Raw genomic sequence first — 144179 nt, 5'->3', positions numbered from 1 at the left:
CATGTTTAAGTTTGAATCCCAGCTCCACAAAAGAAACTGGAAAAGCCATGTTTAAGTTTGAATCCCAGCTCCACAAAAGAAACTGGAAAAGCCATGTTTAAGTTTGAATCCCAACTCCACAAAAGAAACTGGAAAAGCCATGTTTAAGTTTGAGTCCCAACCCCAAAAAAGAAACTGGAAAAGCCATGTTTAAGTTTGAATCCCAGCTCCACAAAAGAAACTGGAAAAGCCATGTTTAATTTTGAATCCCAACTCCACAAAAGAAACTGGAAAGCCATGTTTAAGTTAGAATCCCAACTCCACAAAAGAAACTGGAAAAGCCATGTTTAAGTTTGAATCCCAGCTCCACAAAAGAAACTGGAAAAGCCATGTTTAAGTTTGAATCCCAACTCCACAAAAGAAACTGGAAAAGCCATGTTTAAGTTTGAATCCCAGCTCCACAAAAGAAACTGGAAAAGCCATGTTTAAGTTTGAATCCCAGCTCCACAAAAGAAAGTGGAAAAGCCATGTTTAAGTTAGAATCCCAACTCCACAAAAGAAACTGGAAAAGCCATGTTTAAGTTTGAATCCCAGCTCCACAAAAGAAACTGGAAAAGCCATGTTTAAGTTTGAATCCCAGCTCCACAAAAGAAACTGGAAAAGCCATGTTTAAGTTTGAATCCCAACCCCACAAAAGAAACTGGAAAAGCCATGTTTAAGTTTGAATCCCAACTCCACAAAAGAAACTGGAAAAGCCATGTTTAAGTTTGAATTCCAACCCCACAAAAGAAACTGGAAAAGCCATGTTTAAGTTTGATTCCCAACCCCACAAAAGAAACTGGAAAAGCCATGTTTAAGTTTGAATCCCAGCTCCACAAAAGAAACTGGAAAAGCCATGTTTAAGTTTGAATCCCAACCCCAAAAAAGAAACTGGAAAAGCCATGTTTAAGTTTGAATCCCAGCTCCACAAAAGAAACTGGAAAAGCCATGTTTAAGTTTGAATCCCAACTCCACAAAAGAAACTGGAAAAGCCATGTTTAAGTTAGAATCCCAACTCCACAAAAGAAACTGGAAAAGCCATGTTTAAGTTTGAATCCCAACTCCACAAAAGAAACTGGAAAAGCCATGTTTAAGTTTGAATCCCAACCCCACAAAAGAAACTGGAAAAGCCATGTTTAAGTTTGAATCCCAGCTCCACAAAAGAAACTGGAAAAGCCATGTTTAAGTTTGAATCCCAGCTCCACAAAAGAAAGTGGAAAAGCCATGTTTAAGTTAGAATCCCAACTCCACAAAAGAAACTGGAAAAGCCATGTTTAAGTTTGAATCCCAGCTCCACAAAAGAAACTGGAAAAGCCATGTTTAAGTTTGAATCCCAACTCCACAAAAGAAACTGGAAAAGCCATGTTTAAGTTAGAATCCCAACTCCACAAAAGAAACTGGAAAAGCCATGTTTAAGTTTGAATCCCAGCTCCACAAAAGAAACTGGAAAAGCCATGTTTAAGTTTGAATCCCAACTCCACAAAAGAAACTGGAAAAGCCATGTTTAAGTTAGAATCCCAACTCCACAAAAGAAACTGGAAAAGCCATGTTTAAGTTTGAATCCCAGCTCCACAAAAGAAACTGGAAAAGCCATGTTTAAGTTTGAATCCCAACTCCACAAAAGAAACTGGAAAAGCCATGTTTAAGTTTGAATCCCAACTCCACAAAAGAAACTGGAAAAGCCATGTTTAAGTTAGAATCCCAGCTCCACAAAAGAAACTGGAAAAGCCATGTTTAAGTTTGAATCCCAACTCCACAAAAGAAACTGGAAAAGCCATGTTTAAGTTTGAATCCCAACTCCACAAAAGAAACTGGAAAAGCCATGTTTAAGTTTGAATCCCAACTCCACAAAAGAAACTGGAAAAGCCATGTTTAAGTTTGAATCCCAACTCCACAAAAGAAACTGGAAAAGCCATGTTTAAGTTTGAATCCCAACCCCACAAAAGAAACTGGAAAAGCCATGTTTAAGTTTGAATCCCAACCCCACAAAAGAAACTGGAAAAGCCATGTTTAAGTTTGAATCCCAACTCCACAAAAGAAACTGGAAAAGCCATGTTTAAGTTTGAATCCCAACTCCACAAAAGAAACTGGAAAAGCCATGTTTAAGTTAGAATCCCAACTCCACAAAAGAAACTGGAAAAGCCATGTTTAAGTTAGAATCCCAACTCCACAAAAGAAACTGGAAAAGCCATGTTTAAGTTTGAATCCCAACTCCACAAAAGAAACTGGAAAAGCCATGTTTAAGTTTGAATCCCAACTCCACAAAAGAAACTGGAAAAGCCATGTTTAAGTTTGAATCCCAACTCCACAAAAGAAACTGGAAAAGCCATGTTTAAGTTTGAATCCCAACCCCACAAAAGAAACTGGAAAAGCCATGTTTAAGTTTGAATCCCAACTCCACAAAAGAAACTGGAAAAGCCATGTTTAAGTTTGAATCCCAACTCCACAAAAGAAACTGGAAAAGCCATGTTTAAGTTTGAATCCCAACTCCACAAAAGAAACTGGAAAAGCCATGTTTAAGTTTGAATCCCAACTCCACAAAAGAAACTGGAAAAGCCATGTTTAAGTTTGAATCCCAACTCCACAAAAGAAACTGGAAAAGCCATTATTGCTGTCTTGATTCTTTGTCACCAAATCCATAAATAGGAGAATCATCTTTACATCTAATGCTTACTCATTTATTTGGTCAGTCATTCATTCAGTGAATATGGAGTGTCTACTCTGAGTCAGGTTCTGTTCCAGGGTTATTCTGAGAAGGGGATAGTGGTAAGAAGAGCTGCATAAAATGTAAAGCTCTAGGCAACTGCTTTATTTCCAGTGGTTATTTATTTTCACAGCTCACTAGAACACATAAAATTGCCTAAAACCACAGCAGGAGATACAAGGAAAAACTTCATACACAGCTGGTTGGGGGAAAAAAACCAACTAGAGCTGTTTCCAGAGTGTCTAGACCTGCCTCTGTCACAGTTCATCTTTTTTCAAATCTCTTAACATTTCCTATCATTGGTTTCCTTATCTGTAAAATGAACAGTTCTCAGCTACTAACCAGTGATTACCTGTTAGAGAGGCTTCAACTCCAATCATATCTAGCACCTCCTGTTTATAACAACTGTTTAATGGTAATCTTTTTACTAATTTGATTATGAAAGCTAAGCAACTTAGTATGTGAATGCTCTAGCCTGGCTGCACTGGCTACTGTAAAGAACTGTCAGATGCTCGCAACTGGCCTAGGATCTCTGTCACCCATGACATTGATGACTGAGAATTGCATTATATGCATGGCTCCAGTTCAGATATGGTATTGCTTGCTGGGGTATGATTCTCTGAAATGGTGAAAAATCTCTAGGTAAAAAACCAAAAGCAAACAAACAAACAAAACCAAATACATATCTTCCTTTGAGTTCCCTGGTAGTTGCCTTCTTGGAAAATTCAGTGTATATGGGTCTGGCATAGTAAATGATCAGTAAATAATCAAGGAAAAAAATTAAAATAATTGAAAAACAAAACTCACTTCATCATGTGATTGTAAAGCCCAGATTACAAGCAGGGTTTTTAAAGATAGAGAGGAAGAAAGAAACAGAGTGCGTGTATACGCTGGGGTCCCTGGCTCAGCCCTTAAATATCCAGAGGGACCCCATCACCTGAACAAGCAAAGGCAGCCCTATTAATTTTCAAAACTTCTCCCAGAGAGACATACTGCCATTAGGAACCAGTTTTCCAGAAAGTGAGAGTTGCTAATCTAATGACTAGGGGGAAAAAGGAGAAGGCAATGGCACCCCACTCCAGTACTCTTGCCTAGAAAATCCCATGGAGGGAGGAGCCTGGTAGGCTGCAGTCCATGGGGTCGCTGAGGGTCAGACACGACTGAGCAACTTCACTTTCACTTTTCACTTTCATGCATTGGAGAAGGAAATGGCAACCCACTCCGGTGTTCTTGCCTGGAGAATCCCAGGGACGGGGGAGCCTGGTGGGCTGCCGTCTCTGGGGTTGCACAGAGTCGGACACGACTGAAGCGACTTAGCAGCAGTAGCAGCAGGGGAAGAAAAACAAACAGGGCAACCAACTTGGCCCCTCCCCTTTCTCGGAAAACAGACTTCAGAGAAGACTCGGGACTGCGAAGTCCCCTTTCTAACCTGAAACAGCGCTTTCTGCCCGGAGACTTGTGACAAGCTACCACGGGCTTGGATTTTAATTGGGCAGTTGAGAAACTAAAACAGCGGGTTAAAAGGAGAGAAAGCCTGTGATTTCTGCCAACGGGTTGGTGGGGATGGGGGCCCTGACTCTCGCTCCGTGACCTTGGCTCTGTTCTCTGGGCACTGCCGCCAGCCTGACACGCTCACCTGAGACCCCGCGCGCTCCCGCCCGCCCCGCGCTCTGCTTCTTCCGTGCAGCCCGGACCTCTGGCTCCTTGGTACTCTTTCCCCGCCCAGTGTAGCTAGGCACCTGGGCTCGGCTTGTTCAAGCTCAGTCTTGAGCAGACCAACAAGCCGCGGAGAGGCCAGAAACTGGCAGCTGCAGGAGCGCCGGCTTCCTGTTCTGTTCTCACAGGACAGCTACCAAGACGGGACAGGGAGAAACAGCAGACAACATCACGGTCCTTGATAAGCTGCTGGGTGCGTGGGTGGGGGTTGAGGACGCTGGGCACTGCTTTGCAGGGCCGCCTGGTGTCACCCCAAGGGTTCTCTTTTCCTGGGCAGAGCGGAGGAGGGGCAGGCTGGTCACGAGGTCAGTGGTCTGTTGGGAGACAGGCGTTTGTGGGTCCAAGATAAGGACCGCCTGAGTCAGCAGGTTAGCGCTTAAAGTGGAGCGTTAAGCACTGGGCACTGTCCCCTTCTGGGCCCCCACCATTCTCCTCTGGGGCGCCACTCTTCCTCGCTAGCTTCAAGGACTTGTATCGGAATATCTCACACTGTTGTGCGTATCACTTCTGTGGCATCCTAGGTGTTTTTTTTCGTTAAAGCTTTATTGAGGACTAATTCACAAATCGTAAAATTCACCTATTTACAATGTTCTTCAGCGGGTTACAGTATATTCATGGAATTGTGAAACTATCTTCTCAATGTTAAAACATTTTCATCACCTCCAAAAAGAAACATTGTATCGATTAGCCATCACTACCCATTTCTCCCCAACCACTCCCAGGCTAAGGAAACACTAATGTTTCTGTCTGGATGGATTTGCCTATTCTTTATAAATCATATAAATGGAATCATACAGTATGTGGTCTTCTGTGACTGGCTACTGTCACTTGCTATAGTATTTTCAAAGATCATCCATTTTAGCAACTATTGGCACTTTATTTCTTTTTATTGCTGAATAATATTCCATTGTATATTACACTACATATTGTTTAGTCATTCATTAGTTAATGAGCATTTTGGTTATTTCGACTTTTTGGCTATTAAAAAATAATACTATTATCGACTTTTATATGCATGCATGAATTGAACTGATGTATGCTAAGTCATTTCGGTCGTGTCCAACTCTGTGTGGCCCTATGGACCGCAGCCTGCCAGGCTCCTCTGTCCATGGAGTTCTCCAGGCAAGAATACTGGAGTGAGTTGCCATGCCTTCCGCCAGGGGATTTTCCTGACCCAGGGATCGAACCTGCATCTCTCATGTCCCTTGCACTGGCAGGCAGTTTCTCACCACCAGCACCACCTGGGAAGCCCACCAACACGCATGTACAAGTGTTCAGTCCTCTTGGCTGGAGTGGAATTCCATCTAGAAGCGGAATTGCTGGGTCTTATAGTAACTATGTCTTTAACATTTTCAGGAACTGCCAGGCTGTTTTCCAAAGATGCCACACCATTTTACCTTCCCACCAGAAGCATATGAGAGTCCCAATTTTCCTACATCCTTGCCAACACCTTTTTCTCTTCCCATCTTATTGTGATATAATTGACATACAGCACATAAGTTTAAGGTATTATATCACAATATGATTATCACAATAAGTTTAGTGAACATCCATAATTTCATATAGATACTAAATTAAAGAAATAGAAAAAATGTTTGTCTTGTGATGAGAACTCAGGATTTTCTCTCTTAACTTTTATATATAACACCCTACTGTTCATTATATTTATCATGTACATTTAATCCCTATACATATAACTGGAAATCTGTACCTTTTGACTGCCTTCACTGAATTCTCCCTTCCACAACCCCCTGCCTCTGAGTAACCACACATATGATCTCTTTTCCTATGAGTTTATTATTGAAGTATAACTGAAAATGCTATATTAGTTCCTGTTACACAATGTAGAGATTCAATGTTTCTATTCACTTCAAGATAGTAACCGTGATTATAGTCAGCATACAAAGATGTCACATGGCTACACTATGCATTTTATGCCCGTGACCTATTTTTCAACTGGAAGTTTGTACCTCTTAATCTCCCCCACTGGTTTCTTTCCTTCCTCACTCCCTCCTCTCTGGCAACCACCAGTTTTTCTCTGTAATTAGAATTGTTTCTATTTTGTTATGTCTGTTCATTTGTTCTGAAGTTGAGATTCCACATCACATGTAAGTGAAATCAGACAGTATTTGTCTGTCTGACTTATTTCATTTAGCACAACACCGTCTAGGTCCATCCGTGTTGTCACAAAAAGCAAGATTTCATTCTTTTTTACGGCTGAGTAATATTCATTATATAAATGTATATGCCGCAACTTCTTTATCCACTCGTCTACTGATGGGCATTTAGGTTGCTTCCATGTCTTGGCTGCTGTAAATAATGCTGCAATGACAGAGAGGTACATATATCTTTTCTAATTAGTTTTCTTTGAATAAGTTTGTTTTCTTTGGATAAATACCCAGGAGAGGAAATGCAGGATTATGAGGTAGTTCTAGTTCTATTTTTCATTTTTTGAGTAATTTCTATACTATTTTCCACAGTGGCTGTACCAATTTACATTCCCAGTTCACAAGGGTTCCCCTTTCTCTACACCCTTGACAATACATCTTATTGGTTATCTTTTTGATACTGGCCATTCTGAAGTGTGAGGTGATATCTCATTGCAGTTTTGATTTGCATTTCTCTGATGATTACTAATGTTGAGCATCTTTTCTTATGTCTGTAGCCATCTGTATGTCTTTGTTGGAAAAACGTCTATTCAGATTCTCTGATCATTTCTTTTTTATCTTTTGTTATGTAAGTCCTTTGTATACTATGGATATTAACCCCTTATTGGATATAAATTTGCAAATACCTTCTATTCAGTAGGTTGCCCTTTCATTTTGTTAATAGTTTCCTTTGCTATGCAAAAGCATAGATTAAGTCCCATTTGGATATTTTTGCTTTTATTTCCTTCCTTTGCCTGAGGAAACATATCCAAAGAAATATTACTAAGAGTGATGTCGGACAGCTTACTGCCTTTATTTTCTTCTAGAAGGTTTGTGGTTTTAGGTCTTCTATATAAGTCTTTAATCCATTTTGAATTTATTTTTGTGTATACTGTGAGAAAGTAATCCAGTTGTTTTTTTGCATATAGCTGTCAAATTTTCCCAACATCATTTACTGAAAAGGCTATCTTTCCCCTACTGTACTATTCTTGCTTCCTTTGTCCTAGATTAATTGCCTATAAAATGTGGGTTCATTTCTGGCCACTGTGTTCTGTTCTTTGGTCTATTTGTCTGCTTCTAAGATGGGCGGGTCATGGTGGAGAGGTCTGACAGAATGTAGTCCACTGGAGAAGAGAATGGCAAACCACTTCAGTATTCTTGCCTTGAGAACCCCATGAACAGTATGAAAAGGCAAAATGATAGGATACTGAAAGACAAAGTCCCCAGGTCAGTAGGTGCCCAATATGCTACTGGAGGTCAGTGGAGAAATAACTCCAGAAAGAATGAAGGGATGGAGCCAAAGCAAAAACAATACACAGTTGTGGATGTGACTGGCGATAGAAGCAAGGTCCGATGCTGTAAAGAGCAATATTGCATAGGAACCTGGAATGTTAGGTCCATGAATCAAGGCAAATTGGAAGTGGTCAAACAGGAGATGGCAAGAGTGAATGTCGACATTCTAGGAATCAGCGAACTAAAATGGACTGGAATGGGTGAATTTTACTCAGATGACCATTATATCTACTACTGCGGGCAGTGAAAGGTTGTTGAATCACACGAAGACACTGGGATTCTTGGCCCCCGGAGAAGAATTCAATCCGGGGCCAGAGACGAGGCTTGATCGCTCAGAGCCTTTGTGTAATAAAGTTTTATTAAAGTATAGAGGAGATAGAGAAAGCTTCTGACATAGGCATCAGAAGGGGGTAGAAAGAGTACCCGCTTGCTAGTGTTAACAATGAAGTTATATAATCCAAAGAATGTCTGGAGGTTGTAAAGACCTCATCAGACCTACTCCCATAATTTACATTTTAAGATAACACTGTCCTCAGGCAGGATACATCCTTGTAAAGACCAGGTCTACTCCCATAATTTACATTTTAAGATAACAGAAGGTTTAATCCAGAGACTGTCCTTAGGCAGGATACATTATTGTTATATAATCCTAAGGAATGCGGACAAAGAAAAAAAGTTTGTCCTTTCTTCTTGAGAATTCCAGACCCCTCTCTCCTTGGGGACCCCTAGACTCCTTATCAACCCGCCTAGGAAATGACTCTCTCATTCCCCTCTTTTCTTTTAGGAGAATTATGTTGCCTAGGGAAAAGGGGCATCGTTCTCGTTCCATAACTGCTTCCAAACTGACAAGGGGCATTGTCCCTAAATTGGTGAGGCAACGTATTCTCCTAATCCTCATATTGAGGATATCTGATCCAGGGGCCCCAAATAGTAGCTGGAGGAAGCTGCAGCAGTAGCAGGAGTTTGAGTAATCATTTGTAACTTAAAAGTTTTCATGCAGCTAGAAACAAATCCAGTTATACCATTACAGATGCAGGGAGCAAAGAGCAAAAACAAAACAATCAGAATCAAAATTAAAAGTCACATTATGTCCATAGTTAAAGTGCAACGTGTTGCACCAGTCCATTTTAGGGTTGGTAGATGTCATCAGATGAAGAAGAGGCATCGCATGTGATTGTTGTCGAAGGTATTCACAGACTTGGAGAAATTCTTTTCCTTGAAGTGGAGATGTCCACCTCCGGAAGCCTTCCACTGATGAAGAGGGGAGTGCTCTGCAGACCCAGCAGTTAGACCCATTGTGGAATGCAGCATAGGAGTGAGCCCAGGACAGGAAGGCATTGTCTTGAGGCTCAAACAGCAGACTCAGGATTTTTGGAGTCAGCAGAAGTAGACTCACATAGATGATCAGGCCCATCTGCTGCCCTTTGCTTAACTCTAGAGCTCAGGTCAGAGCCACAAGCTCCGCTAACTGAGCATTGGTTCCCTGGGGGAGAGATTTTGCTTCCAAAACCTGTTCAGCAGTCACCACGGTGTAACCTGCTTTACGCTTTCCATCCCGAACAAAAGAATTGCCATCTGTAACTATTTCCATGTCAGGATTGTCTAATGGGGTATCCTTTAGATCCTCCTGAGCTGCACAGTTTAAAGTTAGGAATTGAGAACAATCCTGATCAGGTGTTTCATTTTCCTTCTCAGGAAGGAAAGTGGCAGGATTTAGATTTCCACAAACTTTAAGCTTAGTTACTGGTCCTTCTAACAACAATGACTGATATTTAAGAAGCCTACTGTCTGTCATCCAAATATTAACCTTAGAATTTATGATTCCACTCACATTATGAGAAGTCAGTAAGGTAAGGTTTCATCCATTAATTATTTTTAAGGCTTCAGGTGCTAATAAAGCCGCTGCCCCAATTACTCTTAGGCAGTGGGGCCACCCACGTGAAACTATATCTAATTCTCTGCTTAGATAAGCAATACGTTGCTGGTGAGGCCCTCGGGGTTGTGTCAAAACTCCCAATGCCACACCTTTTCTTTCGGTGACAAACAAATTAAATTCTGACCCTGTGGGCAAGCTAAGAGCTGGAGCTTGCATGAGAGCAGTCTGAAGAACCTTAAGTCTTTTGAGTTTCTGGAGACCAAACCAGTTTGTCAGTTTGGGCCTGCTGAGTTTCAGCTATAAGTTTACACAAAGGCTGGGCAAGTTCCCCATAACCCGGAATCCAAATGCGACAGTAACCTGTGATTCCCCAAAATCCTCTCAATTGTCTTAAAGTCATAGGTAGGGGATGATTTAGTATAGGTTTAATTCTCTCAGGGCCTATGGCCCTAGTCCCTTCTGATATGATTAGGCCCAGATATCTAACCCGATTGTTGACAAAGCTGAGACTTTTCTCTTGATGCCTTGTAACCACAGCCTGCCAGAAAGTTTAAGAAATCTTCTGAGGCTCACAAACAAACTTCCTCTGTCTCAGCACAGAGCAAAATATCATCTACATACTGTAACACCACCGCTTCAGAGATATTAAAGTTTTGTAGATCCCGTGACAAACTTTGTCCAAATAAGTGAGGACTGTCACGGAATCCCTGGGGCAAAACTGTCCAGGTTAACTGAGAAGCTGGCTGAGCAGGGTCTTCAAAGGCAAATAGGAATTGACTTTCTTCCACCAAAGGCACTGAATAGAAGGCATCCTTTAAATCAATTACTGAGAAATATTTGGCCCATTCAGGAATTTCAAACAATAGAGTATAAGGATTAGGCACCATGGGGTGTAAAGGAACTACAGCCTCATTTATTATTCATAAATCTTGAACTAGTCTCCATTTACCATTCGATTTCTTTGTACCCAAAATAGGAGTGTTGCAAGGACTGTTAAAGGGAATTAATAGTTCCTGCTTCTTTAAATATTTGATGGTAGGTTTTAACTCTTCCTCAACTTCAGGTTTCAGTGGATACTGCTTCTTATGTGGGAATACGTGCGGGTCTTTGAGCTTAACAACTACAGGAATAGCATTTTGTGCTCGACCCACAGATTTTCCATCAGCCCATACTCTAGGATTTACATTTTGTTCAACTAAAGGGAGAGAAGGGGAGGGCTCCATATTCATGAAAACAGAGGCATGGACCTTGCTCAGTATGCTGCTGCTGCTGCTAAGTCGCTTCAGTCGTGTCCGACTCTGTGCAACCCCAGAGACGGCAGCCCACCAGGCTCCCCCGTCCCTGGGATTCTCCAGGCAAGAACACTGGAGTGGGTTGCCATTTCCTTCTCCAATGCCTGAAAGTGAAAAGTGAAAGCGAAGTTGCTCAGTCGTGTCTGACCCTCAGCGACCCCATGGACTGCAGTCTACCAGGCTCCTCCGTCCATGGGATTTTCCAGGCAAAAGTACTGGAGTGGGGTGCCATAGCCTTCTCCGTTGCTCAGTATATCCCTTCCCAAAAGGGGTGAGGGAAATTCTGGCACGATCAGAAACTCGTTTGAAAACAGCACAGAATCCCAGTTGCAAGATAAAGAATAACTGAAATAATACCTTTTGGCTCATCCAGACAGTCCCATTACAGAAGCGGATCGGGAAGAAAGTGGGCCAGGGGCTTCAATAAGCACAGAGTAAGTTGCCCCAGTATCTAAAAGGAAACCTACGGATTGGCCCCCCACAATTATTAATACCCGGGATTCCTCAGGTGTAATTAGGACAGGAGCTTGTGTGGGGACCCCCGGGCACCTTCAGTCCTGATTGTCTTGAGAGTCCGACTCCTGAGACCTACGCCTCTGGGGGCAGTCTCTCTTCCAGTGTGGTCCTTTGCAGACCGGACATGGAGCCGGGGGCGGCTTAGATGCCTGAGGGCAATCCTTCTTGAGGTGCCCCTCCTTTCCACAGTAGTAGCAAGCCCATCCCTTTTCACCTGGGTCCCTCTGGGCATTTTTCTCAGGCTGTTTAAGAACGTTTTTCATAGCCATGGTGAAGGCTTCCGCCTTTTCCTTTGTCTTTTTTTGCCTTTCTTTCTTTTCCTCATATTCCCTAGCATAATAGACTGTCTGAGCCAGTTGTAACAGAGTATCTAAAGACTGATTTGGTCCATACACCCGTTAATAGCTTACCGCGGATATCTGGAGCCGACTGAGTGAGAAATCTATCCTTTAAGATCACTTTTCCCTCTTCACTTTCAGGATCAATCTCAGTGAATCTGCGAAGGGCTTCTCTCAGTCTATCTAGGAATTTACCAGGAGCTTCCTTCTCCTGTTCTATGTCGCCAATTTGCCATAGTTTAAAGGCTTAGAACGCGCCTGCCTAAGTTCCTCAAGAATACATCTAACAAAATGACTCTGATCCCATCTTCCTTTAGCTGTGTTGTAGTCCCAGTCTGGTTCTATAGTTGGGACCGCCTGATTCCCAGTGGGGAGGGCCGCTATCTCGTTCTCCCTCCTCCCTACTGATTCATTACCAAGCCATTCATCTCCATAAGCAACCGCTTTTCCCAAAACTCGAGTCTTTGACTCGGGAGTCAGCGTTTGTCCCAAGATATACATCACATCCTTACAAGTGAGGTCATAAAGCAGAGTAACACCTTTAAAAGCTCTAATATATTTTTCTGGGTCCTCTAGATAGTTTACCAGATCCTCCTTGATTCTTTGTATTTCTTGATAAGAGAAAGGCTTATTAACTCTCACAGACTGATTATTTCTCCCGGTGGGTGTTTCATAAAGAGGCAACAGCTTGTGTGGCTGTTCCTCAGTCTCTCTGGCTGTTCTGCGCATATGATCCCAGGGATAGATTGGAGAAACCTGTTTTTCCTCTTCTCTTTGTCTCCTGTCCTCCATCTCATCTCTTACTTCGATGCTCTGAGTTTCTACTGAAAGCAGAGTAGTCTGAGGTCGTACTGGGACAGGAGTTGTTTGGACCTCCATGTGGGCAGTTTGAATCTCAGTTTGGATTTCCACTGAGACCAAGGCAACCCTTCTGAGGGGGGTTCTCTGGCTTTCAGTTTGCTCAGCTTGGAGCCCCGGGTACGGGGGCAAAGTGGGAGGACAGGAGGGAGCTGAAGGTTTCACGCCCAAATCTATACCCTTAGGACATAAGTCTGGCATATTTCGCAGAGAGAAAAAGGGCAACACATATGCCATTTCTACCCATTTCCCTTGTTCCTTACAGAACCGGTCTAATTATAGAACAGTATTAAGTATCCCTCCAACTGGCCACCGTTTGCCGTCCTCCAATGGATACCGTGGCCATGCAGTATCACATAGGAAGACCAGGTATGTCCTCTTTAAGCCCTGGGGATCAAATCTATCCCAGTTTTCAGGATACAGTTCAAAGGAGTGAGGCTGGAATTGTTAGCTCCCATCTGTAAGAGAGAAAAAAGCGACCAAGGCCATTTTTCTACCGGAGGTGTCCCTCCCTGCTCTAGATGGGGGTGTAGACAGACGTTACACCAAAAGCTTTTCCTTCCTGGTCGGACTTAGTCTGTCCCTTACCGACGCAGGGGCCGTACTCGTCCCTCCCGGTTCTACCACCGAGATGGGGTGGGGATGTACCAGGGGTAGACTTGATAGCATCCCTACTTGACGTCCAGCTCTTCACCTTTAACCTTGCTTGCCTCTGATGTCACCCGGGGGGACACTACTGGGGGAAACATTCGTCACCTGAGTGCCTGTGCACGACCCTGAGTATTTCCTGACCACAATAAGACCGACACGAACATAAAACTGAGATGTTCTTTTCAAGCGTCACCACACCAGTTTAAGAGCCTCCTCTGATCCACTAAGAGCCAGCGTTACCAAAGAAAAAAAACCCATTGCAGTCCCAATCTGAAAAACCTTTAACCTCAGAGATGTTCTTGGAGCTAGAGCTCCATCTAGCTTCCGAACTTTTGATTTCTACCGAGGCTAGGTGCTTTCTTGGCTACCAATCCAAGTTTGGGACCTAAGCCACAGTACACTGTAACAGTATAGATCACAAGTCCCTTGAAAGTCTATGATCCACCAGATTACGTTAGTACTTCTAATTCCCAAGGAGTTATGAAATGGTCAAAGAGACAGAAAAGTTTGACCGAGAAAGGAGAGTTCAGTCCACAAGCTTTGCCCATTTCTGGTTGGTTCCCGAAGGAGACATTGGGTGCCTCTTGACATTGGCAGGTCGGTATAACCCCCTGACAGGTTTCTGCCATAAGCCGTATGAGATCACCGTGGAACCGCAGAGCAGGGCTCCTTACTTGCTTCACGCAGGGCATGTCATTCATTCACACAAGCACGCCGTAGAGTTAGTAAAGCATGGCAGACAACATGTTTGCTAAGAGAACAAAGAACTAAAGCTCCAAGCATCCTTACCTTGTCCTGAAGGATCCCGGACGAGCCTCCAAGATGAAAGGTTGTTGTTGAATCACACGAAGACACTGGGATTCTTGGCCCCTGGAGAAGAATTCAGTCCGGGGCCAGAGACGAGGCTTGATCGCTCAGAGCCTTTGTGTAATAAAGTTTTATTAAAGTATAGAGGAGATAGAGAAAGCTTCTGACATAGGCATCAGAAGGGGGTAGAAAGAGTACCCGCTTGCTAGTGTTAACAATGAAGTTATATAATCCAAAGAATGTCTGGAGGTTGTAAAGACCTCATCAGACCTACTCCCATAATTTACATTTTAAGATAACACTGTCCTCAGGCAGGATACATCCTTGTAAAGACCAGGTCTACTCCCATAATTTACATTTTAAGATAACAGAAGGTTTAATCCAGAGACTGTCCTTAGGCAGGATACATTATTGTTATATAATCCTAAGGAATGTGGAGAAAGGAAAAGGTTTGTCCTTTCTTCCTCCTTGAGAATTCCAGACCCCTCTCTCCTTGGGGACCCCTAGACTCCTTATCAACCTGCTTAGGAAATGACTCTCTCAGCAGGAATCCCTTAGAAGAAATGGAGTAGCCATCATGGTCATCAAAAGAGTCCGAAATGCAGTACTTGGATGCAATCTAAAAAAATGACAGAATGATCTCTGTTCGTTTCCAAGGCAAACCATTCAATATCACAGTAATCCAAGTCTATGCCCCAACCAGTAACGCTGAAGAAGCTGAAGTTGAACGGTTCTATGAAGACCTACAAGACCTTGTAGAACTAACACCCGAAAAAGATGTCCTTTTCATTATAGGGGACTGGACTGCAAAAGTAGGCAGTCAAGAAACACCTGGGGTACCAGGCAAATTTGGCCTAGGAGTATGGAATGAAGCAGGGCAAAGGCTAATAGAGTTTTGCCAAGAGAACGCACTGGTCATAGCAAACACCCTCTTCCAACAACACAAGAGAAGACTCTACACATGGACATCACCAGATGGTCGACACCGAAGTCAGATTGATTATATTCTTTGCAGCCAAAGATGGAGAAGCTCTATACAGTCAGCAAAAACAAGACAGGAGCTGACTGTGGCTCAGATCATGAACTCCTTATTGCCAAATTCAGACTTAAATTGAAGAAAGTAGGGAAAACCACTAGACCATTCAGGTATGACCTAAATCAAATCCCTTATGATTATACAGTGGAAGTGAGAAATAGATTTAAGGGACTAGATCTGATAGATAAGAGTGCCTGATGAACTATGGACTGAGGTTCGTGACATTGTACAGGAGACAGGGATCAAGACCATCCCCATGGAGAAGAAATGCAAAAAAGCAAAATGGCTGTGTGGGGAGGCTTTATAAATAGCTGTGAAAAGAAGAGAAGTGAAAAGCAAAGGAGAAAAGGTAAGATATAAGCATCTGAATTCAGAGTTCCAAAGAATAGCAAGGAGAGATAAGAAAGCCTTCTTCAGCGATCAATGCAAAGAAATAGAGGAAAATAACAGAATGGGAAAAACCAGAGATCTCTTCAAGAAAATTAGAGATACCAAGGGAACATTTCATGCAAAGATGGGCTTGATAAAGGACAGAAATGGTATGGACCTAACAGAAGCAGAAGATATTAAGAAGATGTGGCAAGAATACACAGAAGAACTGTACAAAAAAGATCTTCAAGACCAAGATAATCATGATGGTGTGATCACTCATGTAGAGCCAGACATCCTGGAGTGTGAAGTCAAGTGGGCCTTAGAAAGCATCACTACGAAAAAAGCTAGTGTAGGTGATGGAATTCCAGTTGAGCTATTTCAAATCCTGAAAAATGATGTTGTGAAAGTGCTGCACTCAATATGTCAGCAAATTTGGAAAACTCAGCAGTGGCCACAGGACTGGAAAAGGTCAGTTTCACTCCAATCCCAAAGAAAGGCAATGCCAAAGAATGCTCAAGCCACTGCACAATTGCACTCATCTTACACGCTAGTAAAGTAATGCTCACAATTCTTCAAGCCAGGCTTCAGCAATACGTGAACCGTGAACTTCCAGATGTTCAAGCTAGTTTTAGAAAAGGCAGAGGAACCAGAGATCAAATTGCCAACATCTGCTGGATCATTGAAAAAGCAAGAGAGTCCCAGAAAAAACATCTATTTCTGCTTTATTGACTATGCCAAAGCCTTTGACTGTGTGGATCACAATAAACTGTGGACAATTCTTCAAGAGATGGGAATACCAGACAACCTGACCTGCCCCTTGAGAAACCTATATGCAAGTCAGGAAAACAACAGTTAGAACTGGACATGGAACAACAGACTGGTTCCAAATAGGAAAAGGAGTACGTCAAGGCTGTATATTGTCACCCTGCTTATTTAACTTATATGCAGAGTTCGTCATGAGAAACGCTGGGCTGGAAGAAGCACAAGCTGGAACCAAGATTGCCGGGAGAAATATCAATAACCTCAGATATGCAGATGACACCACCCTTATGAAAGAAAGTGAAGAGGAACTAAAAAGCCTCTTGATGAAAGAGAAAGAGGAGAGTGAAAAAGTTGGCTTAAAGCTCAACATTCAGAAAACTAAGATCATGGCATCTGGTCCCATCACTACATGGGTAATAGATGGGGAAACAGTGGAGACAGTGTCAGACTTTATTTTTTTTGGGCTCCAAAATCACTGCAGATGGTGATTGCAGCCATGAAATTAAAAGACGCTTACTCCTTTCAAGGAACGTTACGACCAACCTAGATAGCATATTGAAAAGCAGAGACATTACTTTGCCAACAAAAATCTGTCTAGTCAAGTCTATGGTTTTTCCTGTGGTCATGTATGGATGTGAGAGTTGGACTGTGAAGAAAGCTGAGCGCTGAAGAATTGATGCTTTTGAACTATGGTGTTGGATAAGAGTTTGGAGAGTCCTCTGGAGTGCAAGGAGATCCAACCAGTCCATTCTAAAGGAGATCAGCCCTGGGTGTTCTTTGGAAGGAATGATACTAAAGCTGAAACTCCAGTACTTTGGCCACCTCATGCGAAGAGTTGATTCATTGGAAAAGACTCTGATGCTGGGAGGGATTGGGGGCAGGAGAAGGGGACGACAGAGGATGAGATGGCTGGATGGCATCACCGACTCGATGGACGTGAGTCTGAGTGAACTCCGTGAGATGGTGATGGACAGGGAGGCCTGGCGTGCTGCGATTCATGGGGTCTCAAAGAGTCGGACATGACTGAGCGACTGAACTGAACTGAACTGATGCCAGTAGCATACTGTTTTGATGACTGTAGCTTTGTAGTAGAGTTTGAAATCAGAGCATGTGAGACTGTCAGCTTTGTTCTTCTTTGTCAAGATTATTTTGGCTAGTCAGGATCTATTATGTTTCTTTGCAAATTTTAGAATTATATGAAGAGTGCCACTGGTATTTTGATAGGGATTGGACTGAATCTGTAGATTATTTTGGGAAGTACGGTCACTTTAGCAATATTAACTCTTCAAATCCATGGACACAGTGTATCTTTCCATCTGCTTATTTCATCTTTGATTTCTTTTATCGCTGTTTATAGTTTTCTGAGTACAGGTCTTTTATGTCCTTAGATTTATTCTTAGGTATTTTATTCTTTTTGATACGACTGTTAATGGGGCTGTTTTCTTTCTTTTTTTACACAGCATCACAGCAGGATTTATTGTTTCTTTGGTACCGTTTTCTTAATTTTTCTGACAGTTCATTGTTACTGTATAGAAATGCAACAGATTTCTGTATATTAATTTCATATCCTGCTACTTTACCAAATTCATTGATGAGTTCTAGTAGATTTACGGTGGTGTCTTTAGGATTTTCTACATATAATATAATGTCATCTGCAAACAGTGAAAGTTTTACTTCTTCCTTTCCAACTTGGATTTCTTTTTTTTTCCTTTTTCTTGTCTTACTGCTATAGTTAGGACTTCCAATACTACACTGAATAAAAGTGGTGAGAGTAGTGGGGAGAGTAGGTATCTTTGTCCTATTTCTGATCTTTCAGCTTTTCATTATTGAGTATAACATTAGTTGTGGGCTTGTCATGTATGGCCTTTATTATGTTGAGGTATGTATTCCCTCTATACCCACTTCATTGAGTTTTTAATCATAAGTAAATGTTTAATTTTGTCAAAATCTTTTTCTGCATCAATTGAGATGATCATATAATTTTTATTCAGTTCAGTTCAGTCACTCACTCGTGTCTGACTCCTTGCGACCCCATGAACTGCAGCCTCCCTGTCCATCACCAACTCCTGGAGTTCACCCAAACCCATGTCCATCGAGTCGGTGATGCCGTCCAACCATCTCATCCTCTGTTGTCCCCTTCTCCTGCTGCCCCCAATCCCTCCCAGCATCAGGGTCTTTTTAAATGAGTCAGCTCTTTGCATCAGGTGGCCAAAGTATTAGAGTTTTAGCTTCAACATCAGTCCTACCAATGAACACCCAGGACTGATCTCCTTTAGGATGACTGGTTGGATCTCTTTGCAGTCCAAGGGACTCTCAAGAGTCTTCTCCAACATCACAGTTCAAAAGCATCAATTCTAAAAAAAAAAAAAAAAAAAAGCATCAATTCTGCGCTCAGCTTTCTTTATAGTCCAACTCTCACATCCATACATGACTACTGGAAAAACCATAGCCTTGACTAGATAGACCTTTGTTGACAAAGTAACATCTCTGCTTTTCAATATGCTGTCTAGGTTGGTCATAACTTTCTATCCAAGGAGTAAGCGTCTTTTAATTTCATGGCTTCAATCACCATCTGCAGTGATTTTGGAGCCCAGAGAAATAAAGTCTGTTCTTGTTTCCACTATTTCCCCATCTATTTGCCATGAAGTGATGGGACCGGATGCCATGATCTCCGTTTTCTGAATGTTGAGCTTTAAGCCAAGTTTTTCACTCTCCTCTTTCACTTTCATCAGGAGGCTCTTTAGTTCTTCTTCACTTTCTGCCATAAGGGTGGTGTCATCTGCATATCTGAGGTTATTGATATTTCTCCTGGCAATCTTGATTCCAGCTTGTGCTTCCTCCAGCCCAGTTTCTCATGATGTACTCTGCATAGAAGTTAAATAAGCACGGTGACAATATACAATTAATGTGATGTCCTGTGAATGCTCACCCATCCATGCATCTCTGGGATTACTTGATCATGGTATATGATCCTTTTAAGGTATTGTTGAATTTGACTTGCTAATATTGTATTTTGTAAGGATTTTTACATCTATGTTTGTCAAGGATTTTGGCATATAATTTTCTTTTTTTGTGATATTTGTTTGGTTTTGGTACCAGGATGATACTGGTCTTATACAGTGAGTTCAGAAGCATTCCTTCCTCTTCAGTTTTTTGGAAGAGTTTGAGAAGGATAGGTGTTAACTGTTCTCTAAATGGTAAGTCATCTGGTCATGGGCTTTTTTTTTTGATTGGGAGTTTTGGAATTACTGATTCAATTTCATACTAGTAATTGGTCAGTTAATATTTTCTCTTTCTTCCTGATTCAGTCTTGGGAGGCTGTACATTTCTAGGAATTTTTCCATTTCTTCTAGGTTGTCCATTTTATTGGCATATAATTGTACCCAGTAATCTCTCTTTCGCTTTGGTTTTCATTTATTTGGGCTCTCTCTTTTTCCTGATGGGTCTGGTTAATGCTTGATCAATTTTGTTTATCTTAAAAAAAAAAAAAACAACAAAAAAACACAAAACTCTGACGTTTCATAGATCTTTTCTATTTTTCAAGTACCAATTTCATTTATTTCCACTCTGACACCTTTATGATTTCTTTCCTTACACTAACTTTTGAGTTTTGTTTATTCTTCTTTTTCTAGTTCCTATATATGTAGAGTTAGGTTGTTTATTTGAGAGTTTTCTTATTCCTGGGGTAGGTTTGTATCACTATAAACTTCCCCCTTAGAACTGCTTTCATTGTGTCCCATAGATTTTTGGATCACTGCATTTTCATTTTTGTTTGTCTCCAGGTATTTCTTTTAAGATGTGATAATTTTATTTATTTATTTTTGGCCATGTTGCAAGGCATGTGGGATCTTAGTTTCCGGACCAAGGACTGAACCTGCATCCTCTGCATTGGAAGCAGAGTCTTAACCACTGAACCGCCAGGAAGTCTTGTCTCCAGGTATGTTTTTAATTTCTTCTTTGATTTCTTCAGTGATCCATTGATTGTTTAGTAGCATATTGTTTAGTCTCCATGTGTTTTTTCCCCTTGTAGTTATTTCTAGTCTCATGGCATTGTGGTTGGAAAGATGCCTGATATGATTTCAGTTTTCTTAAGTTTGTTGAGACTTCCTTTGTGGCCTAGTACATTATCTATTCTGGAGAATGTTCCACGTGCACTTGAAAAAATGTGTATTCTACTGCTTTTGCATGGAATGTTCTATATATATCTGTTCAGCTGTTCTAATATAGTGTTTAAGGCAGTGTTTCCTTATTGATTTTCTGTCTAGATGATCTACTGATGTATGTGGGGGTATTAAAGTCCCCTACTATTATGTTACTGTTGACTTCTTCCTGTATGTCTGCTCATATTTGCTTTATGTATTTAGGTGCTCTGTGTTGGGTGAACAATTGTTATTATCTATTTTTTTTTTTTTTTGGCCATGCCATGTGGCTTGTGGGATCTTCGTTCCCTGACTAGGGATCAAACCCTGGGCCCATGGCAGTGAAAGCACTGAGTTGTAACCACTGGAGTACCAGAGAATCCCCATATCTATCTTTTTAATTATAGTCATCCTAATTGGTGTAAAATGGTATCTAATTATGGCTTTGATTTGCATTTCCCTAATGATGATTAATGATGCATTATTTTTAAATTACAAAATAATTTTAAAGAAGTATTTTCATGCTGAGGTTTTGAGAACTTTAACTATCTAGGTCACATGTCCCAATATCACAGAGACTAGACTCAAACCAAATCTCTCTATGGCTAATGCTTGGACTCCATACCCTCTTTTATAGAATAGAATCTAGGATAAAACTTCACTAGCTGCCTCTGTTAGAAAGGGAATCCTGGCCAAGATGAACCTCTGCATGGACTAATTGATTCATTCATCTCTTATTTACTATGAGAAACTCAAATATACACAGAGCTTTTTAGTCTCTCCATTTTCACTCTGAAAAAAAAAAAAAGTGTTTTCTTGAGATTCTCATAATGGATCTTGGATGAAGTAGTGACCCTTTCTCCTTGGTTAATGATTTTGTGCTTCTCTTTATGTTAGTGCCCACTGGGCTTCTCCTTCTCCTCCTCACCATCATCAGGACATGGAATGAGGAGGGACACAAAGTTTAAACTTAGTTTAAATGCACAGTTATCAAAATTTTTGAATATACTTTCCTCTATTTATCTATATATTTTATACTGCTGTCAATCTTATTTTAAGTATTACTAATGCTTAATTTTTCCTTTTTCTTCAGTTAAAAATTCAGATTGAGCTTTCTCGTAAGTGGCTCCCAGAAGATTCACCCCACCCCACTGTGGGAACACAGTAGTTGTGGAGGTGGAAACAGGAATGGAACCAGAATCAGAGTTCAAATATACTGGAAAATCTGAGCTCAACCAAGAGCTGTGGCACATTAAGGAGTTTCAGTTCAGTTCAGTTGCTCCGTCTGTCTGACTCTTTGCGACCCCATGAATCGCAGCACGCCAGGCCTCCCTGTCCATCACCAACTCCCGGAGTTTACTCAAACTCATGTCCATTGAGGCGGTGATGCCATCCAGCCATCTCATCCTCTGTCGTCCCCTTCTCCTCCTGCCCTCAATCCCTCCCAGCATCAGGGTCTTTTCCAATGAGTCAACTCTTCACATGAAGTGGCCAAAGTATTGGAGTTTCAGCTTTAGTATCAGTCCTTCCAATGAATATCCAGGACTGATCTCCTTTAGAATGGACCGGTTAGATCTCCTTGCAGTCCAAGGGACTCTCAAGAGTCTTCTCCAACACCACAGTTCAAAAGCATCAATTCTTTGGCACTCAGCTTTCTTCACAGTCCAACTCTCATATCCATATGTGACAACTGGAGAAACCATAGCCTTGACTAGATAGACCTTTGTTGGCAAAGTAATATCTCTGCTTTTGAATATGCTACTTAGGTTGGTCATAACTTTCCTTCCAAGGAGTAAGCATCTTTTAATTTCATGGCTGCAATCACCATCTGCAGTGATTTTGGAGCCCAGAAAAATAAAGTCTGACACTTTTCCCACTGTTGTTTAGCATTCACTATAAACTTTGGCACAGGTTACTTATTTGAACACTGGATCTAAAAAGCACAAAGAACACAAGAATATACTATGGTATCAAGGTGAGTTCCAGACAAGCCAGAGAATTCCACACATCTGTGGAAGGGGGCACAACTCTGGACATGATCTTGGAAGTGGAACTGATAGGACTTGGGGAAAGTTATGAAACAGCTGAACTCACTTGTGAATCTCTAGACCCTGCAGTGATTAGCCTAACTCACCATGACTCTGTTGTGATTACTGAAGAAAGGAGGAGGTCAGGTGGAAATACAAGGTCACTGCATGGCCAAACGGGCAGCTGTGTGGTGAGCAGTGATAAGAAGGGTTGGTAAGGGACAGAGATGCATCTGTGACCAACAGCACCTACCATAACGCCCTGGAAGAAGAAACTTTAAGTTGCACATTACTTGGTTATATCCACTGTTGAAATTGTATGGATGGGCACTCAAGAGATTGAACTGAGTAAATGACATGTCTGCTTTACAGAATGTGGCCACATCTGTAGGCAGTGCCTCTGCACTTCCCTTAAATATACTAAAAATCATCCAGTTTGTTTGAAAAAATTCAGCTGCCATCAGTACCACTGCATCTATATATGAAGTGTGCTGTGTTGCTCAGGACAGACGGATAACCTAGTTAGGATTTTCCCATGACCTTATGCAGAAACTATAGATTGTTGCCATTCAGTACACTGAATTAAAAAAGCCTGGTTTTAAAAACCGCTCTCTGGAGTATATAGAAAACTCTTTCGTCGTACACGCTATGAGACTACCTTTTGATTTGTTTCATGCTGCAGGGCTCGACTTGGTTGTCATAGTATACTAGAGGCTGGTGGTTGTCCTCAAAGCAAATTTTCCTTTCTTCCTCATAACAGTCAATTTTAAATTGGCCACATATGGGCATTTTTGGTCATGTAAATAAGGGCAACATCCTAGAGATCACGGAGCAAATAAATGGAAGGAACCTGAGAGACTGACAACTTTGCAAACCAGAGCCACCTACAAGTTTGGGCTTTTACTTGAGAGGTGAATAAACTTCATTCTTATTTAAATAAACATTATATGGGGTCTTGTTTAAAGAAATGGAAACTTTATTTTAATTAATGGACTAAGGAGGGTGATATCTCCCTGGTTTCTTTGAATTTCATGACTCCACTAGAGTAGAAGGAAGTCAGTCCTTTATAACCACCTCGCCAACCAGCACGGTGGAGGTAGGTATAAAAGCAGGCCCCATGTCCTGCTGGGACTCCTAGTGGCTGTTAAAATCAGCCTGAGGAGATGTCTAGACACTGGAATCTAGAGTTGGGCTTCCGTGCTCTTTGACCTGCCACACCAGAGAGAGGCTGCCTTAACCCTAGGTTTACAAGTGTGCCTGCCTTCCACCATACTGGTCAGCTAATCTACAAGCTGGTGTGCGTCTATGTGAACAAATACATCACTGCATCCACATCCCAGGTGCTCCTGCAGTCTGACTGAGTCACAGGCCTTGAGAAAGCCTCCTTCTCGCCATCCTCCAGCACACATTAGCTCTTTTTTGTTTTGAAGAAAATCATATAGGACTCATAATTTCATCTGCACTTTACAGTCATAGAGGACATGATTTCTCCTATGTTCTCTCCTTTTCCCTCAGAATGAAATGTGAAGTAAAGTGTATTCTTTACTTACAATTGTTGTAGCAGTGTTGCTTTTCTCCATGGAGGCTCAGTTGTGCCAATGGAGCAGTGCCTATCCCAGCACCATGTCTGTTCTACACACTGTATTCTCTGCAATGTCTCATACTTCAGACCTCAGTTGCTTGACTTGGCACAGTATATGCAAGATCAATGTGGTATACACCTTTTGTGTGGGTTTCTTTGTATGTTCTAAAATGAAACGAGGAAGAAAAATAACATGAAAATTTAAAAAAGTTATAAATATTAGATGTAGAACTTCCTACATTTCAATAATCCATCTTTTGTGTTTCACTTTGGAGACCATAAATTGCTCTATGACATAGCACAATATATCACAAAGTTGGCTAATGATTGAAACACCTGAGGTGCCTATTAAATACAGATTCTGCTTTTGCATGTATTGTCCATGCAATTACTAGTGGTAAAGAACCCGCCTGCCAATGCAGGAGACATAAGAGACACGAGTTTGATCCCTGGGTCAGGAAGATCCCTTGAAGGATGGCATGGCAACCCACTCCGGTATTCTTGCCTGGAGAATCCCATGGACAGGGGAGCCTGGAGGGCTACAGTCCATAGGGTCACAAAGAGTTGAACACTACTGAAGCGACTTACCATGCATGCACATGTCCATGTGATTAGGGAAAAGGGCATATTTTCTCCAGCTTGCCAGCAGCCCTTGACTCTCCCTAATGTGCTCTACCCAGCCATATTTACCTTATGTAGACATTTGAGTTTTTGATCTCTGCTTTATGGGAAAAAATGCCTTTGGGGGAAAGTTGGGCAGCCATGGAGGCAGGGCCCTACTGCTGAGTCACACGCAGCAGTAGTCACTACAGTCACCATGACTGTAGCCTCTCTCTTCCCATACAGTCAGCGCCTGCAGCTGACCAATAGAGAAAGACCCCAGCAAGTGTTGCCCTTTGAGCTCCTGCTGCACTGAACAACTGAGAAGGACCCCAATCAGGGGTGCCCTCTGAGTGCTGCCTGTGCTGAGCAACAGGGAAGAACCTGCCAGGGCAGCCTTCTGAGTGTCAGCTGCCAGTGGCTAGAAAAGAATTCTAATAGTATTATATCTCCTGCTCCAGTAGCCGCTGGAAGACAAGAATATACAATGGGGAAAAACAGTCTCTTCAATAAGTGGTGCTGGCAAAACTGGAGAGCTAGTGTAAAAGAAAGAAATTAGAACACTTTCTAACACCAAACACAAAAATAAACTCAAAATGGATTAAAGACCTAAATGTAAGACCAGAAACTATAAAACTGTTAGAGGAAAACATAGGCAGAAGACTCTTTGACATAAATTGAAGCAAGATCCTCTATGACCCACCTCCTAGAATAATGGTACTAAAAACAAACAAATGGGACCTGAAAAGTGAAAGTGTTAGTCTCTCTCTTTGCGACCTTATGTAGCCTTCCAGGTTCCTCTGTCCGTGGGATTCTCCAGGCAAGAATACTGGAGTGGGTTGCCATTTCCTTCTCCAGGGGATCTTCCCGATCCAGAGATTGAACCTTGGTCTCCTCCACTGCAGGCAGATTCTTCACCGTCTGAGCCAACAGGGAAATTAAACTTAAAAGCTTTTGTACAGCAAAGGAAACCATAAACAAGATGAAAGACAATCCTCAGAATGGGAGAAAATAATTGCAAATGAAGAACTGACAAAGGATTAATCTCCAAAATATACAAGCAGCTCATGCAGCTCAATGTCAGATAAACAAACAACCCAATCAAAAAATGGGTAGAAGACCTAAAAAGACATTTCTCCAAAGAAGACATACAGATGGCCAATAAACACATGAAAAAATGCTCAACATTGCTCATTGTTAGATAAAATGAAAAGTGAAAGTGAAAGTCGCTCAGTTGTGTCCGATTCTTTGTGACCCCATGGACTATACAGTCTATGGAATTCTCCAGGCCAGAATACTGGAGTGGGTAGCCTTTCCCTTCTCCAGGTGATCTTCCCAACCCAGAGATCGAACCCAGATCTCCTGCACTGCAGGCGGATTCTTTGCAAATTAAAAACTACAATGAGGTATCACCTCACATGGTCAGAGTGACCATCATCAAAAAATGTACAAACAATAAATGGGGGCCAGGATATGGAGAAAAGGGAACCCTCTTGCACCGTTGGTGGGAATGTTAATTGACATAACCATATGCAGAACAGTATGGGAATTTCTTTAAAAACTAGGATTAGAACTACCATATGACCCAGCAATCCCACTACTGGGCATATATCCTGGGAAAACCATAATTCAAAAAGACACATGTACCCCAGTGTTCACTGCAGCACTATTTACAATAGCTAGGACATGGAAGCAACCTGGATGTCCATTGACAGGTGAATGGGCAAAGCAGATGTGGTACATATACACAATGAAATATTATTCAGCCATAAAAAGGAACAAATTTGAGTCAATTCTAGGGAGGTAGATGAACCTAGAGCCTGTTATAGAGTGAAGCAAGTCAGAAAGAAAAAACAAATACTGTATATTAATGCATGTATATGGAATGTAGAAAAATGGTACTGATGACCCTATCTGCAGGACAGGAATAAAGATGCAGACATAGAGAACAGACTTATGAACACAGCCAGGGAAGGAGAGCGTGGAACTAACTGAGAGAGCAGCATAGAAACATATACATTACCATGTGAGAAACAGCTAGCTAGTGGGAAGCTGCTGTATAACACAGGAAGCTCAACCCAGTGCTGTGTGACAACCTAGAGGAGTGGGGTGGAGTAGGGTGGAGGGTAGGAGGTAGGTTCAAGAGGGAAGGGACATATATATACTTATGGCTGATTCATGTTCTTGTGTGGTAGAAACCAACACAACATTGTAAAGCAATTATCCTCCAATTTAAAATAATTTTTTTTATAGTATGATAGACCTATGTTGTTAAAAAGATGAATAAGATCGTATCAAAGATGGTAAAGAATCTGCGTGCAATGCAGGAGACCCCGGCTTGATTCCTGGGTCAGGAAGATCTGCTGGAGAAATGGACAGCGACCCACTCCAGTATTCTTGGGCTTCCCTGGTGGCTCAGCTGGTAAAGAATCCGCCTGCAATGCAGGAGACCTGGGTTTGATCCCTGGGTTGGGAAGATACCCTGGAGAAGAGAAAGGCAACCCACTCCAGTATTCTGGCCTGGAGAATTCTGGGTCGCAAAGAGTGGGACACAACTGAGCGACTTTCACTTTCACTTGCCAGAAGCTCACAACTAGGGGTCAAGAGATGTGAAAACAGTTATAATGCAAAGAAAGAAAGAAAGAATGTAGTGAAGGGCCTCCCTGCTGGTCCAGTAGTTAAGAGTCCACCCTGCAATGCAAGGGACAGAAGATTCCAGGTGCCAAGGGGCAACTAAGCCGGTGCTCCACAATGCTGAAGCTGTGCCCTGGAGCTCAAGAACTGCAACTACCGAGCCCACGTGTCACAATGACTGAAGCCCGCACACCTAGAGCCCCTGCTCTGCAACAAGAGAAGCCACCATAATGAGAAGCCTGAGCACCGCAACGAAGAGTGGCCCCTGCTTGCCACAACTAGAGAAAACCATGCAGCAACGAAGACACAGCACAGTCAGTAAATAAATAGATCTTTAAAAAATAAATAATAATGCAGTGAAATAAAATCTATGATGGAAATTTCTGCTAGTTGCTACTGGGGCATAAAAGAGGAAATAACTGACTTCTCAGTAGCTTTCTTGGAGTCTTGAAGATGGAAAATTGAACTTCCAATTTATATTAAGTTCCACTGGAGTTCTTGAAGATTAGTACTTCTTGTTAAGATTAATTCCTCTTATAGATACTAATATCTCTTGTTATATTTCAAGACAAAGTTAATTTGAAGGGGCATTAGTTTTGTAAACTATTTTCTGTATCAATGTTAGTGCAATAACAATAACAATAGCTATGACTATTTATTGGGTGCTTACTATATGCCAGATGCTGCTCAGTACTTTACATAAATTATCTCATTTAATCCTCGAAACAATCCTCTGAGGTATGTATTACTATCTCTATTTTACTTTTTATTTATTTAAAAATTTTTTGGCCTTGCCACGTGGCTTGTGGGATCTTAGTTCCTCAACCAGGGATGGCACTTGTGTCCTCTGCAGCAGAAGGGCAGAGTCCTAACCACTGGACCACCAGGGAACTCCCCATCATCTCCATTTTACATATGATAAAATTAAGGCTTGGAAAAGAAAAGCAACTTTGGCTTATGACTATATTTTCATTTTCCACTACCCCCGATTACCAATTATATGGTAAAACCTGGTATGTAGTTTATATTTTTTTATTAGTGTATAATTGCTTTACAATGTTGTGTTAGTTTCTGCTGTAGGACAACATGAATCAGCCATATGTATACGTATATCCCCTCCCTCTGGGATCTCCCTCCCTCCCCACTCCCCCCATCCCACCCTTCTAGGTCATCACAGAGCTGGTATGTAGTTTATTAAACACCACTGTCTACTGCCCCCTTGCCCAAAACTTTATTTTTGAATAGTGAAATAAAATCTTGAAATGCCTTTTTGTGAGATTTTGGACCTTTTGCTAAATAGGTTTTGGAATAACAAATTTCGAAGGTAGAAGGGAAGCCTCAGGAATTCATACTTTACAGATGGAAGAACTGATTCCAGAGGAGTTAAGATATCTTAGCCAAGGTTACTCATCGTTCTGGAGGGAGACAAGGCTTGTCTCTCCTAACCCACTATTCTTGCCCCAGGGTCAAAGACTCAAGAATGTGCTGACTTCAATGTTTAATACAATCATCTTTACTAAACATTGTTAAACATTTTAACCAACAATAAAACATTCAAGATGAAACATTTTTTTTTTTTTTAACTTGGGGACATGATTTCTAGGTGATCATCAACATTTCATAGCCATTTATTTGACAAAGAACTTGATCCAATGAATGCTGTGTACCATCAAGGTAAGCATGACACAGCATAACCCAGCGGCTGTTCATAACTTAGGGAGGGGGCAGACATGCATTCAAACTGTTAAAATAATTATGTACAAACATGTACAAAGGAGAAGAAGAAGAAGGCAATGGCACCCCACTCCAGTATTCTTGCCTGGAAAATTCCATGGACGGAGGAGCCTGGTAGGCTGCAGTCCATGGGGTCGCAAAGAGTCGGAAACGACTGAGCGACTTCACTTTCACTTCATGTACAATGGTCTATTGTGCTATACAAATGTGTGTAGCAGTGGTTCTCAGCTGGAGGATGGGTCCCACTCCCATATCCCCAGCAGACATTTGGCAATGTCAGGAGATAATTTTGATTCTCACAACTTGGGAGTGGGGGTGATACTGGCATCTAGTGAGCAGAGGCCAGAGATGCGGCTAAACATCCTCAAATTCATAGGTCAGCTCCCCAACAACAAAGACTTAGGCAGCCCAAAATGTCAACAGGGCTGAGGCTGAGGTGGTATACAAGCAGCAAAGTATTTTCTACAAGGGACTGGTTATGGAAGAGTTTACTGAAGAGATAAAGATTGGAGTGAGGGAGGGTGGGCCCCCAGAAGAAGAATCAGCATGTGCACAGCCACAGAAGCAGCATATGTAAGCAATCACACACCCGTGGGAGGGTCATGGGCGTAAGACTGAACAGCTAGGTAGGAGCTGACATAGGAGAAAACAGACTGAGTTGGAGGAGCCACTGTGAGAACCATGGGTCCTGTTCTGGCGCTTAACAGGTCACTCAGGAGCACAGGCTAGGTACTGATCACTGCCAGTGAAAACTGTCAAAGTGTTTAAAATGAGACTTCTCTCATCTTGCGTCCTTATGGTCTGGGGTTCTCCAGGCATATTACTTTCTCAAAGACACAGTGCATAGGCTGTTTCAATGGAATGTAAGCTCTCAGGTGGAATGGGAGAAGGCAATGGTACCCCACTCCAGCACTCTTGCCTGGAAAATCCCATGGACGGAGGAGCCTGGTGGGCTGCAGTCCATGGGGTCACTAAGTGTCGGACACGACTGAGCGACTTCACTTTCACTTCTCACTTTCATGCATTGGAGAAGGAAATGGCAACACACTCCAGTGTTCTTGCCTGGAGAATCCCAGGGACAGGGGATCCTGGTGGGCTGCTGTCTCTGGGGTAGCACAGAGTCGGACATGACTGAAGCGACTTAGAAGCAGCAGCAGCAACAGCAACGCCACTCAGCTGGGTCTCAACTCTGTGATGAAATCAGGAGCAGGGATGAAGTGGTTATTCCTCATGCATTAGTCTTACAGGCAAATGATGACGTTCCACTTTCGGGTAGCAGGGTAGGCCAGCAATGGGGATACGTGGCCCTTAAGATTAGACTGCCACCTTGAATCTAAATGAGTTGTTTTCCATTCCCTGCCAAAAAACGGTGGGCAGGGAGGCTGTTCCAATCAGGGTTTCTCTTTCTCTTAAGCTAACGATGACCAAAGCAACTGACAAACTGTCACGGAATCTGCCAGACCTCACTCTGGCCTTCCTGTCTCCCCAGCTCCTGAACTTTCCCTCCTTCTCTCATGCTCTGGGCCCATTCTTAGCAAACTAACAAGTCTCAGACTCCTGATCTGCAACCATCCTAGAGGCCTGTTGAGCTCTGGTCCAAGTGTCTATCTCTGCCCCCCGGTGGCCTGCTGATAGAGCTTCATGGAGGTGAGCAACCTTTTTCTAAGTTAGCTGGTTTCCTGAATATAATGTGGAAAACTGGATCACAGAAGAGGGCATGGATTTTACAGCATGAAAGAAAATTCAGGGGAAGAGTTAACTTGTGGCAGTTTATAGCTTCTATATTCTTTCCAGGCCTTGGAATAATTGAGAATTTAGAGAAGACAGTATGGTAGGAAGTATTGAAATCCACCACAAACTTTTGAGAAAAATTAACTATACAAAAATATACTTTCCTTCTTTCTGTAATCATGTTATTATAGTTTTATATTGAAAAAATTTTATTTCCTCATTATACTATCACACTTGGTATTTAACACTTAAAGTTGAATTGATTAAACACAGTAAATTGAATTCCTTCAAGATCTCTTCAGAGCTAAAATAATGCAGTTATACTCTGAAGTTAGTGTTTTCTTGATTGTCATATAGCTATAAGATGTTTATTTACTACAACTACAGGAAAGTAAAAAAAATAACAAAACTCACTAAGATTCATCAACAAGAAACTGTGACATGAATTATCATTTCCGTTAGTTACCACTTCTTATATAGTTTAAATTATATGTATATTAGTCATTAAGATCAGGTTCTAATTTCCTCTATCACAGGACCTTTAGATTTGCTCTTACCCTTCTCTGTCCTTAGCTGTTGAAACAAGGTGTAAGTATTCTGTTTATAATTTCTAGAGAAAAAAGTTTTCATTACTGCCTATTCCTACTACATTCTTATTCCTTTACAGTGAGGTCAGTAAAAATAGATACTTTTTTCTAATAATAAAAAAATTGTGTAATTGTGAACCTCCCCTTATTTCAAAATTTCAAGCAGAAGCTGGAAAGGAGTGAATTAAATGACTTAAGATCTCTTTCAATTCTGAGCTCTGATAAGTCAAAAAATGCATAATTCTCCCTTCTGTGAAAATGGCAGGATCTGTGAAGCATGTCTTGCTAGTCTGGTGACTCTGCCATGTGATTTGTCCTGTAAAGATGAATCATATTTCTCTGATCTTTTGGTTAATTCTTCAGAAAATCTGCCCATCAAAGTTTTAAAAAATTACTTTGAAGTAATAAAAACTGAGAAAAAATGCTCTTAAATAATGCAACAAAGGTCATTACCAAACAACAAATTCCCTTAAATATTTTATTAATCATGATTTCAAAAATCACAATTTAAAAGTCAGGAAAAAAAATCTCAGGGAAAAACTAAGTATTTCTTCTGCAAGTTTCCAAGGACTTCATTACTCCTTGCCTTTTCTCTGTTCTAGAAGAATGTGCCTGGTGAGTGGAGAAGGATGGCTTTCTTAGACAGGCTTAGAAGGATGAAATCAATCCCTGACTTGAATTTCCCTCCCTCTGCCTTAAGGTTAGACTTTCCAAAAGGGTCTGTCAGTGGGTGTGATTTCCTAAGATTTCCAGGTAGAGCAATGTCAGAAACTTCTTTGATTTCCGATTGCACTCCTCCCTCTAGAGCAGTAGGGAGTTTTTATAGGTTTTTTCCCTCACAAATTTGATCCATTTGATAAATTCAACTGCATAAAACACTGGTTGGCTTTCTGGTGACTAAATGATTATTAGGATAATGGGTTCTTGGTCATACAAACAGTTCAAACCCAAGCTTCATCACTTAATTACTATGTAACCTTGGCAAGTTCTTTAACCTCTCTAAGCTTCACTGTCAGTTGGCACTAGTGGTAAAGAACACTCCTGCCAATGCAGGAGATGTAAAAGATGTGGGTTCAATCCCTGAGTCGGGAAGATCCCCTGGAGGATGGAATGGCAATCACCTCCAGTATTCATGCCTGGAGAATCCCATGGACAGAGGAGCCTGGTGGGCTACAGTCCATAGGGTTGCAAAGAGTCAGATACGACTGAAGTGATTTAACACACAATCTTCAATCTCCTTAAAAATGGAAAAATATCTATCTCATAAACTTGTTGTTGTACAGTCACTAAGTCATGTCTAACTCTTTGCGAACTCTATATAATGTTATATGAGGGTTCATTTATACACAGTATTTTGCACAATGAAAGATCAATAAATATTAGCTAATAAGATTAAGAGAATCCCTTGATTTATAGCAGCGGCTATACTCTTGAAAGTCAGGATAACTGGCAAAACCTCAACTGGCAAGATGAATTCACATGAAATACATACATTTCATATCACAAAATTCACCCTTCTATAGTGTGCAATTCAGTGACTTTTTGCATATTCACAAAGTTGTACAACCATCACCATTATCTAACTTTAGAACATATTTATCACTCCAAAAGAAATTCCATACCATTAGCAATCACTCCTCATTTCCCTCTTGCTCCAGCCCTAGCAACAACTAGTCTACTTAAGTTTTAAAATTTTAATGTTATTGGTGTATAGTTGATTTACAATATAGTATTAGTTTCAGTTGTATGGCAAAGTGATTCAGTTATACATACACATATATTCATTCTTTTTTAGATTATTTCTCTGACAGGTTCTCACAAAATATTGAGTAGAGTTCCCTGTATTATACAATTGCTGGTCCTTGTTGGTTATCTATCTTATATATATAGTAGTGTGTGCATGAATATGCCAAGCTCTGGATTTGCCCTCCCCCCGACATTTCCCCTTTGGTAACCAGAAGTTTGTTTCTGTTTTGTAAATAAGTTCATTTGTATCATTTAAAAAATTAGACTCCTCACACCAGTGATATCCGCTGAAATCTGTCTTTCTCTGGCTCACTTCGTTTAGGGTGATCTCTAGGTCCACCCATGTTGCTGCCAATGGCATCATGTCCTTCTCTTCACGGCTGAGTAATATTCCACTGTGTGTATGTACATCTTCTTTATCCATTCCTCTCTTGATGGACATTCAGGGTGCTGCTGTGTCGTGGCTGTTGTAAGTAGTGGGGGTGCATGTTATCTTTTTGGATTATGGTTTTCTCCTAATGTATGTCCAGGAGTGGGACTGCTAGATCACATGGTAGATCTACTTTTAGTTTCTTAGGGAACATCCATACTGTTCTCCATAGTGGTTATACCAAGTTACAGTCCCATCAAAAATGTAGGAGGCTTTCCTTTTCTCCACACACTCTTCAGCATTTATTGTTTGTATTTATCAGTTCAGTTCAGTTTAATTGATCAGTTGTGTCCGACTCTTTGCGACCCCATGGACTGCAGCACGCCAGGCCTCCTTGTCCCTCACCAACTCCCAGAGTGTCCTCAGACTCATGTCCATTGAGTTGGTGATGCCATCCATCTCATCCTCTGTCATCCCCTTCTCCTCCCGCCTTCAATCTTTCCCAGCATCAGGGTCTTTTCAAATGATTCAGCTCTTTGCATCTGGTGGCCAAAGTATTGGAGTTTCAGCTTCAGTATCAGTCCTTTCAATGAATAATCAGGGTTGATTTCCTTTAGGATGGACTAGTTGGAACTCCATGCAGTCCAAGCGACTCTCAAAGAGTCTTCTCCAACACCACAGTTCAAAAGCGTCAATTCTTTGGCATTCAGCTTTCCTTACAGTCCAACTCTTATATCCATACTGGAAAAATCATAGCTTTGACTAGATGGACTTTTGCTGACAAAGTAATGTCTCTGCTTTCTAATATGCTGTCTAGGTTGGTCACAATTTTCTTCCAAGGAGTAAGTGTCTTTTAATTTCATGGCTACAGTCACCATCTGTGGTGATTTTGGAGCCCTCCAAAATAAAGTGTGTCACTGTTTCCACTGTTTCCCCATCTATTTGCCATGAATGATGGGACCAGATGTCATGATCTTCGTTTTCTGAATGTTGAGCTTTAAGCCAACTTTTTCACTCTCCTCTTTCACTTTCATCAAAAGGCTCTTTAGGTCTTCGCTTTCTGCCCTAAGGGTGGTGTCATCTGCATATCTGAGGTTAATGATCCTTCTCCCGGCAATCTTGATTCCAGCTTGTGCTTCTTCCAGCCCAGTATTTCTCAAGATACTCTGCATATCAGTTAAATGAGCATGGTGACAATATACAGGCTTGACGTATTCCTTTTCCTATTTGGAACCAGTTTGTCGCTCCATGTCCAGTTCTACCTGTTGCTTCCTGACCTGCATACAGATTTCTCAAGAGGCAGGTCAGGTGGTCCATCTCTTAAAGAATTTTCCAGAGTTTGTTGTGATCCACACAGTCAAAGGCTTTGGCACAGTCAATAAAGCGGAAATAGATGTTTTTCTGGAATTCTCTTGCTTTTTCGATGATCCAGTGGAAGTTGGAAATTTGATCTCTGGTTCCTCTGCCTTTTCTAAAACCAGCTTGAATATATGGAAGTTCACGGTTCACATATTGCTGAAGCCTGGCTTGGAGAATTTTGAGCATGACTTTACTAGCATGTGAGATGAGTTCAATTGTGCAATAGTTTGAGCATTCTTTGGTGTTGCCTTTCTTTGGAATTGGAATGAAAACTGACCTTTTCCAGTCCTGTGGCCACTGCTGAGTTTTCAAAAATTTGCTGGCATATTGAGTGCAGCGCTTTCACAGCATCATCTTTTAGGATTTGAAATTGCTCACCTGGAATTCCTACAAGACTTTTTAGAACTAACACCCAAAAAAGATGTCCTTTTCATTATAGGGGACTGGAATGCAAAAGTCCCCTCAAGAAACACCTGGAGTAACAGGCAAATTTGGCCTTGGAATATGGAATGAAGTAGGGCAAAGACTAATAGAGTTTTGCCAATAAAATGCACTGGTCATAACAAACACCCTTTTCCAACAACACAAGAGAAGACTCTATACATGGACATCACCAGATGGTCAACACTGAAATCAGATTGATTATATTCTTTGCAGCCAAAGATGGAGAAGCTCTATACAGTCAGCAAAAACAAGACAGGAGCTGACTGTGGCTCAGACCATGAACTCCTTATTGCCAAATTCAGACTTAAATTGAAGAAAGTAGGGAAAACCACTAGACCATTCAGGTATGACCTAAATCAAATCCCTTATGATTATACAGTGGAAGTGAGAAATAGATTTAAGGGACTAGATCTGATAGATAGAGTGCCTGATGAACTATGGACTGAGGTTTGTGACATTGTACAGGAGACAGGGATCAAGACCATTCCCATGGAAAAGAAATGCAAAAAAGCAAAATGGCTGTCTGGGGAGGCCTTACAAATAGCTGTGAAAAGAAGAGAAGTGAAAAGCAAAGGAGAAAAGGAAAGATATAAACATCTGAATGCAGAGTTCCAAAGAATAGCAAGAAGAGATAAGAAAGCCTTCTTCAGCGATCAGTGCAAAGAACTAGAGGAAAACAACAGAATGGGAAAGACTAGAGATCTCTTCAAGAAAATCAGAGATACCAAAGGAACACTTCATGCAAAGATGGGCTCAATAAAGGACAGAAATGGTATGGACCTAACAGAAGCAGAAGATATTAAGAAGAGATGGCAAGAATACACAGAAGAACTGTACAAAAAAGGTCTTCAAGACCAAGATAATCATGATGGTGTGATCACTCACCTAGAGCCAGACATCCTGGAATGTGAAGTCAAGTGGGCCTTAGGAAGCATCTCCACAAACAAATAGGAGGTGACAGAATTCCAGTTGAGCTATTCCAAATCCTGAAAGATGATGCTGTGAAAGTGCTGCACTCAATATGCCAGCAAATTTGGAAAACTCAGCAGTGGCCACAGGACTGGAAAAGGTCAGTTTGCATTCCAATCCCAAAGAAAGGCAATGCCAAAGAATGCTCAAATGACCACACAATTGCACTCATCTCACACGCTAGTAAAGTCATGCTTAAAATTCTCCAAGCCAGGCTTCAGCAATACGTGAACCGTGAACTTCCAGATGTTCAAGCTGGTTTTAGAAAAGGCAGAGGAACCAGAGATCAAATTGCCAACATCTGCTGGATCATCAGAAAAACAAGAGAGTTCCAGAAAAACATCTATTTCTGCTTTATTGACTATGCCAAAGCCTTTGACTGTGTGGATCACAATAAACTGTGGAAAATTCTGAAAGAGATGGGAATACCAGACCACCTGACCTGCCTTTTGAGAAGTTTGTATGCAGGTCAGGAAGCAACAGTTAGAACTGGACATGAAACAACAGACTGGTTCCAAATAGGAAAAGGAGTTTGTCAAGGCTGTATATTGTCACCCTGTTTATTTAACTTATATGCAGAGTACATCATGAGAAACGCTGGACTGGAAGAAACACAAGCTGGAATCTAGATTGCCGGGAGAAATATCAATAACCTCAGATATGCAGATGACACCATCCTTATGGCAGAAAGTGAAGAGGAACTAAAAAGCCTCTTGATGAAGGTGAAAGTGGAGAGTGAAAAAGTTGGCTTAAAGCTCAACATTCAGAAAACGAAGACCATGGCATCTGGTCCCATCATTTCATGGGAAATAAATGGGGAAACAGTGTCAGACTTTATTTTTCTGGGCTCCAAAATCACTGCAGATGGTGATTGCAGCCATGAAATTAAAAGAAGCTTACTCCTTGGAAGAAAAGTTATGACCAACCTAGATAGCATCTTCAAAGGCAGAGACATTACTTTGCCAACAAAGGTTCGTCTAGTCAAGGCTATGGTTTTTCCTGTGGTCATGTATGGATGTGAGAGTTGGACAGTGAAGAAGGCTGAGTGCCGAAGAATTGATGCTTTTGAACTGTGGTGTTGGATAAGACTCTTGAGAGCCCTTTGGACTGCAAAGAGATCCAACCAGTCCATTCTGAAGGAGATCAGCCCTGGGTGTTCTTTGGAAGGAATGATGCTAAAGCTGAAACTCCAGTACTTTGGCCACCTCATGCGAAGAGTTGACTCATTGGAAAAGACTCTGATGCTGGGAGGGATTGGGGGCAAGAGGAGAAGGGGATGACAGAGGATGAGATGGCTGGATGGCATTACTGACTCGATGGACATGAGTCTGAGTGAACTCCAGGAGTTGGTGATGGACAGGGAGGCCTGGCGTGCTGCGATTCATGGGGTCGCAAAGAGTCGGACACAACTGAGCGATTGCTCTGATCTCATCTGATCTGAACTGGAATTCCATCACCTCCACTAGCTTTGTTCGTAGTGATGCTTCCTAAGGCCCTCTTGACTTCACATTCCAGGATGTCTGGCTCTAGGTGAGTGATCACAGGATCGTGATTATCTGGGTCGTAAAGATCTTTTTTGTATAGTTCTTCTGTGTATTCTTGCCACATCTTCTTAGTATCTTCTGCTTCTGTTAGATCCATACCATTTCTGTCCTTTATTGTGCCCATCCTTGCATGAAATGTTCCCTTGGTATCTTTAATTTACTTGAAGAGATCTCTAGTATTTCCCATTCTATTGTTTTCCTCTATTTTCATTAATATGTAAAAGAACGATAAATTTAAAATTCTTTCTGTACAACAGAACTGTAGGAAATAAGACTAGAAATAAAAGTTTGCAACATGTTATAGAGAATTCTGAATTCTGGGGCCCTTAAACAAACACAAAACTTATTTTGGTAGGCTATGGAAAAAAGGATTTTTGAGCCAGATGAGGGTTAGCAATTATCATTTCTATCAGTATTATTAACTAGATCTTGCAGCTGATTAGGTGATAGAGAATGAAGAAGAAAATAGCCAAAGATAATTCAGATTTCAAAAGTGAGATGCTGAAGTTCAATAAATAGAAACAGAGAAGTCAAGTTGGATAGAGTAACATGGAAACTTACATTACCATATGTAAAATAGATAACCAATGGGAATTTGCTGTATGTCTCAGGAAACTCAAACAGGTGCTCTGCACCAACCTAGAGGGGTGGGATGGGGAGGGAGATGGGAAGGAGGTTCAAAAGGGAGGGGACATACGAAAACCTATGGCTGATTCATGTTGAGGTTTGACAGAAAACAACAAAATTCTGTAAAGCAATTATCCTTCAATTCCAAAATAAATAAATTTAAAAAAGAGAGAAGAAACTGGTTTAGAAAGAGAGACAAGTTCTATTTAAGTTATGTTGAGTTTAAAGGACATAGTTTTGGGTTCAGAAATTCAGATTTGGGAGTCATGTTTGTAGAAGCTGTATCTGAAGTTATGGGAATGAACAGCTCACTTGGCAAGATGAGAGTACAGAACCAGAAGAGCGCTGAAGACAGTTCTGGTGATTATTTACTCAGAGATAAGGAAGAGAAACCAGCTAAGGCAGGGGAGTGGTCAGAGACAAGAGAACTAGGGCAGCATTGGACCACAAGAGACAAAGGAGACACTCAATACATCAAGGAGAATGAAAATTAATGTATTAAATGAGTGTTTAGTAAATTACACAGCAAGCTTTAAGAAAACACTTTCTACAGGGTGCTGGGGTAAAGGGTCTGTTACAAGAGCAGAGATTCAGAAAGGTTACCTTAAGTAAAGAGGCATTCTGAGGATAAACATCCATCCATCTAACGCATTTGTTGAGCCCCTAGGAAGGCAAGGTGTTGTGTTAGGGGCAGGAATCCAGGAAAAGTCAAGGGACAGTGCTGTGGTTAATGTAACACAGTCACTCCCCATATCTGTTTCTATAATGTACTTCTTGTCTCGATCATCTAACTGATTCTTTCCACCCTCCAGTTCCAGTTCCAGTTCAGTTGCTCAGTCGTGTCCGACTCTTTGCGACCCCATGAATTGTAGCATGCCAGGCCTCTCTTGTCCATCACCAATCCCCGGGGTTCACTCAAACTCATGTCCATCGAGTCGATGATGCCATCCAGCCATCTCATCCTCTGTCGTCCCCTTCTCCTCCTGCCCCCAATCCCTCCCAGCATCAGGGTCTTTTCCAATAAGTCAACTCTTTGCATGAGGTGGCCAAAGTACTGGAGTTTCAGCTTTAGCATCACTCCTTCCAATGAACACCCAGGACTGATCTCCTTTAGAATGGACTGGTTGGATCTCCTTGCAGTCCAAGGGACTCTCAAGAGTCTTATCCAACACCGTAATTCAAAAGCATCAATTCTTCGGCACTCAGCTTTCTTCACTGTCCAACTCTCACATCCATACTTGACCACTGGAAAAACCATAGCCTTGACTAGACAGACCTTTGTTGGCAAAGTAATGTCTCTGCTTTTGAATATGCTATCTAGGTTGGTCATAACTTGAGTAAGCATCTTTTAATTTCATGGCTGCAATCACCATCTGCAGTGATTTTCGAGCCCAGAAAAATAAAGTCTGATACTGTTTCCCCATCTATTTGCCATGAAGTGATTGGACCAGATGCCATGATCTTAGTTTTCTGAATGTTCAGCTTTAAGCCAACTTTTTCACTCTCCTCTTTCACCTTCATCAAGAGGCTCTTTCTGCCATAAAGGTGGTGTCATCTGCATATCTGAGGTTATTGATATTTCTCCTGGCGATCTTGATTCCAGCTTGTGCTTCATCCAGCCCAGCGTTTCTCATGATGTACTCTGCATATAAGTTAAATAAGCAGGGTGACAATATACAGCCTTGACAAACTCCTTTTCCTATTTGGAACCAGTCTGTTGTTCCATGTCCAATTCTAACTGTTGCTTCCTGACCATACAAATTTCTCAAGAGGCAGGTCAGGTGGTCTGGTATTCCCATCTCTTTCAGAATTTTCCACAGTTTATTGTGATCCACACAGTCAAAGGCTTTGGCATAGTCAATAAAGCAGAAATAGATGTTTTTCTGGAACTCTCTTGCTTTTTTGATGATCCAGCGGATGTTGGCAATTTGATCTCTGGTTCCTCTGCCTTTTCTAAAACCAGCTTGAACATCTGGAAGTTCACGGTTCACGTATTGCTGAAGCCTGGCTTGGAGAATTTTAAGCATGACTTTACTAGCGTGTGAGACGAGTGCAATTGTGCGGTGGTTTGAGCATTCTTTGGCATTTCCTTTTATTTGGGATTGGAATGAAAACTGACCTTTTCCAAAGTCCTGTGGCCACTGATGAGTTTTCCAAATTTGCTGACATATTGAGTGCAGCATTTTTACAGCATCATCTTTTAGGATTTGAAATAGCTCAACTGGAATTCCATCACCTCCATTAGCTTTGTTCGTAGTGATGCTTTCTAAGGCCCACTTGACTTCACATTCCACCCTACATATCTGCATTGGTTTTTTATTTTTGGCCTTACGTTTAAAATTCATCTTCTAGATTATATTTATTTATGATTCTCCATGGTGTGATCTTTTTGTTCCAAACTCTACCTCATGGAAACCTTTAAGCTTTTGCTTTGATTGTCAGTTTCTTGATTCTCTCTCTTGTTTCCAGAGCTAAATTTGCAAGAGGTTCTGTTTTTCCCATACCATCTTTTGTCACTGAGTCACATCTTGGGTTGTTGAACACCCTATGGAATGGGTCAGAAGCCCACCTGTATTTTAATTACCTGGCAGATGGTCAGTGGAGGTCACAAGCTATATGCAGGCTTGACCTTTAGCATGGACTACGGGAATGACAGCAACTGTGATTAATATATCTAGTAGGTCCTGGGGGTGAATCTTAGTTTAAAAATACTGTGGGAAGTATTGTGAAGCTGTGGGAAGAATAGAGCATAGCCTTTTCTATAACACTGCTTAACATTGACTTTGAGTTCCTATACCTGTTGCTGGAAGGAAATTTAACTTGAAATCTTTGAAGAGAGGCATCCACATTGATGACTGCTGAAAGTCCATTACTTAATCTGATTAAGATGGTGTATGAAAGACATATTGAAATATCCTCCCCTACCCTCTCCCCAGCCCTTCTCTACAAACACAAAAGGATTGGATAAATGGTCAAAAACAATTTAAGCACTGGTTTTCAAGTGTTAGAATAAAAACTGATTTTCTTTCTTCTCTCAGAAATTCATCCAACTCAAAACTATAAAGAGGATGAAAAACAAACAAAATAGACAAATGAAAACAGATAAAAATAGTCTGTAAGCCTGGACTACAGCCTATGACTACAGCCCAGTATAGTGAAAGTCAAACAGGAATGTGATAATGGATGCCCTAGGGATGCAGATTTTATACAATGTGAGAGTAATATTGCTCTCCAAAGAAGGTGACCCAAGAGCAAAAAGCTCTTGTACTGAACAACAAGAACAGGCAAGCAGACTGAAGTTGGAGTTTTTTGTTTTTAATTTCCATTTGTCACAAAGATTTGAGGTATAGGGAAGGTGAAGTTGAACAAGGACAGATAGTCATGCCTGTAAAAAGCAGTCTGTTGGTACGGAATAGTGAAGGACATAGACCCTGCACTGTAAGAAACCCTGAAATGCTAATCATGGGGAAAAGCAAGCACTAGCACATACTGGTTCATACAGCAAATGACCTTAAATATGGTCCTGCCTCCATCCTCTTGGAAGTCTCTTGCAAACAGCCGAGGAAGAACTCAGCTCATTCAATGTTAAAAAAAAAAAAAAAGTAGCATCCATAAAAAAAGAATGGGGAAAAATGTCCAGAGCAAAGCACTGAGAACTTTGGAATTAGAGAATATGAGAAGGAAATTAAGAGAAATGTGGGCTAAAGGGAGAGGCACTTATATTTGTCTGATAGACGTTGCAGAAAGACAGAAGAATGGTGGAGGGGTAATATTCCAAGAGAGATGGCTCTATTAGGTCCAGGCAGGCAAGACCCAGGTTTGAGGAGATTAAGTGTCAGGGGTAAAGAACACAGGCAACACAGGGAAACTAGGGAGCAAAGGTCTAGGAATTCAAGCCAAAGCATTTGGATAGAAAGAGGTGAAAATATAAGTGTGGAAAGAGAGCAAGAGAGGTATCAATGAGTATGGAATCTGATGAATGGTGAGGCAAAGCATTTTTAGCCATGTTCTCTTGGCTAGAACAGATCTGAATATGAGTGAAACTAAGTTTACAAGGAGAGGCAAGCACAAAGTTATAACTGGTAATGGAGGGTTAGAAATGAAGAGTTAAGAGTTCTGGATACTTAGATTCTTGAGGGGATGTACCGCAGATAGAGACAACTGAGGTCTTAGGGTCAGAATCCTTTGGACTCCCTTGATTAGACTGACTTGAGTGTCAGAGCAAATTCTGAATTCTAGTTTTCCTTTCAAGAGCATGAGAGAAACCTATGGACTAATCATCAGGGATTCTGCCTCAGAATAAATTTTCCATCTATATTTAAGCTTTTCATCCTGTGGAGGACCCAATATGCATATTGAAAAATAGTATTTGTACATTTAACATTTCTTTTTTCTCCCATAATAATGTTCCTCACTTCTGTCTGCCTAAGATCTGATCTTTTGAGTCCTATCTTATATAGCCTATATATTTCCATTGACCACACCCCCTAGTCATACATCAAGGACCCATCTATTATGCTCTCCTAAAACAAACTAGGGAGAAGGCGATGGCACCCCACTCCAGTACTCTTGCCTGGAAAATCCCATGGATGGAGGAGTTTGGTAGGCTGCAGTCCATGGGGTTGCAAAGAGTTGGACACGACTGAGTGACTTCACTTTCACTTTTCACTTTCATGCACTGGAGAAGGAAATGGCAACCCACTCCAGTGTTCTTGCCTGGAGAATCCCAGGGATGGGGGGAGCCTGGTGGGATGCCATCTATGGGGTCGCACAGAGTTGGACACCACTGAAGCAACTTAGCAGCAGCAGAAAACATACTAGAGATATTACCTTGCAAACAAAGGTCCATCTAGTCAAGGCTATGGTTTTTCCAGTGGTCAAGTATGGATGTGAGTTGGACTGTGAAGAAAACTGAGTGCCGAAGAATTGATGCTTTTGAACTGTGGTATTGGAGAAGACTCTTGAGTCCCTTGGACTGCAGGGAGATCCAACAGTCCATCCTAAAGGAGATCAGTCCTGGGTGTTCATTGGAAGGAGTGATGCTAAAGCTGAAACTCCAATACTTTGGCCACCTCATGCGAAGAGTTGACTCATTGGAAAAGACCCTGATGCTGGGAGGGATTGGGGGCAGGAGGAGAAGGGGACGACAGAGGATGAGATGGCTGGATGGCATCACCGCCTCGGTGGACATGGGTTTGAGTGAACTCCGGGAGTTGGTGATGGACAGGGAGGCCTGGCGTGCTGCAATTCATGGGGTTGCAAAGAGTCGGACACAACTGAGCAACTGAACTGAACTGAAAACATACTTAGCTCTACTATACAAATTATCCTCCTGCTCTGAGGAGGTTTCATCTCAGTCTCCATTTCTATACTCCTGAATCACAGCGTTTCAGCTTTAGCATTTAGGAAAGGGTAAGAATACACAGAGCTGGTAATGGTATATGCTGGGAACAGTGGATCCTGGCATTTGAAAAGTCTAAGCTGGGGGCAAAGTCATTTCAGGAATCCTGGCAGAATACTCTGGAAGAAGGAGAGCCCTGGGCTGTCAATGGTGACAAGGTCCTCCACACAGCTAAATCAGACAGATCCCACAGGGCCCTGAGACTCCAGAAGTTCAGTTCTGGTAAAGATATGGCCTGTGAGATGGAACTCCAGACTTGGTTTCAGGCCACCCTCTCGTTGCTGATTCCAGAATAGAGACAGGCTCAACCCATGGCTAGTGCTCAGATGAGGTAGAATAAAGGTGAGTGGAGTGGGCAGGAAAAGCCACTGCTAGACCTGGGAAGGCTCCCACTCTGACCCTCCTCCAGCTATATTCTTCTTTATAAGATAGAGAGTCCATGACTGGAAAATGCTCTCTCCCATAAATATTTTAAATTACATGCCATGCATCCAGGACTCTTAAAATTCTCTATTCAAGAGATTCTGTGTCCACTGTTAGGACCTCCATAGCTCCCATAGGCAACTGTGTGCCCGAAGGGTAGCTGTGTATAGGGATGTGTGTGTATGCGTGTATGGAGCTTTGTTGTGTGGGCTAGGTTTTCCACATACATGCTTATGAGGTACAGGATAGGGTAAAGGAGTTGGGAGGTTAAGAAGAATGGGCCAGGGACTTCGAGTAGTACTTTGCCATGACCTACAAATGCTAGTGAAAACCTAGATGTGAGCAGTTCAAGGGCAGAGCCTCTATCTTACCCACTTCTACGCCCTAACAAGTTTGGGAATTAGAACAGAGCTGAAATTATTGAATGTTTACTTCATCAGACTCTTAGGTACTGATATCAAATCCACTTCTACTGGTTACTATTTAATAATAGCAGCTATAATACTGTGAATCATTTATTCTGGGAAACACCTGGCAATACTGTGAACCATTTATCCTGGAAAACCTGCCACTATAAAACATCTTGAAATGCCAGTTAAAATGTAACAAACATCCTTTGTAATGCATACCTGAGTGTACAAGAAAGTAAAGAGAAATTCCAAAGAATACAGACTGGAAAGCAGTGAGATGGGCTGGAGTCATTGAGAGCTGTATCAGTACTGAGAGTTTTTGTGTATCTCAGGAAAACCCAGATTTAACAATTAAAAAAAAATTTATTTAACTTATGTAAAATTGATTTAACAATCTTTAGACCCACATCAAGTAGGGAGTTGGACCTCAGACCCTTAAATAATGGTAACACATTTGAAGGGTTACATCCTCAGTGAAGGAGTGGCAAAGAAAAATAATAAAGGACCTTTACTATCATGATCTGGGGTCTGAGTGATAAGAGTGTCTGTGGAGAGTTTTTAACCACAAGCTTGCCCTCCTACAGGGTTAGGCTTAAAATTTACAATCCCCTCTATGAGCTAGCTAGTGGTAAAGAACCCTCCTGCTAATGCAGGAGATGTAAGAGAAGCAGGTTCTATCCCTGGGTCAGGAAGATCCCCTGGAGGAGGGTATGGCAACCCACTTCAGTATGCTTGTCTGGAGAATCCCATGGACAGAGGAGCCTGGCAGGCTACAGTCCATAGGGTCACAAAGAGTCAGACATGACTGAAGCAACTTATTTAGCATGCATGCTTTGAGCTACAGATTTGAAACCAATAATATTAACATAAAATGGTGGAGGGTTGGTGTAATTTGGATCTCCAAGCAGAAATAAACACAGATATTCCCTGTACGGACTTGCCTTTAATCTAGACAAAATATAAAATAGAAGAGATTTATAAACTAAATTATACTAAGTTACACTGCTGCTGCTGCTGCTGCTAAATCGCTTCAGGCGTGTCTGACTATGTGACCCCATAGATGGCAGCCCACCAGGCTCCCCTGTCCATGGGATTTTCCAAGCAAGGGTACTGGAGTGGGTTGCCATTGCCTTTTCCGAAATTACACTGAATTACACTAAAATTAAGGACTTCTTTTCATGGGAAGACACTATAATGGGGATGAAAAGACAAGCCATAAGCCAAAGGTGGGAGAAGATATTTACAAAACAACCAAAATAGAACTAGTATCTGGAATATATAGAGAACTACTCTGAATCAATAAGACAAACAACTCATTAAAAAAATGAACAAAAGACTTAAGACACTTCTTCTCTTAACAAAAGATGATCCACAAATATGTGAAAAATGTTAAACTGTATTGCTGCTGCTGCTAAGTCACTTCAGTCATGTCTGACTCTGTCTGATCCCATAGACAGCAGCCCACCAGGCTCCCCCGTCCCTGGGATTCTCCAGGCAAGAACACTGGAGTGGGTTGCCATTTCCTTCTCCAATGCATGAAAAGTGAAAAGTGAAAGTGAAGTCACTCAGTCGTATCTGACTCTTAGTGACCCCATGGACTGCAGCCTACCAGGCTCCTCCATCCATGGGATTTTCCAGGCAAGAGTACTGGAGTGGGGTGCCATTGCCTTCTCTGGTTAAACTGCATTAGGTAATCACAAAAATGAAAACTAAAGCTATACTGAGGTACCATTACACATCAGTTGGTTTGTTATAAGACAGAAAATGTGACAAAAATAGATGTTGGTGAGGAAGTGGAGCAACCAAAATTTTCATGTCCTGCTAGTAGAGTGTAAATTCCTACCATTGTTTTGGCAAACAGTTTGGTATTATGTGGTAAAGGTAAAGGTGTTCATATCCCATGATCTATCAGTGTTATTTCCACATGTATAATGTTTACACATGTCCACAAAAAAATACAGAAAAGACGTATAGTAACACATGTAAGAATGTTAATAGCATTGTGCATTTTTTTACAAATTGAAGGTCTGTGGCAACCCTGCTCTGTGCAAGTATATTGGTCCCATTTTCCCAAAAGTATTTGCTCACTTTGTGTCTCTGTGCCACATTTTGAAAATTCTTGTAATATTTCAAGCTTTTAAACTAGTATATTAATATCTGATATATTACATATTATTATATAATAAAAATATAATTATATGTATTATTACATTTCTATCACAGATATTATATTACTTGTGATTAGTGATCTTTGATGTTATTGTAATTGTTCTGAGGCCCCACAGATCACACTTGCATAAGACAAGGATACTTTATAAATGCTGTGTGTGTTCTGACTGCTGCAGATGGGCCATTCCTTTGTCTCTCTCCTTTTCCCTGGGCCTGCCTATTCCCTGAGACATAGCAAGATTGATATTTGGCTGACTAATAACCCTACAATGACCCCTAAGTGTTCAAAGGGAAGGAAGAGTCACATGTCTTAAATAAAAAACTACAAAAGATTAAGCCTTGGTGAGGAAGGCATGTCAAAAGCCAAGACAGGCTGAAAGCTAGGTTTCCTGTGCCACGTGGCCAACTTGTGAATGCAAAGAAAAATTTCTTGAAGGAAACTAAAAGTGTGAGTCCAATAAGCTGTGAAGAGTGAAAAAGCAAGACAGCCTTACTGCTGATAATGGAGGAAGCTTTGGGGGTCTGGGTAAGAGATCAAACCAGCCACAACAACCCTTAAATCAAAGCCTCATCCAAGCAAGGCCCTAACTCTCTTCGATTTCAGGAAGGCTGGGAAGGGTGAGGGGGCTGCAGAAGAAGAGTATGAATCTAGCCGAGGGGGACACACGGCTCCAGGAGCCATCTTCAAGACATGAAAGTTCCAGGTGAAGCAGCCAGTGCTGAGGTAGAAGCTACAGCAAACTGTTCACAAGCTCTCGCTGAGGTCATTAGTGAGGTGGCCACACTGAACAGCAGATTTTCAGTGTAGATGAAGCAGCCTTATATTGGAAGAAGATGCTACCGAGGACTCTCACAGCTAGAGGGGTAGTCAGTGGCTGGCTCCCTAGTTTCAAAGGCCAGGACGTGTCTCCTGCTAAGGGCGAATGCAGCTGGTAAGTTTAAGTTGAAGCCAGTGCTCATTTACCATTCTGAAAATCCTAGGGCCCTTAGGATTTACATTAAATCTACTCTGCCGGTGTTCTATAAACAAAGCCTAGATGACAACACATCTGCTGACAACATGGTTTACTGAATATTTTAAGCCCACTGTTAAGATCTACTGCTCAGAAAAAAATTATTTTCAAAATATCATTGATAATTTGTCTGATTACTCAAGAACTCTGATTGAGATGTACAATGAGATTCATGCTGTTTTCATGCCTGCCAACAGGACATGGGACAAGGATAATTTCAACTTTTAAGTCTTTCCATTTGAGAAATACATTTCATAAGGCTATAACTGCATTAGATAGTGATTCCTCTGATAGATCTGGGCAAAGTAGATTGATAGCCTTCTGCAAAGGATTCACCACTATAGATGCCATTAAGAACACTTAGGATTTGTGGGGAGAGGTCAAACTATCAGCATACACAGGAATTTGGCAGAAGTTGATTAAAATCCACAAGGAAGACTTTGAGGGGTTCAAAACTTCAGTGGTGGAATATCAAGAGAACCAGAACTGGAAGTGGAGCCTAAAGATATGACTCAATTAACTGCAATTTCACGGAACTAAAGAGCTTCTTGATCAAGGTGAAAGAAGAGAGAGAAAAAGGTGGCTTAAAACTCAATATTCAGAAAACTAAGATCATGCATCCAGTCCCATCACTTGGGCACATAGATGGGGAAAAAATGGAAACAGTGACAGACTTTCTTTGCTTGGGCTCTAAAATCACTGTGGATGGTGACTGTAGTGATGAAATTAAAAGACACCTGCTCCTTGGAAGAAAAGCTATGACAAACCTAGACAGCGTATTAAAAAGCAAAGATGTTACTTTGCCGACAAAGGTCTGTATTATAGTCAAAGCTATGGGTTTTCCAGTAGTCATGTAAGGATGTGAGAGTTGGACCATAAAGAACGCTGAGCACTGAAGAATTGATGCTTTCAAACTGTGGTGCTGGAGAAGACTCTTGAGAGTCTCTTGGACAGCAAGGAAATCAAACCAGTCAATCCTAAAGGAAATCAACTCTGAATATTCATTGGAAGGACTGATGCTGAAGCTGAAGCTTCAATACTTTGGCCACCTGGTGCAAAAAGCTGACTCATTTGAAAAGACCCTGAAGCTGGGAAAGACTGAGGGCAGGATGAGAAGGGGATGACAGAGGGTGAGATGGCTGGATGGCATCACTGACTCAATGGACAAGAGTTTGAGCAAACTCTGGGAGAGACTGAAGGACAGGGAAGCCTGGTGTGCTGCAGCCCATGGAGTTGCAAAGAGTGGGACACAACTGAGCCACTGAACAACAAAAACAACTGGAGGTCTAGTGGCAGTCACCTTCCAACGTGGGGGGTGTGTGGCTTTGATTCCTGGTCAGGGAGCTGAGATCCCACATGCCTGGCAGCCAAAAAACCAAAAAATAAAACAGAAGCAACATTATAACAAATTCAACAAAGACTTCAAAAATGGTCCACATTAAAAAAAAAAAAAACTTTAATAGAGGAGAAGTTGCTTGTTATGGATGAGGGAAAAACGTGGTTTCTCGAGATAAAATCTACTCCAGGTGAAGATACCATGAAGAGTGTTGAAATTACAACAAAGGATTTAGACTATGACATAAAATTAGTGATAGAGTAGAGGCAAGGTTTGAGAGGACTGACTCCAATTTTGAAAGAAGCTGTAGTGTGGGTATAATGCTATCAAACAGTGCCACATGCTAAAGAGAAATCATTTGTGAAAGGAAGAGTCAATCAATGCACCAAACTTCACTACTTATTCGAAGAAACCTCCACAGCCACCCCAGCCTTCAGCAACCATCACCCTGAGAAGTCAGCAGCCATCAACACAGAGGCAAGACTCTCCACTAGCAAAAAGACTCCACTTGTTGAAGGCTCAAATGATGGTTAGCATATTTTAACAAAAAAGTATTTTTAATTAAGATACGTACTTTTTAGTCATCATGCTATTGCACATGTAATAGATTACAGTAATAACTTCCATATGCACTGGGAAACCAAAAATTTTATGTGTTTCACTTTACTCTGATATTCATTTTATTGTGGTCGCCTGGAAGCCAACCCACAATATCTCCTACATATGTCTGTATATAATATATATTCACCAAAGAACATGAGCAGGAATGTTCCTAGCAACACTATTTATAATAGCTCCACACTGGTAACTACTCAAAAAGTCTATCAACAGTAGAACAGAGAAATAAATTATGGCATATTTACACACTGGATATTATATAGCAATGAGGATGAATGGACCAAAATTATATAGAATATGAATAAATCTCACAAATATAATGTTGACAAAGGAGGTCAGCAACAAAAGAGTATATATTTGCATTTATATAAAATTAAAAACAGGTAAAACTAATATATTGTGTTGGAAGTCAGGATGGGGGTCAGTCTTAATGAGGGATAGTGACTTGAAGCAGGCATATGGGGGGGGAACTTCCGGGATGCTGAAAATGTTTTTCTTTTTTTAATGCTGTTTTCAACTATATTCTTTTTTCAAATAAACTTTTAATTTTATATTGAAGTATAGCCAATTAGCATTGTGACAGCTTCAGGTGGACAGTGAAGGGACTCTCAGTCATATACATGTATCCATTCTCCCCCAATCTCCCCACTTCCATCCAGACTGCCACATAACTTTGAGCAGAGTTCCCTGGGCTATACAGTAGGACCTTGTTGGTTATCCTGAAAATGTTTTGTTTCTTGATCAGGGTTATGATTACACAGATATGTTCATTTTGTGAAAAGTCATTGATCTGTACCTTTATGATTCTACATTTTCTGTATAAATGTTATTTCTGGAACATGTTTTTTAAAAGGGAAGGGTGAAGGGCCTGGATGATATTATAATTGATGATATTATGCCATTGACTGAGGAATCTGATCTTCCAATTCTTTGCACATGACTTCTAGAAAACAAAATGAAAGGTAATAACTAATAGAACAAATGTTTAAAGTAAAACTTTCAACTGATACAAGGAGAAAGTGAGTGGAAGAAGTAATATACAATGAAATACATTTCTTTGATTGGGTACTCTTTCATCTTCTGCCTTGGTTCTCTATTAAAGTTTAATAATGTTGGGAGTAGAATAAACTCTGATGTTAGAGAACACTGAATTTACTGATCACTTTCAAAGAAGCGATGATAGTGCTTTTACTCTGGCTGCACCAATTCTCAGCTCCTTTAGGAACAGAGCCCACTACTCTGAAATGCTGAAATGGGCAACAAGAAAGAGAAACTCATTTTAGCTGTTCTTTTTCAAAGGTATCTTCCAACCTCTCCTCCAAAACTGATTCAGACAGCTACGCTGAAGTGAATGATGTGATCACCCAAATATCCTCCAAAGTGCAGATTCAAGATATTACTACGGAATTACACTGCCCATTGTGTAATGACTGGTTTCGTGACGCACTAATGCTAAGCTGTGGCCACAACTTCTGCCAATCTTGTATCCAAAACTTTTGGAAGCAGCAAGCAAATGAAACATTCTGTCCTGAGTGTAAGATGTTATGTCAATACAGTAACTGTACATTTAATCTTGTACTGGAGAAACTGGTAGAGAAGATTAAGAAGTTACCCCTGCTCAAGGGCCATCCACGGTGCCCAGAGCATGGAGAGAACCTGAAACTGTTCAGTAAGCCAGATGGGAGACTAATATGCTTTCAATGCAAAGACGCTCGATTGTCTGTGGGGCAGTCTAAAGAATTCCTGCAGATCTCTGATGCTGTCCATTTCTTCACGGTGGGTGAGCCCTGGGTCTTGAACAGTCTTGAGCAATTCCTTAGGAAGGCTGGGAAAAATCGTTTGTTGGACTTCTTTCAATACCACACCTTCATTCAGGTGATTATTAGAAAGCTCAGAGGGCTCAAAAAATACAATGTATCTTGCAAAGTTCTTTCTCTGTAGTTGTCAATCATAGGGAAGCAGTAAGGGAGCTCTGGCCTACTTCCTCAATAAATCAAACATTTACCTAAACCTTGCCTTGACAGCATTCTACTAGACACTGTACAGAACATGGACTTGTAAAATATTGCTTTTGTTATAAAAGTCTTGAAATTTAGTCAAGTTTAAAGTGAACAAAACAACAGAAGGACTATAAGACAGTCTACTGTTGAGAGCTAAATTTTTGTCACATTTGTAATTCACAAATGTTTAGAATTTCAGAGATTAGAGAAAACTGAAATAGTCAGGGGAGGCATGGTGAAAGAAAGCTTGAAAGGGGGGCAATTATTTGAATTTGGATGGACAGAAGGAAGAAACGAGTGTTGTGAGAACAATGTAAGTAAAAGTAGAGATAGCAAGAACAGTGTAAATATATTAGAAAATGTACAGAGTTCTGTTATCTTCTTCAAAGCCCTGTAGCTAGCTAATAAGAAGGTAAAACTTAGTTTCTCTGCAGTTTGTAATTTTCTTCACAATTTTTGGAAGAGACAGGAATTATGATACAAGGGAAAAGGAGACTTTTGTAGCAGGAGCTTGCTTTCTTTCCCCCTGACACCCTGGGGCTTTGGGGTAGATGTTCTTCATGGCCCTTTATCTCCCAGTTAGCATGGGTTAATTCTTTATGGTATCCCCAGGAGGAGCTTACCATTCATCAGGGTCAACTGGAGGCAACCCTGAAGGAGCTTCAGTCCCTGAAGAATATGCAGAAGGATGCTATTGCTGCTCACAAGGTGAGGAGCAGGGCAGAGGGACCATGAGACAGAACTGGAATTGTACCCTCCCTGTAACTTCAGCTATATGGGTGGAAAGGTACCTTTACATATACAACAAAATGCTAAATGGCACCAGGCTATAGAAGTAGAAAACAGACACTGTAGAGTGGAAAGAAATACGGCAGTGGAGTAGGTTCCCAATAGCTGATCAACAGAGAGAGCAGACTGACCTTTCCCCTAGATAAGCTGATCCTTTTCATGGTGCAGTCACTAGGTGATTGCTATGGGGCTGTGATCTGTCTGATCTTTCCTATTATCTATGGCAAAATAAGGAATTTATTTTTAAAAAATCCACTAAAGATTGCTATGTTCAAAGAAATACCTTTCTTTCCTTTGGGCTTAAAACCAGGCCTCTCTGAACCAAGGTCTCTTAGATTGCTGGCTTTTCTCTCTGATCTAATCCTTCTTAGCTTTTTCCAAACTAAATAAAACTACTGCTTATACTTTCAACTTCACAGGACCTCTAGGACAACATTAATGGTTAGGGACTTGGCAAATCAGTTCCTAGGCTGGGGGAATAATTTGGGAGTTCTGTTTCTTCATTAATTACCCTATAGAGGAGAGTCTTCTCTGGCATTTGACATCTGGAAGAAGAAATAAATATAATGAGGGAAAGAAGGATAGATGGAAATAAAGATGTCTTAAGAGAATCGTGTTCCTGTTGTAAGAGTTCTTAGTTCAGCTATTACAGTCAATACTCATTCATTCAACAAATATTTGAGTGGTGCAGCATTATGCTAGATATTGTATTCCAACTATGGTGGGAGACAGATGTTAATTAAATAATCCCACCAATAATAAAACATCACTGTGATAATTACTATAAATGATTATAAATATACAGTATATTAGAGTATATAAACGGAGAGCCTAATCTAGATGGAAGAAGTCACTTACTAAAAATTGAAATTAAAAATTTCTTATTAAAAATTGAGAATTGAAAGGATAAGTGTTATCTTTAGCCAAGTGAACTGGGTGAGGGGAATATGAAGGAAATGGCCTGGAGAATGTTCTATGAAGAGGAAAGAGCATTATAGAAAAGTTCTTGAGACAGGAAGCTAGTTACTATGTTAAACAGAAAGAAGGCCAATTAAGATGGATCTTGGTAGGCAAGATGAGACCGAAAAGGCAGATAAGGCCCAATCATGTAGGCCCTTGTAGATAATGTTATGAATTTTGAATTTTATTCTGTGCATAATTGAGAAGTCATTAAAAGGTTTAAACAGGACATGGTCTCATCTCATTTTGAAAGCATCAGTCTGGTGGCTGTGTGGAATGTGGACTGGAGAAAGGCAATGACAAGGATAATGGTTAGAAGAAGACTACTGTGGTGATCCCAGAGAACGATGATGGCTTGGACTAAAATGGCAGTAGAGACTGAAAGAAATAAATAGCTTTAGCATATGCTTTGTAAATAAAAACTACCTGCATGTGGTGACTGATTAGATGTGAGAGGTGAGTGGTGATAGCAAATAGACAGTTGGATATACGAATCTGGAGTTGAGAAGTTGGTCTAGGCTGAAAATAAGAAGTCAGTGTATAGACTACACTTCAAAGTTGTGAGAGCAGAGGCTTTTACCGAGAATGAGAGTGTAGAATGAGAAAGGGAAAGAGCCCAGGACAGAATATCAAGTAATTTAATATTCAAAGCTTGGTTAGAGACACAACTAACAAATGAGACTGAGAAATATGGTGAAATAGGTAAAAGGAAAAATGCAAACGTCTGACCTAGAGGACAGTGAGAGTTAAGACTATTTTAAAGAGTACAATTACAGTGATTGACCATAGACTATAAGCTGGATAAGAGGGGACATGAAGGCAGAGAAGTTGATGAACAGAAATGGAGGGGTCAATGAATAGGAGGATTCTATGAAATCCAATAACAGTTGCAACAGTGGAACCTGGGTAAGTGAACATAAAAAGTAATTCTGGGGATGGTACAATTGCTGGGGAAGATAAAACCCTCAATGTGACTAAAAGAATGAGTAGATATAGGTAAAAATCACTAGAAATGATGATGAGGAACTGAGAAGCCAGGATGTCAGATGGCTTACCCACGAGGAAGAGAGCTCCCAGTGTAACAGTTACCAATTTCAAGTGCTTCAGACATTGCCCATCTCTGGCTCTTTTTGTACTGTGGTGCCTCCTCCAGTTCTGATTTCTTAAAAAAGGGCAGTTCTTCCAGCCTCCTATGGACCCAGTCTAACAGCATCACTTGGTAGATACTGGTTTGTACTTCTGGATAAAAGGGTATTATTGTTCATTTTACAAAGTTTGATTAACCCCACAGTCTTATTTAAGATGGCATTGGTTACCACCTCAGTTTTGCAACAGCAACCTAGAGATGACTTTTGACTATTTCAACCCTGACTATTAAACTAGCTGGGAAAGACAGAACACGTTTTCCAAAAGCCTCCTTTTAGTACAGTTGAATGTTGATATGCAGTATTTGTATGCGTTTTCCTGTTATGGTATTTCCCAAGTTGTGTGAGTGCTGGTGGTGTGGGCCCCCATCCCTAAATGCTAGTCTCAGTAATTACCATGGTGATGATCATGGAGGTTTCCAGGAAAACAAGCTACATCTGCAGCAACACATCTCCCTGGAGTTTCTAAAGCTGCATCAGTTCCTGCACAGCAAAGAAAAGGACCTTTTAAGTGAGCTCCGAGAAGAGGGGAAAGCCTTGAATGAGGAGATGGAGCTGAATCTGAGCCACATTCAGGAACAGTGTCTCCTAGCCAAGGAGATGTTGGTGAGCATCCAGGCACGGATGGAGCAGCAGAACCCCTTCGACTTTCTCAAAGTGAGACTCCATACCAACATGACAATGGGTACAACAGAGGGGGGAAGAGAGGGTTGGAAAGAATGTACAAGCAGATTTTCCCTTCCAGGAGGGGAAAAAAATCTGCTGTAGTGATTTTAAGATTCCCTTGGAGAAAAGCAGAAGGTTCCTTTTGCCTTATACTCAATTCAAAGTTTTCACACGCCTAGTAAAGAAGATAGTAAGATGCCATTAAAAGAAATCTGTTTTAATATTTCCCCATAAAGAACTCTGAAGCTTTATTTCTCAAAAATAAGAATGTTGCCACCTAAACTGTATCTTTTACTGGCTCTCAGTAATCATAAATTGACCTGTTTGAAAAGCTGTTTGCCAATCTTTGCTACCTGACGCTTCACCTCTAAAGTGGCATTGGTTACTACCTTAGGACTCAGAAGCTTAATTTAGCCATAGTAAAGAAAGTGGCCTTGGGGTGGGAATATCTATTGTGTTGTTCTCCTGAGACTACGTGGCAGTATAGGTAAAAACAGCTTAACCTTAATTTTTTTCTTGTTTCCTGTAAAAAGAAACTCTAGAAAATCAGAGGAAAGTAAGCCAGTTTATCGTGGGATAGACGAAGGATGAAGATCAGAAAAAAGGCATTTGGAGGATGAGAGGAGTTGGTGGCAATGGGATGGGGGCCATCTGCATAGGACTGCAGTTTTGACCATCAAATTTTGGTGGTGGCCAGTAACACCAAACAAATTTCTGGAGCTGATGAACACGCATCTAACCTTTCCATTTCTCCTTTCCTCTTCTAGGACATCACACCTCTCTTGGACAGGTAAATGTCTCCTTGTGGTATTAATAGCCTGCCTTCAGTCCCTGGAGGATGTCTAAGAATAAACAATTTACGTCCCCTGCAGCTTGGAGCAAGGAATGAGAATGCTGACGCCCAAGGAGCTTGTCTCCAGAAAGCTGAGCCCAGGCGTGTTCAAAGGGCCCATCCAGTATACGATGTGGAGAGACATGCAGTCCACCCTCTCTCCAGGTAACAGTGGGTAGGAGCCATTGGTTCTTGGGGGTCCCAATTTAATGTTTCATTCTCAGGACCTCTTCTGTGGCCCTAACAGTACGTTTGAGTCTAGAAGGAGGGAGGCATGAAGTTTAGCCAAAAGGCTAGTTGGTATGACTGAATTTCTTCTCTTACTGTTATCTAAGAATGCAGGATCTTATACTTGTGAATGGAGTCTGGTGTCAGAACTAACTTCTCAGCCTATGATTTTGCTTGACTGTTCTATCAAATGTAACAACCAATATTTTAATATTTTTCTAAAACAGTTATATAAGTCTCTGAGGCATCTCTGCTCTGAAGGTAGAAGTTACTATACATATTCATCATATGTATGAGTACAGTTCCTCTTGTGGTTAATGTTCATAACATAGAGTATATCATCTTAGGAGATTGTTTACATCTTAAGTGCTTCAAAAGAAAACCAATTGTTTCAATAGCTGTGACTAAGTTTTTGTCATCCTGCAGATACTAAAAAAAAAAAAAAACAAAAAACAAAACTGGACAGGACAGGACAAAAGAACACAAACAACATTTCAAGAACATAAAATAAAGTTCCAAATAAAAAGTTACAGAAATAGAGATCTAAATAAAGTTTTTTATAGACTCATTATTATTTGTAATTACTGATTTAATGAAAATCACACATCTACCCCTGCTAATGTTTCCAGGTAGCTGACAATGAAAAAAATCAGCTTTACTGAGGTATAATTAACATAGAAGAAAATTTGTTAATTTTAATGTACAATTTGATGAGTCTGACAAATGTACACACTTATGTAAACATCCCCAAAATCAAGATATAGAAAATTTCTGTCATCCCCAAAAGTTCCTGCATAACCCTTTGTGGTCAATCTTTTTCTTCTATCCTCAGTTGCTCATAATCACAGATCTACTTTATTTCACTTTGTCTTTTCTAAAATCTCATACATATATTATGTAGTTTTTTCTGTTTGGCTTTTTTCATTTAGCAAAATGCTTTTTGAGATTCACCTATGTTGTTGCATGTATCAATCACTGTATTTTATGGATACATCACAATTTGTATATTCATTCACCAATTGATGGACATTTGGATAGTTTCTAGTTTATGGCTAGTATGAAGAAACCTGACTGAATATTTGTTTATAAATCTTTTTGCTTTCTTTTTTAAAAATTTATTTTTATTTAACTGACTTATTGGCTGCGCTGGGTCTTCATTGCTGCACCTGGGCTTCCTCTAGCTTTGGTGAGCAGGGGCTACTCTTCGTTGCAGAGCTTGGGCTTCTCTTGTCGCAGAGCATGGGCTCTAGGGCACATGGGCTTCAGCAGTTGCAGCACCTGGGCTCAGTAGTTGCAGTGCACAGGCTTAGTTGTTCCACAGCATGTGGAATCTTCCTGGACCAGGGATTGAACCTGTGTCCCCTGAATTGGCAGGTGGATTCTTAACCACTGAACCACCAGGGAAGTCCACGCTTTAATTTCTTCAGGGTAAATATCTAATGATGGGATTGCTGGGTTGTATGTTAAGTATATGCTTAACTATAAGAAACTATCACATTTTTTCCCCTTAAATGGTGGATTCATTTTAATTCCCACCTCCAATGGATGAGAGTCCCAGTTTCTCCAAATCCTTGCCAAAGTTTGATAATGTCTATCTTTCTGATTGTTTTAAATCCATCAAAGAAAATATTTTGTTCAAGCTCCCAAAACAAATTTGAGAAGTTATGCTGGATTTAAATTGAAAAAAAGCCAAGTTAAAACATGGAAATAAAGTTTTCATTTGATGGACGCTGAAACCAGTGGATACGCTGGATCTATCCCATGTGGTATTTTTCGAGTTTTTTTAAGGGTCTACCAGGCTAAACCCTTCGTTGCCTTTACCGCTTTTGCTTTGCTTTCCCACTTTCCTTTCTTGCACTTTGCCTTCAGCTTTTTTTTTTTTTTTTCCTGCCTCTGGTTCATCCAGCATGGAGTAATATCCATGCTGGTCTAGAAGACTCCTTTTGTTTCTCTTAATATCAGTCTCCATTTTTATGTCATCTTTTAAATCTTTTACTACATGTTGAGTTTTACCATGACAATGTTTGGATACCACCACAGTTTTATTTTACCTTATTTAAAAAAAATACTTTTCCTCATATAGAATTGTGGGTTGATAGACTCTACTACTTTAGAAAAGCCACTCCATTGTTTTCTCACCTGCATAGTTTCTGATGAGATGTCTGTTATCACTTTTATATCATTTCTCTGTATGTACTATCTTTTTTTTCTCATGGGTTACTTGTAAGATTTAGTTTTTTGTCACTTTTTTTCCACCAAGTTGACTATGCGGGTCTTGGTGTGTTTTCTCAGATCCATGGGTTTATAATTTTCATCAAGTTTGGAAAAATGTTGGCTATTATTTTTTTTAGGTTTTGTACCTCCATCTTTTCTTCTCTACTTCTGGAACTCCAATTTTACACATGTTGTTGTTCAGTCACCAAGTTGTGTCCGACTCTTTGCAACCCCATGGGCTGCAGCACACCAGGCTTCCCTGCCCCTCACTTATCTCCTGGAGTTTGCCCAAGTCCACTGCCTCGGTGATGCCATCCAACCATCTCATCTTCCGTCACCCTCTTCTCCTGCCTTCAATCACATTAGACCACCTAAAATTGTCTCACTTCTCATTGATGCTCAGCACTTTTTAAGCCTTTTTTCTGTGTTTCATTTTGAATAGTTGCTATTGCTATTCAAGTTCTCTCATCTTTTCATCTGCACTGTCTAATCTTCTGTTAATCCTGTTTAGAATGTTTTTCATTTCAGTTACATTTCTTCAAAAAGTTGCATCTTTTTATATCATCAGTTTCTCTCTTTACCATGTTTATTGTTCATCTACATTCTCAGGCTAATGAGAGATATTTATAATATCTGTTTTAACGTCTTTGTCTGCTAATACCACCACTGTTGTAATTTCTAACATGTTTTTATTGTGTGAGTTTTCTCCTGACTGTGGGTTATATTTTCCTGCTGCTTTGCACGGCTGATGTATTTTTTTCTCCTTAATAAACTTTATTTTTTAGAATACTTTTAGATTTATAGAAGAATTGAAAATATAGTAGAGAGTTTTCATATACCTCATCCCTAGTTTATATTATCTTATATTTAGTGTGATACGTTATTTACAATTAATGAACCATTACAAATACATTACTAGTAGCTAAAATCAATAGTTCATTTGAATTTCCTTCAGTTCAGTTCAGTCACTCAGTTGTGTCCGACTCTTTGCGACCCACGCCAGGCACCCCATCCATCACCAACTCCCGGAGTGAATTTCCTTAGTTTTTACTTAATGTCATTTTCCCATTCCATGATCCCATTGAAGGTGCAACATTACACTGAGTTTTAAGCTCTTCTTGGCTGTGACAATTTCTCAGGCTTTCCTTGTTTTTTGATGATTTTGACAGTTTTGAGGACTGCTGGTTCTGTATGTTGTAGGATGCCACGTTAGTGCAATTTGTCTGTTGTTTTTCTCACAATAATGCTAGGGTTGTGAGTTACTGCGAGGGAGACCATGGAGTTAAAGTGTCATTTTCATCATATCAAGCATACATTCTGTCAGCATAGTCTATGACTGTTGATGTTGGCTTTAATCACCTGGCTGAGGTAGTGTAAGTTATTTCCCTTCTCTTTTCCATACTTTGGAAAGCAATTTACTTTGTGCAGCTCACACTTAAGGAATGGATAGTTATGTAATTTGTCTCTTCTGGCTGTCAAACACGATCAGTTTTACATTGCTATTTGCTAACTTTGTTGTAATCCTTTAAGCTCTATTGATTTAACTTTGGCATTTAGTGAAGTTATTTGAAATAACTTTGCTCCTTTTGACACTTTAAGCTTTGTTGAGCCTTTAAGCTTTGTTAGTGTGTTTCAATAGAAGCCTTTAATCTTGGGCTAACTCTGCCAATTTTCTAAGATATTACCCTTCTGAGTACTCTGTCTGATGTTCCACATATTACAACATTTTTCCTGACTGGCAGGATTGAAAACTGTTCCCAGTCTTGTGTGAGCTCTGCTTTCTGGAGATTCACTGTCTAGATTTAATGAATTTCACTGTAGTCATGTGGCAATACTCAGTCACATCCTTGAGGGAATCCCTTTGTAGATGTTTTGATGTCTCTGTGCAGCTTCCTCCTCTGTTACTCCACCCTGAAAATTTTAGCTCTCTCAGGATCACAGTATTTTTCTTCTTGTACTCTTTGCCCCCAAACTTCACTTCTAGCATCATTTAAAGCACAAACTGACTTTTTCCTTACTTTTGGTATAATTTTACATTTAAGAAAATCAAATGGGATTTATTTAATATATGGCTATTTTAATAATAATGTAACTATGGTCAAACCTTGGTAAAATATACTTTATACTTCTTATTTCTAGGCCTTTGCTTATTCTTATCCTGCAGATTCTTATTTTCTTCTTTCCTGCCTTATAAATGAGGCTGTTGCTTTAAGACAGGGGCTCATACTTTTTCTGTAAAGAGTTAGACAGTAAATATTTTAGGTTTTGGGGGTTGTTTGGTCTTGTCAAAACTACTTAACTATACCACTGTAGTGAAAAAGCAACCATGGACAATATGGCCATTCATGTATTTCAGTGCAGGGAACTGTTTTTATCTTAAAATATTTTAATATATTTTCTTTAGTTTTGTGTGTATCAATAAAATATCACCAAAATTCACTCCTTCATTTGACATACTCAGAGAGGGCATACTACATGCCGAGCATTAAGTTGGGCTCCAAGGATACAGAAATAAAAGACATAGTTTCCGCTCCCCAGGAGAGTCTCAAAGACCAAGTTAGAGTCTGCCGCAACCTTCTAGGTGAAAAATTATTAAGATGTAAGCCAGAGGCATGGTAATGGAACATAAAGAATAGATTCCAGAGACAGAATTCTGAGACCTGAAATATACAGGACAGTAATTAGCGGTAAGGCATAGAGAAAGGTGATGTCAAGGATGGAAATACAGGGGATGCAGATTTTGGAGGGGGCTGATGAGTTCAATTTTGGCCATGTTGTGTTGACCTACAGAACAATTAAATGTATATATTCAAATGGATAATTATTCTAACTGGAGCTTAGGAAAGAGGCCAGAGCTGGAACAAATAATATTGAGTGAGGGTAGCTGAGCTATTGATATAAATGAGATTGCCTAAGGAGAATGAGAACATACAGTCAAAGAGAGAGCGTGTTATAGAGAATAACAACAGATGAAGGTCAATTAAGCCTCAGAAGGGACTGAGGAATTATCTGGCCAGAGAAATAAGAGAAAAAACAGGAAATAAAGTCCCCATGGAATCTAAAGCAAAGAGAGTGTCAAGGAGAAGGGAATGGTCACTCATACCAAATGCAAAGATAAATTTAGAAAATAACTGGAAGAGAGATGCTTTTAAAAATTGGTGGCTTTGATAGGGGCGATTTCAAAAGAGTGGAATGAGTATAAATTATTATATATTGTATAGGGTTCAGGAACAATTTGGAATGAGGCAGTAATGAAGTGAATAGATCACTCATTTGACAAGTTTCAATAAGAAGGGAAGATGTATATGTGGAAGCAAAGACAAAAGAGGACTTCTAAAAACATACTGAAGGGAAGCAGCCTGTAGAAGGGCAGAAATCAATAGTATAAGAAAGGGAATAATTGGTGAATGTTGGGAAGAGTGAGAGCTACAGAAAAGAGAGGTACTGACTTTACTTAGCTTTCTCCAAAACTGGAGAGGAGATAAAGACGGTAGAAGCAACTAATTTTGTAAGACAGGGTTTGCAGTGGGAGTAGGAAGAATTGAGGGATTCATCTCTTCATTCATCTATTCATTTATAAAATGTACTGTAGTTTCTCTGTGAAAGAGGAGATGAAACCTTCTGCCTGGAAGTAAGGACGAAGTGGTGGAACAGGGATTTGAGGAGGAGTTGAAGGTTTGAAATTGCTGTTGTGAGGAAGTAGAGAGGCTTTGATTTGGGAAATATAAGAGTTTGGGGCAGTGCTGATGGCCAAGCATAGAGTAGAAATACTGAATTTGTAGAAGTATCTGTATGCATGATTTTGTGATTTTCATCCTGCAATGGTGAGGAATTAGGATGTGAATTTGAATAGCTGAATAGATCCAAGGTTGGAGAGTTGCATGGCAGATGCTGCAGAAACAGAAACATAAGAGGACAAAAGTGTTGAGGTTATTGGCAACGAAGCTATCAATGCTAAACTGTTTAGGGAAGAATTTTAAGCCAGGAAGCAAAGAGATTAGGATAATGAAGAGAAATAGGAGACTAGAGATGTTAATGAAGTCAAGTCATGGTTGTAGGAAGAGATGGGAGTGAGAAAGCTCAAAAAGTAAAAGAGTATGGCATACCTAAATTGAAGATTTTAGAGAATGAACAGTTCCTGATGACGACAAGTTCCAGAATATAGTCATTGATATGGGCACCTTAAATGTAAAGGAGTCAAAAGTCATTAGCAGTAAAGTCAAACACATGCAAGAAGAGAAGGGCAGCTATATCCAAAAGACAGTAAAATCCCTTGAAATGATGGGCTAGATTTGATGTAGGAAGGTAAGGCCAACCCAAAATGCAGGGGGTATAACCAGGAAAAGTTTGTAGATGATAGCATTAAATACAGCCAGAGGGAAATGTGAAAAGGAATGACAGGAGCCTCAAATGAAGAATGATTTTTTAACATGAGATTGAGGAATAGAGCACAGGTCTGGAAGTGGTGGTGGTGGCTACCTGATCTCCAGCATCTGAATTTAGAAAATGAACAGTCTCTTGAACTTCTGGAAGCTGTTATTCAGTTAGCTTCTTTTTTTTTTTGGAAGAATCAGTCTGGATTATGTTAAATTAAGGAGGTGATAAGGGAATTCTGTAAACTGAAGATGTATGAGAGTTAAATGGGAAGGTAGATCCAAAGGGCAGAGTGGAAATGGTTGGGTGGGAACAGATGGAGGATGGGTGAAGGCAGAGGAAGTAAAGAACAGAATAATGAGGATAAAAGTACAGTAGACATTAAATCATTAGAGAGATCTACAATCTGGGTATTTATGCGAAGGATAACAGGAATACAAAGCGTGGTGAAATTAGTTGGTGTCAAAGATTCATATGGAACTCTAATTGCAGTTCATTTAATTGTTTAACAAATAGTTACTTGAATACCTAGGAACAGTTTCAAATTTTGAAGATAGATGAGGAAACAAAACAAAGTCCCTGCCTTTCCAGAGATTACACTCTAGTGGAAGAGACAATCAAGTAATTTCACATACTGATAACTACTGTGAAGAAAACAAAGCATGATATACTCAACAAATAATTATTTATGAGACAAAAGAAAGCAGGATAAGAGTATAAACCATGATAGATGGATGAACATGCTACTTTAGATAGAATGCCCAGAGAAAATCTCTTTGAGCAGGGTCTCCCTGTGTTTTATTGTAGACATTTCTAAACATACTGAAAAGTTTAAAGAATTTTACAGTAAATACTTCTATACCTAGCTAGATTCTATCAATAACATTCTATTGCACTTGCACGAATAAAGGTCTGAATGATGTTAAGGAGTAAACAATGTGGTGAAATAGTGTCCAGGGACAGAAATAGAAAGTGTAAAGTCCCTGTAGTAGGAATGAACTTAGTATGTTCAAAGAATAGCCAAAAGGCGAGGGTGGTTGGACCAAACTGAATGGGGGGAGGGAGGTGGTAAGCGGTTGGAGATGAGGTCAGAGAAGTGGGTAAATCATGCAGGCCTTGTCTCTTCGGTAAGGACTCTGGATTTTACCTTGGATGACAGGAAGCATAAGAGTATTTTGAGTAGGAGAACTAGATGATCTCATTCTTCTTCTTGGCAGAATAGGCTGCAGACAGGCAAGAGTGGAAACAGAGCAATTAAAAAGCTACTGCAGTAGTTTCAGGACACTGGTATTTGTGGAAGTTATGTCTGTACATTCTGAGTAGGCTCAGAATATATTCTGAAGGTGGAGCTGACAGAACTTACTGTTGGACTGACTATGGCATAAGAAGAAAAGCTGGGATGCAAAGCTGACTCCTAGGAATCCTCAAAGCGAGGGCAGGCTGAGCTAAGCTGGAGATGTCAGAGGCTTGGTTGATGAGAGCAGACGGGGGTTCTAAAAAGGTTAGCAGGAATTCTTTACGATACCTTCAAAGAAATTATAGTCCTCACATCCTAAAAAATAACAACCCTACATGAATGAGGATCGATCTGTGAGAGTGAGAAGATTTGGCCTACATGGAAAATCTTCAGGATTCTTCAAAGTCTCTTTGTTAGAAAGAAAAAGTCTCTGGGATGATGGAAAAGACTCAAGCTTTTCTGAGAAGAGAGAGATAGGCTGGATTGTTCTTGCTTTGGAGGATAAATAAATCCACTAACAATAAATGTGTTACAAATACAAATGCATATTTGTATCTTTGTCCATGATTTGAATAGTTTTTGTGTTTCCTTTATCAAATTTTGTGCCAAAGCTCAATTATCTCACATTTAGAATTTGTGTCACCTTCTTGCTTCCAACCTCTCTTCATTTAGAAATTCCTTTTTTATACTGCTGTCCATTGATCTGTCTAAACCACTTGTCAAATTACCTGTGATGAAGGACCAGTTTTAAAAACTAATGTTTGTAGAATATAAACGTTATTTGAAAAAATGGAGTTAAAAAAATTACAAAGTGCAAGCCCAGTTTTTTAACTAAATTGATTGAGCTAAAATTACTTTCAGATTTCTATGACAGTTTCTAAGAGCTTACTCTTAATTTCTCTACCATCCTGTCCCAGACTGGCAATTACACAGTTTGGGAGTCACAGTCAGATCATCAGTGGCATTAACCATTCCAGACCTCAAAAGTTCCAGTGTCTATTAAACCAAATGCAAACTTACCACCACTGTCCTCTAAATTCTGTATCAGTTAGTTCAGTCTCATCTGCTCCTAACAGGCAAGCCCTTATCTTCTCTATCATGCAAGCTACTGTTTTTAACCCATTCTGTTTTTGCCATTGTTTACCCAAACACCTCATACATGTTACATCAAACTAAAATACTTATTGCCTTAGAGATCTTTTTTGGGCACACTTACTAAATCTTTATCCTTTCAGCATTTCTTATTAGAGTATAAATTGCTTCAGAGTAAAGTCTGATTTTTTACCACAAATATAAAAAATGTCTAGAATGTAGCCACATGGATATCAAAACAATATATATATATATATATATAGAGAGAGAGAGAGTATATAAGTTATTACCTGCTCATCTAAGCATATATGGCATGGGGAGATAAAGCACATAAATACTGTCCATGGGAACTTGCATTCATCCCTTTTTCCCCATGCCCTGCTTTCTCTTATTTTCTTACTAGGCCTATCTCCATTAACTCTGGACCCTAAAACTGCTCACCCAAATCTAGTGCTCTCCAAAAACCGAACCAGTGTGTGGCATGGTGACATTAAGCAGCTAATGCCTGATGATCCAGAGAGGTTTGACTCAAGTGTGGCTGTGCTGGGCTCAAAAGGCTTCACATCTGGAAAGTGGTACTGGGAAGTGGAAGTAGCAAAGAAGACAAAATGGACAGTTGGAGTTGTCAGAGAATCCATCCTTCGAAAGGGCAGCTGTCCTCTAACTCCCGAGCAAGGATTCTGGCTTTTAAGACTAAGGAACCAAACCGATCTAAAGGCTCTGGATTTTCCTTCTTGCAGTCTGAAACTGACTAACAACCTCAACAAGGTGGGCATATATCTAGATTATGAGGGTGGACAAGTGTCCTTCTACAATGCTAAAACTATGACCCACATTTACACCTTCAGCAGCATGTTCATGGAGAAACTTTACCCCTACTTCTGCCCTTGCCTTAATGATGGCGGAGAGAATAAAGAACCATTGCATATCTTACATCCACAGTAATCTGTCATACTATTGTGTAAATTCAGAAAGTTATTAAAGAGGTACTGAAACAGTTTACCAGTCTCACTGGTTTCTCTTCCCAATGTATGGGGAACTCTGGAAAATGAAAAGAGGATTCACAAATTGAATTCCATTCTCAGTATTCTAAATGGATTTCACTGGAGCTTTTTGAGATGTTATTCTAATTCTCTGGGGTCTACTATGACACAGGAGCCACTTTCATGAGCATGCTCATCCATCCTTTTTTACCAGAGCAAAATGCAACTGGAGTTTGTGATGTTCAGGAACCCTTTTCAAACATGATCAGAAATTCTATCATGCAGTCCTTATTCTCCAACACAATGACTCTTAACAGATTATTTTTAGACATGCACTCTTCTTCCTATTTAATTATGCTCTTATGTAAATTTTACAAAACATTTATTTCCTGGAACCTGTTACTTTAATTAAAAGAAAACTGTTCCTGAGATTTAGAAAATAAGATGGACTGGGCTAGTTTATAATCTGGTCTTGAATTCTCTCAAGATACTTTTTTAGTCCAGCTAATCTCTGACTCTTTCTCGGTCTCTTTTTCTTGCTTTACCTATCTGTGGAGCATTTGTTTTTCTGTATTCAAATATATTTAAGTATATCCATTTACTTTTGACTATGTCCTTGCAAACATTCCTGCCTATAATTTAAACAGCAGTGTATTTCATCTTGTACTCCCCAATATATTCATTCTCTAGCTTGTTGCTTCTTTCTAAGCATTACTAACCTCAGCAGTACCCTTGGGGAACCATCCCTGTCTCCTTTCCACGGAACTCCCATCTAACTGGGAGTTCATTCTCTATATCTGACAGTTTTTTTGGGAGGGATGGAGGGCAAGGAAGCAGTGCTTAGGATCTGCAGCATGGCCCTCTCAAATTACAATCAGCACAGCTCTTTTGGCAAGGTAAAAGCCCCCTATCCTATCTGTCATAGTGGAAGGATACCTACACTACAGGTAATATTTATGTAGTGCTGGAATACACAATATACATACATTTGTAACTGCTGATTTGGGCAAACAGCCATGACATGTTATGGCTACATTTAAGAAATGTTTTTTTAAAAAAATGAATTCATTTAAACCAGAATGTAATAAAGACCTATTCTGTACCTGGAACCTTGCTAGATGTTTTGAAGGATATAAAAGTATAAAAAGAAAAAAAAAAAAAAGGTTCACCTAGGAGGACTTAAAAGAAATTCAGGTACCTGGACCCCATTTAAGACCAATTAAATAAGAATCTCTAGCAGTTGGGGCACAGGCATGTGTAGTTTCTAAAAGCTTACTAATGTGTCCAGGGCAGAGAACCACTGAACTAAAGGAACATGATTTCTCTCTTTTTTAAATCACAAAAAAAACCCAAAAACTTTAAACATAGAGAAAAATTACATACTTGTATGATAAACTCCCATATACTCTCCACCTACATTACCAATCATTAACATTTTGCCATATTTTCTTAGTCTCTCTTCCTGACATCCACCCCATATGATTTTGTGTGTGTCTATAATTATAACTAATGTAATTTTTGCTGAGCTACTTTAGAAGAACTTGCAGGCATTAGGATTCTTATTCCTAAATACATCAGCAAGTATCTTCTAAGAACCAAGATATTCTCTTACATAATCACAGTGCTAAATTATCAAATTCAGAAAACTTAACATTAACACAATACTACTTATTAGCTAATATACAGTCCATATAAATAAGTAAATATTTCTAATGGTGGGATTTTAGGCACTATGGTTAAAAAAAACCCTCAAGTAATATGACAAAGAATTTGGGGGAAAGATGAGGGTCTAATTAAGTCATATACAGGCAAAGTTTTAGATAATTGACATGTAAAGTCTGTCCTTTGGGACAGACAAGTGCTACAGAGTTCAGAGAAAGGGGAGGTCAATATTCACCAGTAGAGGAGGAGAAAATTCAAAGGAAAAGATGTGATTAAGTTGGACAAAATGAAAGATAAGTAGGAATGAATGTAAATTCTAATCCAGACTTGGAAAATGTATTTCTTAAAAATCAATGTTTTGTGGTAATGGTTGCATAGCCACACAAATATACTATAAATAGTGTTAGTTGCTCAGTCATGTCTGACTCTTTACAACCCCATGGACTGTAGTCCGCTGGGCTCCTCTGAATTCTCCAGGCAAGAATATTGAAGTGGGTAGTCATTTCCTTCTCCAGGGAATCTTCCTGACCCCGGGAGCAAACCCACATCTCCCGTATTGCAGGCAGATTCTTTACCTGCTGAGCCATCAGGGAAGCCCATACTATAAATAAGCTAACTGTAAACATAATGGGGAATTTTTATGAGAAGTATATTATACCACAGTAAAGTGTTTTTTAAAAAGGGAAAGAAAATAGTGAATGTTTTATTCAGATCACCAGGGGAATTACAACAGGCCACAGGTGTATACATATTTTCCACTATCTATAGGAATCAACCTTTAATACTTTTTCAGATATGCTACTTCAGCTTTCCAGTATTTGTCTTAACATAGATGACACAAAATTTCCCCCAGTTTCCCTAGATAATTGGTTATTCTATATTGAATAATTTGAAGAACCCAGTTACTGAGAACTCAGATTACAATTAAAAGTAGGAATTTTTTTTTAAGGAGTATGAATTATAAAACACCAATATAGGACTGCCCTGTTAGACTCTGAATGCATGCATGCTAAATCATTTCAGTTGTGTCCAACTCTTTTGTGACCCCATGGACTAAAACCTGCCAGGATGCTCTGTCCATGGGATTACCCAGGCAAGAATACTGGAGTGGTTGTCATTTCCTCCTCCAGGGGATATTCCTGGCCCAAGGATCAAACCTGCGTATCTTATGTCTCCTGCATTGGCAGGTGGGTTTTACCACTAGTGCCACCTGGGAAGCCCAGACTCAGAATAGTTGTCACTAAGAAGCATGACTGGGGCTATCTTATATACTGTTTTCTCTCATGCCACAGGAGATGAGGCCAATAATAACCAAAAAATGAAGTAGAGGATAAAGAGTCTCCAGTCAGTGTGTTCGGATTCACTGAGGTGAGAACCTCAAAAGGAAAATGCCTTGTAAAATACATTCTGAAGAGTACATGTAATGCAATGTACAGTCTGGAGAATAATACAAAAAATCCCACTCATTAATTCACTATCTAGCTTTGGAAATACAACAGTATTGAAAACTTTTGAGGGCCCCTGTGTATCTCTCCCAGCCCTGAGTTAATCACTATTCTATGTTTTGTGTCTTTTTTTTCATTTGTAAATAATTCATAAATACATTTTTCCAACAAACGTATTGTTTAGTTTTCCCATTCTACATTTGTTTAGTTTTCCCATGTATGTATTCCTAGAAAGTATAGTTTCATTATGCCTGTTCTTTGAACTTTAAATAAATGGAATCATGCTGCATGTCTTCCTTAGCTTTTTTAAATTCAAACTTTTGTTGTATTCCAGTGTATGAAAATTAAACAATTTAAATAATCCAAACTACTGTTAATAAGTAAGTAGTTGTTTTTAGTTGTTTTATTTTTTAAATGATCTCTGTTGCTATCCTTATTAGCAACAATGCTGCCATACACATTATTGGATATGTGTACCAGTAAGTGGGGGCAAGAATTTGTCTAGGTTTATACCTAATAAGCAGTGGCACATAGGGCATGCACATCTTCAAGTAAGTAATGCTCAACAGTTGGTCAAATTGTGCCAATTTACACCATCACTAGCAGTGGGAGTCCCCATTAATCTAGGGCTTCCCTTGTGGCTCAGCTGGTAAAGAATCCGCCTGTAAAGCGGCAGACCTGGGTTCCATCACTTGGTTGGGAAGATCCCCTGGAAAAGGGAAAGGCTACCTACTCCAGTATTCTGGCCTGGAGAACTCCGGGTCGCAAAGAGTTGGACACGACTGAGCAACTTTCACTTTCACTTGTCATTTTTATTAGTAGGAGGGTACATATGTAAGGTGGATACATAATGGTATCTCACAGTTTCAGCTTGTATTTCCCTAATTACCACTATGGTTGAGCATCTTTTGAAAAGTTTATTATCCATTTAAGTTTCCTCTTCTGTGAAATGCCTATACAAATGTTTGTCCAATTTTTGCATAAGATTGTCTCTCATTGATTCACAAGATTACTTACATGTTCTGGATACCAATCCTGTTGGTTGTTTGCACTGCAAATACTTCCTCCGACAGCTTAATACTTTTGTCTCATTTTTAAAAATTTCTTCTCACAGGTCAGAGATAGTCTCCTGTGTTTTATTCTACATATTATAAAGTTTTGCCTTTTATATTTAAGTGCTTAATTAGTCAATCAGCTAGAAAGTAACAAGTATACATGTGCATGCACCTGAAAACATAATTTCAACATATAAAACAAAAATTAACAATATATTAATAAATCTGCAAATAATGGGAGACTTTAACATGTCTCTCTCAGTAATTGATAGAAGAATCAGACAATATGATTAACAAATTTGACTCAATGAACATAGGTTAGATAGAACACTGTACCCAACATCTGAGAACATCCAACAGCTGCAGGACATTCTTTGTAAATACACACAGGAGTCTGAACACATATTTCAGTCAGAAGGAAAGTTTCAAGAAATTTAAAATGATTATAATCACACCAGTTATATTCTTTGATCTTAAGTCATGTAAACTAGGTATCAATAACAAGGTAACTAAACAGTCACATGAACTTGGAAGTTTTTAGTATTTTAAATAACCCATGGATCACAAAAATCCTATTGAAAATCTGAAAATATTTTTAATTGAATGATAATAAAAATAACATCTGAAAAACTGGCAAACTGTTTAAAGGAAATCAATAATCTTATATATGCATACTAGCAAAACAAAGTATGAAAAAAAGTCATCTCTTTCAAGAAATTAGAAAAAGAATAGCAATGTAAAGCCAAGAAAAGTAAGAAGGAAATTATAAGTGCAGGAATTAATGATATACAAATGAAACATATGAAAGTATCAAAAATGTCACAAGTTTGTTCTTTGAAAAGGCTAGTAAGAACTGCAAACTTCTGGTAAGACTAAGAAATGAAAAGAAGGCACAAGTAACTAGTATCACAAATGAAAATGGAACCACTGCTACAGAGCCTGACATTACAAAACATCATTTAAGTTTTTATTGCATGCTCAGTCACTCAGTCATGTGTTACTCTCTGTGAACCTATGAACTGTAATCCGCCTGGCTTCTTTGTTCATTGGATTTCGCAGGCAATGCTCAACTTTATATCAATATTTAAATTTTAGAATAAATTGACCCCATGCAGGAACAATGTGCTTATCAAAACTGATGTGGGGGAACGCTGAAGAATAACATAATTTAAACGTCGGTGATACATTAGTATATTAGGTTTTTTAAAAAAGGTTTTTGGGTTTTAGTTTTTTACTTTTTTTAGTCTTTCAATGGCAGCTTTTGAATCCTAACCACTGGACTACCAGGTAAGTCCCTTTTAAAATGGGATACTGATATTTTTGTTTAAGAATTCTTCTCTTTTAGAGACTCCAACTGAAACATTTATTTAAAAGAGATAAAATGGGTTTTGTTTCAAAATAATGACACAGCACAAAACCTTTGTTAATACTTAGGGCTTAAAACTCACAAGCAGGACACCTTCCTCCTCTGCCGAATCAGGGAAAGCTTAGACTGCTACTGCTAAGTCACTTCAGTCGTGTGCGACTCTGTGCGACCCCATAGACGGAAGCCCACCAGGCTCCCCCGTCTCTGGGATTCTCCAGGCAAGAACACTGGAGTGGGTTGCCATTTCCTTCTCCAATGCATGAAAGTGAAAAGTGAAAATGAAGTCGCTCAGTCGTGTCCGACTCTTAGTGACCCCATGGACTGCAGCCCAGCAGGCTCCTCGGTCCATGGGATTTTCCAGGCAAGAGTACTGGAGTTGGGTGCCATTGCCTTCTCGGAAAGCTTAGACAACTCTTCACAATTTCACAAGCAGCTGCGCACAGCTGGTAGAGACCAGAACCTTCTCCGTCGTGCCTCAGGCTTTTCGGAGGCATTACTCTGACAACCAATCATGGAGCTTGGCTTCGGACCCAGGACCAATCAGTGGCCTCACCTCCCGCCCCGCCCTGCCCCGCCCTCCGAGTCCTGGCGTGAGGAGCGTGAGGCCTCGCCATGTTTCAAGGGCAGCGGGGTTGGTTCTGTGGCAGCGTCAGCCACGACCTGAGGCAGTTTTGGGGTAGGAGGTTGGGCAGCAGGGGTGGGTGAGGTGGAGAGGAGAGCACCGCCCTTCCCTCTGGTACCTTGGCCCCAGGGCACTTGCTGGGCTCACCCTGTGCTCTTGCCTCCACAGTGGCTGAAGGGGGGACTATCAGTGACCCGAGGGCCGCCGACTTCTTGTTCAGCTGCGATGCCTCACACCCAGACACGCTGAGGTACCTGAAGGTCACCTGGGGGTACCTTTGGGGACATGAGGAACTAGGAGTTGTCGCTGGCAGTTGCTGTCGGCTAGTAAATATTGATAATAGGAAGAGACTGGAAACGAACAAATTCAGTCCGGTGTGGATGTGTGGGGAGGGGGAGGGGCAGGCTCAGAAATAGCTCACAGTCCCTTTTTTCTGCCGCTAAGGCCTGGCCTCCTACCCGCTCCTCAAGTCTTTTCCCGACTTCAGGTTGTGTTTTTCCAGCAGACTTTCCCACATCCGTGTGATGCCTTGTAGAACTCTCCTGTTCAGTATATTTAAGCCAGATCTGATTGCCTGTTACCTTAAACGTTGTGTTCTGAAAATGTTGGTAATTTCTTGAGTAATAACTCCTACTCCCATTAGTCTGTTAATTAATCCAATTAATCCAAGGTCAAATACCGTGTTCCGTGCTCCTGTAAATGTTCTTTGTTCTTGCTGCCACTATTTTAGTACACACCGTAAACTGCCTCTTGCCCTGATATCACAGGAACTTTCTGGGAGGTTGCTCTGACTCTGTCCACCAGTGAGCCCCCTTAACCTTGCAGTGGGATTATGTTTACGGAACAGAGGTCTGATCACGGTTCTGGCTCCCTCCCTTTCTCACCCCTTCACTCCCCACCTTCCAGTCTCCTGATCACCTACAGATAATTCTGTTTCCATTCATTTATTCTTTCTTTTGAAATGTTGAATACATTCTTGTTTATTTCATAACCTAAATTATTTCCTTTCTCCTAGAATATATCAGAGTCTTGATTACATAGAAGATAATGCTACAGTTTTTCACGCCTACTATCTCTCTGCTGTAGCCAATGCTGAAATAAAAAACTCGGTGGCTTTAGGTCATTTCATTCTTCCTCCTGCAAGCCTGCAAAAAGGTTAGCAAAGATCTTTAATCGCTCCGAAACTCCGAAATCCAGCTATGTCATCCAGCTTTACTGATATTTGTTCTTCATCAGAGCTTTTTGTTTTATATCATTTAATATAAATAGAAAAGCATGTACTTTGGATCAGATTGCCTTGGGTGTGTATTCTCGATTTGTTTATCATTCAGTCTTACATTAACCGAGCTCCTACTGTGCCACGTTTCAACCAAGGCGCTGGGGATTCAGTGGTAAATAAGACTGATGCAAATATTGTCCTCACATTGTTCACTGGTGAGAATCCAGCACTTAACTAGTTTTTGTGGCCTCCAGCAATTTCTCCCCAGTTGTTTTGAGGATAATATATTAAGTAATCTGACCTGTGAGTATATAATAAACGCTCATTGCTAGTTTTGACTCTCACCGTTATTTTTTCTGTTTTTTTCCTCCACTGATATTTCAAGATTCATCGTGATAATAAATCCATGTGTTTGTATTGTTTTTATATTATTTAAAGTACTTGCACATTATTTCAGCAACTGTATGAAGTAAAGAGCAAATGAATAAATTGCTTCTGAGATTTGTTCTTTCAGTTTTCCCTGCTAGGAACACACATTCTTAGCCTGTTCTGTCCAAATCCTACTATCCCATTTTTTAGATCTTCTTATTACCCAGTTCTTGATGTATTTCTTGATGTGTAGGTGTCCATCCCTAGAAAGACAGACTGAAAATAGTACAAATTCCCAGCGAGCAGAGTATTTAAAAAAAGAAACAACTTGAAAAATATTTCTGTAGAAGAGCTTTGGGAACTTCAAGGATTGGCTTTCTTCCATAGTTGATGTCCTGGCAAAACCTAGTTGTAACTTAAAAAAGAAATTGTTCTAAGTGGTTACGCAAATATATTAATAACTGGATAGGAGAATTGATTTACTTAAAATCAGTGAATACCTATCTTCAGGGAGCTTATATTATGGAATGACTATCTGATCTAAGTTATCACTCCTATTAAATCTTTGAGTTTAACAACTGACATTAAAATGTATTCGACTTAAAAAAAATCCATTTTAAATGAAAACATGCTCCTTTTAAAAAATTTAAAGTATGCATTATCATTCACCTAGACTGGGATTGTCTAGTAAAAGCAAGAAAGGCAAATGTAAGCAACATACTAATTTTAGGTTTCCTAACACCCACAAGTTAATAAAAAAAGATGAAATTCATATTAAGAATATGTTTTATTTAACATAGCTAGAATATTATTTCAATATATAATCAGTATAAAATTATTGATAATTTTTTGTGTTCTTTTTTTTTGATTCCAGGGTTTATTTTAAACTTTCAGCACATCTCAAGTTGGACTAACTACACATTTCAAATATGTACCTACATTTATCTAGGTAGCTTAGGTCTAGAGGAATCTAGACAGCTTAGGTCTAGAGGAATGTTAACATTTTTATCCTTGAGTGGGCTACTGTGGAAACCTGAGATCATTGATTTAAGATGTCAGTCCTTTGACATGCTGAACATTGTAGAATTCCTGCACTATCATGCCCAATAGACATGTTGCTCACCCTACCTTCTTTTAACAAACTAAACTATTGAATTATTTAAAGTGAAAGTGAAGTCGCTCAGTCGTGTCTGACTCTTTGCGACCCGTGGACTGTAGCCCACAAAGCTCCTCCGTCCATGGGGTTCTCCAGGCAAGAATACTGGAGTGGGTTGCCATTTCCTTCTCCAAATTTGAATTATTTAAGCACTCCACAAACTCAGGAATTTTATGCCTTTTATTTTGACTGGACAGTTATCTTTATTAATGCTTGGCCTAAACACACTGACACCTTATGAAAATACCATAGCAGAAGAAGTTTAGAACAATGATTTACATAATGCATTGGAATCATCTGGAATTTGTTAGAAATGCAAGTTTCCAGCTTCTCCTCAACAATCTGGTTCAATAGGAGTCCTCATTTTAAACAAATATCTCAGGTACTTTTGATACAAGTGGAATAATGCCGACCTAAAAATTTGAAACCTAAACAAAATTCAGTGAATTCTACAAAGTTACTATTTGAAAAATAATATTGGATTTATTTTTATTACTACAGAAATAAGGAGAAAAATTGGTAGTTTTATTTGGGAACAAGACCAACATTTTCTGATAGAAAAGGTAAGAGTAAATTAAGGTATACAGTTTATACAGAATATACAGTTTAAACAAAAAATTTGAAAGTGTAATCTTTAAAATATGTACTAGTGATGTGTTTGGAGAAGGCAATGGCACCCCATTCCAGTACTCTTGCCTGGAAAATCCCATGGACGGAGGAGCCTGGTAGGCTGCAGTCCATGGGGTCGCTAGGAGTCGGACACGACTGAGCGACTTCCCTTTCAATTTTCACTTTTGTGCATTGAAGAAGGAAATGGCAACCCACTCCAGTGTTCTTGCCTGGAGAATCCCAGGGACGGGGGAGCCTGGTGGGCTGCCGTCTCTGAGGTCGCACAGAGTCGGACACAACTGAAGCGACTTAGCAGCAGCAGTGATGTGTTAGTTCCAGTGACCCAGAGTAAGAAATTTAGAGGGCATGTTTTTATTGAACATTGTCTCATTTGGCATTGTTTTTACACTAGTAACATTAGTGAAATTGAGATTTTTGTATGAATAAAATAAAAAGCTTGAAAGTTTGCCTCAGTAATATTAAGGGAATAATAGGTACACAGTATTTACCAGTTCTTTGCTGCCAGTGTAGATGCTATCTGATTAATTTCTTGTTGTAGTATTTGTTAAATGTTATGAGTAATACCTCAATAAATGTATGCAATACTGTAAATTTTTTAACTTTTGTCATCCTGCCTCACATTTGCCATGTTTTTTATTCACTTCAGAATCTTTATGCAAAGGCAAAATTGGTATAAGAATTTATCCAAAAAGAATAATGATGGTGATGGATTATAATACTTAAATTTTTTTTTAAAATCCATGATTCCACAGTTATACTCCAAAGCATAAAGAAAGAAAAAAAAAGAACAGAGGAACAAAAGGAGGAAAAAAGGCAGAAAGTAAAGAGGGAAGGAGGGAAGTAAAAGATGGGGTAGGAAAAATTTCCTTTTAGAATAAAAGGTGATAAATGTAGAAAGGATGATAGGGTAGAAAATTTGCACTTTACCACTCCCAATAAAATAGTTGATTTAGGCAAGGGCCATAAATGGATGCTAAAATCATTATCTAAAATGATCACCTCACAGATTACTTATTAATTACAAAGGCAAGCATTGCTTATACTTTTACAATGGAGGGATCTGGCAGACAGCGTCTTAACCAACTGATCAAATTTAGCATCACCAATTTGAAACAACCTCTTGTTATGTTCAGCTCAATTTGATATAATAAAAAGGACACAGTATAGGGAATTCCGGAGAAGGCAATGGCACCCCACTCCAGTACTCTTGCCTGGAAAATCCCATGGACGGAGGAGCCTGGTAGGCTCTAGTCCATGGGATCGCTAAGAGTCGGGCCTGACTGAGCGACTTCACTTTCACTTTTCGCTTTCATGCATTGGAGAAGGAAATGGCAACCCACTCCGTTGTTCTTGCCTGGAGAATCCCAGGGACAGAGGAGCCTGGTCAGCTGACGTCTATGGGGTTGCACAGAGTCAGACACGACTGAAGTGACTTAGCATAGCATAGCATAGGGAATTCCCTGGCAGTCCAGTAGGATGCAGCACTCTTATTGCTGAGGGCCCAGATTCAATCCTTGGTCGTAGAAATAAGATCCCAGGAGCTGCCAAAGCAACATTAAGAAAACACAGTATTATCTTGTGTTCTTGTTCAAGGTTCTGAATTTAATTATGAGCAAATACTCAAATCCTTGACTTGTTAGAGTGTTCCTGGGACATAAATGGTGGTAGAATGGTTATTATTTGATAATAATTATTGAGTATACCAAAAGACCCTTGAAGACCATTACTCTGTTTTAGAAATGAGAAGACTGAGATAAGAAGGTAAGACCTCTGACTTAGTTCACATAGCCAGATATTAGTAAAGTGGAACCAAATTTTCTCAGCTCCAGCCCAATCCAGTGTTTCTTTAATGTATTAGTAGCATATGCCTGTATTGACTGTTGACTCTAGAAATTGTATGATTATATGATAAGGGATTTTGTTCTTTCAAATATTGATTGATATTGAATATTAACTAATTATAATAACACAACCATGGAATTTGTAAGTAGAAGTTACCTCTTTTAATGGCAATAGCAAGGGTAAATCTGGAAAGTAATTTGGGAAACATTATTATTGTTTAGAGTGGGCTTGCAACCTATATATAGAAATTTCCTAATGGAATATTATGTAAATATGTTATAGATACCAGAATCTGAGGTCTGTCGACTTTAACATAATCTTTTGGAAAAGCTTTATATATGTTTATTTTGTAACTCTTTTGTAACTCCATAGCTAAATGTTTCACTTTAATTTTGAAGGGATAACAATTTGTTCAACTTACTTCATATTTTTGATTTGTAACTTGCAGGATGCCTAGGAATTTTCATGTCGAGGATTTTAAGAAAGTTTAAATCAATAACACTTTTTTTGGCTTCTTTTTTTTTTTTTTTTAAACCAAAGAGTTATATGACCACATTAGGGAAAATTTCAAAAATCAATAAGAGAATAAAATCAGTCAGTTTTACTATCTAATACAAATATAGCTTATATTTTTAAAATCCAGGTCTCCTTTCTTTATGTATCTCTAAAAATAGATAATTCTGTGTGTGTATATACAAAATTTTGTGAGTTTTTCCTATGAAACGAAATGGAATGGGTCTGAATTTGTATACTTTTGTGACTGTTGGTATATATATTGCCAATTTACTTTTTAAAAAAATGATATTGATTGCATGATTGGTATGGCTGATTTTTTTAAATGTGATTTTTTTTGCTATCCACAGCATGATGAAGTAACATCAAATGAACTAAAGGTCTTTAGGGAAAGCAGTGTACTAGCAACAGATCACAAGAAAGACTTATCCAAAAGGTACTGAATTTGTATACTTCACTGATTTGTATACTTCATTCAGTATACACACCTTTGAACACTGTGTCTTAATCTCATTTAATCTTCAGTCTTCTTATGACATTGGTATCATTATCACCATTTTACAGAAATTGCCATTTTACAGAAAAAGAGATCAAGTATAGGTCAGTTCAGTTCAGTTGCTCAGTCGTGTCCAATTCTTTGCGACCTCATGGACTGCAGCACGCCAGGCTTCCCTGTCCATCACCAACTCCTGGAGTTTACTCAAACTCATGTCCATAGAATCGGTGATGCCATCCAACCATCTCATCCTCTGTCGTCCCCTTCTCCTCCTGCCTTCAATCTTTCCCAGCATCAAGGTTCTTTTCTAGTGAGTCAGTTCTTTGCATCAGGTGGCCAAAGTATTGGAGGTTCAGCGTCAGCATCAGTCCTTCCAATGAATATTCAGGACTGATTTCCTTTAGGATTGACTGTTGGATCTCCTTGTAGTCTAAGGGACTCTCAAGAGTCTTCTCCAACACCACAGTTCAAAAGCATAAGTTCTTCGGCACTCAGCCTTCTTTATAGTCCAGCTCTCACATCCATACATGGCTGCCGGAAAACCATAGCTTTGACTAGACAAACATTTGTCGGCAAAGTAATGTCTCTGCTTTTTAATATGGTGTCTAGGTTGGTCATAGTCTTTTTTCCAAGGAGCAAGAATCTTTTAATTTCATGGCCGCAGTCACCATCTGCAGTGATTTTGGAGCCCCCCAAAATAATGTCTGTCACTGTTTCCATTGTTTCCCCATCTATTTGCCATGAAGGATGGGCCTGGATGCCATGATCTTAGTTTTCTGAATGTTGAGTTTTAAGCCAACATTTTCACTCTCCTCTTTCACTTTCATCAAGAGACTCTTTAGTTCTTCACTTTTCTGCCATAAGGGTGGTGTCAACTGCGTATCTGAGGTTATTGGTATTTCTCCCAGTAATCTTGATTCCAGCTTGTGCTTCATCCAGCCCATCATTTCTCATGATGTACTCTGTATATAAGTTAACTAAACAGGGTGACAATATTCAGCCTTAACGTACTTTCCCAATTTGGAACCAGTCTGTTGTTCCATGTCCGGTTCTAGCTGTACTTCTGGACCTGCAGATACATTTTTCAGGAGGCAGGTCAGGTGGTCTGGTATTCCCATCTCTTGAAGAATTTTCCACAGATTTTTGTGATCCACACAGTCAAAGGCTTTGGTATAGTCAATAAAGCAAATGTTTTTCTGGAACTCTCTTGCTTTTTTGATCCAGTGGATGTTGGCAATTTGATCTCTGGTTCGTCTGCCTTTTCTAAATCCAGCTTGAACATCTGGAAGTTCATGGTTCATGTACTGTTGAAGCCTGACTTGGAGAATTTTGAGCATTACTTTGCTAGCATGTGAGATGAGTGCAATTGTGTGATAGTTTGAACATCCTTTGGCATTGCCTTTCTTTGGGACTGGAATGAAAACTGACCTTTTCCAGTCCTGTGGCCACTGCTGAGTTTTCCAGATTTGCTGGCATATTGAGCCCTCATAGATCAGTTTTTAAAGAATCTGCCTGCAATGCAGGAGACCCTGGTTCGATTCCTGGGTCTGGAAGATCCTCTGGAGAAGGGATAGGCTACCCATTCCAGTGTTCTTGGGCTTCCCTCGTGGCTCAGCTGGTAAAGAACTTGCCTGCAGTGTGGGAGACCTGGGTTCGATCCCTGGTTGGGAAGATCCCCTGGAGAAGGGAAAGGCTACCCACTCCAGTATTCTGGCCTGGAGAATTCGAGGGACAGTCCATGGAGTCTCAAAGAGTTGGACATGACTGAGTGACTTTCACTCACACAGTCACTGAGTGCAGCACTTTCACTGCATCATCTTTTAGGATTTAAAATAGCACAACTGTAATTTCATCACCTCCACTGGCTTTGCTTGTAGTGATGTTTCCTAAGGCTCACTTGACTTCATGTTCCAGGATGTCTGGCTCTAGGTGAGTGATCACACCATCATGGTTATCTGGGTCACTAGATCTTTTTTATATACTTTTTCTGTGTATTGGTGCCACCTCATCTTAATATCTTCTGCTTCTGTTAGGTCCATACCATTTCTGTCCTTTATTGTGCCCTTCTTTGCATGAAATGTTCCCTTGGGATCTCTAATTTTCTTGAAGAAATCTCTAGTCTTTTCCATTCTGTTGTTTTCCTCTAATTTATCATTGATCACTAAGGAAGGCTTTCTTATCTCTCCTTGCTATTCTTTGGAACTCTGCATTCAAATGGGTATATCTTTCCTTTTCTCCTTTGCCTTTTACTTCCTCAGACAACCATTTTGCCTTTTTTGCATTTCTTTTTATTGGGGATGATCTTGATCACTGCCTCCTGTACAATGTCATGAACCTCTGTTCATCATTCTTCAGGCAGTCTGTCTATCAGATCTAATCCCTTAAATCTGTTGGTCACTTCCACTGTATAAGATTTAGGTCATACCTGAATGGTCTAGTGGTTTTCCCTGCTTTCTTCCATTTAGGTCTGAATTTTGCAATAAGGAGTTCATGATCTGAGCCACATTCAGCTCCTAGTCTTATTTTTGCTGACTATATAGAGCTTCTCCATTTTCACCTGCAAAGAATATAATCAGTCTGATTTTGGTGTTGACCATCTGGTGATGTCCATGTGTAGAGTCTTCTCTTGTGTTGTTGGCAGAGGGTGTTTGCTATGACAAGTATGTTGCCTTAGCACAACTGTTTTAGCCTTTGCCCTGCTTCATTTTGTACTCCAAGACCAAACTTGCCTGTTACTCCAGGTATCTCTTGATTTTCTACTTTTGCATTCCTGAAATGAAAAGGACATCTTTTTTGGGTGTTCATTCCAGAAGGTCTTGTAGGTTTCATAGAACCGTTCAACTTCAGCTTCTTCAGCATTAGTGGTTGGGGCATAGACTTGGATTACTGTGATATTGAATGGTTTGCCTTGGAAATGAAAAGAGATCATTCTGTTGTTTTTTGGATTGCATCCAAGTACTGCATTTTGGACTCTTTTATTGACTTTGATGGCTACTCCATTTCTTCTAAGGGATTCTTGCCCACAATAGTAGATATAATGGTCATCTGAGTTTAATTCACCCATTCCAGTCCATTTTAGTTCGCTGATTCCTAAAATGTCAATATTCACTCGTATCATGTTTGACTACTTCCAATTTACCTTGATTCATGGACCTAACATTCCAGGTTCCTATGCAATATTGTTCTTTACAGCATCGGACTTTACTTTCATCACTAGTCACATTCACAACTGGGTGTTGTTTTTGGTTTGGCTCTGTCTCTTCATTCTTTCTGGAGTTATTTCTCCACTGTTCTCCAATAACATATTGGGCACCTACTGACCTGGGGAGTTCATCTTTCAGTGTCCTATCTTTTTGCTTTTTCATACTGTTCCTGGGTTCATGAGGCAAGAGTACTGAAGTGGTTTGCCATTCCCTTCTCCAGTGGACCACATTTTGTCAGAACTCTCCACCATGACCCATCTGTATAGGGTGGCCCTACACAGCATGGCTCATAGTTTTATTGAGTTAGACAGGGCTTTGGTCCATGTGGTCAGTTTGATTAGTTTTCTGTGATTATGGTTTTCATTCTATCTGCCCTCTGATGGATAAGGATAAGGGGCTTATGGGAGCTTCCTGATGGAAGAGACTGACTGAGGGGGAAACTGGGTCCTGTTCTGATGGGCACGGCTGTGTTCCCTCCTTGGGTATGGCTAAGCCCTCTTGGAGGAGGTCGCCATTAACCCTACCACAGAGTGGCCAGAACTTACACAGGACTGGGGAACTGACTCTTGGAGGGCACAAACAAAACTTTGAGCACACCAGGACCCAGGAGAAAGGAGCAGTGACCCCACAAGAGACTGACCCAGACTTGCCTGTGAGTGTCGTGGCATCTCTGGCGGAGGTGTGGGTCAGTGGTGGTGTGCAGCAGGGTCAGGGGCACTGAGTGTGGCAGTGTGTGCACGACCCTTCTGAAGGAGGTCACTGTTACCCTCATCACCTCCACTGGTGATGGTCTGGCCTCAGGTCAAACAACAGGGAGGGAACACAAGTGTAGGTAGATGAAGTAATTTCCCCAAAGTCACACAAACTTTTAATAAGTGAGGAGAAGCAGGATTTTAACTGGGTCAGTCTAATTCCAGAACCCATGCATTTAACCATATTATGCTAGACTATCCTTACAGAAAAGAAACAGGATTTTTTTGATTACTGTGATATTATTTTAAAATGTATATAATATAATAAGGAAATAAACTAAATATTAGTAATTTTATTAGGATTGGAGGATTAGGAAGAGGATTTCCCTCTTTTCCAAATTGTGTATAATGTGGCTACTTTGGCTTAAGAAATAAAAGTTATATTTTAAAAGACAAACAAACATGGACTTGGCATTGTGTTAGGGCTAATCTGTGAGATGCACCCTTCTTTCAGGCTTATTCACTATCTAGTCCCAATACTATATTTTCCACTTCAGTGGTTTCTAGATGTTCATAGGGAGCCTTAACTATTGAAAGTATGGGATTTAGCTGCTGAAATAAAATGATCTTTCTTCAATATAAAAATTAATGAGTTTAATTTATATAGTGTAGTTTTTTTACCTTCAAGTTTTTTCCCATAATATTTTCTTGTTCCTTTTGTACCTCCTATATAGTTTTCCTTAATTTGATATACATTGTTATCTGATGTAGCACAAAGTTGTGTATTTAATTTTAGTGAACTATTGCTTCATGGTCCCGTGACTTATAGATAATCCACCACTTAAGTTTGAATATCCATATTCTAGGTCTTTGTATTAAAAAGCAGAGACATGACTTTGCCAACAGAGGTCCGTCTAGTCAAGGCTATGATTTTTCCAGTAGTCATGTATGGATGTGAGAGTTGGACTATAAAGAAAGCTGAGCACCGAAGAACTGATGCTTTTGAACTGTGATGTTGGAGAAGACCCTTGAGAGTCCTTGGACTGCAAGGAGATCCAACCAGTGCATCCTAAAGGAAATCGGTCCTGAATACTCATTGGAAGGACTGATGCTGAAGCTGAATCTCCAATACTTTGGCCACCTGATGCAAAGAGCTGACTCATTTGAAAAGACCCTGATGCTGGGAAAGATTGAGGGCAGGAGGAGAAGGGGATGACAGAGGATGAAGTGGTTGGATGGCATTACCGACTCGATGGACATGGGTTTGGGTAGACTCCGGGAGTTGGTGATGGACAGGGAGGCCTGGCATGCTGTGGTTCATGGGATCTCAAAGAGTTGAACATGACTGAGCGACTGAACTGAACTGAACTGAATCTCCATTCATAGAACTCCTTTGAACTTGTTACCCTTTTTGAGATAAGAAACTGGTAAGGTTAGGAAGAAAAATGAAATTGGAAAGTTGAGACCATGAAGATATTAAGGAATTAGTAAAGGAGAGAAGAGTTATCCTAAGTGACCTTGTAAGAGAAGAATGGGAAAAGGAAATTTTTTCTTATTTTATTTTTTTCAGTTTTATATATTTATTTTCTTTACAATATTGTATTGGTTTTGCCGAGTCTGCCATGGGTGTACATGTGTTCCCCATCCTGAACCCTCCTCCCACCTCCCTCCCCATCCCATCCCTCTGGTTCATCCCCTGCACCATCCGCGAGCACCCTGTATCATGCATCGAACCTTGACTGGCGATTCATTTCACATATGATAATTTACATGTTTCAATGCCATTCTCCCATATCATCCTGCCCTCGCCCTCTCCCACAGAGTCCAAAAGACTGTTCTATACATCTGTGTCTCTTTTGCTGTCTCACATACAAGGTTATTGTTACCATCTTTCTAAATTCCATATATATGCGTTAGTATACTGTATTGGTGTTTTTCTTTCTGGCTTACTTCAGTCTGTATAATAGGCTCCAGTTTCATCCACCTCATTAGAACTGATTCAAATGTATTCTTTTTAATGGCTGAGTAATATTCCATCGTGTATATGTACCACAGCTTTCTTATCCATCTGCTGATGGACATCTAGGTTGCTTCCATGTCCTGGCTATTATAAACAGTGCTGCGATGAACATTGAGGTACACGTGTCTCTTTAAATTCTGGTTTCCTCAGTGTGTATGCCCACAGTGGGATTGCTGGGTCATAAGGCAGTTCTGTTTCTAGTTTTTTAAGGAATCTCCACACTGTTCTCCATAGTGGCTGCACTAGTTTGCATTCCCACCAACAGTGTAAGAGGGTTCCCTTTTCTCCATACCCTCTCCAGCATTTATTGCTTGTTGACTTTTGATTTGCAGCCATTGTGACTGGCATGAAATGGTACCTCATTGTGGTTTTGATTTGCATTTCTCTGATAATGAGTGATGTTGAGCATCTTTTCATGTGTTTGTTAGCCATCTGTATGTCTTCTTTGGAGAAATGTGTGTTTAGTTCTTTGGCCCACTTTTTGATTGGGTCATTTATTTTTTCTGGAATTGAGCTGCAGGAGTTGCTTATGTATTTTTTAGATTAATTTGTCTGTTGCTTAATTTGCTATTATTTTCTCCCATTCTGAAGGCTGTCTTTTCACCTTGCTTATAGTTTCCTTTGTTGTGCAGAAGCTTTTAAGTTTAATTAGGTCCCATTTGTTTATTTTTGCTTTTATTTCCAATATTCTGGGAGGTGGGTCATAGAGGATCCTGCTGTGATTTATGTCGGAGAGTGTTTTGCCTATGTTCTCCTCTAGGAGTTTTATAGTTTCTGGTCTTACGTTGAGATCTTTAATCCATTTTGAGTTTATTTTTGTGTATGGTGTTAGAAAGTGTTCTAGTTTCATTCTTTTACAAGTGGTTGACCAGTTTTCCCAGCACCACTTGTTAAAGAGATTGTCTTTTCTCCATTATATATCCTTGCCTCCTTTGTTGAAGATACGGTGTCCATAGGTGCATGGATTTATCTCTGGGCTTTCTATTTTGTTCCATTGATCTATATTTCTGTCTTTGTGCCAGTACCATACTCTCTTGATGACTGTGGCTTTGTAGTAGAGACTGAAGTCAGGCAGGTTGATTCCTCCAGTTCCATTCTTCTTTCTCAAGACTGCTTTGGCTATTTGCGGTTTTTTGTATTTCCATACAAATTTTGAAATTATTTGTTCTAGTTCTTTGAAAAATACTGTTGGTAGCTTGATAGGGATTGCATTGAATCTATAGATTGCTTTGGGTAGTACACTCATTTTCACTATATTGATTCTTCTGAACAAGGTATATTTCTCCCTCTATGTGTGTCATCTTTGGTTTCTTGCACCATTGTTTTATAGTTTTCTATATATAGGTCTTTTGTTTCTTTAGGTAGATATATTCCTAAGTATTTTATTCTTTTTGTTGCAATGGTGAATGGAATTGTTTCCTTAATTTCTCTTTCTGTTTTCTCATTGTTAGTGTATAGGAATGCAAGGGATTTCTGTGTGTTGATTTTATATCCTGACTTTACTATATTCATTGATTAGCTCTAGTAATTTTCTGGTGGAGTCTTTCAGGTTTTCTATGTAGAGGATCATGTCATCTGCAAACAGTGAGAGTTTTACTTCTTCTTTTCCAATCTGGATTCCTTTTATTTCTTTCTCTGCTCTGATTGCTGTGGGCAAAACTTCCAAAACTATGTTGAATAGTAGTGATGAGAGTGGGCACCCTTGTCTTTTTCTTAACTTTAGGAGAAATGCTTTCAATTTTTCACCATTGAGGATAATGTTTGCTGTGGGTTTATCATATATAGCTTTTATTATGTTGAGGTATGTTCCTTCTATTCCTGCTTTCTGAGGGGTCTTTTATCATAAATAGATGTTGAATTTTATCAAAGGCTTTCTCTGCATCTATTGAGATAATCATATGGTTTTTATTTTTCAATTTGTTAATGTAGTGTATTACGTTGATTGATTTGTGGATATTGAAGAATCCTTGCATCCCTGGGATAAAGCCCATTTGGTCATGATGTATGATCTTTTTAATATGTTGTTGGATTCTGTTTGCTAGAATTTTGTTAAGGATTTTTGCATCTATGTTCATCAGTGATATTGGCCTGTAGTTTTCTTTTTTGTGTCATCTTTGTCAGGTTTTGGTATTAGGGTGATGGTGGCCTCATAGAATGAGTTTGGCAATTTACCTTCCTCTGGAATTTTCTGGAAGAGTTTGAGTAGGATAGGTGTTGGCTCTTTAAATTTTTGGTAGACTTCAGCTGTGAAGCTGTCTGGACCTGGGCTTTTTTTTGTTGGAAGATTTCTGATTACAGTTTCAATTTCCGTGGTTGTGATGAGTCTGTTAAGATTTTCTGTTTATTCCTGGTTCAGTTTTGGAAAGTTGTACTTTTCTAAGAATTTGTCCATTTCTTCCAAGTTGTCCATTTTATTGGCAAATAGTTGCTGATGATAGTCTCTTATGATCCTTTGTATTTCTGTGTTGTCTATTGTGAGCCCTTCATTTTCATTTCTAATTTTGTTGATTTGATTTTTCTCCCTTTGTTTCTTGATGAGTCTGGCTAATGGTTTGTCAATTTTATTTATCTTCTCAAAGAACCAGCTTTTGGCTCTGTTGATTGTTGCTATGGTCCCCTTTGTTTCTTTTCATTTACTTCTGCCCTAATTTTTAAGATTTCTTTCCTTCTACTAACCCTGGGGTTCTTCATTTCTTCCTTTTCTAGTTGCTTTAGGTGTAGAGTTAGGTTATTTATTTGACTTTTTTCTTGTTTCTTGAGGTAAGCCTGTATTGCTCTGAATCTTCCCTTTGCTGCTTCTACTGCTAAGTCACTTCAGTCGTGTCTGACTCTGTGCGACCCCACAGATGGCAGCCCACCAGGCTCCCCCGTCCCTGGCATTCTCCAGGCAAGAACACTGGAGTGGGTTGCCATTTCCTTCTCCAATGAATGAAAGTGAAAAAATAAAGTGAAGTTGCTCAGTCGTGTCCGACTCCTAGTGACCCCATGGACTGCAGCCCACCAGGACCCTCGGTCCATGGGATTTTCCAGGCAAGAGTACTGGAGTGGGTTGCCATTGCCTTCTCCGGAATCTTCCCCTTAGCACTGCTTTTACAGTGTCCCATAGGTTTTGGGTTGTTGTGTTTTCATTTCTATGCATATTTTGATTTCTTTTTTGACTTCTTCTATGATTTGTTGGTTATTCAGCAGCGTGTTGTTCAGCCTCCATATGTTGGAATTTTTAATAGTTTTTCTTTTGTAATTGACATCTAATCTTACTGCATTGTTGTCAGAAAAGATGATTGGAATGATTTCATTTTTTTGAATTTACCAAGGCTAGATTTATGGCCTAGGATGTGATCTATCCTGGAGAAGGTTCTGGTATGCTTGAGAAAAAGGTGAAATTCATTGTTTTGGGGTGAAATGTCCTATAGATATCAATTAGGTCTAACTGGTCTATTGTATCATTTAAAGTTTGTGTTTCCTTGTTAATTTTCTGCTTAGTTGATCTATCCATAGGTGTGAGTGGGGTATTAAAGTCTCCCACTATTATTGTGTTATTGTTAATTTCCCCTTTCATACTTGTTAGCATTTGTCTTAGATATTGCCGTGCTCCTATGTTGGGTGCATATATATTTATAATTGTTATATATTCTTCTTGGATTGATCCTTTGATCATTATGCAGTGTCCATCTTTGTCTGTTTTTACAGCCTTTGTTTTAAAGTCTATTTTGTCTGATATGAGTATTGCTACTCCTGTTTTCTTTTGGTCTCTATTTGCATGGAATATCTTTTTCCAGCCCTTTACTTTCAGTCTGTATGTGTCCTTGTTTTGAGGTGGGTCTCTTGTACACAACATATATAGGGGTCTTGTTTTTGTATCCATTCAGCCAGTCTTTGTCTTTTGGTTGGGGCATTCAACCCATTTACATTTAAGGTAATTATTGATAAGTATGATCCCATTGCCATTTACTTTATTGTTTTGGGTTCAAGTTTATACACCTTTTCTGTGTTTCCTGTGTAGAGAAAATCCTTTAGCATTTGTTGGAGAGCTGGTTTGATGCTGCTGAATTCTCTCAGCTTTTGCTTGTCTATAAAGCTTTTGATTTCTTTTTCATATTTGAATGGAATCCTTGCTGGGTACAGTAATATGGGCTTTAGGTTATTTTCTTTCATCACTTTAAGTATGTCTTGCCATTCCCTTCTGGCCTGAAGAGTTTCTATAGAAAAATCAGCTGTTATCCTTATGGGAATCCCCTTGTGTGTTATTTGTTGTTTTTCCCTTGCTGCTTTTAATATTTGTTCTTGTGTTTGATCTTTGTTAATTTGATTAATATGTGTCTTTGGGTGTTTTGCCTTGGATTTATCCTGTTTGGAACTCTCTGGCTTTCTTGGACTTGGGTGATTATTTCCTTCCCCATTTTAGGGAAATTTTCAACTATTATCTCCTCAAGTATTTTCTCATGGTCTTTCTTTTTGTCTTCTTCTTCTGGGACTCCTATGATTCAAATGTTGGGGCATTTAACATTGTCCCAGAGGTCTCTGAGACTGTCCTCATTTCTTTTAATGCTTTTTTCTTTTTTCCTCTCTGTTTCATTTATTTCTACCCTTCTATCTTCTACCTCTTATTTTCACAGCTATTTGTAAGGCCTCCCCAGACAGCCATTTTGCTTTTTTGCATTTCTTTTCCATGGGGATGGTCTTGATCCCTGTCTCCTGTACAATGTCACAAACCTCTGTCCATAGTTCATCAGGCACTCTATCTATCAGATCAAGTCCCTGAAATCTATTTCTCACTTCCACTGTATAATCATAAGGAATTTGATTTAGGTCATACCTGAATGGTCTAGTGGTTTTCCCTATTTTCTTCAATTTAAGTCTGAATTTGGCAATAAGGAGTTCATGATCTGAGCCACAGTCAGCTCCCAGTCTTGTTTCTGCTGACTATATAGAGCTTCTCCATCTTTGGCTGCAAAGAATATAATCAATCTGATTTTGGTGTTGACCATCTGGTGATGTCCATGTGTAGAGTTTTCTCTTGCGTTGTTGGAAGAGGGTGCTTGCTATGACCAGTGCATTTTCTTGGCAGAACGCTATTAGTCTTTGCCCTGCTTCATTCTGTATTCGAAGGCAAAATTTGCCTGGTACCCCAGGTGTTTCTTGACTGCCTACTTTTGCATTCCAGTCCCCTATAATGAAAAGGACATCTTTTTTGGGTGTTAGGTCTACAAGGTCTTGTAGGTCTTCATAGAACCGTTCAACTTCAGCTTCTTCAGTGTTACTGGTTGCGGCATAAATTTGGATTACTGTGATATTGAATGGCTTGCCTTGGAAATGAAAGAGATCATTCTATCATTTTTGAGATTGCATCCAAGTACTGCATTTTGGACTCTCTTGTTGACCATGATGGCTACTCCATTTCTTCTAAGGGATTCCTGCCCACAGTAGTGGATATAATGGTCATCTGAGTTGAATTTACCCTTTCCAGTCCATTTTAGTTTACTGATTCCTAGAATGTCGAGGTTCACTCTTGCCATCTCCTGTTTGACCACTTCCAATTTGCCCTGATTCATGGACCTAACATTCCAGGTTCCTATGCAATATTGCCCTTCACTGCATCGGACCTTGCTTCTATTACCAGTCACACCCACAACTGGGTATTGTTTTTGCTTTGACTCCATCCCTTCATTCTTTCAGGAGTTATTTCTCCACTGATCTCCAGTAGCATATTGGGCACCTTTGACCTGGGAAGTTCATCTTTCAGTGTCCTATCATTTTGCCTTTTCATACTGTTCATGGGGTTCTCAAGGCAAGAATACTGAAGTGGTTTGCCATTCCCTTCACCAGTAGACCACATTCTGTCAGGAAAAGAAATGCAAAAAAGCAAAATGGCTTCTGGGGAGGCCTTACAAATAGCTGTGAAAACAGGAGAATCAAAAAGCAAAGGAGAAAAGGAAAGATATAAGCATGTGAATGCAGAGTTCCAAAGAATAGCAAGGAGAGATAAGAAAGCCTTCCTCAGCCATCAATGCAAAGAAACAGAGGAAAACAACAGAATGGGAAAGACTAGAGATCTCTTCAACAAAATTAGAGATACCAAGGGAACATTTCATGCAAAGATGGGCTCGACAAAGGACAGAAATGGTATGGACCTAACAGAAGCAGAAGATATTAAGAAGAGATGGCAAGAATACACAGAAGAACTGTACAAAAAAAATCTTCACGGCCCAGATAGTCACGATGGTGTGATCACTGACCTAGAGCCAGACATCCTGGAATGTGAAGTCAAGTGGGCCTTAGAAAGCATCACTATGAACAAAGCTAGTGGAGGTGATGGAATTCCAGTTGAGCTATTTCAAATCCTGAAAGATGATGCTGTGAAAGTGCTGCACTCAATATGTCAGCAAATGTGGAAAACTCAGCAGTGGCCACAAGACTGGAAAAAGTCAGTTTTCATTCCAATCCCAAAGAAAGGCAATGCCAAAGAATGCTCAAACTACCGCACAATTGCACTCATCTCACACGCTAGTAAAGTAATGCTCAAAATTCTCCAAGCCAGGCTTCAGCAATATGTGAACCGTGAACTTCCGGATGTTCAAGCTGGTTTTAGAAAAAGCAGAGGAACTAGAGATCAAGTTGCCAACATCTGCTGGATCATGGAAAAAGCAAGAGAATTCCAGGAAAACATCTATGTCTGCTTTATTAACTATGCCAAAGCCTTTGACTGTGTGGATCACAATAAACTGTGGAAAATTCTGAAAGAGATTGGACTACCAGACCACCTGACCTGCCTCTTGAGAAACCTATATGCAGGTCAGGAAGCAACTGTTAGAAGTGGACATGGAACAACAGACTGGTTCGAAATAGGAAAAAGAGTACGTCAAGACTGTATATTGTCACCCTGATTATTTAACTTCTCAGCAGAGTACATCATGAGAAACGCTGGGCTTGGAATAAGCACAAGCTGGAATCAAGATTACCGGGAGAAATATCATTAACCTCAGATATGCAGATGACACCACCCATAGGGCAGAAAGTGAAGAGGAACTCAAAAGCCTCTAGATTAAAGTGAAAGAGGAGAGTGAAAAAGTTGGCTTAAAACTCAATATTCAGAAAACGAAGATCATGGCATCTGGTCCCATCATCACTTCATGGGAAATAGATGGGGAAACAGTGGAAACAGTGTCAGACTTTATTTTTTGGGGCTCCAAAATCAGCGCAGATTGTGATAGTAGCCATGAAATTAAAAGACGCTTACTCCTTGGAAGAAAAGCTATGACCACCCTAGATAGCATATTGAAAAGCAGAGACATTACTTTGCCAACAAGGGTCCATCTAGTCAAGGCTATGGTTTTCCAGTGGTCACGTATGGATGTGAAAGTTGAACTGTGAAGAAAGCTAAGTGCCGAAGAATTGATGCTTTTGAACTGTGGTGTTGGAGAAGACTCTTGAGAGTCCCTTGGACTGCAAGGATATCCAAACCAGTCCATTTAAAGGAGATCAGTCCTGGGTGTTCATTGGAAGGACTGATGCTAAAGCTGAAACTCCATTACTTTGGACACCTCATGCGAAGAGTGACTCATTGGAAAAGACTCTGATGCTTGGAGGGATTGGGGGCAGTAGGAGAAGGGGACAACAGAGGATGAGATGGTTGGATAGCATCACTGACTCGATGGACATGAGTTTGTGTGAACTCTGGGAGTTGGTGATGGACAGGGAGGCCTGGCATGCTGCAGTTCATGAGGTTGCAGAGTCAGACACGACTGAGCGACTGAACTGAACTGATCTTCTACCTCATTTATCCTATCTTCTGCCTCTGTTATTCTACCGTTGCTTCCGTGCAGAGTACTTTTGATCTCATTTATTGCACTATTCATTATATATTGACTCTTTTTTTTTTCTTCTAGGTCCTTGTTAAACCTTTCTTGCATCTTCTCTATCCTTGTCTCCAGGTTATTTATCTGTAACTCCATTTGTTTTCAAGATTTTGGATCATTTTCACTATAATTAATCAGAATTCTTTATCAGGTAGATTCCCTATCTCTTCCTCTTTTGTTTGGTTTGGTGGGCATTTATCCTGTTCCTTTACCTGGTGGGTATTTCTCTGCCTTTTCATCTTGTGTATATTGCTGTGTTTGTGGGTGGCCTTTCTGTATTCTGGCAGTTTGTGGTTCCTCTTTATTGTGGAGGTTCCTTGCTGTGGGTGGGGCTGGATGGGTGGCTTGTCAAGGTTTCCTGGTCAGGGAAGCTTGTGTTGGTGTTCTGGTGGGTGGAGCTGGATTTCTTCTCTCTGAAGTGCAATTAAGTGTCCAGTAATGAGTTTTGAGATATCAACGGCTTTGGTGTGACTTTGGGCAGCCTGTATATTGAAGCTCAGGGCTATGTTCCTGTGTTGCTGGAGAATTTGAGTGGTATGTCTTGCTCTGGAACTTTTTGGCTCTTGGGTGGTGCTTGGTTTCAGTGTAGGTATGGAGGCATTTGATGAGCTCCTATCGATTAATGTTCCCTGGATTCAGGAGTTCTCTGGTGTTCTCAAGATTTGGACTTAAGCCTCCTGCCTCTGGTTTTCAGTCTTATTCTTACAGTAGCCTCAAGACTTCTCCATCTATACAGCACCAGTGATAAAACATCTAGGTTAATGATGAAAAGTTTCTCCACAGTGAGGGACACCTGGAGAGGTACACAGAGTTACACAGAGAAGAGAAGAGGGAGGAAGGAGATAGAGGTGACCAGGAGGAGAAGAGGGGGAATCAAAAGAGGAGAGAGCGAGCTAGCCAGTAATCACTTCCCTATGTGCTCTCCTGATGTTCAAACTGGTTTTAGAAAAGGCAGAGGAACCAGAGATCAAATTGCCAACATCTGCTGGATCATAGAAAAGGCAAGAGAGTTCCAGAAAAACATCTATTTCTGCTTTATCGACTATGCCAAAGCCTTTGACTGTGTGGATCACAATAAACTGTGGAAAATTCTGAAAGAGATGGGAATACCAGACCACCTGACCTGCCTCTTGAGAAATCTGTATGCAGGTCAGGAAGCAACAGTTAGAACTGGACATGGAACAACAGACTGGTTCCAAATAGGAAAAGGAGTTTGTCAAGGCTGTATATTGTCACTCTGTTTATTTAACTTATATGCAGAGTACATCATGAGAAATGCTGGACTGGAAGAAACACAAACTGGAATCAAGATTGCCGGGAGAAATATCAATAACCTCAGATATGCAGATGACACCACCCTTAGGGCAGGAAGTGAAGAGGAACTCAAAAGCCTCTTGATGAAAGTGAAAGTGGAGAGTGAAAACGTTGGCTTAAAGCTCAACATTCAGAAAACCAAGATCATGGCATCCGGTCCCATCACTTCATGGGAAATAGATGGGGAAACAGTGGAAACAGTGTCAGACTTTATTTTTCTGGGCTCCAAAATCACTGCAGATGGTGACTGCAGCCATGAATTAAAAGACGCTTACTCCTTGGAAGAAAAGTTATGACCAACCTAGATAGCATATTCAAAAGCAGAGACATTACTTTGCCAACAAAGGTTCATCTAGTCAAGGCTATGGTTTTTCCTGTGGTCATGTATGGATGTGAGAGTTGGACTGTGAAGGAGGCTGAGCGCCAAAGAATTGATGCTTTTGAACTGTGGTGTTGGAGAAGACTCTTGAGAGTCCCTTGGACTGCAAGGAGATCCAACCAGTCCATTCTGAAGGAGATCAGCCCTGGGATTTCTTTGGAAGGAATGATGCTAAAGCTGAAACTCCAGTACTTTGGCCACCTCATGTGAAGAGTTGACTCATTGAAAAAGACTCTGATGCTGGGAGGGATTGGGGGCAGGAGGAGAAGGGGACGACAGAGGATGAGATGGCTGGATGGCATCACGGACTCGATGGACATGAGTCTGAGTGAACTCCGGGAGTTGGTGATGGGACAGGGAAGCCTGGCGTGCTGCAATTCATGGGATCGCAAAGAGTCGGACACGACTGAGCGACTGATCTGATCTGATCTGATGTGCTCTCCACAGTCTGGACTGCTTAGAGATGTTCACGGAGTTACATAAAGAAGAGAAGAGGGAGGAAGGAGACAGGGGTGATCAGGAGGATAAAAGGGGGAATCAGCAGGAAAGAGACAGATCCAGCCAGTAATCTGTTCCCTAAGTGTTCTCCACAGCCTGGAACACACAAAGAGATTCACTGAGTTGGGTAGAGAAGAAAAGGGGGAGGGGGGAGATAGAGGCAACCTGGTGGAGAAAAAGGAGTTTAAAGCGGGAGAGAACAGTCAGGCCAGTGATCTCACTCTCACGTAAAAATGGGTACCGAAGATCGTGTTCTTAAAGGTAGAAAGTTGATAACAAATACCAAAAAGCAAAGATTAAAAATCTAGAGTAGAGATTAGATTCTCAAAAATACAGTATTAACAGAAAACAAAACAAAAAAGTCACAAAAGTTATGAAATATATATGTGAAGTTTGCTTTAAAAATATGGTCTTTTTTTTTTTGCAAGGTAATAGGTTATAAAAGTGAAAATTAAAGGAGTAATAGGGGACTTAGAAGAAAAAAAATTTTTAATTTAAAAATTGATAATAAAAATATATCTAGGACTTTCTCTGGAGCTGTTCCAGACAGTGTGGGGTCACTTCATTTTCTGATAGTTCCATGGTCCAGCTTGTACTTCTCAAGGTCTATAGGCCCCTTCCTATGTGGTCAGTGCTAACCTACAGGGTTTTAATCTATTGCACCTGTCACTTCCAAAGCGGTTCCCTCTGTTTATTTTAGCTTCTTCTGTTTGCTGGTCTCCTCAGTGTCTAATTTCTGTCTTGACACAAGGTGGGGCAGTGGTGGTCACTTTTTTTAGGCTCACTTGTTCAGTCGTGCTGTGGGGAGGTAGGAACACTGCAAACAAATATCACTGGCATGTGCTCACAGTGATTCAGTCACGCTGGGTTTGACCCTGCTCACAGCGTGTGTGCTTTCCCAGTCTACACTGCTCAGGCTCTAGGTTGCTCTGCTGGGAACTGTCTGATGCTGGCCCTGGTTTGCATGGCACAACCCAGGTCTAAGCCGCTCAGGTTCAGGTTCTCGGGTACTCCACAAAGGTGCAGACTCGGTTGGGCCTGCGTTATGTGCCCGTCCCAGTTCTGAGTGGCTTAAGTGACCAGGTGCTTGGCGAGCACAGTTGCCCCCAGTTGAAGGCTATGACTTATCCCCTCCCCCGTCCCAGCCGCTTGGTTTTCTGGGTGTACAATGGGCGTGCCTTCTCAGGTGTGACCTGTGTCTCTTCTGGGGAGCTGATCTCTGGCTGTGACCCTCCTGGCGAATGTTGACCATCCAGAATCCCAAGAAGTCTTGGTTAGCAACAAAGTCTGCTTGCAGTTTGGTATGGGATGCCTCTCTGGGGCTGCGATTGCCCCCTTCCGGCTCTGGCTGCCCTCACCTGTCTGTCTCCGGTGGGGGATCGGCCGGTCCACAGCCGGCTAGCTCTGCTCAGTCCTTTGTTCTGTGAGTGGGCCTTTGTTCTGGCGGTGTCTTAGATTAAGGCTTTTATAGTTATCCCGCAGTCTGGGTTACTATCTCAAGCTAGTTCCCTCAGATTGCTCTTGGGGCATTCAGGCCCGGTCCTTGCCCAAAGCAATGCAGCCCGCGCCTCCCTGTGCAGCCCCCCGCTTGCTTGTGGGGTTGCCAACATATGGGCTGCTGCTCTGTTGGGAGTTGCTGTTAGGCACCGTAATCTGTGGGTTTTAATTATTTATTTTTCCTCCCGGTTATTTTGACTTCTGAGATTCCAAGGCTCACCACAGACCCGCCGGAGAGAGTGTTTCCTGGTGTTTGGAAACTTCTTTTTTTTTTTTTTTAAGTATACATTTATTTCTTTTAATTGGAGGTTAATTACTTTACAATATTGTATTGGTTTTGCCATACATCAACATGAATCCGCCACAGGTATACACGTGTTCCCCATCCTGAAGCCCCCTCCCTTCTCCCTCCCCGTACCATCCCTCTGGGTGGGATGATTTGGGAGAATGGCATTGGAACTTCTCTCTTTTTTAAGACTCCCTTCCGGGGAGGGATCTCCTTCCCTACCTCTTTTGTCTCTCTTTTTATCTTTTGTCCTACCTCCTTTTGAAGACAATGGGCTGCCTTTCTGGGTGCCTGATGTCCTCTGCCAGCATTCAGAAGTTGTTTTGTGGAATTTACTCAGCATTCAAATGTTCTTTCGATGAATTTGTGGGAGAGAAAGTGGGCTCCCTGTCCTATTCCTCCACCATCTTAGGACCGCCTCCAGGAAATAGAGATTAAAAAGTAACTCCCAGTGATTCACTTGACTAGAGAAGATAACAGATGTGTGTTTTTTTTTTTTTCCTTCAAGAAATGGTTGTCCTGCAAAATGCAGAACCATAAGGAAAAGATTGATAATATGACTACCAAAACTATTTTAAACTTGTACCTGGAAATAGAAATATAAACCAAGTTAAAAGAAAAATATATACTTGAAAAAACATTTGACAAAAGCTGTTTTCCTTAATATACAAAGAGAGCTTACAAATCTGGGGGAAATATGTCTAATATTTTCCAGTAACAACAAAATAACAACAAAAATAAAGGTAGATGTCTTTCTTTGTGGAACCACCAGAGCGTGTAATATTGAACACTGAATGGTGAATTAGTTATTGAACACGTGCCAAATGAAAGACATTTATGAGCTAAGCCATTCACAGTATTTCATTTGATTCTCACAACTCTATAAGATAGATAAATAGTATTAGCCTTGTTTTACAATTGAGGAAACAGGTTCAGAGAGTTAAATAATTCACCCGGTATTATTTAAGTAGTGAAGGTAATTTGAAACCAATTCTAGAGTCCAAACTCTTAATCATTGTGCTGTTTTTCTTTCCCAGTATGTTCCCAAATCTTCTGAAAATGGCATGAATTTTTGCTTATTTTTCTTGTTCTTGTTTTATAATAAATGTAATGCATCTAGTTTGACAAAATGGAAAATACTAACAACAACAACAAGAATAAAGAAAATTTAAATTGTAAGCAAACCCACCACTCAGATAACCACCATCAACATTAGTACATTTCTTGCTAGTTTTATACAGATACACACATTAAATGGGCTTACCAGGTGGCACTAGTGGTAAAGAATCCAGCTGGCAATGCAGGAGATGTAAGAGACATGGGTTCCATCCCTAGGTCAGGAAGATCCCCTGGAGGAGGGCATGGCAACCCACTCCAGTATTCTTGCCTGGAAAATCTCATGGACAGAGGAGGCTGGTGGTTGAGAAACCAGACACATGAGCATAGACGTCCATAGGATTGCAAAGAGTTGGACATGACTAAAGCGAGTTCCATGTACACATTAAGTAGAGTTGAGGTCGGACAGCAGAGAGTCTGTCTCTTGATTTTCTGTTTATTATTGTATGGGCAGTTCCCCATTTTGAAAAACCTTATTTGATATTATGTCTGTAATGGCTGTATTGGCATTTAATCTTATTGTCTGTTTAACCACCTCCCTTTAAATTAAAAAAAATTTATAGTTTGCTATTCTCGTAGCACCTTCATAAGTATCTTTTTAAAAATAAATCTTTCTCCACTTTTTAGATAATTTTCTTTTTGTTTTTTTTTGGCTGCACCATGTTGCTTCCAGGATCTTCGTTTCTTGACCAGCTACTTGGCAGTGAAAGTACAGAGTCCTAACCACTGGACAGCCATGAAATTCCCTAGATAATTTTCTTAATGTAAATTCTCAGATGTGGATTTTATGATATTAATGAAACATGAATGTTTTTAAAGGCCATGATGCCTATTGTTAGTTGCTTCCCATAAAAGTAAAAATTTAAAAATCCCACCAGTGTTTGTCTCACTGCATCCTCATCAGTATATTAATAAGTCTTGTGCTAACTTAATAGATGAAAAATAGGTTCTTGGTTTAATTTGCATTTTTTATTAGATTACTAGTAGGTTTGAATCTTTTTTATTAGCATTTTACATGTCCTTTTCTATGACTTATTTTTACCCTTTCCTCATTTTCTACTGGGAGTCTTACTGTTTTTCTTATCAACTTGTCTGATACCTTTATATAATAGCTATATTATACTTTTTGTCACATTGCCACATATCCAGTTTGTCACATTGTTTCCTCAGATGTTTATCTGTCTTATATTTTTTGGAGACATAAGTTTTGAATTTTTACATTGTTAAACTAATCACTTTTCTTTTTCTTTTACTGCTTTTATGTCCAGAAAAGTCCTTTCCCATTTAGATATCAAATAGGTTTTTTATTCTGCAGGTATTCATTTTGTATATGGTATATGTTAACAGTTGAAGATCAAAATTTATTTCTGTCTTACAAATAAGTTTCCACCAGTTTTTTTAAAGTCATAAACACCTCTGTTTATTGAACACAAACTTGGTGAGCAATGGTGCCAATAGTTTTTATCCATACCTCAAATAACTGTCACAGAAAATGTAAAATTCACTGTTCTTTCCCCATTTTTAGACTTCTACCAGTTTTTTAGAATAAATCTATCTCCAGCTGATGTGTGATTTTCTTTGTCATATGTTGTTTTTAATATGTCTGGAGATCTGTTTTTAGGCTATGCTCTATTTCATAAATCTGTGGATTTGTTTTGATATTCTTCTAAGTTATATAACTTAAATACAATATTCTTTTAAGTTATTTAACTTTATGTATTTTAATACCTGACAAGGCATGTAAATACTAAACTCATTGCTGTCCTTTTAAAAATCTTTTCCTTAGTTCTTCATGCCTACTTATTATTTTCTATTGTCAAATTTTATTTTTAATAGATAATATATTCATATGGTTCAAAATTCAAGATACACAAAAGGGGAAACTATGAAATATACTCTTACCTCTGATGCAGGGTAGCTCCTCTCGGCCACTGCCCCTGCCCTTGGGCACAGGGTAGCTTGTCTCGGCCACTGCCTCTGCCAACCTAGATAGCATATTAAAAAGCAGAGACATTACTTTGCCAACAAAGGTCCGTCTAGTCAAGGCTATGGTTTTTCCAGTGGTCATGTATGGATGTGAGAGTTGGACTATAAAGAAAGCTGAGTGCAGAAGAATTGATGCTTTTTAACTGTGGAGAAGTTCACAGTTGATGCTTTTGTTGGAGAAGACTCTTGAGAGTCCCTTGGACTGCAAGGAGATCCAACCAGTCCATCCTAAAGGAGATCAGTCCTGGGTGTTCATTGGAAGGACTGATGTTGAAGCTGAAACTCCAATACTTAGGCCACCTGATGCGAAAAGCTGACTCATTTGAAAAGATCTTGATGCTGGGAAAGATTGAGGGCAGGAGGAGAAGGGGACAACAGAGGATGAGATGGTTGATTGGTGTCACCGACTCGATGGATGTGGGTTTGGGTAGACTCCAGGAGTTGGTGATGGACAGGGAGGCCTGGTGTGCTGCGGTTCATGGGGTCGCAAAGAGTCGGACATGACTGAGCAACTGAACTGAACTGAACTGATGAAATATACTGGCTTCTAGATAGCCCGTTTCCCTCCCAGAGGAACCAGTATTATCAGGTTCTTGTATATGTGTATACTGGCAAATTCAAGTAAATATTCTTCCTTTTCTTCATAGATAGTAATATTCTATAAACGTTGTTCAGCACCTTTCCTCTTTTTGCTTAATAATTTACCTTTTAGATCATTCCATGTTAACTACATAAAGAATGCTTTCATTTTTATGCTGTGTAGTATTTTATTATATGGATTTACCATAATTTATTTAACTTTTCCTCTTTTACTGGACTTGAGGTAATTTCTCATTTGCTGTTAAAATCAGTGCTTCAGTGATTGATCAAGTAATGTCATTTTGTATGTGTGCAAGTGTCTGTAGAGTAATTCTTAGAAGGGGGATTGCTGAGTCAGGAGTGTATACATTTTGTATCCTTGATAGGCCTTGTCAAATTGCCCTCTAAGAGGTTAAACCAACTTACATTCCAATTGATTTTGTATTTACATGGCTAGGGTAACCAGACATCCAGATTTGCTTGGGACAATCTTGGTTTTAGCACTGAAAAGCCCATGTCTGAGAAATCCCTCAATCCAGGGTAAACTGGGATAGTCACCATTCTTCTATACTTTCTCTGACACAGTGTGATAACATATTTCTACCTTCACATTAGCCTTTTTCTAATATATGTTACCCCTTCCCTCTTCTTTACCTCAGCAGATTCTGGCTTTTCTTTATTTTCCTCTACAGTGCCTGGTAGACCCATGCTACTTTGGAAATATAGACCTTGTTAAGACTTATCCTGTAGTGTGGCATTCCAGATGTGCTATGGGTAAAATAAGGTGAAGACTGTTTGCCAAAGAAATACATAATTTATATAAAAAATAAATTTCATAAATAAAAAATGGGTTTTGCATGCAGAAATTTTGTACTATATGTATTCATTCTTTTTTTAAAAGAAATTATTTATTTTTGTCTGCACTGGGTCTTTGCTGCTGTGCACAGGCTTTCTCTAGTTGCAGCGAGTGGACTTCTCATTGCAGTGGCTTCTCTTGTTGTGGGGCATGGGCTTGGCATGAGGGCTCAGTATTTTCAGCACAAGGGGCTTAGTTGCCCCATGGCATGTGAAATCTTCCCAGACCAGGGATCGAACCCGTGTCCCCTGCTTTGGCAGGTGGATTCCTAACCACTGGACAAAGTCCTGTATTCATTCTTTCTTACTAATATTTTCTTTAACGGCTCCTTGCGTTTTGTGTCATTTTTAAAGAAAGCCTTCTATGAGATTATTATTATTTTGCTATGGTTTTTCTTAATGATATTTTTAAATTGAAATCTTTGACACATTTCAAATATATCTTGGTGTAAGATGTGAGGTATGGATCTCACCTTCTTTTTTTTCTTCAGATAATTACTTACTTTTGTCTGTTGGTTTGAATGAATAATTTATCTCCCCCCTGCCACTGTATTGAAATGCCACCTTTATCCTAGGTTAAATCCCTTTAAGTATTTGGGTCTATTTCTGGACTTTATTATTAATATATTCTATTACATTCATTTGTCGTACAACAGTACCACTGTTTTAATTATTTATAATATTATTTAATATCTAGAGCTAGTTCCTCCTCCTTACTCTTTTCCAAATTTTCTTAGTTAACTATTCTTCCTGGTTTATTTTTCCATCTGAATTTTGATAGAATTTGAACCAGCCTGTTCATACTAAAAATTCCTGTTGTTATTTTTAGTAACATTACAAAAATTATAGGTTAATTTAGGGAAACTTTGACGCTGAACCTTCCTATCTGATAAAATGGTATATTTTTCCTCACTTGTTCAAGTTTTCTTTTGTGGACCTTAAAAATTTTTTTTCAGGGGACTTCCCTGGTGGTCTAGTGACTAAAAATCCGTGCTCCCAATGCAGGGGGCCCTAGTTAGATCCCTGGTCAGGGAGCTAGATCCTACATGCTGCAACTAAAGATCCCCCATGCTGCAACTAAGATCTGGTGTAGCCAAATAACTAGATAAATATTTATTTTTTTCATATTTTCTTCATATAAATCTTATATTTCTTTTAAGATTATTCCTAGGTATTTTTTCATGTTATTATAAATTTAATCTTACCTCCTGTTAGATCTTCTAACGTGATTGTTCCTGTGAATTTTAGAATTATTTCTTCTTGAGCACTAAAATCCCTTTGAAAATAATTGATAATTTTCAGTATTCCTATCCAAGACAATGCCTTTTTTGTTTTTATTTTTTGATATCTCAGTAAGGTTTCCTAATTTTTCTACACATAGAATCAGAAACTGCTTATTATGTTATTCCTAGATTTTTATGAACTTTGTTGCTATAGTGGATTGGATCATTTTTTCCATTTTATTTTCATTAGTCATCGCTGATACATAGAAAATTTATTTATTTTTGAGTATTTGTCTTACATTTACCCAATTGGAATCTTTAAGATTCTAAAAATATTTCAGTTTTTCCTCTTGGCTTTTCAGGGTACACATTTATATCATTTGTTAATAATGAAAGTATTTTTTCTTCCTTTTCTCTATATAGCTCTTCTATTTTAGTAGCTATCTCTTCCATTTCTTGCTTTTCCCTCCCATATCTCTTTCTGCTTGGCCAGAAATTTTAGAGCCATGGTAAATAATAACAATGATAATGGGTATCCTTGTTTAGTCCCTGACTTTTCTGGGAACATTGTTTTGCTTTATTTGTGGGACTCTTCCTAGATGAGCTATGGTTTCTCTATTTTCATTTCTTTTCTTTTAATTTATTGGCCATGCCTCATGGCATGCACGATCTTAGTTGCCCAACCAGAAATCAAATCCATGACCCCTGCAGTGGAAGCACAGAGTCCTAACCATTGGACCGCCAGGGAAGTCTCCAAGCTATAGTTTCTTTTAGATGGACTTTTAAACAAATTGAAAATAAAGTCTTTGTTATAACTCAATATAATTTTAGATATTTTTTAGGAAAATAAATTTAAGGATGACTTCAATGTTTTATTATTGAAGTTTTTATTCTCATACAGTTGTATTATCTATGGATTATATATAGTCTAAATATAGTAAACATTGCTATTGGGAGTTAGAAAACAAGATATTTCAGTTGAAAACTGCTTAGCTCTGTAAAAATTAGAATATAATTAATTATACTATATAACCACACTCAGAATAATTTAACTTTTTCTCTTTTTAACTCAGAGTCACTTAGTTTACCTCATGTTTTTTCCCAGACATCATTTTTTGCTTAAAATGTGCAAATACTAATTAATAGAGTTCCAGTTATTTGAACACAATAGCAGTAAATGTTACGATTATTTAAAATGGAGCCTTTTCTTTTAGAGTATTTAAAATTATATGTGTATTTATGTTTTTTATCTAATTATAAGGTATTATTGAATTATTATGCTTTAAAGAATATTGGGGAAAAGACCAGGTCTCTATTACTCAATAAATACTTGTTTTGTGAAGCAGTCAAGAAAACCAAAAATATCTGTTCAGTTCAGTTCAGTCAGTCAGTCATGTCTGACTCTTTGCGACCCCATGAATCACAGCATGCCAGGCCTCTCTGTCCATCACCAGCTCCCAGAGTTTACTCAAACTCTTGTCCATTGAGTCAGTGATGCCATCCAACCATCTCATCCTCTGTTGTCCCCTTCTCCTCCCTCCTTCAGTCTTTCCCAGCATCAGGGTTTTTTTTTTTCACATCAGTCAGTTCTTTGCATCAGGTGGCCAGAGTATTGGAGTTTCAGCTTCAGCATCAGTCCTTCCAGTGAACATTCAGGATTTATTTCCTTTAGGATGGACTGATTGGATCTCCTTGTTGTCCAAGGGACTCAAAAGAATGTTGTCCAACACCACAGTTCAAAGGTATCAATTCTTTGGTGCTCAGCTTTCTTTACAGTCCAACTCTCACATCCATACATGACTACTGGATAAACCATAGCTTTGACTAGCTGGACCTTTGCTGGCAAAGTAATGTCTCTGCTTTTTAATATGCTGTCTGGGTTGGTCATAACTTCCAAGGAGCAAGCATCTTTTAATTTTATGGCTGCAGTCACCATCTGCAGTGATTTTGAAGCCCCCCAAAATATAGTCTGTCACTGTTTCCAGTGTTTCCCCGTCTGTTTGGAAGCACAAAAGAAGTTCATAGTTAATGTTTCACCTAATAAGACTGAAGTCTTATCACAGAGCAATACATTGCTATACATATTGCCTGGAATAATTTCTAATTTGTATAACAAGTCCAAAAAACAAATATAAATATGACTTTCTATATGTTTCATTTTATAGCACAGAAAAGCATTTTATAAGGACTCCAGTTGTAGAAAAGCAGATGTACTTTCCTCTTCAGCACTATCCAGTGAACAACATGGTAACAGGTAATTTAAAATATAATTTAGAGTCAACTCAAGTAGGAAAGAAACAAGGGAATATCTTGTACAAAGTCTAACTTCCCTGTCATACACACTAATAGGAGAACCTCATCACACATTAAATAAATTAATCTGCAGAACTGACCCAAAATAGGCCCTGTATTTCCTGTGTTAAAATGCTGGTCTATTGGTAAGGTGGAAACACATCCGTGTTTACATAAGACAGTTCCAGTTTATGCCTGTTGTCCTGGCATCAACTTTTGCTCTTAAGTGTCCCAATTTGGAAAATTAATTGTATAAAATGTTAGTGTTAGTTGCTCAGTCATGCCCAACTCTTTGCGGCCCCCTGGACTGTAGGCCCCCAGTTTCCTTTGTCCATGGAATTCTCCAGTCAAGAATACTGGAGTGGGTAGCCATTCCTTTCTCCAGGGGATCTTCCCGACTCATGGATCAGGTCTCCTGCATAGTAGGCAGATTCTTACCATCTGAGCCACCAGGGAAGCCATATTAATTGCTTGAACAATCCTAATTATATAGTTTCCTTTGAGAATCTGATGAAACATAGGTCCCTTCCCCTAAGCATGCATACATACAAACATAACACATAAACTTTACATATAATTTAAAGAGGCTCACATGTGCCCAGAAGCCCTTTCATGGGTCACCCAGATGTTGAAAGACTTCATATTTATAGGTTTTCTAGTGCCCAGCATAAAAAGAAGACAGTTAATTGAGGCTGACATTGAGAGGGTGCAAACAAAAGAGCTAGTTGAAAAGTGGCCTTTGAAATTTGAATAGTGTTAAGTGAGGCAAAGTAGGAAATATTATTTGGATAATTTGATGTGGGTAGTATTTAGTAGGGTCATTGTTAATTTTAAAAATAGAGGATTTAAAAAATTTGTTTTTAAAACACTACAATTAAAATGTGTGGACTTTTGGATGTTTCATTATAAAATCATTTGTATATTTATCATTTTATCTTTTTTAGCAGTGTCATAATTACCTCTTGCAACTAGTTTACAAATTCCTAATGTCTTCTATCATATTACTATTCATCTAACTAAGTTTATCTATCCAATTGTTTTATTAGTTTTTTCCTTCTATTCATTTGAGTAATATAAATGGCCTTCAGAAAAGCAATTAAGAACTTTGAATGTATAGTTTGGGGCTGAGTGTTGGAGATATCAAAGAAAACTTCTATTCCAACTATGATAGTAGAAAAGTCAGTTCTGGAACTCTTAGGAGCATTTTTTTTTTTTTTAACAGATTCAACAGGTTTTATTGCTTCATATGGTACATTCTTTTTTTTTAAATATAAATTTATTTATTTTAATTGGAGGTTAATTACTTTACAATATTGTATTGGTTTTGCCGTACATCAACATGAATTCACCACAGGTATACACGTGTTCCCCATCCTGAACCCCCCTCTTTCCTCCTTCCCCATACCATCCCTCTGGGTCATCCCAGTGCACCACCCCCAAGCATCCAGTATCATGCATCAAACCTGGACTGGCGATTCGTTTCATATATGATATTATACATGTTTCAATGCCATTCTCCCTAATCATCCCATCCTCACCCTCTCCCACAGAGTCCAAAAGACTATTGTATACATCTGTGTCTCTTTTGCTGTCTCGCTTACAGGGTTATCATTACCATCTTTCTAAATTCCATATATATGTGTTAGTATACTGTATTGGTGTTTTTCTTTCTGGCTTACTTCACTCTGTATAATAGGCTCCAGTTTTATCCACCTCATTAGAACTGATTCAAATGTATTCTTTTTAATGGCTGAGTAATACTCCATTGTGTATATGTACCACAGCTTTCTTATCCATTCATCTGCTGATGGACATCTAGGTTGCTTCCATGTCCTGGCTATTATAAACAGTGCTGCGATGAACATTGGGGTACATGTGTCTCTTTAAATTCTGGTTTCCTCAGTGTATATGCCCACAGTGGGATTTCTGGGTCATAAGGCAGTTCTATTTCCAGTTTTTTAAGGAATCTCCACACTGTTCTCCATAGTGGCTGCACTAGTTTGCATTCCCACCAACAGTGTAAGAGGGTTCCCTTTTCTCCACACCCTCTCCAGAATTTATTGCTTGTAGACTTTTGGATCACAGCCATTGTGACTGGCGTGAAATGGTACCTCATTGTGGTTTTGATTTGCATTTCTCTGATAATGAGTGACGTTGAGCATCTTTTCATGTGTTTGTTAGCCATCTGTAATGTATGTCTTCTTTGGAGAAATGTCTATTTAGTTCTCTGGCCCATTTTTTGATTGGGTCGTTTATTTTTCTGGAATTGAGCTGCAGGAGTTGCTTGTATATTTTTGAGATTAGTTGTTTGTCAGTTGCTTCATTTGCTATTATTTTCTCCCATTCTGAAGACTGTCTTTTCACCTTGCTTATAGTTTCCTTTGTTGTGCAGAAGCTTTTAAGTTTAATTAGATCCCATTTGTTTATTTTTGCTTTTATTTCCAATATTCTGGGAGGTGGGTCATAGAGGATCCTGCTGTGATTTACGTCAGAGAGTGTTTTGCCTATGTTCTCCTCTAGGGTTTTTATAGTTTCTGGTCTTACGTTGAGATCTTTAATCCATTTTGAGTTTATTTTTGTGTATGGTGTTAGAAAGTGTTCTAGTTTCATTCTTTTACAAGTGGTTGACCAGTTTTCCCAGCACCACTTGTTAAAGAGATTGTCTTTAATCCATTGTATATTCTTGCCTCCTTTGTCAAAGATAAGGTGTCCATAGGAGCAATTGTTGACTGCAAAGGACAGTGAACTAAGAAGAAGTACAGTTGCCCTTTGGATAGCAAGCGTTTGAACTTCCAGGGTCCACGTATATGAGGGTTTTTAAAATAAATGCTACAGTTCTACATAATCTGCAGCTGGTTGAGTTTGCAGATGTAGAACCACAGATAAAGAGGAACATTGAATCTCCAGGGCCATACATTGTAAGTGGATTTTTGACTGCTGGAAGAGTTGGCACCCTTAACCCCCCCATTATTTGGAAGGTCAACTGTACTTAAGTACTACGATTGGGAGTAGCTGATTGCTGCCTAGATTTTTCCCTAGATCTAAATATTCAGATAAGATGTAGGTACCTTAAACCATGGATGGTTATGGTATAGTATTGGTATTGATTTTGCTTCAGGCAGCTCCATCACCACTAAATGTCTTTTGCTCATTTGGATTTACTGACTGCTTGATAACATAAAGACCAATAATATTAAAATCAGCCATGCAATAAAGACAAACGCTTAGATTTGGACAAGTAACAGTGCTGTTCTATATCTCATTGCCATCTTACTGTTTAAAAAGACATGGAAGTGTTATATAAAACAAACTAAAAAAGAACTATAGGGATGTCTCTGGTGGACCAGTGGTTAAGACTCAGGGCTTCCAATACAAGGGGCCTGGGTTTGATCCCTGGCTTCCCAGGTGGCACTAGTGATAAAGAACCCACCTGCCAGTGCAGGAGTTGTAAGAGACATGGGTTTGATCCCTCAGTCAGGAAGATCTCCTGGAGGAGGAAATGGCACCCCACTCTAGCACTCTTGCCTAGAGAATCCCATGGACAGAGGAGCCTGGAAGTTACAGTCCATAGGGTCACAAAGAGTCCGATGCAATTTAGCACACAGGCAGAGAGCTAGATCCCACGCGCCACCACTAAGATCCAGTGCAGCCAAATAAAATTATTAAAAACTGTAAAAATAATCCTTAGTCATCTTTAAAGTATAATTTTAACCTGTGGTAAGCTGGTATTGATTTTATTGGTAGAACTAAAGTAAAATCTTCTAATTTTTTAATTTGTGAAGTTGAATAATTATTTTTTTCTTTCTAATACTGCATTAAATTTAAAAATAGTACTTTCTTGGAAGAAAGCTTTATTTAAAAAATAATTTAATTGTTTTTAATTTTGACATAAAGTGACAGTCTTTCCTTTTTTATCATGCCCATTTACCTGTACAGGAAGAAATAACTTCCTGTTGAGAAAATCAGCATGTGTTAATTGAAAATGTAGGGAAGTGGTAATCTGATTGAAAATGTAAGGCTGCAGTATTCTAATTTAGCAGTGTGATCAACATTTGTGACTATAACTTTACTGTCTCTTCCTCAAAATGGGTTGAGTTCAACTCAGTGAATGTTAAATCTCTTAAAATAAATCTAATTATATGTCTGGTTTTAGAAAATACAAGTTGGAGCTATACCCTAGAACAGGGTTTCTCAGTCCTGGAACTGTCATATATGGCATTTTCAGTTCAGTTCAGTCACTCAGTCGTGTCCGACTCTTTGCAACCCCATGGACTGCAGCACGCCAGGCTTCCTTGTCCATCACCAAGTCCTGGGGCCTACTCAAACTTGTGTCCATTGAGTCGGTGATGCCATCCAACCATCTCATCCTCTGTCATCCCCTTCTCCTCCTGCCTTCAATCTTTCCCAGCGTCAGGGTCTTTTCAAATCAGTCAGTTCTTTGCATCATGGGGCCAAAATATTGGAGTTTCAGCTTTAGCATCAGTCTTTCCAGTGAATATTCATGATTGATTTCCTTTAGGATGGACTGGTTGGATCTTCTTGCTGTCCAAGGGACTCTCAAGAGTCTTCTCTAACACCACAGTTCAAAAGCATCAGTTCTTTGGTGCTCAGCTTTCTTTATAGTCCAACTCTCACATCCATACATGACTACTGGAAAAACCATAGCTTTGAAATTGACGGACCTTTGTTGGCATTTTAGGCCAGATGATTCTTTGTTGTAGAGAGCAACCCTGGCCAGTGCCCATTAGATGCCAGTAGCACCCCATCCAGAAACATGCCCCTCTCCACCACATGACCCCCATGTTGTGACAACCAGACATATATCCAGGTGTTACCAGTGTCCCATAAAATATCAAAGTTTTTTTGGTCTGTTTTTTGTTTATTTTTTGCTTATGATGGGAATTAAGTTCTCTCAGTCTGCTGTCACTGGTTATAACCATAATAAAAAATTCTGATTAATAGCTCCATATGTGGCTTCCCAGTGGCTCAGTGGTAAAGAATCTGCATGCAATGCAGGAGATGCAGGAGACACCAGTTTGATCTCTGGGTCAGGAAGATCCCCTGGAGGAGGGCATGGCAACCCACTCCAGTATTCATGGTGGGAAAAGCCTATGGACAAAGGAGCCTGGAGGGCTATGGTCCACAGGGTTGTAGAATCAGACATGACTGAAGCAACTGAGCACATATAGTTAATAAAAAGGAAAAGAATAACTAATAGTGATAAATTTCTTGCAGGCAAAAAATTTCAATCCTAGACCCCCATGCATTAAAGTGTGAAGTCTTAACTCCTGTCTACCAGGGAAGTCCCCAAACCAAAAAGTTCTGATAATTAAAAGTTTGGGAACTTATAAGAGATACTTTATTAGTTACATATTCAGTTCAATTCAGTTCAGTCGCTCAGTCGTGTCTGACTCTTTGTGATCCCATGGGCTGCAGCATGCCAGGCCTCCCTGTCCATCACCAACTCCCGGAGTTTACTCAAACTCATGTCCATTGAGTTGATGATGCCATCCAACCATCTCATCCTCTGTTGTCCCCTTCTCCTCCTGCCTTCAACCTTTCCCAGCATCAGGGTCTTTTCAAATGAGTCAACTCTTCTCATCAGGTGACCAAAGTATTGGAGTTTCAGCTTCAACATTAGTCCTTCCAATGAACATTCAGGACTGATCTCCTTTAGGATGGACTGGTTGGATCTCCTTGCAGTCCAAGGGACTCTCAAGAGTCTTCTCCAACACCACAGTTCAAAAGCATCAATTCTTCAGTGCTCAGCTTTCTTTATAGTCCAACTCTCACATCTATACGTGACTACTGGAAAAACCATAGCCTTGACTAGACAGAACTTTGTTGGCAAAGTAATGTCTCTGCTTTTGAATATGTTGTCTATGTTGGTCATAACTTTTCTTCCGAGGAGTAAGCATCTTTTTATTTCATGGCTGCAGTCACTGTCTGCAGTGATTTTGGAGCCCCCCAAAATAAAGTCTGCCACTGTTTCCTCTGTTTCCCCATCTATTTGCCATGAAGTGATGGGACTGAATGCCATGATCTTTGTTTTCTAAATGTTGAGTTTTAAGCCAACTTTTTCATTCTCCTCTTTCACTTTCATCAAGAGGATCTTTAGTTCTTCTTTGCTTTCTGCCATAAGGATGGTGTCATCTGAATATCTGAGATTATTGATATTTCTTCCAGCAATCTTAATTCCAGCTTGTGCTTCATCCAGCCCAGCATTTCTCATGATATACTCTGCATTTAAATTAAATAAGCATGGTGCCAATATATAGCCTTGATGTACTCCTTTTCCTATTTGGAACCAGTCTGTTGTTCCATGTCCACTTCTAACTGTTGCTTCCTGACCTGCATAAAAGTTTTTCAAGAGGCAGGTCAGGTGGTCTGGTACTCCCATCTCTTTCAGACTTTTCCACAGTTTATTGTGATCCACACAGTCAAAGGCTTTGGCATAGTCAACAAAGCAGAAATAGGTGTTTTTCTGGAACTCTCTTGCTTTTTCGATGATCCAGCGGATGTTTTCAATTTGGTCTCTGGTTCCTCTGCCTTTTCTAAAACCAGCTTGAACATCTGGATGTTTATGGGTCACGTACTGCTGAAGCCTGGCTTGGAGAATTGTGAGCATTACTTTATTAGCGTGTGAGATGAGTGCAATTGTGCAGTAGTTTGAGCATTCTTTGGCATTGCCTTTCTTTGGGATTGGAATGAAAACTGACCTTTTCCAGTCCTGTGGCCACTGCTGAGTTTTCCTAATTTGCTGGCATATTGAGTGCAGCACTTTCACAGCATCATCTTTCAGGATTTGAAATAGCTCAACGGGAATTCCATCACCTCCACTAGCTTTTTTCGTAGTGATGCTTTCTAAGGCCCACTTGACTTTACATTCCAGGATGTCTGGCTCTAGGTGAGTGATCACACCATCACGATTATCTTGGTTGTGAAGATCTTTTTTGTACAGTTCTTCTGTGTATTCTTGCCATCTCTTCTTAATATCTTCTGCTTCTGTTAGGTCCGTACCATTTCTGTCCTTTATCGAGTCCATCTTTGCATGAAATGTTCCCTTGGTATCTCTAATTTTGTTGAAGAGATCTCTAGTCTTTCCCATTCTATTGTTTTCCTCTATTTCTTTGCATTCATCACTGAGGAAGGCTTTCTTATCTCTTCTTGCTATTCTTTTGAACTCTGAATTCAGATGCTTATATCTTCCCTTTTTCCTTTGCTTTTTGATTCTCTTCTTTTCACAGATATTTGTAAGGCCTCCCTGACAGCCATTTTGCTTTTTTGCATTTCTTTTCCATGGGGATGGTCCTGATCCCTGTCTCCTGTACAATGTCACGAACCTCTGTCCGTAGTTCATCAGGCACTCTATCTATCAGATCTAGTCCCTTAAATCTATTTCTCACTTCCACTGTATAATCATAAGAGATTTGATTTAGGTCATATCTGAATGGTCTAGTGGTTTTCCCCACTTTCTTCAATTTAAGTCTGAATTTGGCAATAAGGAGTTCATGATCAGAGCCAGTCAGTTCCCGGTCTTGTCTTTGCTGGCTGTGTAGAGCTTCTCCATCTTTGGCTGCAAAGAATATAATCAATCTGATTTCAGTGTTGACCATCTGGTGATGTCCATGTGTAGGGTCTTCACTTGTGTTGTTGGAAAAGGGTGTTTGCTATGACCAGTGCATTCTCTTGGGAGAACTCTATTACCCTTTGCTCTGCTTCATTCTGTACTCCAAGGCCAAATTTGCCTGTTACTCCAGGTGTTTCTTGACTCCCTACTTTTGCATTCCAGTAGCCTGTAATGAAAAGAACATCTTTTTTGGGTGTTCATTCTACAAGGTCTTGTAGGTCTTCATAGAACTGTTTAACTTCAGCTTCTTCAGCATTACTGGTCGGGGCATAGACTTGGATTACTGTGATATTCCAAGGTTTGCCTTGGAAATGAACAGAGATCATTCTGTCCTTTTTGAGATTGCATCCAAGTACTGCTTTTCGGACTCTTGTTTACTCTGATGGCTACTCCATTTCTTCTAAGGGATTCTTGCCCACAGTAGTAGATATAATGGTCATCTGACGTAAATTCACCCATTGCAGTCCATTTTATATCGCTGATTCCTAAAATATCGACATTCACTCTTGCCATCTCCTGTTTGATCACTTCCGATTTGCCTTGATTCATGGACCTAACATCCCAGGTTCCTATGCAATATTGCTCTTTACAGCATTGGAGTTTGCTTCCATCATCAGTCACATCTATAACTGGGTGTTGTTTTTGCTTTGGGTCCATCTCTTCATTTTTTCTGGAGTTATTTCTCCACTGATCTCCAGTAGCATATTGGGCACCTACAGACCTGAGGAGTGCATCTTTCAATGTCCTATCTTTTTGCCTTTTCATACTGTTCATGGAGTTCTCAAGGCAAGAATACTGAAATGGTTTGCCATTCCCTTCTCCATTTATATATTGCTGTGTAACAAATTGCTTCAAAACTTAGCAGCTTAAGACAGTGAACACTTATTATTTTATAGTTTCTGAGGACTAGGAATCCAGGAGCATCTTAGTTGGATGGTGGTAGTTTAGTTGCTAAGTTGTGTCCAACTCTTGTGACCCCATGGACTATAGCCTGCTATGGTCCTCTGTCCATGGGATTTCCCAGGCAAACATACTGGAGTGGGTTGCTGTTTCCTCCTCTAGGGGATCTTCCCGACCCAGGAATAGAACCCAGGTGTCTTGCATTGCAGGCAGATTCTTTACTGAGTGAGCTACGAGAGAAGCCTTAGTTGTATACTTATGTCTAATAATCTCTAGTAAGGTTGTAGTCGGAGAAGGCAATGGCACCCCACTCCAGTACTCTTGCCTGGAAAATCCCATGGACGGAGGAGCCTGGTAGGCTGCAGTCCATGGGGTCGCTAAAAGTCGAACATGACTGAGCGACTTCCCTTTCACTTTTCACTTTCATGCATTGGAGAAAGAAATGGCAACCCACTCCAGTATTCTTGCCTGGAGAATCCCAGGGACGGCGAAGCCTGGTGGTCTGCCGTCTATGGGGTCCAACAGAGTCGGACATGACTGAAGTGACTTAGCAGTAGCAGTAGCAAGGTTGTAGTCAGTTTGTCAGCTAGTTTGCAGTCATTTTCAGTTCAGTTCAGTTGCTCAGTCGTGTCCGACTCTTTGTGACCCCATGAATCGCAGCATGCCAGGCCTTCCTGTCCATCACCAACTCCTGGAGTTCACTCAGACTCACATCCATCGAGTCAGTGATGCCATCCAGCCATCTCATCCTCTGTCGTCCCCTTCTCCTCCTGCCCCCAATCCCTCCCAGCATCAGAGTCTTTTCCAATGAGTCAACTCTTCGCATGAGGTGGCCAAAGTACTGGAGTTTCAGCTTTAGCATCATTCCTTCCAAAGAAATCCCAGCGCTGATTTCCTTCAGAATGGACTGGTTGGATCTCCTTGCAGTCCAGAGGACTCTCAAGAGTCTTCTCCAACACCACAGTTCAAAAGCATCAATTCTTCAGCGCTCAGCTTTCTTCACGGTCCAACTGTCACATCCATACCTGACCACTGGAAAAACCATAGACATTTTAGGGACAGGAAAATCCATTTCAAAGCTTATGCATATGGTTGTTGGCAGGCTTTGGGTTCTTGTTGGGTTTTGGCAAAAGGCTTAGCTCTCACCAAGTGGACTTCCATAAGGGCTGTTCACAACGTGGTAGCTTGCTTTCCTCAGAATGAGAAATGCAAGTGCGAGAAAGAGTGTGTCGAAGACAGAAGCCAGTGTCTTTTCTATATCCTATTCTCAGAAGGGACATATCATTACTTCTGCCAAGTGCTGCCAGTCATACAGAACAACCCAATTACAAAGTGGGAGGAGCCTATACAAATTTATGAATACCAGGAGATAGGGATCCTTCAGGGCCATCTGAGGGGCTGGCTACCACAGACTCATATAGAATTGTCCACCAAGAATGTCTTTCCTAGGAACTCTCTTTTCTTCTCAATTATTTTGGGTTACATTTTCTAAAACATGAGCTAGTTCCTACCCCAAACAGTTGCTTTGGGAATGAATACCTGACTTGAGCTGGACCAATCACAGTTCTTTGGATTTCTAGACATGGAGTGCAGCAAGTAATGTCCTTCTTATTCAAGTGACCATAGCTCTAAGATATAAAACTTGAGAGCTATTGGTGGCCATATTTTCTACCCTGTAAAGAAAGTCAGCTTGTGTTGAGAAGAAAATTAATTTAAATTAATATGTATAGGAAAAAACTGGAGATCAGTGAGACAGCCATGAGAGCTAGTTATTTCTGAGGCTTAGCAATATGTATGCCTTCCTCATAGTTTGGTTGATATTGCAGTGTCTCTCCAGTAAACTCACCTTCATCTAGTTTATTTATTTTTTTAATTTTTTAAAATAGGTTTTTTTTGGAGTATAGTCATTTTACAATGTTGTTTTCATTTCTGCTGTATAGCAAAGTGAATAAACTGTGTGTATATGTATATCCCCACTTCTTTGGATTTCCTTCCAGTTAGGTCACCACAGAACACTGAGTAGTTTTCTGTGCTATGCATGCAGTAGGTTCTTATTAGTTTCTGTTTAAGCTAGTTTAAATTGGGTGTCTGTCAATTTCAGCCTGAAGTCCTAACTACTTCAAAACTGCTACAGTAATCCAGTTTTAAATCGTAAATGTCCTATCCTTATTTAAGTTGCAGGAATAATTTTATTAATATAGTAAATATTTAAAAAATTTTTATCCTCCCACATATCTTTAGAAACTTCACACAGTATGTATGTGCAGTTAATTAAATGTTACTATTTTAATGCACTAGTTTATTTTACACATAAATCTAGCCATTAGACAAGGACCATGAACAATATGGAGTATAGTAATAGTGCTTTAAGAGATGTTCTGAAGTAAATGGTTATGTTTAAAATATCTTTAAAGATGCTAATGAATTTTATGTTATTGGCCTCATAGTTAATTTATTAACTGAATTTATTACCTGTTATTATAAACAATCAAACCGTATAGATATACTGTTGATGGTGGTGGTCTAAATTCAGTCATCTCTGAGCTTTAGCAGAATTTTTTTTCATATGGTATTTACTTTTAAATTAGATTTCAATATTAGTATAAGCCACAGACATTTATATTACACATAAAACATTATCACTCAGATAAGCAACTGCTATCAAGGTAATATTACTCAAAATCATTGAGTCTGTAAGCTCTTTCCATTCAGGTTTTCTTTTTGATTCTTGTATCTATTTCAGATTATTAATGACATTGGAATTACTCACACCTACAACCTTTGTTGACTAAGTTGTGATATCAGTTTTCCTCTTAATTTTTTATTAAAGACTGTTATCTCAGTGTTAGCAATGCAGGAAGGTGTCGCTTGCCCTACTAGGGAAGATGAGCTAGCTGTTTGTGTTGTTAGTAACAACACAACCCTAGCTGGATAGGGAGTTCTAAGTGATTATATTTTAAGCCAGAAACACGTCCCAGTTATTTTGGTCTAGGTACTTTTAAGTTCCAGCCCTAACTGGTACATCACACTCTCTGTAGTCAAAGTGGCTAATGAAGTATCTCGTGTTTAAAAAAAAGTATAAGGCTAGGGGTAGTGGTGAAGAGGGGAGGAAGGTGTTCCCTGATAGTTACCACATTTTATGGAGAATATTCTCACTGGTATTTCTTCTTTTTACTTCTTTTCTAAAAACATTCTTTGGAAATCTTAGCTCTAATAAATCAAAGACCTTGAAAAGGAGATAGTATGATAGAATTTCCAATATATATATTCTATTCTGTAGGTTATATATCAATTGATGCCATGAAGAAATTTCTTGGGGAGCTACACGACTTCATTCCTGGAAGTTCAGGTTATTTGGCATACCATGTTCAAAATGAAATTAACATGTCTGCTATAAAAAACAAATTAAAGAATAAGTATTAAGTTAAATATTGTCCTTCTATCTGGGCATTTATTTTCTGTAAGCTATTACCAACGATGTGCATATTTTAAAATTCTTCTCTTTGGGACAGGAGGTTGGGGGAATGGGGAAGAATTCTTTCTTCCTCAAAATGTACCTTTAGGAAATTCAGAATCATTTTGGCTCTCTGTTTTGACCTTTGGGATGGCCTTTCCCCCCAGCTTGTAAGGTTATGTCCACAAATTCTGAGTGCACAATTGTTATGGAGTAATTGTCAATGAAACATACTTCATGAATTCTCAATCTCTCTCCCTCTGTCAGATATTCTTTTGACTTTTAATGTTCTATTAACTATATATATATATATATATATTTTAAGTTTAATGCTGTAAATGCTAAGTTGTATGATTCTGGTCATCTTATTTTGATTAAAATCTCAGAATGTGATAGTTGAATTACTGTTTCTGGCTTGAAAAAATATGTTAAGAAATAATTCACAGTTCATTATATGGACAGTTTCTGATAATCAATGTATCAGAAGTGATTTAATGTAAACAAATGTTAAGTCTTCTGAAATGAATCCACAAGATACCATACAATCACAGTGCTAGAAAGGATCTTAGAGAATATTGGGTCCAACTTGTTTGTTTTTAACGAGGAAATGAAGGCCTTGACAAAGTGTCTTGCTTAGAGTGACTAACTGGAGGCTAAACGGGGACTGGAACATGGTCCTCTTTTAGCTACTGTTTGAACCATAAAACCATACTCAAACTGGCAAAGCAGTAGACTAAAAGGAGCCTGGGGTCCTGAGGACATTGTGGAGATACCTGCCACCCCAGCCCTGGGTTGCCTACCTCTAGACTTTCATGTGACCGAGAAAATGTCTTCTTTGTTTAAGGCACTTTATTTTTGTGTTTCTTTCTGCCAGACTAACCATAAATGAGGCATAAGAACCGGCTACTGACCTTGTTTTATGGGAGATAATTGTATGGAAGATAACTAGTTCTTTACATCTGTAAAGTATTAATCTTGAAGTTATAAAGGTGACCTTAATAACATAGCATGTCTTTTACATTTATAGCAGCTTTAGTTAAAAAAAAATAGTTCTTTCAAATGGAATGTTTACACTATTACTCAGCAGTGTGGAAAACTGAAAATAAACTCAGTGTTTAATAATTAAGTAATAGAATGTACCTTAAAATCATATTTCATTGATTTAATGGAATAGCCATTTTTTCTCTTTAACATCTTTATTAAGATACAATCACATACCACATAATTCACCCATTTAATGGGTACAACTTAGTGGTTTTAGTATAGTGACCGAGTTGTGCAACCATTACCACAGTCTATTTAGAACTTTTTCATCACCCTAGAAAGAAACCCCTTGCCTATTAGGTCAACAGCCATGCTGCTCTCCCATACCCATACCCCTGACTGAAGGCAGCCACTAGGTCTACTTTCCATCTTTATAGATTTGCCCATTCTGGACATTTTTTGTAAGTGGAGTCAAGGAACACATGCTCTTCTGTGACAGACGTCTTTCACTTAGCATGATGTGGAGTTTATTCATGTTACACTTTGAGGTACCAGTACTTTATTTTTTTTTATCATGAAGTAGTATTCTATTGTATGGACATTTAAGTAGAAAAAGATAGCTATTTTGCTTTGCCAGGCAAAGGGAGAAACATTGGGCTTCTGCCTCAAAAAACTGTGTCTTCAGGAAGTTGTATAGTCTTAAATACATACTTTAGACTAGAACAAGGGCTAAAAATCAATGATCTAATAAGCATCCATATCAGGAAACTAGAAAAAAATCACCAGCAACTCCCAAGGAAAATAGAAGGAAGAAATAATATAGATAAGAGGGGAAATTAATGAAATAAGAAACAAATCTATAATAGAAAGGGACAACAAACCAAGAAAGTTTTTGCTTTGAAAAGACTAATTAAATTGATACATTTCTAGCAAGACTAGGTAAGAAAAAGAGAAAGAAGCACATAAAACCAGTATCAGAAATGAAGCTGAATTTTGAAAATTTTGAGAGAAATTTGACCAAATTTATGCCAGTAAGTTCAAATATTTAAATGAGCTATCTAAATTCCTAGGAAATCTGCTTTACTAAATCTGACATGCAAAAAATAGGAAATATAATTAGTCCTATAACTATAAAAATTATGAATTTACAAGATAAAAAGCTTCCTATAGCCCCATGAGTTACTAGTGTTGTGGTGTTGGCAAGCTATGTACCTATTTCCCCATCTCAGAAATGAAGATAATAACATAATGTCAGGGCTTCCTTGGTGGCTCAGTGGTAAAAGAACCCACCTGTCAATGCAGAAGACATAGATTCCATCTCTGATCCAGAAAGACCCCACATGCCTTGGAGCAGTGAAGCTTGTGTGCCACGACTATGGAGCCTGTGCCCTACAGCCTGGGAACCACAGCTACTGAGCCCACGTACTAGAGCCTAGAGCCTAGAGCCTGTGCTCCGCAACAAGAGAAACCAGCACAATGAGCAACTACAGAACAGCTCCTGCTTGCTCCAACTAGAGGAAAGCCCTCGCAGCAATGAAGATCCAGCACAGCCAAAAGTTAAATAATTAAATTTTAAAAGGTAGCGTAATGTCATAGGTAGTACTTTGAGGATTAAATTCTGTTAGGAGTACTTTGCATATGGCCTGGTAGTTGACACATACTCTGTATGCTGGCCATTGAGTCTCCTTTATGGTCTGGGTGTGTACCACTAAATGCAAAAACACGTTCTGTGGGCACCCTGCTGTGCCTGTTCTGAAAGGTAAAAGAGCCTGGTTTCTCTTTTTCTGAAGTAAAAGTGCTCAGGGGCAATAGATGAATCTTAAATTTTAAAATAAGTTAGATGGTAAATCAGTCTTGTCCTTAAACCAGATTCTCTCTGCTCTCCTTTTGTACACCTGCCTTAGAGCCACTCTTCGACTATTTTCTGTTGCTCTGTGTGCAGTTGCCTACACACCTCCAGGCATGAATCTCAACTCTAGTGGCTTGGAGAAGGCTATCACAAGTTGTAATTTATACGTCAACTCAGTGAATCACTGTTTCTATTCTTCTGTTTCCCAGGCTATTATTGTCTGATTCCTGTTCTGACTGCTCCTGTAATCTCAGGGCATGAAGTACTTTCTGGCCAGAATATCACCTATGTCTCCCGTGCTACATAAAGTTCTTTTTGGCTTATCTGATCTCTTCTCATACTTTGTCACTCTGGGGCTTTGCTCAGATATGGTTGTTTAACATTCTTTAGGAGATTTGCTCTTCCTTGGTTGGAGGGCTCTTCATTCCTCTAGTCCCTGCCTCTGCCGCTTTGAGCTTGTGACACGAACTTACCCACCTCCCAGAATTCCAAGGTTTGTTTTTCCTCCAGTCGAGTTGTTCTTTGCAGCATTGCCTTCTTAAATAAGAGCTTAAGAAGGAATGGTGGGATGAATTGGGAGATTGAGATTGACATATATACTCTGTGCATGCTCAGTCACTAAGTTGTGTCCGATTCTTTGCAACTACATGGACTATAGCCTGCCAGGCTCCTCTGTCCATGGGATTTTCCAGGCAAGAATACTGGCCATTTCCTCCTCCAGGGTATCTTCCCAACCCAAGGATCGAACCCTCCTCTCTCGCATTTCCTACACTGGCAGGCAGATTCTTTACCACTGCCCTACCTGGGAAGCCCATATATACAGTACTATATATAAAATAGATGATTAATGAGAACCTGCTGTGTATCACAGGGAATTCTACTCAATGCTCTGTGGTCACAAAGAGAGGGTATATGTATCTGCATAGCTGATTCACTTTGCTGTACAGCAGAAACTAACAGCACTGGAATGCAACTGAACTCTTGATTTTTATTTTTTTTAAAGAAAGAAATGCAAAAAGAAGGAGCTTTGGGGCCCTTGCCCCTCTGGTGGGTTTTTTTTTCCTCTGCCACACTGTAATTTCTTCCACGCTGCTCTTTGGAGTCCATTTAATTTCTTTGTCCTAATTGGTCTCTTCACTGTACCTCCTCTGTATTGTGTTTCTTCCTCATCTGTTAGATTTTTAAAGCTGTTTCTTTCCTTCCCTCCATTCCAATTGTTCAAATCCTGTCTTACCTTGAAGTATCATCTCAAAGGATAAGTCTGAATAAAGCCTCTTTCGCAAGTGCCCTCTCCCTACAGGACTTAAAGTGCTTTGTTTACTCAATCTAAAATTATAAATATTTGTGTATGATTAATGTGTAATTCTTCGTGCCCTCTACTAAATACTTAGGGTCTGGAGGACAGGGATATTTCTTATTTCTCTTTGCAGCTCCCAGAGCACCCAGCATGGTGCCTGGAATATGGAGGTTGTTCAGGAACTATTTGTTATATTGAATTCATGAACATGAGACCCCAGAGGATAAAGCAAGTGCTTCCCTTGCTTTCCAGCCTGAGACCAGCAGTGCTCTGAGTGGCTTCATTGCTTAATCAGGAAATGGGTTATAGGAACCTGGATATCCCAGATGAAACAAAGTCTTTCATAAAGCATGTTCATCAGTCTTGTAAGAATTGTTTCATTCATTTATCAACAAACATCTATTGAAACTAAGTGCTAAACCTAGTGAAGAGAGAAGATGGGGAATAGGACAAATGCCATTAAGGCACTAGTAATCTTGTTTAGGAATTTGAAACATAAACGTCTGACTGTAAGACAAAGTGAAATGGGTACTCTAATAAAGTATAAACCAGATTCTCTGAGAACACTAGTCCTTGATTTCAGGAGGGAGAAGGAAGAGGGACACTGGCATAGATGATGATGGCTCAGAAGAAGAGCAACTTTGTTTTTACCAGTGGACTCATAACATTGGCAAGTAGCCACCAGCCAGATGTAGCTCTTGAAATGTGGCTGGTCTAAACTGAGATGTACATAAGTATAAAATATGTAGTGGATTGTTGAAAATGTAGTACAAAAAATTAATTAATATTGATTACATGTTGAAAATAATATTTTGAATATTTCACTTGTTTCTTTCTACTTTTAATGTGAGTTCTTGATGATTTATAATTAGATACAAAGTTTTAAGCCCACGTGGTTTTGGTTTTCCCCATGATTAGAAACTATACATCCCCAAGATACATTCCTGTCACTATCTGAAGGCTGAGAAAAATGAAAGACAGGGTAAATCTCAGTCAGTCAGTTCAGTCACTCAGTCATGTCCGACTTTTTGTGACCCCATGGAGTGCAGCACGCCAAGTTTCCCTGTCCATCACCAAGTCCCAGAGCTTACTCAAACTCATGTCCATAGAGTTGGTGATGCCATTCAACCATCTCATCCTCTGTAATCCCCTTGTCCTCCTGCCTTCAATCTTTTCCAATGAGTCAGTTCTTCGCATCAGGTGGCCAAAGTATTGGAGGTTCAGCTTCAGCATCAGTTCACCTTCCAATGAACATTCAGGACTGATTTCCTTTAGGATGGACTGGTTGGATCTCCTTGCAGTCCACAGGACTCTCAAGAGTCTTCTCCAGAGTCACAATTCAAAAGCATCAATTCTTTAGCACTCAGCTTTCTTTATAGTCCAACTCTCACATCCATACATGACTACTGGAAAAACCATAGCTTTGACTAGATGGACCTTTGTTAGCAAAGTAATGTCTCTGCTTTTGAATAGTTTTGTCATAGCTTTTCTTCCAAGGAGCAAGCATCTTTTAATTTCATGGCTGCAGCCACCACCTGCAGTGATTTTGGAGCCTCCCAAAAATAAAGTCTGCCACTGTTTCCACTGTTTGCCCATCTGTTTGCCATGAAGTGATGGGACCGAATGCCATGATGTTAGTTTTCTGAATGTTGAGTTTTAAGCCAACTAGTTTTTCACTTTCTGCCATAACGGTGGTATCATTTGCATATCTGAGGTTATTGATATTTCTCCCAGCAATCTTGATTCCAGCTTGTGTTTCATCCAGCCTGGCATTTCTCATGATGTACTCTGCATATAAGTTAAATAAACAGGGTGACAATATACAGGCTCAACGTACTCCTTTTCCTACTGGAACCGGTCTGTTTTTCCATGTCCAGTTCTAACTGTTGCTTCTTGACCTGCATACACATTTCTTAGGAGGCAGGTCAGGTGGTCTGGTATTCCCATCTTTTAAAGAATTTTCCAGTTTGTTGTGATCCACACAGGCAAAGGCTTTGGCATAGTCAATAAAGCAAAAGTAGATATTTTTCTATAACTTTCTTGGTTTTTTGATGATCCAGTGGATATTGGCAATTTGATCTCTGGTTCCTCTGCCTTTTCTAAATCCAGCTTGAACATCTGGAAGTTCGTGGTTCACATACTGTTGAAGCCTCTCTTGGAGAATTTGGAGCATTATTTTGCTAATGTGTGGGATGAGTGCAATTGTGAACATTCTTTGGCACCGCCTTTCTTTGGGATTGGAATGAAAACTGACCTTTTCCAGTCCTGTGGCCACTGCTGAGTTTTCCAAATTTACTGGCATATTGACTACAGCACTTTAGCAGCATCATCTTTTAGGATGATGCCTACCCCTAATCCTAGAAGGGTAAGTCTGGCTCTGGGAGATACTTAGCCCTGAATATCAACTGTAAATCAGCAAAAACACCTGAATTATCAAGACTCGGCTCAGAACTTGGTCTTGTATGTGCCTGCGTATAAAGCTATTGTATCTCACAGGCTGCCGGATCCCAAGGAGTTCCCGACCTCACAAGACTCGTCTGAGAATCTGTCACCCAGCCAGGGTGTTTTCCTTTCTTATTCAGCAAATCCAGTGAAGTAAGCCTTGTCTGCTCAGTGGGGTTTTTGACGGTGTTTTGCTAAAGCCTAAAGTTGACAGAAGCTATAAACACAAAAATCAATAATTTATCTGTAGCATAGCAAGGCATGCCTAGAAATAGAATTGGGAAACAATCCTTCCACGGTACGTCAAGTAATAATAAAATGCTTAGAAACAATGTCCACAAGAAAGGCACAGGATCTGTATAAATAAAGCAGTAGAGTCATTCTGAAAGAAGTAATGACAAATGCCAACAAAATGGAAAACTGCGAGAAGAATTAACGTATCAATTTCTCCCAACTTATCATGGAATTCATACAATCTTAAAGGACCACAATACTTTACAAGCATTTTACCATGTTAAACAATTAGCACCATTCTCAAATTGGTAGCTTTAGATGAAATATGAGTGGAGTGTTATGTCCATAATTTATTTTGGCAGGTAAATAATATTAAACTATATAAGCATTAGTCTTATCTCTTATAAAAATAAATAAGACTTAATTGCATCTTCAAAAGCATTTACATTCAGCTTGATTTAAGTCATTCTGATTTCTTTATATTTTTCATTCTAATTTATCTTTTAATTTTAAAGATAATGTTGAAGTAATTTAATTTTCATTGAACAAATCGAGGTGATCTGTTGAAGGGAAAGTAATGTTTAGATGGAAAAAAATTGAGTCATATTTTGTAAGCTTTTATTACCTTCATTTTAGCAAAATCACTGTTTTCAATTATTTATATAAATACCCTTCCGTTCAACAGAACATGAAAGCTGTGCAGTGATAGCATTCTTGGATATTTAGTCAAATTTCAGTCTCATGGCACTCATAATTTCACACATTTTAAAGTCTTGTCTTGAAGATTTACATATTATTTGATAGTTTATTGGCATTTATAATTTTATCTTTAAAAAAGTAAATGCATCACATACTCACCTCACTTGCACTGTTGCCCATGACTGTTAGGAGGAGCTCCAGGAGGGTTCCTGAATTCATCTGAAAAGCTGGTGTCGGGGGGTGAGGACCGGGGGTGTCCCTAGGAGCTGGAGTGGGGGCCGGGCACCTGTAGGAGTTCCAGGTCCAGAGAAACTACGGAGGGACTTTGACCATGGTTTCTTGACCATAGTACTTAATTTTACTGTGGTATCTTTATGCTTTTATTTGTACTTTTTACTACTGTAATACAGACAAAATGGAAGACCAGTATTGGACTGTGGTATATTCAGCAATGTCATATCACTTAAGATTTATCTGGTCTTTGGTGAGGATTATTCTCAATGTCATGCTCTATGAAGCTATAGCATTGATTATTGTAAAACCTGTTTTATATACATACGAAAATGCAGTGTCATGGGTCTGAAACGTTTCTGAAACAATCTCATAAGAAATAGAAACTGTTATTTATTTTTTAAATATTTATTTTTCTGCACCTGGTCTTGTTTGTGACATGTGGGATCTAGTTCCATGACCAGGGATTGAACCTGGGCCCCATGCATTGGGAGAAAAAATATTTTTTTCCCTAGTTTTTATTTAGTTGTTAGCTCTAAATATGGCAGCTAAAGTTCTATATAAGAAGACTAGGTCTGGATATGATGAAGAATTTAAGAATAGAAGTCTTAGGAGTTTTGTTGTGGTAAATAAAGCAAAACAGGGAAAAGCACAAGTAACACTTTGCTTTAAATGTGAGATAAGTGCAAGTTCAAAAATAAGAAACGTGGTGAAAAAGGCCACTCCAGTATTTATTGAGGAAATATTGTGTGATGGGCCAGGTAGGTTCCCATCCCATGAACTGTACCTTCTAGTGGGCAGATGAGACATCTCATTTTCTGAACTCCAAGCATGCTCTTGATGTGTTTTTTACTAGAGAGTGTGGTTGGACCTATTTGAATTGTTGTGTGTAGCAGCAGAATCTGGTGAGTCAAAAATGCTCTAGTTCTGATGTTCTGCAGGTTATGAGGAAGGCCTTACAAACAGGTTTTGGTGAACAGATTTCACTCGTGTTGCTTCCATTGAAATTCCAGTACTTTGGTCACCTGATGTAAAGAACTGACTCATTGGAAAAGACCCTGATGCTGGGAAAGATGGAAGGTAGGAGGGGAAGGGGATGACAGAGGATGAGATGGTTGGATGGTATCACCGACTCAATGGACATGAATGAGTCTGAGCAAGCTCTGGGAGTTGGTAATGGACAGGGAAGCCTGGCAAGCTGCAGTCCATGGGGTCACAAAGAGTCAGACATGACTGAGTGACTGAATTGAACTGAACTATTGATTCCATTAAATACTAACAGTTCTGTGATGAGGCAGAACCAAACAGGGTCAAAATCATACATGGATCATTGGAGTTAGACTTTTAAAAAATGTTTATTTATATATTTATTTATTTATTTATGGCTGTGCTGCGTCTTTGTTGCTGTGTGGGCTTTTCTCTAGTTACAGAGAAGGGGGGCTACTCTCCAGTTGCAGTGCAGGGGCTTCTCATTGCAGTGGCTTCTCTTGTTGTGGTGTGCAGGTTTCTGTACTTGCTGCATGTGGGCTCAGAAGTTGCGGCTCCCGGGCTCTGTGGTGTGCGCGCTCAGTAGTCGTAGCCCAGGGGCTTAGTTGCCCAACAGCATGTGGGATCTTCCTGGACTAGGGATGGAACGTGTGTTTCCTGCACTGGCAGGTGGATTCTTTACCCCTGAGCCACCAGGGAAGCCTTGGAGTTAGTCTTTTAATAAGTGAGCCACAAAAAGGAATAACTGAGCCTCATGGATGACAATGGGCATCTTACTTGCATTCATCTCTTTAATAATAATCATTGGTATTTGTTGAGTGCTTGCTGTATACCATGCACTTTAAATGCGTTTTCCAATTTGTTATGTAATTGTACCAAAGATATGTTGGATATTGATATTTAATGTCTCATTGTCAAGTAAAGGGCACTCACCACCATCTATTAATACTCTCTCTGTTTCCATGAGCTCAGCTTCTATGGCTTAATCCTGCTATGGAAGGCTTGCAAGACACACATCTCAGCAGATTATAGTTGAGGATTTACATTCCTTACCTAAAAATAATAGAAAGTATTTTACATGCCACCTGGATGATGTGATTTTTTTAACAAATCAAGTTAAGTTGTAAGAAACAGATAAAAAGCACAGACAGCTAGGAAAGGATACAGTGATGATCAGAAGAAAACTTTGCATAAAAAATAACATGATTACAAAATTAAAAAAAAATTAATTCATGCCAAATTATCATCTATAATTTAAGCTACAATTATGGAATTTACAAATAATATGTTGACATCATGAGATGTACTTAAGTAGAAATTGACTAATTTCAGTAAGAAACAACACCAGTAGACATAACACAAAAATAATAAAAAATGATAAAAAATCACATCATCCAGGTGGCATGTATTCTTTTATCATTCACTTTTATTATGCCACCAGGCAACTAAGCCCATGAGCCACAACCCGAGAAGAGCCATGTGCTGCAAGGAAGACCCAGCATAGGAAAAATGAAAAATAAAAATGTTTCCCCCCTCCTGCACCCCACCACATCCCATCTCTCTAGGCTGATACATATGTGTACTCATGGCTGATTTACATTGTTGTCCGGCAGAAACTAACAAAACACTGTAAAGCAATTATTCTCCAAATGAAAAAAAAAATTTTAAAGTAATATCAGGCCCCCCAAAAAATATCACTGGAATATGTAATGAAGGTATATGGTTCAAAATTCAATTATCTGAAAAAAAATACATAAATTTAAATGAGAAAGAAATTGAAAAGTCATGAACTTTGCTTATCTTTCTGGCTTATACGTTAGCCCTTTCCCTTCCCAATTGTTGGGGGTGGAAATCTCATGCACTAAAACAGAATATATTTGAGAAAGACAAATATTTGAGAAGAATTGGATCACATTTACAAATATTTATTGGCTTGTGCAGATTCAATAGCGAAATCACTTTATAAATTTTTGCTTTTTCTCTCATGAACACTTTCTAAATGACTCAAGATGCTGTCATTGGTAACTCACATGGAGCCTGGCTATTTTTTTAAGTATTGTATCAAACTTCAGAAAGGCAAGTAAATACATATACAAGTGTTTGTATATTCATTAAAGCTTTCATTTAAAGTCAATAGCAAATGAATACATTAATTCTTTTGCTCTAGGGAGTATTCAATATTGGTGGTGGTTAATTAGTTGCTAAGTCATGTCCAACTCTTGTGACTCCATGGATTGTAGACCACCAGGCTTCTCTGTCCATGGGATTCTCCAGGCAAGAATATTGGACTGGGTTGCCATGCCCTCCGCCAGGGGATCTTCCCGACCCAGGGATTGAACCTGTATCTCCTACATTGGCAGGCAGATTCTTTACCATTAAGCTACCAGGAAAGTTCATTTTCAATAATAAATGACTGCAATTACTGTCAATTTTGAGCTGAACAAGGTAACACAATCAAATTTTGTTATTTTTCTATTAATGAAACAGTAGTTAATGTGATGAACTAAGGGTAAAATCATCTCTGAAACCGTGTATCAGAGAAGAAATATCTAATTAAATTAACTTTCAACACAAGAAGTTCCTGAAGTGGTGATCTGACATTTATTAAAGTATTAAAACCACAAAGTGTTTGCACAAACTGTTTCAGAAGAGAGAAAAAGTTGTAACTGTGCATCTAGGTATATCTTCTCTTCCTGAATTGCAGTGCCTTTCAGAAATGCATGTCTTTACCCCTGTCCAGAATTGATTTTCAAGTGTGCACAGTTTTAATCATTAATCAGTATGGAATCATGGGAAATAAATCCTTTCTTATATGACTTTAGTACATCCAAACATGAACCTTTCACCTCATTGTCATCTACCTTTGGATCCACATGCATTTCTGGTATTTTTTGAAGCCAAAAAAGCCTAAGGAAAAAGAAAGCCTAGCAAATCAGTAAATACGTTGTTTTCTCAGTGTGTACTTGTGAATTGGCAGAGATTTCTCATTTTTCCCATGACCTGAGTTTAGTTTTCCCTTAGTGACTTTTTCTTTACACCTTTAATATGTGCTGAGTTTTATCACAGAATATATCGTCACCCTGTTTATTTAACTTATATGCAGAGTACATCATGAGAAACGCTGGACTGGAATAAACACAAGCTGGAATCAAGATTGCCGGGAGAAATATCAATAACCTCAGATATGCAGATGATACCACCCTTATGGCAGAAAGTGAAGAAGAACTAAAAAGCCTCTTGATGAAGGTGAAAGTGGAGAGTGAAAAAGTTGGCTTAAAGCTCAACATTCAGAAAACCAAGATCATGGCATCCGGTCCCATCACTTCATGGGAAATAGATGGGGAAACAGTGGAAACAGTGTCAGACTTTATTTTTCTGGGCTCCAAAATCACTGCAGATGGTGACTGCAGCCATGAAATTAAAAGACGCTTACTCCTTGGAAGGAAAGTTATGACCAACCTAGATAGCATATTCAAAAGCAGAGACATTATTTTGCCAATAAAGGTCCGTCTAGTCAAGGCTATGGTTTTTCCTGTGGTCATGTATGGATATGAGAGTTGGACTGTGAAGAAGGCTGAGCGCCGAAGAATTGATGCTTTTGAACTGTGGTGTCGGAGAAGACTCTTGAGAGTCCTCTGGACTGCAAGGAGATCCAACCATTCCATTCTAAAGGAGATCAGCACTGGGATTTCTTTGGAAGGAATGATGCTAAAGCTGAAACTCCAGTACTTTGGCCACCTCATGCGAAGAGTTGACTCATTGGAAAAGACTCTGATGCTGGGAGGGATTGGGGGCAGGAGGAGAAGGGGACAACAGAGGATGAGATGGCTGGATGGCATCACTGACTCGATGGACGTGAGTCTGAGTGAGCTCTGGGAGTTGGTGATGGACAGGGAGGCCTGGCGTGCTGCGATTCATGGGGTCAAAAAGAGTCGGACACGACTGAGTGACTGATCTGATCTGATGCTGCTTTTCAATGAACTCCATTCTCTGAAAACTCTCAGAAATGTTTGGCCTTGTGTGAACAAAAGAACAGAAAGCACCTAGAACAAATCTGAAACTGTAACAACTGAATGCTGTTCTCCACAAAGAAATAAACAAGTGTTGTAGAACAAGAAAATGGTAATATAATAAAAATAAGATTGGGAGTCACAGAGGAATCAAACAATGAAGTTAGAAGATACTATTTAGCTACTGAAAGTAAACATAAGTTGTAGATAATCCAATGTCTGTGCTCAAATAAATTAATTAGTGCACTTTCAGGGTGAAATACAGATTGTTTTGTTTAAAGATACTTCTTTTTATCTAGAGAGACATTTTGATGCCGAATAGCAGTGGAAGATATCTGAAAGTCACATTATGTATGCACTATAATGATATCATCTCCATAGTTTGAATAAATCTGGGTTTGTATATTTACATAAAAAGTTTCACTGGAAACCCAAAATGACAACTAAATTTGTCCAAAATGTCAGTGGTGTTGATGTGTAAGAAGCAAAGTCAGGTGAATCAGCTGAAGAACAGAGCACAAACTGTTTTAAAATAAAAATCAGTTTAAATTGTTTGACTATGGCATTTGGTTTGCATGAATAAACATGATATTGTTTCATTTAGTTCAGTTCAGTTGCTCAGTCGTGTCCGACTCTTTGCAACCCCATGATTAGCAGCACGCCAGGCCTCCCTGTCCATCACCAACTCCCGGAGTTCACTCAAACTCACATCCATTGAGTCAGTGATGCCATCCAGCCATCTCATCCTCTGTTGTCCCCTTCTCCTCCTGCCCCCAATCCCTCCCAGCATCAGAGTCTTTTCCAATGAGTCAACTCTTCGCATGAGGTGGCCAAAGTACTGGAGTTTCAGCTTTAGCATCATTCCTTCCAAAGAAATCCCAGGGCTGATCTCCTTTAGAATGGAATGGTTGGATCTCCTTGCAGTCCAAGGGACTCTCAAGAGTCTTCTCCGACACCACAGTTCAAAAGCATCAATTCTTCAGCACTCGGCTTTCTTCACAGTCCAACTCTCATATCCATACATGACCACAGGAAAAACCATAGCCTTGACTAGACGGACCTTTGTTGGCAAAGTAATGTCTCTGCTTTTGAATATGCTATCTAGGTTGGTCATAACTTTCCTTCCAAGGAGTAAGCTTCTTTTAATTTCATGGCTGCAATCATCATCTGCAGTGATTTTGGAGCCCAAAAAAAGTCTGACACTGTTTCCCCATCTATTTCCCATGAAGTGATGGGACCAGATACCATGATCTTCGTTTTCTGAATGTTGAGCTTTTAGCCAACTTTTCACTCTCCTCTTTCACTTTCATCAAGAAGCTTTTAGTTCCTCTTCACTTTCTGCCATAAGGGTGGTGTCATCTGCATATCTGAGGTTTTTGATATTTCTCCTGGCAATCTTGATTCCAGCTTGTGCTTCTTCCAGCCCAGCGTTTCTCATGATGTACTCTGCATATAAGTTAAATAAGCAGGGTGACAATATACAGCCTTGAGGTACTCCTTTTTCTATTTGGAACCAGTCTGTTGTTCCATGTCTAGTTCTAACTGTTGCTTCCTGACTTGCATATAGGTTTTTCAAGAGGCAGGTCAGGTGGTCTGGTATTCCCATCTCTTTCAGAATTTTCCACAGTTTATTGTGATCCACGCAGTCAAAGGCTTTGGCATAGTCAATAAAGCAGACATAGATGTTTTTCTGGAACTCTCTTGCTTTTTCGATGATCCAGCAGATGATTGCAATTTGATCTCTGGTTCCTCTGCTTTTTGTAAAATCAGCTTGAACATCTGGATGTTTACGGGTCACATACTGTTGAAGCAAATGGCAGCCCACTCCATTACTCTTGCCTGGAGAATCCCATGGAGGAATGAGACTGGTAGGCTACAGTCCATGGGGTCGCAAAGAGTTGGTCACGACTGAGCAACTTCACTCACTCATTCACTCACTGTTGAAGCCTGGCTTGGAGAAATTTGAGCATTACTTTACTAGTTTGTGAGATGAGTGCAATCGTGCGGTAGTTTGAGCATTCTTTGGCATTGGAATGAAAACTGACCTTTTCCAGTCCTGTGGCCACTGCTGAGTTTTCCACATTTGCTGACATATTGAGTGCAGCACTTTCACAGCATCATCTTTCAGGATTTGAAATAGCTCAACAGGAATTCCATCACCTCCACTAGCTTTATTCATAGTGATGCTTTCTAAGGCCCACTTGACTTCACATTCCAGGATGTCTGGCTCTAGGTCAGTGATCACACCATCGTGATTATCTGGGTCATGAAGATCTTTTTTGTATAGTTCTTCTGTGTATTCTTGCCACCTCTTAATCTCTTCTGCTTCTGTTAGGTCCATACCATTTCTGTCCTTTATTGAGCACATCTTTGCATGAAATGTTCCCTTGGTATCTCTAATTTTCTTGAAGAGATCTCTAGTCTTTCCCATTCTGTTGTTTTCCTCTATTTCTTTGCATTGATTGCTGAGGAAGGCTTTCCTATCTCTTCTTACTATTCTTTGAAACTGTGCATTCAGATGCTTATATCTTTCCTTTTCTCCTTTGCTTTTCACTTCTCTTCTTCTCACAGCTGTTTATAAGGCCTCCCCAGACAGCCATTTTCCTTTTTTGCATTTCTTTTCCATTGGGATGGTCCTGATCCCTGTCTCCTGTACAATGTCATGAACCTCCATCCATAGTTCATTAGGCACTCTATCAGATCTAGTCTCTTAAATCTATTTCTCACATCCACTGTATAATCATAAGGGATTTGATTTAGGTCATACCTGAATGGTCTAGTGGTTTTCCCTACTTCCTTCAATTTAAGTCTGAATTTGGCAATAAGGAGTTCATGATCTGAGCCAGTCAGCTCTCAGTCTTGTTTTTGCTGACTATATAGAGCTTCTCCATCTTTGGCTGCAAAGAATATAATCAATCTGATTTCGGTGTTGACCATCTGGTGATGTCCATGTATAGAGTCTTCTCTTGTGTTGTTGGAAGAGGGTGTTTGCTATAACCAGTGTGTTCTCTTGGCAAAACTCTATTAGCCTTTGCCCTGCTTCATTCCATATTTGAAGGCCAAATTTGCCTGGTACCCCAGGTGTTTCTTGACTGCCTACTTTTGCATTCCAGTCCCCTATAATGAAAAGGACATCTTTTTTGGATGTTAGTTCTAAAAGGTCTTGTAGGTCTTCATAGAACCGTTCAACTTCAGCTTCTTCAGTGTTACTGGTTGGGGCATAGACTTGGATTACTGTGATATTGAGTTGTTTCCCTTGGAAACAAACAGAGATCATTCTATCGTTTTTGAGATTGCATCCAAGTATTGCATTTTGGACTCTTTTGTTGACCATGATGGCTACTCCATTTCTTCTAACAGATTCCTGCCCACAGTAGTAGATATATAATGGTCATCTGAGTTAAATTCACCTATTCCAGTCCATTTTAGTTAGCTGATTCCTAGAATGTCGAGGTTCACTCTTGCCATCTCCTGTTTGACCGCTTCTAATTTGCCTTGATTCATGGACCTAACATTCCAGGTTCCTAAGCAATACTGCTCTTTACAGCATCGGAATTTGCTTCTATCACCAGTCACATCCACAACTGGGTATTGTTTTTGCTTTGACTCCATCCCTCCATTCTTTTTGGAGTTATTTCTCCACTGATTTCCAGTAGCATATTGGGCACCTACCGACCTGGGGAGTTCCTATTTCAGTATCCTATCATTTTGCCTTTTCATACTGTTCATGGGGTTCTCAAGGCAAAAATACTGAAGTGGTTTGCCATTCCCTTCTCCAGTGGACCACATTCTGTCAGACCTTTCCACCATGACCCGCCTGTCTTGGGTGGCCTCAAGACAATTTAAAAATGACATGAAAAGGAAAACAGCCTTCCAAATAAGTGGTGTAATGTCCATTTGTAGTACTGAAATAAAAAGAAAAAAATGTAAAAAAGAGAATTAATAAAAACATTTTTGTGAGGAGATGAGAGTACCCTTTTTTGTTTAAATAGTGTATTGACTGAATATTGGCTCTGATTACTGCATTCAGCCAGTTCCATCAGTTCCAAGCAGCCAGTTGCAAACAGTTCCATCCATAACACTGATGCTGACTTTCAGTGTAATGTCAGGGCTGAGTCACCAGAATTGGGTGGTGAAATTTTACTAGTAAGGCTTTTTGCCATCCCATTTCAGTGTGGACCACAGGAGAAGTGGTAGACAGTCAGGGCCTCAGGCAGAATGGGGTTAGGATGAGCATGGATGCTCTTAGAGGATGTGCTGGTGATAACTCACATTCTAAGATGCGACTTCAGAGGCAGATATTATTGAATGGTAAAAAGAAAAAAAATTTAGCCATGATATGAAATTAGCCCTTAGCCCTCATTACTATGTATAAAATAGATAACTAATGAGAACCTACTGTATAGCACAGGGAGCTACTCAGTGCTCTGTGGTGATTTAGATGAGAAGGAAACCCAGAAATGAGTGGATTTATGCATATGTATAGCTGATTCACTTTGCTGTATGGTAAAAATGAACACAACATTGTAAAGTGTCTATACCCCATTAAGAAAAAACCTGATTGCATCCAAGGCATTTGTGTAGGCTCTAGGGTTGCAAGCATTGGATAAGCAATTAAAACCTATCCTCATGGAGCTCAAAGTCTGGTTGGGAGAAAGAGAAGAGAAGATGGGGGATTAATATATCCATAAACAAAGGAAACTGCAGAGATATATGTTGTTAAGTGCTGTGAAAAAAACAAGCAGGGAAGTGATTTAGGGAATTTCTGGTGATGATAACAGTGTTTGTAAAGATGGCTAAGGGTATCTCTAAGAAGGTAACATTTGAACAACAGCCTGAGAGTGCAGGAGCTCCGTGTGTGCCAGAGACGAGGGGATACTTGTGGAAGTGTGTTCTCAGGAGAGGGAACAGAACCTGCAAAGACCCCGAGGCAGGGGCACAGCGAGGAGGCCTGTCTATCTGGGGCCAGGGAGAGGGAGCAGGACCGAAGATATGCAGGGCTCACGGGGTCTTTATTGTGATGACTGTGGCTCCCGCTCCAAGTGACAGGACGGCTTTGGAGGGGGTGGTAAAGAGAGGCTTTGTGGACTTAGTGTGAACAGCTGTTAGATTTACATTTAGCCTCCAATTCTATCACACAGGGGATTTGTTTTTAAGTTTCTAACATAATATTAGGGCTTCTTAGATGGTGCAGTGGTAAAGAATCCACTTACCAGTGCAGAAGATGCAAGAGACACGGGTTTGATTCCTGGGTTGGGAAGATCCCCTGGAGAAGGGCGTGGCAACCCACTCTAGTATTCTTGCCTAGAGAATCACATGGACAGAGGAGCCTGGCGGACTACAGTCCATGGGGTGGCAAAGAGTCAGACATGACTGAGTGACTGAGAATATTGTCAAATGAAGAAAAGTATTAGAAATGCCCGGGAGTTCAGTGGCAGCCAGAGAATGAGATATTGACTGTCTCATGAATGTGAAACCATCTTAGGAGATGATACACACTTTCTCTAGTATACAGATCCTTCTATAACCATCAGTTCAGTTCTCTTCAGTTCAGTTGATCAGTTGTGTCCAACCCTTTGCAATCCCCAGGGACTGCAGCATGCCAGGCCTACCTGTCCATCACCAACTCCCAGAGTCACCCAAACCCATGTCCATTGAGTCAGTGATGCCATCCAACCATCTCATCCTCCATCATCCCCTTCTCCTCCTGTCCTCAATCTTTCCAAGCATCAAGATATTTTCAGTTGAGTTAGTTCTTCACATCAGGTGGCAAAGTATTGGAGTTTCAGCTTCAACATCAGTCCTTCCAATGAACACCCAGGACAGATCTCCTTTAGGATGGACTGGTTGGATCTCCTTGCAGTCCAAGGGACTCTCAAGAGTCTTCTCCAACACCACAGTTCAAAAGCATCAATTCTTCTGCACTCAGCTTTCTTTATAGTCCAACTCTCACATCCATACATGACTACTGGAAAAACCATAGCCTTGACTAGACGGACCTTTGTTGGCAAAGTAATGTCTCTGCTTTTTAATATGCTGTCTAGGTTGGTCATCATTTTCCTTCCAAGGAGTAAGTGTCTTTTAATTTCATGGCTGCAGTCACCATCTGCAGTGATTTTGGAGGCCCCCCCCCCCCCCCCCCGCCAAATAAAGTCAGCTACTGTTTCCACTGTTTCCCCATCTATTTGCCATGAAGTGATGGGACTGGATGCCATGATCTTCGTTTTCTGAATGTTGAGCTTTAAGCCAACTTTTTCACTCTCCTCTTTCACTTTCATCAAGAGGCTCTTTAGTTCTTCTTTGCTTTCTACCGTAAGGGTGGTGTCAACTGCATAGGTTATTTTATTTCTCCCAGCAATCTTAATTCCAGCTTGTACTTCTTCCAGCCCAGTGTTTCTCATGATGTACTCTGCTTATAAGTTAAATAAGCAGGGTGACAATATACAGGCTTGACGTACTCCTTTTCCTATTTGGAACCAGTCTGTTGTTCCATGTCCAGTTCTAACTGTTGCTTCCTGACCTGCATACAGGTTTCTTAAGAGGCAAGTCAGATTGTCTGGTATTCCCATCTCTTTCAGAATTTTCCACAGTTTATTGTGATCCACACAGTCAAAGGCTTTGGCATAGTCAATAAAGCAGGAGTAAATGTTTTTCTGAAACTCTCTTGCTTTTTCATCCTAAAAAAGAACTTTCTAAAAAAAAAAAAAAAAAAACATAGCACTTTCCCATTTTCAAATACTTCATGTGTATGTATTCTTTCTGTTGTAAAGAATGTTAGTACTAGCATGCTTTATTGATCATTAGAAAATATTTGTTTAACAGAAAATTGTTTTTAAAAAGCAGATAAACACTCAGAAAAGATCATTAAAATGGTTTATTTTAAAACTCCCTTCTTAGAGTAGGTCACTGCAGTCAGTAAACATGTTATTCATACTTTTCAGCACAATTATAGTTTTGCTATTTAAGACTTACAGCATAGACCACTTTTTAATCTTATTTTTTTTGGATTTATTTTTATTTTATTTTTGGCTGTGCTGGGTCTTCGTTGCTGCACTCAGGCTTTGTCTAGTTGCTGTGACAGGGGGCTGCTCTCTAGTTCCCATGAGTGCGAGGGCTTCTCATTGCAGTGGCTTCTTTTTTGTTGTTGTGGAGCATGTTGTGGGCTCTTGGTGCACGGGCTTCAATAGTTGTAGCACTTGGGCTTAGTTGCCCTGCAGCATGTGGGATCTTCCCAGACCAGGGATTGCACCCATGTTCCCTGCACTGACAGGTGAAGGCTTACCCAGTGGACCACTGGGAAAGTCCCACTTGTTAGTCTTGATACTTGACACTGTGCCCCTGGATCTTGGCATGTTGGTTTTAGGCTCACAAACACTTTATGCCCCTGACTCCACGCAGGTGTGACGGAGGGCTTGTCATCGTAGAGGGGTGGTCTCCACCCCTAGAGAGGTGGAGATGCCCGTGATGCGTGGAGAATTCTGATGTTCCACGTGGTTTGTGAAAGAGTGCATCCATGCAGGGGCGGGAGCCAGCCCGGGGCAGGCTAATCCAGGCTCACCTAACCATCGCTGGGGACCGGACTGCAGCAGAAACTCCGAATGTTGAATGTTGTTTTATAAAAAGGACACAGGCGTACGTACCTGAGGGCAGATGACACAGGACACAGGCACTCGTTGCCCCTCCTCTTTGTCTCATGCCTCTGGTCCAGGGCTGGGTGACCTCACAGCCCAAGTCTCACTGGTGGTCGGTGGACGTGATTGAATGCCTCCCTTTGCCCTGTGGTTGCTCATTCAAAGTGAAAGTGTTAGTTGCTCAATTGTGTCTGACTCTTTGGGGCCCCGTGGACTGTAACCCGCCAGGCTCCTCTGTTCATGGTATTTCCCAGGCCAGAATAGTGGAATGGGTAGTCATTCTCTTCTCCAGGGGATCTTCCTGTCCCAGGGCTCAGACACATGTCTCATGCTTGGCAGGCAGATCCTTTACCACTGAGCCCCCTGGGAAGTCTGAACTGCTCTTTAGGTGAGAGCAAAGCCAGGGAGTGGAGGTCAGCCCCACAGTTGTCCGAGCAGACAGTGTGCTTCCTCCTTCATCAGAGAAGGCACCTCCGGTTCATCTCCAAGTGTGTCTCACTGGAAATAAAGTTGATGATTATCCATCTACTTACTCCTTAGAAACAGTTATCAGAAACATTAGTCTAGTTTTTATTGATGTAAATGTACTATTTTTCACAGTGAACCACAGTAGGCACTGGAATGTTTCTGTCATCCTCGATGCTTGAGGAGAACAAGTTTTCCTTTGTTTTGTATTAGATTACTAGTCCTGAGTAAACAAGTGTAATCTTTTTTTTTTTCTCTTGACACACCTGGGAAAATAATTCAAATATAATCCTTTTGAGAGGGTAATAGGCAAGAAGGCTAGGGGTCTCCAAACGGAGGAAATAGGCTGCAAGTGTCAGACGTTTTTTATCTCTCTGTGAAGCAGCAGGAGAAAACAAACTACAAGTGTCAGATTTTTTTCCCCTTCTCTATATAAAATTAAAAGGTTTCTCTTAAAATTCTGTGTTGCCATAACGACACATGGTTCCACCTAAACATAACTTTTCTCAAACCTTGAGATAACCAATGTGTTTTTCTTATGGAAATGTTTTTCTTAAGCTGTGTTAATGAACTATGTATTTACCCTAGGCTCTGTCTTTCTTTAGGTCGGTTCTGCTTAAGACTTAGAACTGATAAAGGCTCAACAAACCAGTATGTTTTACTCATACATTGTTCTCCTAATCTATGTTAATGAAACTATATATTTACTTGGAAACCTGCCTTTCTTCAAGATTCATGTCAATGTTTTATGGCCCGGGATGACTCACCTTGTGCCAATGTTATCTCAAAATGCATGTTGTTGGTGAGGGGCCTGGTGCCATTCTGAGTTTTGAGACATTTCCTTTCTCTAATTATCAGCCTGCTGATAGGTATATAAGATACTGCTAAAGACTAGCATGTGGGCACTCTTTCCTGCCCCTTCTGATGTCTATGTCAGAAGCTTTGTCTATCTGCTTTATACTTTAATAAAACTTTATCACACAAAAGCTCTGAGCAATCAAGCCTCGTCACTGGCCCTGGATTGAGTTCCTCTTCTCCAGAGGTCAAGAATACCGATGTCTTTCATGGATCAGCAACAACTTTTCATCTTGGGGTCTCATCTGGGATTCTTCAGGACAAGGTAAGAATGCTACTTAGAGCTCTAGTTCTTTGTTCTCCTAGCAAACGTGTTTTCTGATGTACTTTACTAACTCTGCAGTGTGCTTGTGTGTGTGATTGATTGAAAGAGACACATGTGTATGAAGCAAGAGCTGTTTCCTAATCTGCGGTTCTGTGGTGACCTCATACAGCTTATGGCAGAAATGGTGTCGGGGATTATACCGACCTGCTGATGTCAAACAGAGAAGGTGATGGCACCCCACTCCAGTACTCTTGCCTGGAAAATCCCATGGACAGAGGAGCCTGGTAGGCTGCAGTCCATGGGGTCTCTAGGAGTCAGACACGACTGGGCAACTTCACTTTCACTTTTCACTTTCATGCGTTGGAGAAGGAAATGGCAACCCACTCCAGTGTTCTTGCCTGGAGAATCCCAGGGACAGGGGAGCCTGATGGCCTGCCGTCTGTGGGGTCACACAGAGTCAGACACAACTGAAGCGACTTAGCAACAGCAGCAGCAGCTGATGTCAAGAGGCACCCAGTGTCTCCTTTGGGGAATGGCCAGAGATGGATGAAGAATGTGGACCAAACTCTCTTTTCTTGGTCAAACTTTCCAGTCTCTTTGACCATTTCCTGACTTCCTGGGAATCAGAACTACTAACCTAAACTGTTCGATCATAGACTTTCAAGGGACTTGTGATCTGTGCTGTTACTGTGGACTCTTACTTAGGTAGGTCCCAAACTTGGATTGATAGCCAGGAAGTGCCTAGCCTCTCTAGGGGTTGAAAGTTGGGAAGCTAGATGGAGCTCTAGCTCTAAGAGCATTTCTCAGGTTAAAGGTTATTCAGATAGGGAGTACAGCAGGCTTCTTCCTTTGGTAACTCTAGCTCTCAGTGGACCAGAGGAGGCTCTCCAGTGGCTTTTGTCCCAGCTCCCTAGATATTCTTTCTATGGAATCTGTGGGAATGAACTGGAAGGACTGAGCCTAATAACTCGAGAACAAAATCACTTTTCCCTCACTGGCCAGCCCTTCACCATCTCTTTTGTATCAGTTATACTGGTGTGGTGAACTGGGAGAGACAGTAGTGTCATACCTGTGTTGGTAAGAGACAGGTTAACTCCAGCCAGGGAAGGAAGCTTAGCTGGAAGACCTGTCTCCACCCCCATCTAGAGCAGGGAGGGAAGTCTCTGGTTAAAAGGTAGCACTGGCTGCTTTTTTTCTCTCTTACAGATGGGAGCTAACAACTCCAGCCTCACTCCTTTGAAAAACCGCGATAGATTTGATCCCCAGAGCTTAAACAAGACATGCCTGATCTTCCTGTGTGATACTACATGGCCATGGTATCCATTGGAGGATGGTGAACAGTGGCCGGTTGGAAAGTCTATAATGCTGTTTTACAGTTAGACAGGTTCTGTAGAAAACAGGGGACATGACTGGAAGTAACATATGTGTTGCCCTTTTTCTCTCTATAAGATGTGCCAGATTGTGTCCTAAGGGTATAGATTTGGGTATGAAACTTTCAGCTCCTTACTCTGCTTTATGACCTTACTTGGAAGGATGTGATGTATAACCTGGGCAAATGCTAATTCCCGACTCAAAAACTCAAGTTTTGGGGAAAGCTGTTGCTCATGGAGATGAACGGCTTGGTAATGAATCAGTGTGTAAGAGGGAGGATGAGATAGCCACCCTCCCCACTGGGAATCAGGTGGTCCCGACTATAGACCCAGGTTAGAACTATAACACTGCTAAAGGAAGATGGGGTCAGAGTCATTGTCAGATGTGTTCTTGAAGGACCCAGGCAAGTGCATGCTAAGACTGTAAACTAGGCCAAATTAGCAAACATAGAACAGGAAGAGAAGGAAGCTCCTGGTAAATTCCTAGATAGACTGAGGGAAGCCCTTTGCAGATTTACTGTTTGTTCCCAAAAGTGAAGAGGGAAGAATGATGTTAAAAGATAGATTTCTCACTCAGTTGGCTCCAGATATCCACTGTAAACTACTAAAACAGGCGTATGGACCAAATCAGTCTTTAGATAATCTGTTGCAGCTGGCTCAGACAGTCTATTACAGCAGGGACTATGAGAAAAAGAAAGGCAGAGAAAGACCAAGGTACAGGCGGAAGCTCTTGTGATGGCTGTTAAAACTGTTCTTAAACAGCCTGAGAAAAATGCCCAGAGGGACCCAGGTGAAAAGGGATGGGCTTGCTATTACTGTGGAAAGGAGGGGCACCTCAGGTGGGATTGCCCTCAGGCATCTAAGCTGCCCCCGGCTCCATGTCTGGTCTGCAAGGGACCACACTGGAGGAGAGACTGCCCCCAGAGGCGTAGGTTTCAGGGGTTGGACTCTCAAGACAATCAGGACTGAAGGTGCCCAGGGATCCCCACAGAAGCTCCTGTCCTAATTACACCTGAGCAACCCCAGGTATTAATAACTGTGGGGGCCAATCCGTTGATTTCTTTTTGGACGCTGGGGCAACTTATTCTGTGCTTACTGAAGCCCCTGGTCTACTTTCTCCCCAGTCCACTTCCATGATGGGATTGTCTGGATAAGCCAAACGTTATTATTTCAATCATCCTCTAAGCTACAACTGGGACTCTGTGCTATTTTTCACGTGTGTTTCTGACCGTGCCAGTCTCCCTCACCCCTTTTGGAGAGGAGTACACTGAGCAAGGTCCATGCCTCTGTTTTCATGAATATGGAGCCCTCCTTTTCTCTCCCATTAATTGAACAAAATGTAACTCCTAGAGTGTGGCTGATGGAAAATCTGTGGGTCTAGCGCAAAATGCTATTCCTATCATTGTCAAGCTCAAAGACCTGCACTTATTTCCACATCAAAAGCAGTATCCACTGAAACATGAGGTTAAGGAGGGGTTAAAACCCATCATTGAGGATTTAAAGGAGCAGGGACTATTAATTCCCTGTAACAGTCCATACAACACTCCTATTTTTGGGTGCAAAGAAGTCAAATGATAAATAGAGACTAGTTCTAGATTTACAAATGATAAATGAGGCTGTAGTTCCTTTACACACCATGGTGCCTAATCCTTATACTGTATTGTGTGAAATTTCTGAACAAGCCAAATATTTCTCAGTAATTGATTTAAAACATGCCTCCTATCCTGTACCTTTGGCAGAGGAAAGTCGATTTCTATTTGCCTTCGAAGACTTTACTCAGCCAGCTTCTCAGTTAACCTGGACAGTTTTGCCCCAGGGATTTTATGATAGCCCCCACCTATTTGGGCTAAGTTTGTCATGGGATCTACAAAACTCTGAGGCAGTGGTGCTACAATATGTAGATGATATTCTGCTCTGTGGTGAGACAGAGAAAGCTTGCTTACTAGCTTCAGAAGGTTTCTTTAACTTTCTGGCAGGCTGTGGTTATAAGGCATCAAGGGAAAAGGCTCAGCTTTGTCAACAATCTGTTAGATATCTGGGCCTAATCATATCAGAAGAGATTAGGGCCATAGGCCCCGAGAGAATTAAACCTATACTAAATCATCCCCTACCTATGACTTTAAGACAATTGAGAGGATTTTTGGAAATCACAGGCTACTGCCAGATTTGGATTCCGGGTTATGGGGAACTTGAATGGCCTTTATATAAACTTATAACTGAAACTAAGCAGACCCAACAAACCGACAAACTGGTTTGGTCTCCAGGTACTCAAAAGGCTTTCAAAGTTCTTCAGACTGCTTTCCTGCAAGCTCCCACTTTGAGCTTGCCCACAGGGTCAGAATTTAATTTGTTTGTCACTGAAAAAACAAAGGTATGGCCTTGGGAGTTTTGACACAACCCCAAGGACCTCACCAGCAGCCTATAGGATACCTGAGCAGAGAATTAGATGTAACACCTGATCACAATTGTTTCCAGTTTTTTAACTTTATGCAGCTTGGGAAGATCTGATGGATACCCCATTAGACAATCCTGACTTGGAAATATTTACAGGTGGCAGTTCTTTTGTTTGGGATGAAAAGCATAAAGCAGGTTACACTGTGGTGATGGCTGAACAGGTTTTAGAAACAAAATCTCTTCCCCAGGGAACCAGTGCTCAGTTAGTGGAGCTTGTGGCTCTGATCCAAGCTCTAGAGTTAAGCAAAGGGCAGTGAATAAATATCTATGCTGACTCCAAGTATGCTTATTGACTTTACATGCTCATGCTGCAATATGGAAAGAAAGACAGTTTAAAATGGCAACAGGAGACTCTATTAAGCATTTCAGAGAGACTGAGAAACTTCTGACTGCTATATATTGTGCTAAAGAAGTAGCTGTTATGCATTGCAAAGGACACAGCAGGGACTGAGTAAAGTAGCTGAGGATAATCAGCTGGCTGACTGTCAAGCCAGAAAGGTGGCATTTTATGAAACCCCTGCACTGCAGACACCTTTGATCTGGACAGGTCCTGTGGAACAGGAAAAACCACAATATACAGAGGAAGAATTAGAAAGATATGAGAAAAGAGGAGCAAAGATAACTGATAAAGGATGGTTACAGTCTGAGGATAGATGATTAATAATTCCTGAAAATGCTCAATGGAAAATTCTTAAGGGTTTAAGAATTTTCATTTAGGTGTAGAGAGTACTTGCCAGATGGCTTCTCGTTTGTTTGAAGGTAAAAATGTAATGAAAACTTTAAAGAACATTATCAAAATCTGGGTTACAACGAAGTGGAAAGTATCCTGGAGAGGACTGGGAAATTGATTTTACTCATATGCCAAAAGCAAATGAATATTCTTGCTTACAAGTTTGGGTGGATACCTTTACTGGATGAATTGAGGCTTTTCCTTGTAGTGAACAGGCTAAGGAGGTTATAAAAAATTTAATCCATGATATTATTCCCAGGTTTGGGTTGCTGCGGAACCTTCAGAGTAACAATGCTCCACCTTTAAAGCTGCCGTAATTCAGGGAGTGTCAAAAGCTCTAGGAATAGAGTATTCCTTACACTGTTCCTGGAGATCCTACTCCTTAGGAAAGGTTGAAAAAGCTAATGATATTATTAAGAGACATCTACGCAAATTAACTCAAGAGACGCAAGACTTAAAGTTCTACCCAAGAGATGCAGGCTTAAAGTTCTACCCATAGCTTTAATGAGGGCTCAAACTGCCCACCGAAAGGAAGGACTGTCCCCCTTTGAATATATTTTTGGAAATCCCCTCTTGTGTATAGACACTGTTCTAGACCCTGAAGCCTTGAAATTTGCTAATTATGTAACTCAGCTCTCAGCTTTTCAACAGGCATTGAAGGAACTCCTGACCCAGCCTCTGAGTCAGGCAAGCCTCCATTTGAGCCAGAAACTGAGGTCCTCATAAAAACACTGGGATCTGGGGGCCAATCCCTTGAGCCCCTCTGAGAAGGCCCTTACCAGGTTATTCTTTCTTCTCCCACAGCTGTCAAAGTGCCAAGAATTGATTCGTGGGTACATCACATTTGAGTTAAGAGGTGGCACACTGACCAGAACTAAGTGGCGTCATTTTATGTCTTTTCTTTCTATGCTCTGACTTTCTACTTTTCAGATGGGCCTGATAATCTATGTTAGCCTACTTCTGTTGACTCCAAAAATCCTGAGTCTGCCGTTTGACCCTCAAGACAACACTTTCCTGTCCTGGGCTCATTGTTATGCTGCATTCCACAATCAGTCTAACTGCTGGGTCTGCGGAGCGCTCCCCTCTTCAACAGTGGAAGGCTTCCCTTGCTGGGCTTTTCCATTTCAGGGAAAGAACTTTCTCCAAGTCTGC

At 40.0% G+C, this 144179-nt stretch overlaps 2 protein-coding genes, 1 long non-coding RNA gene and 1 pseudogene across 5 annotated transcripts; 3 read left to right on the top strand and 1 right to left on the bottom strand.

The window, feature by feature from the left end:
- Window positions 1-6802: 6802 nt before the first annotated feature.
- Window positions 6803-14580, bottom strand: LOC147363824 (uncharacterized). Its single transcript, XR_015133795.1, has 2 exons — window positions 14199-14580; window positions 6803-9149 (listed from the first exon to the last, which is right to left on the bottom strand). It is a non-coding gene; the product is annotated as an uncharacterized LOC147363824 (long non-coding RNA).
- A 7872-nt stretch (window positions 14581-22452) lies between these two features.
- On the top strand, window positions 22453-23488 carry LOC147363823 (E3 ubiquitin-protein ligase RNF4 pseudogene; annotated as a pseudogene).
- A 24317-nt stretch (window positions 23489-47805) lies between these two features.
- On the top strand, window positions 47806-66386 carry TRIM69 (tripartite motif containing 69). Its single transcript, XM_086318895.1, has 7 exons — window positions 47806-47814; window positions 51149-51625; window positions 52462-52557; window positions 55083-55400; window positions 56177-56199; window positions 56282-56406; window positions 65790-66386. Exons 1-7 carry the CDS (start codon window positions 47806-47808, stop codon window positions 66329-66331), a joined length of 1590 nt encoding a protein of 529 aa, XP_086175021.1. The 3' UTR covers window positions 66332-66386.
- Window positions 66387-72428: 6042 nt separating this feature from the next.
- On the top strand, window positions 72429-138339 carry TERB2 (telomere repeat binding bouquet formation protein 2). Of its 3 annotated transcripts, none has more exons than XM_086319068.1 (7): window positions 72429-72573; window positions 72688-72769; window positions 73535-73674; window positions 75765-75826; window positions 78599-78684; window positions 104414-104502; window positions 116351-116499. In XM_086319068.1, the coding sequence occupies exons 1-7, from the start codon at window positions 72510-72512 to the stop codon at window positions 116491-116493; spliced, it is 666 nt and encodes a 221-aa protein (XP_086175194.1). In that variant the 5' UTR covers window positions 72429-72509; the 3' UTR covers window positions 116494-116499. The 3 variants fall into 3 exon arrangements, with proteins under 3 accessions (XP_086175194.1, XP_086175195.1, XP_086175196.1); XM_086319069.1 differs by lacking the exon at window positions 116351-116499 and adding an exon at window positions 137959-138339 and having other exon boundaries at window positions 72435-72573; XM_086319070.1 differs by lacking the exons at window positions 104414-104502; window positions 116351-116499 and adding an exon at window positions 98279-98478 and having other exon boundaries at window positions 72435-72573.
- Window positions 138340-144179: the final 5840 nt, after the last annotated feature.

Source organism: Bos grunniens, chromosome 10 (genome assembly GCF_055505025.1).
Source record: "Bos grunniens cultivar Pamir isolate PY7600 chromosome 10, Bosgru_T2T1.0, whole genome shotgun sequence".
In the NCBI taxonomy this organism is placed as follows: domain Eukaryota; kingdom Metazoa; phylum Chordata; class Mammalia; order Artiodactyla; family Bovidae; genus Bos; species Bos grunniens.
The sequence above is the reverse complement of the archived record's forward strand: the minus strand, read 5'-3'. Positions and strand labels throughout refer to the sequence as shown.

Bases quoted from the DNA above. Each gene is read 5' to 3' on its own strand.
- TRIM69 (XM_086318895.1), top strand. The intron at 52,558-55,082 runs GTGAGGAGCAGG...GTATTTCCCAAG, and splicing joins ATGCTATTGCTGCTCACAAG to TTGTGTGAGTGCTGGTGGTG. The intron at 55,401-56,176 runs GTGAGACTCCAT...TTCCTCTTCTAG, and splicing joins ACCCCTTCGACTTTCTCAAA to GACATCACACCTCTCTTGGA.
- TERB2 (XM_086319068.1), top strand. From the start codon at position 72,510: ATGTTTCAAGGGCAGCGGGGTTGGTTCTGTGGCAGCGTCAGCCACGAC. The intron at 78,685-104,413 runs GTACTGAATTTG...TTCATTTTATAG, and splicing joins AAGAAAGACTTATCCAAAAG to CACAGAAAAGCATTTTATAA. The intron at 104,503-116,350 runs GTAATTTAAAAT...TCTATTCTGTAG, and splicing joins AGTGAACAACATGGTAACAG to GTTATATATCAATTGATGCC.